We start from the raw sequence: 144,179 nt of genomic DNA, 5'->3' as shown, positions 1-144,179 counted from the left end.
TTATAATTTTTTGTAGGTTTATTATTTTTAAGTATTGTTCTATTTATGTATATATATATATTTTTTTGTTTTATAAATTTAAAATCGTGGCGCATTGGGGTAACCTGTTAGGCCACAGTGGTCTTAATTTAATCTAAAAAAATAAAAATATTTATACATTTTAAATGTCTCGGTGAGCCGCATGCGGCCCGCGGGCCTCGGGCTGCTCATCACCGATATAGACCATAGTGTGAGCTGTTTTGTCGGGACTGTATTGTTGAAGCTCTTTTGTCTAGCGCTATTCTTGCAGAGTACCACGTAAATATACCAAGAATAGCTCCCTCGAACTAATCACGGGTTTATTTGCGTTCCAACTTAATCCGTAAAGCACCGTATTTAAACACATAAATTATAAATGAAATAAACAATAATAAAAAATAAACCATAATCCCTATTCAAAATATTAAATATATCTATCTCTGCAGATTTTTTGTTTAAAATTTGGATACCTTAGTTCAGCGCCTTTTCGAGACATTCTAGGATTACTGCAATAAATATTAATTAATTTCAGTGGCAAGTCACTAAACTAGAACAGTGGTAATGTAATTTTCATAGTGTTTTCCCAGCCTTTATGTTAAAACAGTCTGTGTCTGTTGCAAACAACTTTCAATTACAGAAATAGATTTATCAAAACTGAAAAACATGCTAATTATATAGCAAATAAAAGTGAGTGTAGCACTTGCAAATAAATTTGGTAGCAAAGATTATTGACAAGGAAAAGTCATACAGTTCATGAGAATTTAGTCAACAGATAAAATTACAGTGTGTAAAATGCTATAACAAATTTGACAATATTCCATACTCAACTAGTTTAATTATTGCTTTTTTTATATTTTTTGTTATCACAACGTCATTTTTGATCAAATTTTATTTGGATTGAACTTTAATCAATATCCTAATTATGTGCTGATTTCTTATTTTTAATGACTATTTAATAATTTCACTTGCGATTTGTTGATCAAGCAAAACGATTTCGTATATAACTTTCGTAATATATATTCGTTAATTACTCTTCTCGACTTTCGCGAATACAATTTTAAGAAACAATTTAGTTCTCCACCTTTCACGGAGAGAATTTCATAAACGCTCTCGTATGCATGGAAGGAAAACTTTGGATCTGACTGTTGAAAGTATGCGCAAACTTTTGAATTACTATCTCCGCAACTTTTCACGCTAACGATAAAAACATAGTCATTTTCATTAAAGCTGAATCAGTAACGGTGGAGAAAAAGACTAGACCTGAAAACGGACTTAATTGTGCATTTTCTCTCTCTCATGCAAATTTGTCATTCCACACGAGAGATTTTAGAATTCAATTTGCATCGGGAGAATTGGGTATTTGATTGAAACGTTACATTTCCCACGGGCGAAGAGATTTCCGCGCGGAATTACGCGTGATTTCGTGTTTGCGTGAGCTAAATTGAGATTTTTTACCTATCGCAAATCGCGTGCTTTTTGCTACGCACGGTGATATCTTGCGATTTGTGTGAGTGTTGCGATCAAGGAGAAAAACCAGCTTAGTCATCAAATGTAATGTGCAAATAACATATGTACAGCGAAATCAGAACCAATGATATCTAATAATAGGTTACCGCGAACGTCGAGTCAAAGATATTAAATTATTGTTTCTGTCAAATTATCCTGTAAATAAAAAAATATTGTTTTAACAAACAACCATTTTCATTATTAAATTAAAGGAAATTGTTTGCTTCTATTTCAAAGTATGTTATGATCTGTATTTGTGAACATTTTTTTCTTGTCGTTTCGTTCAATAAAATTAAATAAATAAACATGTGCCATATTTTAAAATTAAATTAACAAAATTTTTTTTTACACGCAGAAATCTACCATATTCTTGCGGCTCGTGCCGGGGGGAATTGTTTAACTTGAATTTGAGATCAATCATCTAAATTTTTAGCTCCCAATTCACATTTTGGTCTGAAAATGTATACATATTTATTTATTTATTTTATTTTATTTTATTAATTTATTTACCTTAATAGCTAATCTTTACATCTAACAAATTTAGTAAGCATATATAAAAATATATAAAAAAATTCATAACAGAAAGAAAAAATAAAAATATACAATAATAAAGTCTTAATATTATAATTTATTTCTATATGTACGAAGGTGTTTTTTTATTCCGTTTATGAAACCCGTTATATTTTTGCTGTTTCGGATTTCTCTTGGAAGACTATTATATAAATCAAAACCTCCGTACATAATTCCCCTAGCCGTACTCGTTTTCTTATACCTAAATATCTTTAAATTTTCTCTATTTCTAGTATTATATTTATGTACATCTTTATTTCTTATTAAATACTTATTAAAATATTCTGGTAACATATTATTTTCTAACTTATATATAAATACTAAAACATTCATACTCAATATTTCTTGAACATTCAACCATTCTAATCTATCAATCATACTTTTGCAATTAGTTAATCTATTTTTATTTAAGATTACTCTCATTGCCCTATTTTGTAATTTTTGCAACATTTGTTTATCTAATTTATTTAACATATTTAATAGTGTTGCACAATAATTAAAATGGGGCAATATTATACTATTGTAAATTATTTTTTTTGTATTTATACTTAACATATTTCTTAATCTAGATAATAAACCTATTTTTCTACTAATTTTTTTTAATATGTAATTACAATGTTCTTTAAAATTTAATTTTGTATCAACAATTACTCCTAAATATTTTATATTATCCACTATTTCTATACTAGAGTTATTTATTACTATTTTGGTACTATTATCTAACACATTTTTATAATTAATAAACATACATTTAGTTTTATTCTCATTTAATTTAAGTACATTATTCTTTAACCATATTTCTAATATACTTAATTCATTATTTAAATTATTTACAATTTCTTTAATGTTATCACCTATGCAATACATTAATGTGTCATCCGCAAATAGATGAATTTTACATTTTTTCACGTTATTAACTATATCATTAATATACAAAACAAATAACAATGGTCCCAATTTAGACCCTTGTGGTACTCCATAAGACACTAATTTCTCTTCAGAATATACATTATTTATTTTACCTTTTTGTTTTCTTTTATATAAGTAATTATTAAACCATCTTAAAACTATATCACTTATACCTATACTCTCCAATTTCTTTAACATTATTTTTCTGTCTATTGTTTCGAAGGCTCTCTTGAAATCCAAGAAAACTGCTCCAATGATTTTGTTTGTATCCTTAGCCAACAGCCAATCATTTATCACTACTTGTAATGCAGTTTCAGTGGAATGCTTTTCTCTGAATCCCGATTGTTGTTCATATATTATGTTTTGAGAAGTAATAAATTCCTTTAATTGTTTGATTACTACTTCTTCTATTATTTTTTCTATACACGGTAGAATGTTGATTGGTCTCATTTCTTCAACTTTTTTACTATTTTTTATTTTAGGTATAGGTACAATAGTAGCAATCTTTAAATGTTCAGGCATTTCTCCTAAGGAGAGTGCTTTATTTATTAAATAATTTAATTTAGTTCCTATTATTTCCCATGTTTCTTTAAGTATATTTATATCTAGTTCATCAGTACTAGTTCCTTTTTTAAATTTAGATATTATGTTATGAATTTCATCTAATGATACTGATTTAAATTTACTAAATTTTACAATTATTGTACTAAAATACTAATCCTTGGTATTGAATTCACAATTTCTTCTATGCTCTCAATGTAATATGTATTCATTTTTTCTGCTATTATATAAGGATCTTGATATATATTTCCATTAATTAATAATATACCTTTGGGCTTTCAAGTGTCGAAAAAAATATAGTGAGCACCGCTACTTTAATTACACAAATAGAAGCATATATAGTCCGTCCAAGATATGAACGCTCATTGCTAGAGTATTGGTGAGAGTATATAATAGGGTGACCATGTGAAATTTTATGTTTAAATAATTTTTCCTATTTTAATTTAATTTGTTGAAGATAATAAAAAATATCATTTTCTTACTTATTTTATTTATTTATATACATATTTAACTCAAAAACGTGATAGCAGTTTGGGAATCACTCTCCAGGTTGAATATCTGTTTTATATAATATTTTTTAAAAATACCAATAGAATATTACAGGAATTGTTCTATTGATTACAAAATAACATAACATGACAATAATTTAAAATAAAAATATAACATATAATTTTTAATTCAATTTCCAACGTATGGTCACCCTACCCTTAAAACAGGCCTGCTTTAGTACTAGTAACGTTCTCTTATCGGTGTAAACAAATTCGCGAAAAACTGTATATGTATGCATGCATGCGTACACGCACCCTTGTTTCCAACACAGCGATGATGAGCGTTAACATCTTGGACGGACTATACAGTACTTATATATAAACTTTGTTATAACAAAATTACCTAATAATAAAAAAGTAAATACAATAATGTTGCCATATCTCAATTTTTTAAAACTCAAATGCTCAAGTGGAGCTTGACACGTAGCTACAGTGGATAATAACCGATTGTATTGAAGTAGTAACAAAATTTTAGCAGTCGGCTACAGTTGATGGATAGGGTTGTTTCAGACGCTGCTCTTTATTAAGTTGATACATTATTTATTTTATGCGCTTATTATTGCCATTGTGAAAAAAAATTGTACGACGTTGTCGTTCTAATCTTCTTATGACGATTTAATTTGAATACATCATTATTTCGTTTGAAGTAATATATTCCGATTTTTCATAATGGGTATTTTATATAGAAAAATGTAAAAAGAGCTCAGGGCATATCCATCACGATTTGCTCAATAACGAGGGCTGAACTCAATACGTAATCGATTCGCTTTTCGAAGTCATTCGTTCGCATTACGTTTTATCGCTTGAACTGTGTTCGCGACACATTCGTACCTTAATCGGAATAATGCGAATATCTCGCAGATTTATGTAAACGGCCTAAAGTCAGTCAGTTCAATTCAATACGGTCGCCAAACAATTACATCGGAAACGCAATAAATTCGTGAGCGGAGAGCACAGGAAATAATGTGGCAAGAGCACAACCCCATAGCTCTACCCGTTATAAAATCAGTAGTTGCTAAACATTTTGCTAACACGTCTCGTATAATACCAGTGAATTTTTAAGCACTGTAATGAAAAATATACATTATTCAAATATAACTGTTATGCCTGTACTACACTATCTGGAAGTAGGCCATGGTTGGCCAAGAACAGAGAATATAGTGGGTTAATTCGGGGTTACTTCGGTCGAGTTCGGTTCTGCCCGCTCTAAAATCTCTCGGAAGTTCTCCGAGGTTACCGAGAACGGGAGGTAAAGTGGGGGTAATTTAGATCGACTTGGCCAGCTTCGAGCGCTTCCGAAAATTGTCGGAAAACGGACCGAAATCAAAGAGATTGAAGTCGGAGCTGCTCTTTCGAGCGCGAGCGGTGAGATATTGTACTTCCCTTTTCGCTCTCTCGCGTGTTAAGTGACGAGAGTGAGAGAGATAATGATATGTTTTTTCGCAAATTGAGATAGAATGAGTAGCTCGGTTCAATTTCAGTATGCGCGTAGGTGTCCTATGGTTAATACGCACGTCGAGCGCTGCATCGTAGTCATGTGGTCAAGTTATAATACCACATGCTTATCGGGGACTTCAACAGACTATTACTGACATCTTTGAATATTTTAGCGCACCAAAAAGGATTAATTGTATTTTTGATAGTATATTCTTCTAACAGATATCGTTATTATATATTTTTTTCATATAAAATTAAATAATTAAAAAATAATTAGTGGTACTGGATTTTGTTTAAAAAATCGTTTCGAATATCTTTATGTATTTTCCTAGATCGGTTTATATAAATGTCACACGATAACGAATTCTTATTTAAAATCGATGGCGACAAATTCTAGGATAGTCACAGTAGTTTCATTTTTATGCCTTATGGCATTTTGCAAAAGCCGACAAAGATTTTGCGTAAATTGAATATTTACGACCGAAAAGTTTTCACTAATATTGTATTGGTGAGTGCACACACAAACTTTTATAATTATCAGTAGCGTAATTTTAATAATATGACAATTTAAAAATTGCGATTATTTGGCACATTTTTTGATTGCGCTTAAATATGCCAGCTGTACATGCCAGCAGCCGCAGCATGGACGTCGTTCACGCTCGCCGTCCGGACGGCATATGAAATTTGTAGCTGTGTGGCCGCTACTCAGTTGAACTTCTGTTCGGAAAACTTCCAGAGAGTTTAGTTCAAGCATTAGATGCAATTCAAAGATAGAAGTTTGTATGCGAGCGTCAAGATGAAAATAAAAATCAATATGTATATGAAACCCAAATTTAATATTTTTGACTTTTCTCCAGGGGTGGCAATATATTTTATTCAATTATTTTTTAAATATCACCTCCCTCAATCTCATAAAACGCTCATAAACAATTGACGCTCTTTTGACCAATAGGAGAGCGCAAAAAACAATTATCACTTCTCAGAAGTCAAAAATCCACGTCAAAAGCAATAAAATCGTGCCGTCGCCGTCGCAGTGGGAACGCTCGTTACCGAGCGTTCCCACTGCGACGGCGCCGACACGATTTTATTGCTTTTGACGTGAATTTTTGACTTCTGAGAAGTGATAATTGTTTTTGGAATCACCTATTGACCAAAATTCGGTTTGAATATAGTTTGATCAGCCCTTTATATTAAAAGTCCATTGTAATATCGATTAGGATAGCTATTATATGTTTAAAACATAGTGTACTATCGAAATGCAGACAGACTTTGGAGCAATATGTGAAATGCGACGTCTGTCTGTGCCTATTCTTCCGCTTATTTTCCCCTGAGAAATGAGTTGGCTTAGTTTGTATTTTGGACTTGACCTAATGAAAGTTCTAAAACTGTAATTAGTTTTAGAACTTACCTAATGAAAGTTCTAAAACTGTAATTAGTTTTAGAACTTACTTTAGGTTAGGATTGTGTTAGAACAGCAAATGGACGGTTCGAAACTGACAAATTCAGTCCCATAGACATTTTAGAGCAGCATATTAGCGCCTATCAGTTAAATTATACTTTTGCTAGTAGAAATATATATTTACTAGTGAAAATATAACTTTACCAAAAAACACACATTCACTGTGACATTTATACATCACGTGTAAATAAATAAGTATAAGTATGTAAATATATACATATGTATTACTACATATGAAAAAGTTGAAATCATATAATTTTACTAGCACCTGCCAGATAGTTTATATTTTCACTGGTAAAAATATATATCTACTGGTGAAAATGCATTGTGATTTAATTTTACTGAAATGATATATTTAAAAAAATATTTTCGGAATAGATTTAACATTTTCTTTTAGTTATAACAATAAGATACATAATATTTAATTAAATGACCAAATTCAAGGGGTGATAAATACCTTCATCTACCCCCCCCCCCCCCCAATGACGTCTTTGCTGGTATTGTACAAAATAATCTTAAACCATTGTCGGGAAATATTTGTTCAAGATTGAGTTGTTTTATTTTATATTGTCAAATTGTATGGTTAAATATTTTTGCTTTCAATATTTGCATCATATATTGATTTTAAATGTAATATTTCTTCGAATTACAGGTATATTTGTTTCGTAATTTTTTGTTATTAAAGTCGCAAAATAACCACATGAAACTAATTTATTTGCTGCAGTTGTCAAATCACTAATAATACAATCTATAAAAACATTAAATTTATATAATTCAGCTAGTTGTTGATTCTTCGTTATTTCTTTGCTTCTTCCTTTTTCGTCGATCTGTAAATTCAGATCGAATATCTAAATTTACTGCTACTAATTTACATTCTTTGAATATTTCCTCCCGTGTCTAATATCCAAAAAGCAATAACGTCAACAATAATTTGCAATTAAATTTCAACAAAAACCGAGCCACGTAAAAAAATACAATCTGTCGCTTTATGCCACGTAAAAATAACAAACGGTTGTTTGCTTTAATCGATTGTAAAAATAAAAGGACGCAATAGAAATGCCTGACAATTTGACAACAGTCTATTGACAGATGGTAATCTTCAGAAACCAATTTATTTAGATACTACTAGCGCCATTTCTTAGATTTTCCAAGGACTTACTGACCTACCATCGTATAAGCATATATAAAAAAAATTAAAAATTATACCGATTGCTCAATGAATCGTGAGTAATTAGAGGCGTTGATATCAATGTGCTTTTCATGTACTTTTTTTGTAAATTATATTTGGAAATATATTTTATTTTTGTGTCTGTGTAGGTTTAAATATTTTACTAAATGTAGTATAGTAATCACTATTATTTTTATGTATTGTAGATAACGACAAAAGCATTTCATTAATTAATCTGTGTTCCTCGCTTATTATATGAGTTTGAACCGATAATCCGTGTAACGTAAACTTTTATATGTACAATATGTGCAGTCAATAAATTTATATTCAACGCAAAAAAGTCTCTACAGCAACTTTTACTGGCTGCAGGGCAAATAAAACATCATGTAATAATTTAACTTTTAACTGGGTAAAGTTCACATCAATACTGTTTTTTTCTGATTCAATATAAGTTCATAAAAGCGTTCCAACATATCCAATAAACTATTTAAACTCGCTTTTGAGTATATTATCGATGATTTTTTTCTTTGATAAACATACTTTTTTAAAACTTTATATTTTTTTGTAGGATATCTTTGTAATATATTAACAATATCTTCATGATCAATTAGTTAATATCAGTATATAAACTACTATCTTAATCTTTCCTTAACTATTTTTTCTTCTCTAAAACGTATTATATAAGAGCTGTTATAAAGTCCAATATTATATTGTAATACCACAATTGATGAATATTTTTTAAATTGTTGCTGAAAATCTGCACATGCCTGGTGCAGTGTCTGTTGATCACATATAATCGTTATGTCGAAATTAGTTATGATAAAAGTAATACAAAAACTAACGTTTTCCACTTTAACTTATGAATCAAATAAAAAATAAGCTAAGATGCAAATCAACAGTCGATAATTTACAAGCATGTATAAAATTTAAAACAAGTAGCTATTTGCCAGACATAACAAAGCTTTCAAAATTAACGGGAGATCACAGTTCTAACTAAATTTTAAATAAAAAATCTTGAACTTATCACGTTTTTTTGCCCTAATAATACATATTTATATAACATATAAAAATGTACAAATAAAGGAAATAATTTCGTGTATGCAATACCTACTATTTTTTTTTTCGCCAGCCATCCCTATCATAAAAAAGAGCGCGGTTATTTTTCTGTTACATAAAATAATTACTGGTGAATGCTGGTACCGTTAGATTTGCCTGATATAAAGCAAATATATTCCTTTTATATATACAAAAATACCATTTTATCGAGCATCTTGAATCAAATTTAAAAAATTTGTGCTGATATTATCGGTCGGTAAGATTTTTTGCATATGTAAGGTGGGTCGATATTTCAGCCCTCTGAGGATAATCTTTTAAAACTAATTAGGTTTATCCCCTATAATGAGTATCATTTTATTCTACGCTTTTGCTGTCAAACAATATGGGCATCGTCGTTTTCGTAGTTTTATGCCACAAAGATATCGTTTTCAACAAATAAGATTACTTTTGTAAAACCGGCAGTACCAGAGGTCAACTTTTGCCCCATTATTGGTATTACATGTATTTCAATGGGTCAAAAATATATTTCAGTACACGTCCAGCCATCGCAGTCACGGAAAACGTTGTACACTTTCTTTTACTCAATAGTATATAAGCCATAAATACTATACTTCTTCATTTGTATTCGGAAAAATATGATACTTACAACTTCAACTTGACTTACACTTAACGAGAGTTCAGTCTTTCAACTAAGAAATCTTGGAAAGCAGCCGCTTTCGGTTCGGTCGTCCGATTCGATCCAACCAAGCAGTTGCATTGAATCTTCAAGAGTTGAACCCGATCTTCGGTATAAATTCAAACTGTCCCCTAATAAGTCCCCTATTACCGATAATACCGAATGTTGAATTTTGTCCAAATTACCGGTGGCGGTGATCCTAATTTTTTAAATACATTTTTAGGACACCCATATATGTAGTAGATATTAAAAACATAATTATTCTAGTAGAAATGAACTCACGAACCCGTTTACTAATTAAACTCAAACAAGTGCCGAACAAATAGGCAATAATTAAGTTTAAATCTCTCGTTTGGTCACATAATCACGTTTTCGGCTTTACTTCCTAAGCTAATCAATTATCTCTGCATCTTCGCCTATATTATTTGATTAATGCAAACTCGATGCTAGGAAGCGAACCAACAATAATTCGGTTGCTCGTAATATAATATACTTTACATTCGATTCCAATTTAAATTTAATAATGTTGATGATAACGTATCTGAAAATTTCAATATTAATTATGGCGTTTTATCAAGACGTCTCCAGTGACATTTTTCTTTGTCGTAACAACGTTTTTGTGCTTTATTATTGGTATTGATAACATGATATAGCAATATCGTATGTCTATGCCTCGAAAAAAAATACTACTGCCATCTATTGTCAGTTCATAATAGTATTAAAATAATTTATTTAATTTTTTGGTTTGCAGTTTGACTTTATAAAAAGTTAGCTTGTTTGATTCCTAGATGTCTCTAATAATAATAAAATATTTTCAACAACAAATAATTTATTATTTTATAGTTACAATTATACATTATGTTTCATAAAATTAACATAAAATCAAAAAAGAAAGCATTATTGCTCATTAAAAATACCTTTATTGATTAAAATAAAAGTAAAAATCATATACATATATGTATATAAATTCAAAAAGGCAACAATTGATATACCAACCTAACTATTACCTATATTTACTAAATTTAATGACTTTTCCTGTTACGTGACTTTTGCCTGTTAATGAAAAAATGTAAAATTTGTCTGATTTTAAAATATTACTCTGTTCAGAAATCACAGTCAGTAGGCAGCTTTAAAAAATAACTAGCAAGCACAGCATATTTGAGGATACTAATTCTTTAGACCGATTTGTTTATAGATGTATTTTATTGCTGTATCCTGCATAAGGTTGAACTCAATAAACGTGATACTGATTTATCACACCCTTATTGTAGTTTGTGTGAAACTGACGATGACTATAGATTGTATAACCATTTAAAGCTTAAAGAAAGAGTTCTAAAGAGGTGCATATTTAAGGGTTGTGGGAGTTTTATATTGCTTGGGTTGATATTTTTGTTTTGTAGTTAATATTACGTAGTTCAGCATATATTCTTATATATTCCATTTCAATGTATGTTATAATATAATAATTCACTCATCTTTACACTTTCACAGTGATAAGGATAAAAATTGATCAAAAAAAGTATATTTACTATAAGCATGTTTTTACACTAAGCCCTCACCATAAATAAAGTATAACAATTAAATAAGTGTAGATCAACTTTCACCATGTTAATATAGAAATTATAGCATTAATTTAAAAACATGTTACCAATGTCTAGATTTTATTTTTAAATTATAGAGCTATAACCCAAATATTTTATTTTCTTTCGTACTATACATATTGACGAATGAGATCACTGCTCTGACAGTGTTTTCTGAATCATGTTTAGATGGTAATTTGCTATACATTTATGCATAATAAAAAACCGTAAAAATATATAATATTGATTATATAGTCACGATTATTTAAAAAAATATATATTTTGCGATATCTGCTATAAAATCTAATATTTTTTGCTACGCGACCTAAATTTTCGCTCTGATTATTCTTTAATAGTTTAATTTTTCCTTCGGATCAATGTTTTCTGTTTTTGGCACATCATATTTTTACGTAATACGCTGTTGAAGGAATCGCATTTTATTTTATATATTGTGTTATTCCTAGACACTTTAAAATGTAAACTGTACAACACTGTATGTAATTATGAACACTTTTAAAAAAATCGCACGTCCTTGCGAACTATGTACTCTTTAACGTTGGCCAGCTACCAAATTTGAGTTCGATCTCAACTCAGACTCCTACATTGCGTCTCTGAGATCGAACTCGTGTTCTTGATATAAAAATTAGTAGGAAATGTACGCACGAGATAAAATTGCAAACCTTTTCCTACGCAAACTATATTTTAGTTTCAAATAGCTATAGTGACTTGTTAATATAATGCTATAATTTTATATTATTTTTAAGATGAAAGTATACCACTTCCGTTATAAAAATAATAATAAGTACACAATATGTAGATTATTAGTATGACATATGTATGTATTACAAACTGGGTTTTCACATTATCATCTGATAAGCTAATAATGAGAATATACCATATGCAGGTATAACTGATAATATCACAAAAAATAATCATATAGTTGAGCTGGTATTAACTTTACTATAAAGCAATTATATTAAAATATTTTCTAGTATATATTTTATACACATTGCTGTAAGAAAGCAATCTTTCTATTCGTTTAAAATTGACATATGTATAGCAAATTTTAAAACATGATTAATTATTTTATTATATTGGGTAAATTGCATATAACAATATATTTATTTTTATAAAAAACGTATACATTTATAATCGTCATTGGTGAAAAGTAAAACCCACTTAATGACGATAAGAAATTAATGTCAACACTGATAATATTTATTGATTGTAGTTTTCATTTTTTTTCTATACTAATTAACGAACAATTTTTACAATAGTGTTTGTAAATAAAATACATATGTATTATGATATCATTGAAGGGGAGAGTTTCAATATAATTTAGGGTAGCATAAATTGAATGTATGGAGTAGTAAACCTTTTTTGGTGAATTGAATGCGTCATAATTAAAAAAAAATTAACATTAATAAATAAAATTGCATTTTATACAATAGCTGATTTTATATCGTAGAAAATTTATGTACATATTAATGTCTAGTGGCGAAAATCGTTATCTATATTTTAAAAATATAACAATTGTAAAATATTACACTACTTGGCCTAGCATATAATGTAGCTCTAAATAAAAATACATAAAAAAAATAGTCTTCATTTTTCGAAAATGCGGACATATGTATATGTACATATGTCACCAATTTTCCTATAAAAATTGGTGTCATTGTTCTGTAGTTTAAAGTTTTATTTTTTCCGCAAATATGACCTCGTTGCTTCAGCCGATGAATCAGACGATGGTGTTATTACCACTTAAATAAATGTATTATTGTAAAAACCGAAATATTATTACAAAATAATAATTACAGTAGTAGTCAATCACAACAAATACAATATGAATATTGCTGATTGAAAAATGCGACTGTTTCGTATACATCCATAAAAACATAACTGCACTTGTCACGTGCGGGATCGCCGGATTACCACATATAATAAATATCGCAAATTACAATAACTTCAGAAGCGCGAGTAATTTAATTTATAAGCCGAAAAATATTTAATATAAAATAAGGGTTAATTAATGGTAATAAATATCGTTTTAATATATGTCAAATTCGTTATTTAACAATAACATTATTCATTTTTTAACAATAGCAAACTGAAAACTAGAATTATTACATTTCAACAGTATATAAACTGAAAACAATTAACTTAAACTAGTCTCAAGGTCGCTATTCGAACTAACGACCCTTTCGCATGATATATTTGATCTACTTGTCACTTCACGACAAAGTTTTATATGTCACAAAATAAAGTGAATAAAAATGGAAAGAAAAATGATGTAATATGAAGCTAGAGATATTTGAATTTTATTTTAAATTTCGCAGAACGTTCAAATAAATGATCAAAATTAATAAAATGTGTTTTCAACTCTTCTGCTAAACATAATTTTTAGCATTAAATTTGTTAATATCTTCAAATTTTCTAAGCCCAAAGATCGAGTAGTATCAATTAAAATGTTGCTTAACTGAGTTAATATTATATAGGAATCAGAATCCATTTTATAAAAAAAAATATTCATATGATAGATTAAATACTCTCGAAATTACATATAATTTATTTTCATATTCTAATCGATCTAAAATATTTATAAATAAATACCTTTGTTTTTAAATTTGTTTAAATCATATCCGAAGTTTAGCAGAAAGTTGATAATCCCTGCCGCCTCACTCAGAGTTCAGGACTCGAAGGCATCTAAACCGAAACGAACCTGAGACGGATCAAAAAGGAGATGTACAATGTGTAAGAGCAAGCGAGACAAGGCCATATCGTACCGAATCATTCTTAGCGAGCGAGTGTGACGTAGTTCGCGATCTCGATGAATATGGAACGTCTATAATCGCAATTTTTCTGCATATAGTGCTAATAGGGATAGTGTTATTCGGGGTGTACTGTATAATAATATAAATAAATGAAAATGTATTAGTGAAAATATATTTTCACCCAAAACTACGTAAATAAACAGTATGGAAATGTTGAAATCATATAATTTTACTAGTACGTGCCAGATAAATTATATTTTCACTATCTGTTGGAACCAACAAATTAACTATTACTGATGGTCAGGTTTAATAACTTAATATTATTTTATTAACAATAAATTCGCATAGCAACGAATCAATTATTAGGGACACATGTTACAAATTAATCAAATTGTATGTAATCAATTATTTACACGTATTGCGCATTAATATGGCATTATCATTATTCACACGTGTATCGAATTAAATATTCACTATAAATATGGAGTAATTAAGCAAAAATCCAGTACTCAATCAAAGAGTCAAACCGTCGTATTATTTTTGGAACTTACGCCTCACCGTTACTACCGGTGAAAATGTATTCCGATATGATTTCACTGAAATTACATATTTTTACAAATATTTTTGGAATAGATTCCACTATTTTAAAAAAAAAAATTTTTTTTGGGGATTTTCTAGTTTAAAATCAGGGATGTCATTACAGCTTTATTCAGGGGGGGGGGGGCAAAAGATGGCCAGTCAGTAGCCGTTTTTGTTTAATATTTCGATTTCATCAAAATTTATAGTGAAACTCGTACTTTCCAGTCACACTACCTTTTTTAAATACTCAAAAACTAGTTGTATAGACCCACCCTTTCCTATGCAGCGGTATAAAAATATTCGTACAAATTTAATTTTTAACAAAAAAAGGCTATGATCATTTTTTTGCGAATTCACAAAATTTCCGAGTTAGCTCGGCATGACGCATTTTTCTGGCCAAATGACCTCACACTGTGTAGGAACTACAAAACACATTAGATACTATAAAAAATGACCGCTTATATGCGCACGAGATCGCTCGCTTTGGTCGAAAAGATTGCCGACCTCTTGTCGCGGTGTGGGGAGCGGGAGCCGGCAAGTCGGGCGCCGAGCGGGCGGCCAGTCGCGATCGACGGTCGGCCGTTGAAGGTCGTGAGAGTAACTTTTCGTCATTGTTGTCACCGTAACGTCAACATGTTGGTCACGGGGCTGTTGCTTTTAGTAGCCGCCGCCGCGGCAGCTCCGCAATCGGCTAATGAGAACCGCACCTTTATCTCCCGCCGCAGGGAACAGTTCAGAGTCAAATTCGAATGGAAAACCGTTAACTTCACGTGGCCTTCCGCGGAAGAATACTACAAAGCCAAACAAACAGAGAAATACATTCCGCAGAACGTCGTCATATCTGGCATGAAGCACTTTGGCAATAAGCTATATTTATCAGTTCCGAGACTCAAGCCAGGCGTACCTTCCACCTTAGCTTGGATACCGGCGGAACCAGTAGACAACAACACATCTCCGCTTCTAACGCCGTTCCCAGACTGGGAACTCAACGCTTTAGGAGACTGTCGCGGATTCCAATCTGTGCAAGGTTTCGAAATTGACGCTTCAGGTCGCATGTGGGTCGTCGACAACGGCAGAGTCTCATACCCCAACAAATCTGAATCGAAAATCTCTTGTCCGCCGTCTCTATCCATAATCGATTTAACCGACGGGATAAACGCCATCGTGAGATATCCTCTGCCAGAAACTGTAGCTCCAGCCGGAAGCTATCTCAACGATCTCGTAGTGGACGACACGGATGGAGGCTACGCTTACATCACCGACAGCGGAGCCGTAGACCCTGGCATCGTAGTCTTCAGCAAGCGGGAGAGCCGCTCCTGGAAATTCCGAGACAACGCATCGATGAGAGGCACCGTAGAAGCGTCGAAGTTCAAAGTCGGTGACGCAGAATTTAACTTGACTGTGAACGTAGACGGCATCGCTTTGGGTCCGCGTTATGTGAATAAAAAGAACGCCGTGGACAGGAACGTCTATTTCAGTCCTCTGTCCAGTTTCGAACTATTCGGCACTCCTACTTCGGTCCTCCGCAGAGAGGCGTTCTCGGATCAATCGGCAGATTTGAGATCTAAACTAGTGGTCAATCTAGGCCGTAAAGAATCGCAAACCGACGGCATGATCATGGACGAAGAAGGGTATATGTTCTATGGACTTTTAGGAAGTCACGCCATCTCTCACTGGGACCACAAGACTAACTTTAATTCGAATCAGGAGACTATATCTAAAGATAAGAACTACATCCAATGGGTGGATAGATTCGCATTCGACGAAGCCGGCTCACTATTCGTGATCATCAATAAGATGCAGAACTATATCGTCAACAAGGTGAATGAGAACGAACCCAACCAGAGAATATTGAAGAGCAGGGCCGGCACCAAGAGCTACCTCTACAGCCCGGCTCTGGTGCCGGTGAGCGACGGCAAGGTGAAGACGATCGTCATCAATAAGAACTCCGGTGCGACCATCACGGCCAACTGGTTGATGGTCTTGGCGACTATCTGTACCATCATTGGTTCGCGATAAAATCATTCCTATGTGTAGCGCGTCGAGTGTCGCGTGGCTTTTGCGTACTCCGCGCGTGGTTACCTACTTTTTTGTAGCGCCGGAGAAAAGTGCTATATTCTATGTGCGTTCGAACGTTGTTTTATTAATTTATTTATTAGGTCTCGAATCATGTATAAAAAGATTCCTGTCGTATTCTATATTGTGCAAACACGCGCGTGTAAATACATATTGTATGTGTTGCCTATCTGTTGATAGTCCTAATGTATAAATGTTGTTACGATTATGTATAATTTATTTTTAATCGAATCTATTCAATATAACCAGTTTAAAAACCGACTTTTTTATTTGTTCTCAAACGGTTCAGAACACCTCTTCCAGAGCCGGTGTGCTGCAGACGTCTGAAAGCGTGACCGAAGTAAATAAGTAGATATTCGGTTGCACTCTAAGGTTATTATTTCTATACGGAATTAGCATACGTTCAACTGTGAATTTTAAAGCGACAGTCACGGCGAATATTCTTCTAACTCATATTTACAATATGTAATATAAAACTGGTTTTTACTACTACATATTTTTGACACAATACTCATTGAGGTTACGCGATCGTACTCTTGCCTATCGCGACACGCAATATTTTTTTACAATATTTATTAATTTGTTTTGTATTTCCTGTACATGTTTTCTAACACAGTAAATCTAACAGAATTTAATTCTTTAGGATTCTGTCGACGATTATGTCTAATCTAGATTTGTCGATAACTTTATTGCGCTTTACACTCGTAATACCGCTACTTTTATGGAAGCGCGAGATTATAAATGTCGGACCAAACATAAAAATCTTGAAAAATTACATTTACATATTTTTATAACATGCATCAAAAAATAATTGCACAGTATTTGTTGTAGCTATTTTCGGTACTGGTTGATTAGTGACAAGCCAACGTCACGTTTGCACACATACACTGAAGAAATTGGCGCACGTGCGAAAGTCGTGTTAACACTTGAGTGACGTGAAATATGATATTTTTTGAACTAAAAACAAAAAATTACCAAATGTTTTGACTTGTACTGGTATATAGTATTATAAAGATTTTATCATTGTTTTTTTAATTTATGGGTCGCATAAGATCAAAATTAAAATCATTTTATTTCTAGTTTAAAAATATATTCTTAAAGAAACAATATAAATAAAATAAAATACTGGTTTTGAGGATTAGTTGACGAAATACATTGATTTTGTTTGGTACTTGTTTATGATCACGCCACGCTCAAATTTAACAGTTGCGAAACGTCCATTTGCTCTTCAAAAACAAACCCAAATAACTAAAATGGTTGTTAGGTTTGGATTTGAACAGCAAATTGACGTTTCGCAACTAGCAAATTTAAGCGTGGCGCTAGTATCAGAATTTGATTTACATAAAATAATTAAATTTTCGGTCCTGTTATCGGGTGTCAAATTTATTCCTTAAAAATATTTATTCATTTGTTTTTACATTTTATTTATTTATATACAATTATAAATGACAATTTTCAAGTAGATTCGTCGCAGAGCTATTCATGGGGTGTTCACTGTTCTAACCAAAATTTATGTAGCAAAATAGTGTTGCTACATAATGCGTTATAAATATTAAACAGGGTAGGTGCGAACGAGCGGCAGCGAGTGAACGTTGGTCAGAACAGGAAATGCCCTATGAACACAACAAAACAGGTACGGCTTTTGTTTCGGTACGAAAATATAATTATATATAAATAAATATTTTTACAGAATAAATTTGATCCCTAATAACAGAAAAGTACAGTTAAATTAACTTTTTATTTATTTAAATATCCATTTTTCCTTTAGAACCCACCGTGCAACGCATCATTTTTTATTGAATCAAAATCAATGCATTTCGTTAACCAATCATCAAAACCCGCATTTTTTAATTTTATATATATCGAGTTTCAAAATATTCAGTTTCATGTAAATACTTTTTTTTAACTAGAAATAAAGCAAAGTAGAAAAGAACAAATTTAATTTTGACCTTATGCGACACCCAGATTGAAAAACACTGATACAATAAGTTTAACATATTTACATTTTTTACATTTAATACAATATTTGCTAATATTTTGTTTATTTAATTCCTTTTAATTCGGTCGAGTGTTAAGATGACTTTCGTGCAGTACCTTCTTTTTTTGTTTTTAAACTAATTTATGACATTATATACCGACCAACTGATGTTCTTGGTCTTATCTGATACGCGGTAACTGGGCGACGGGCAAACGGGCGATTAAAATTGGGCGACAGTAACTTAAAAACTCGCACGTTTAGCTTGATTGTAAATATTAGTAAAACATACATTAAATCGAAAAAGTATAATAAATTAAAAACAACTTTATTTCTAAATTACCATAATATAATTATATGCAACATATGTTCTTCATCGTACCTCAAACCCAAAAAAATCTTTGGTCAGATCGTAAAATCTACGTTTGCAACCATTAAAAAAATGTATAAATTTGGATAACTTGTTCTACTGACAAAGCTCAATTTCAGTTTCCTATGCTTCGGAAAATTATTGGTCATTTAGTTTCCGTTTAATGTTCTATGATAAGCAGACCAAATGTTGGAAGGAAAAATGGGTGGGCCCTAGTTCTATTTTTTCTTAGGACTGAAATAGCATGTACATATAATATTTTGTTCTGGAACGAAAGCAAGTGAAGTAAACATTGTTAAATTTAGAGAAAATTGCGCAGGAGTTCTGTTATTGTAAATACCATATGTAGTTTAAAATATATAGATACAATTGTTAATATGTGGTTTTCCGGAATTTTGGGATTTGGAAATTCCGAAAGTTTGTTCTCACAATAATTTTCAAGGCTCAAACAAAATAAATCTCGTCAAGGGCAAAACCCACAACCAACATTTATCTGTAGTGATAGGTATAATATCTGGTAATTCTCAGAGTTCTTGAATAAAAAAAATCAAACGGTTGAAGTTACATGTTATGATTAATTATACACAGATGTGTACACCGACGTATACCGATAAAAAGATATAAAATGATATTCACAACCACAATATAAAAGTAAATGAATTAATTAAAATGTTTGATGTATTGTAATTATAAATTAGCTTATAAAAACTGAATAAATAATGCGTTAAAAAGCATTACATTCAAAGTCATTGAATAAAAATATTCCATGTATTATAATAATGTCGTAGATATTAGAAATTTAAATTGTTTGTACCCAAAAATTTCCTACAATAATATTTGCCGTAACCGTCAAATTATAGATTAATAACTACTACTATGAATACATGCAAAAATGTATACGTGAATATGTAAATATACAGTAGCATACAAAAAACTCGAATAACTTTTTTTAAGCTCTTTAAATGTTTATTGAAATAATACGCTTAAAAAATAAAATACGCGATAAAAAAATAAAGCTTTTTCAATAAATAAAAACAGTGAAATTCATTATAAAAAATATACAGCTGTTGCATATTGAAAGTTGACATGGCGGTTCATATACGTATTTTGATTATTTTATTAACTTCGATGCATTTTTTACACAATTTATAATAGATAATTATAATTGTTGACTTTCGTTTTCGGTATTGTAAAATTAGGAATCTGGGAAAGATGTATTTTTTTGTCGCCCCAGTAAGTGCATAGTGGCGAGCCTCCAACTCAACACGTGCGCGCGACCTTTTTTTGGTTCTATTCATAGAAAGCAATATCAAGGACATTTAAAAATTAGAAGCTTTTAAATAAAACACTTTTATAACATATTAACAAAATTATTTTGAAGTAATTTCATATTTTTCAAAATAAATTCTTGTATTCTGACTGGCATCAATAAATACAGATTTTTAATTATTTTAAGATCGATCTCTTCTTTCCATACTTCTATAATATATTTTTTCAGCTCGGTCAAATTTTTTTATCGTTTTTTTTTTATTAATTGTAATTTTATGATTACCTATAAATTTTAATTGGGTTCTAGTCGGAACTGTTTCCTAGACATGATTCATTTTAACCATTTGAATTGCGAAATCTATAGATATAGGATTATTTTAGTGAAAGTTTTAATGTAAAAACTGTAATTGGACTCATAGAACAAACTCAGTATTCAGCAGTATGTTGGGAAACTTCTTCAAGGATTGGAATAGAGTCGTTTTATACAACCAATTTATATATTTTTGCATTCATGGTGCCCTGGACGAAATTTACAGAGACCAATCCATAAGCTGTCATGCACCCCCAGATCATCACATAAGGCGAGTGGTTAATGAATCGATTAATGCATAAGGGATGAAATCTTTTGCTTTTTCTACGGCATACGGTCGCTTACCATCTGCTCCAAGCAGATTAAATTTGGATTCGTCGGAGAAAGCCACTCTTTTCCAATCTTTGACGGTCCAATGGCGATGAGCTTTTGCCCATTCAAGGCGATTCTTTTTCATTTTCTCATTTTTTTTGCTGGCTTTAAATCCTGCTTCAAACAAACGTCTGTCTCGAAATATTCGAGTTTGAAGTAGACTGTTTGTATTATAGCAACAGTTTTGAATCGATATTTTTTATGATATCCTTTATTCTGCGGTCTTCCCTAGCAGACGTCATACGCTTCCGACCCCTCACTATAGAATTTCTGTTTCCTGATATTTTTTAATAAATTTTCGAATAGCAGAATCACTAAACCACGCTCTTCGTGCTATACCTAGAATTGAAACCTTTACTTCGAGATATGTTATTATTTTAGAATTTACCGTGATCGACATTTGTTTTTTGTCGACATGATCATGACCTAACATGCAACTGAGGAAGTTGCACGTTAAAATATATTGTAAATTAGTACCACAGATGCACTTGATCATAAAAAATACAATAGAACAAGTTTTAAGGAAATAATACATAGAATTCGTGAAATATTGCCTATGAAACATTCAATTAGCCACAGCTGTAAGACATCCAAGTGTTACTTGTAGAATATTTCTAACTTATGTAGGAACATATTTTATATTTTAAATGATATTTTATTGTAGAAAAATAATGGTGACTCTTGAAAATGAACAATTTTTAAAACGAATAAAACTTAATCAATGGACTTAATCAACTTAAATTTATCTTGAGGCGGTTATAATAATAATATTGCATAAATTTGAACTTTTCCGTCGATGCAGTGGATACCTTCCATTCTAGAATATAAGAAGCACCTCAGATCTAATTCTCCCGTATACAAAGTGCTAAAAGTTGGAAACTGCTTATTTATTATTAATTTAGTACGAGAAAGTGACTAGTAATTTGCAACTAACTTTGTCAACAATGGGATAGGATATTTTAATCTGTTTATTAATTGTTTGTATATTTTATTGTTTTAATAAATATCGATCAAAGGACCACAATGGCAGTAAGTTTGTAGTCCATGTGTACACTCGGCTATTTCACTTTTTTCTAATTTTATTCTAATTAATTTTAATTTTACACCTTTCGAAGTTTTCTGTAGTTTTTTCACGATTGTTAATAAATTATTGTGTAATTTAAAATTCTATATTGTATCTGAATTTTGAATTAAAGACTGAAAATTATCTTTATTGGCAAATATAATAATTAATTATTATTTAACATTGATAAATAATAAGTTCTGTATATTTATCAGTAAGCAATAAATTAAACAAAATTATTTTTAAATACGTTATAAAAAAATTCACTACAAAGTCATACATAAAAATTAACTTTTAAAATATAACATTTTTTATTTATAATCTTAGCATAATTACCTCATATGTTACCACAATGTGTATACCGATAAAAATATATAAAAATGATATTCACCACCATAATATAAATATAAAAAAAATATTAAAATGCTTGGTGTACGTACATAAATATAAATTAACGTATTAAAACAAAGTACACCTTTAGAATACGTCAAATGAGAACTGAATAAATAGTTCGTTAAAAAACATTACACCGGTCATGAGTCACACCTTCAAACATGTGTTTTGTTAGAATAGCGTCAGTTGTGACGACACTTTACCGTATTTTAAACTTTTGCTAATTAGCATACTTATAAAATTAGCTCTTCGTATTTTAAAGTGGACGCTGAATGAAACTGTACAGGATTATAATTAAACCACCGATCGATATTTAGCTATGTTTGCGTGTATGCACTTAATAAGGTCGCCAAGGAGTAATAAATTAAAAAACTGAAAGGTAAAATATTTATTTCCATCAGGTGGAACAATAGTAAATTGAATTGAGAGGTCTATTATTTTAAAAAAGCAATACTGTATTATTGTATGTTTAGTATGATTCGTAAAAAGTATGGCAGCTAATTTATTCAAAAATTCCAAAAACAAACTGCACATTCTAAGACTGCCGTTTATTTGCCGCATATTATGACTTTTTTACGTTTCATCAAGATAAAGAGTTAAATATAATACAGAATTATTCAACGAATAAATTTTTAACTTTTAAATAATATTAAAAATATATATAAGGTCTTAGACTAGTAACTTTGAGGTTACGGGTTCGAGTCCCGGCAGCAGCACTCGATTTTTTTTTATAAAAATGCGCTATTATTATAAAAAAAACCGGCCCCAGCTGCAGTGACATCTATTGATTAAAATTTGTAATACAGATGTCACCGATTCCCAGACTTTCAGTCTGGTGGTTAATACTTACTTGTAGGTATTGGACTTTATCTGATTGACCCGTTGTAACGCATTGGGCTTACGCCTGTCAGGTTACAACGGAAGATTTAATAAAAATAAATATAGCAAGACGTATAAAACTAACTTGCAAACTTAAAAAAAGTTACTGATAAATAATTGTGACGTCTAGATCAGTATCGTATTATTTATAAGATCATATCCATGGTGGCCGGTGGGTGTGAATAAGTTGATAATTCGAGCTGAATGACATTCAAAAATATTTGTATTTTGCACTTTGAGTTAAAATATCTATGCTGTGAATAAATATCTCGATATGTTCAACATCTTTGTTACGATTCACTGTTGATTTTTTAATAACTCTCATTCATTGTGGTATAATTTAATAACTTTTTTTAGTGTATCGTCTAAAAAAAGGTTAAGCAAAAAGTAGATGTTTTGTAGCTAGGTTTCGATTAGTCGAAAAGCTTGGTCGCAAATTTCTGAAGAACACAATTGTCATGTCGTTCTATCCTATGATTCATTTGGGGGAAAACCCCACAATATAATCAAATATAAAAACAAACAGTAAACGCAAAATAAATTACAAAAACAAACAATGAATTTATTTTGCGCAAAAATGTCAAACCCTGAAAATCGCTACTTTTGACTTGTCAACTTATTCACGAGCACCGCGGAAATAATGATAATATTTTTAAATCAAACAAATTATTTTAGAATTCTAGAATTTAGAAAAGTGACCCAAATAAATAATTATTCCAAATATTTATCAAATATATAAATAATACCCGAGAAGTGTCCCAAATCAATAAACAATTTTGAGTCTAGTCAAGTCTTTGTTTTGTTTTGAATCTGTTGGTATTACAAATAGGTAAACTGACCTGCCAGTGTAGATGGCCTAATAATGTAATATGTAGATTCTCACGCTGATGCATAAATTCGGCTAAATATTTTTTGTCTTAAATATATGGGACCTATCTGTCGAAAATTGCATTGTTTTACTATTTGTTTTATCGCATGTGTACGCTGGTGGGTTGCAAGGTACCCTAATATATAATCCTGACAGTTTCATTCCATATATATTAACATCTAATAAGGAAAAATCCGTGACAAGACGTGTACTATTTCCTGATTTATTTATTATGTTTAATAATATACATACGACATTACTTTTAAATAATAAATATACTGGCAGATTATGTTCTAACGTCACAAAGTAAACAACAACATACGTATTTAGGTGTAATATAATTTTGCTACCTGTAACGTCCTACTTATGATTATTATTAAGAGGATTACAAATCCTGTCTGACATAATAATAACTATTTAAATACGACTATCTTTTCTAAGAATTAAATCGAACTATCTTCGAACTCCTCTAACACAAGCCATCTTGCATCACAAATAAATCGCCAGAACATAGATTTTTTCAGTGATGGAATAATTAATATGGAAAGGTATATATATTTTTTAGGTGTGTTTATATACATATGTATGCGTATTTAATTGTGTACATCATGACAAATTGGAAAAACCTGTCAAGTTATGATGGTCAGATTTCTAATAAATAAATTAATTCATTCGAATCAGGAAGAAGTGGCAACCACTTATGATATAAAGTAATTCAATGCATCAATCTAATCATTAAAATCTATTCACTAGTGTCCATAATAAAAACAATGCATCATCTTCGGACATGTTTGGACTTCCATTCCACAACTAAAATGTCACCATTGATTGATTCTATTGTTTCGCACGAGCACCTTGCCATTGCCGCACGTTTATGAATCGTGACTTGGATTAACTACCGTGCTGTAGCTCGTTTTACCCCCGAATGGTAAAAGTAGAATTTTGCCACCCCAATCTCCATGGAGATGTTGATACCCAAATAAGCGAGGTTTACTCACGTTCGAGTTGCGTAGGTTTTTGTTTTGGCGGTCACCAAAAATCGATACAACTATTTTAAAACTGAGAGTTAACGCCCTACAGGCAACAGAGACATCAAACGGGATAAATATCCTTTTAGAAGGGAATTGGGTAATAAAACAAAGTACATGACAGACTGACATTGATAGCCTTTGTTTTTGACGTCTAATAAAAAGACATTTCACCACAAAGTTAGCTAACATAAAATTACCTGCTTTACTCATTATAACGTGACCCATCCTATATTATGTAGGAGATAAATCAGAGAAAAACCGGATGAACATAAAAAGACAGTACAAATAAGTATATTTATTTTACTTATAATCTACATATAAATATATATATTTATATGTAAGTTTCGCTCACTGAGCTCTAGTAGAAATTATTCATGTATTGCTCTTCAATTATGGTAGAGTTTCAGTTAATTAACTCGGGTTATCTTAATGTTCCAACTAATCGATTTAAATGTCAAGGTATTAAGTAAGTAATATTGTAAGCTTGAAAATAGTTAGAAACCAGTATATTTTATTTAATAATAAAATATGTATTTCTCTGTATTCATAAATATTGTAATACACTTTTAATAATAAATATTGATACGAAAATACAAACATAAATTTACTTATAGGTTTAGAGCAATGATTCTTACTAAAATTTTAACGCAAGCCGTAAAAAATATTTTTAGACTTTTTTGCGGACCACAATTCCACTTGGAAACTCGGAAGCTAAAATAGATTTGCTGATCAAGTTCAAGATATTTTAGTATATGTTTTTCCGCTGGTCCAAATATATTTAAAAATACCCCCGAGTCGAACTCATTTTTTACTGTTATTTATATAACAATATTTTAATTAATCGGAATTATAAGCAGATTTTAGAATCGGTTGCATAGAAGTAACTAACCCAAGAAAGGCATTTAAACTGCTTTGAACGTTATTTTTGGGTTCCCTCTCTTATATATGCCAGTATGTCGCTCTGGGAAAGCTTTTCTTCGCACTTCGATGGTGTCGGCTTAAATGTTTAGACTCTACTTGGATCACCTGTATCGATTTGGCGTGAGCTCTACTGGAAACGAGCTTAGGGTTGCACACTATTATTTATTTCTAAGTCGGAAGTCAAGTGACAAGTGATTGTCAGAGAAATGGGAAGAGACAAATCTTCCATCTGGTCTATTCCAGATCCATCATGGGTAATTTTTGTAATATTATCATCTCTTTTTAATCTTATACAACTGTTCTAACTATTAGCAGGTGGGATTTGCTTTCTATACGACTAAACACTTTTCACTGATATTTTGTGTTTTTTGCAAAATGTCAGTTTTCAAATCTCATTTTGTTAGTGTAATTGCTGAAAAGGAATTTTTAGCGTCATATCACTTAAAATTTCTTAATGCGAACTCGCTCAAATGCCGCTATTTTTATGTAATTTTTTTGCTCTCCAGTTAAACTTGTACAGTATATGTATTTTTTTTTTATTTTTTTTATTAAATCTTCCGTTGCAACCTGACAGGCGTAAGCCCAATGTGTTATAACGGGTAAAACTATACCAATCAGACATAATGAATACCTACAAAGTAAGTATTAACCACCAGACTGAAAGTCTGGGAATCGGTGACATCTATATTATTAATTATAAATTAATATGTTCTATACAATTTATAATTAACAGATGTCACTGCAGCTGGGGCCGTTTTTTTTTAATAATAGCACATTTTTATAAATAAAAATTCGAGTGCCGCCGTCGGGGCTCGAGCCCGCAACCTCAAAATTACTAGTCTGGGACGTTACGGACTACGCTATTCCGTCCTTGTCATTTTAATTTGTAAAAAATGATACACATAGGTCGGACGACCTCGTGTATATCATTTTTTACAAATTAAAATGTTTAAAACCAGTGTAAAATAGCTCAAAATAATAATCATAAGTAAGTTTGAAATACGTTTTCTAATAGAGTATGTGTTTTAAAGAATATTAATTAACTTATAACAATTAATATTCAACTCTAAATAAGGAACGTTGTGTTTAAAACCCATCTTATGGAAATACCCGAAAAATAAATATTAATTCTTATTAGCATTTTATCGCAGAAAAGCAAAATAACTTAATGAAAATGTAAATGCATGCATTTATTGTGAAGAAATCGTATTATCATAGAAGAATTAAGAGGAAAAACTTGTTTAAATAACCATATAAATTGCAGGAATGAAAGAACAAAAAATATATATTAATAGCTTCCTTAATTGAATGTTATTACCTTGTATATTTTCTAAATAACAATAATCGAAAATAATACATATATTATTAGTCCACTCAATAAATCACGAACCGTAACCACCACAATATTCACATACAGATGTAGATATTTTAACCTTTTTCGCATTTTACAGGTGTGTCTGAATGTATTTAGTTAATTTGAAAGAAAAACAATATTTTGTCATGCGATACAGCAGCTTTCACACGTAGTCAAAAATATATTTACTTTCTCAACCCGAAAGGGCGTAGTCATTTTTTTATTTTATGCGTGAATATTTATGTGTGTAGTAATATTAAAACGTACAAAAGACACGCACTAGATTTTTTTTATATATGAAAATTAATTAGGAGAGACTAATATTTTATATTATAATGACATAAATACGCTGATATGTTATTTTTTTGCACGTGACTAAATTTCAAAGTATTACATTCATAATAATAAATAAAAACATTAATTCCACATATTGTTTTGCTCGTTATAGTTGTTATATTATATATATATATATATATATATATATATATATATATATATATATATATATATATATATATATATATATATATATACATATATAATTAATAATCTTTTACGCAATGCGTTTTCAATCGATTTTTTTAGACATATTATGTAGTATTTGCGTACAATTTATTATATACTGAATAATTTACTATGTTGTGACTTGAATGCTCAGTATGCGAGTTTACTGTGAATTATATGTGGTGGTTTACGGTGTTCTGTATATACTGATAATAAATGTATGAAGGTTTTTTAAATTTATATTATTCATAAGTTTTTTTGCGAAAATTAATTATGTATAGAGTTACTATCTTTATTCTAAGTCGGGTTTTTTTTTATTTCAATTGTGAGAAGTATCTTTCAAAGATATATTTGCTTATTTATGTATTTGATAAAAGGTTTATTTATGTAGAATGTAGCATCCATTGTATGACACAAATATATATATATATAACATATTTTCAAATAAAGTACGCCGTCGATAAAAAGTGTCGTACCAAAGACAAAACCGTCAATCACTTTACTTAATCGTAAATAAAAATCTATTAAAATGCATTTTTTCAAAATAGATACTTTTATGTACCAAGCTGAAAAACTTACGCATTTTACAGCTAATATAAAGCGGTAACGGCAAGGAATTCGCTTGAAGATAACGTCATCTTCGACAAGAAAAAACAACCACCCATAATCAAATGCACAAATTGCATTAAAAAACATCTTTTGTAGATGTGTCTTATTACTAGTGCATACTTTAATATCATCCATACAAATCAATTATGGACAGTTTAATAAGTATGTTATAACACAAATAAATATTAAACCAAATTTAACTCTTTATATTTTAATATATTTTTTGTGAATAGTTATAACTGGTAAATGCATCTTAAATTTAGTTTAGTATTTGCCGATGCATGTAATAATTTTGTTCCGTTTTTTTTATTAGAGTCACTTTGAGGTCTATCCATTTCATCATTACTAATAAGTGAAAATTTGCTCTAAAGTACAAGATGCGGATATACGTTCATTATACTTATCATTACTCATTTCTATATTTTAAACAAATTTGGAGAAATTAGAAATATTACTATATTTTTTTATTATTGAAATTGATATCGAAATCAATAATTTTTCAATCGTTATCATTTACGACTTATATTTGAAGACATCCGTGCGCTATGAGTATCGGAATAACAATGAAGTGGTTGGAACGTATATTATAACTTTGCCTGAAGTACGAGACCGCTGTGAAGTACGAGATAAGCCTCGAAGTGACTCTGTTAAGTGAAACGAAGCATATGCTTAATATTCTAATTGTTGTTATTAATAAATGATTTGAATATTGTAATGTTGTATGAATCCAACTAAAATAAATTTGTTCATTGAAAGTCAGTTTATTATCAAATAATATATCTAGCTATTTTCAACTCTCTATAAAATTATTATTTTTTTCAATAAGATTAAGTAATAAATAAAGTAAAAAAAATGTTAGGGCCTATTTACTTTTAAATTTAGATTTTGTTGTGGCCAAAACCTGGCGGCTCTTGGGTAACACTGGCGCGACCGGCAAATCTTCCGGGAATTCGGACGCGTCATCTCGCGTCCGCTTTGTAAACATGTAAACTGACTTAAATACTCCAATAAAATACTACTGTAGCGGTTTAATCTGTGTATAATTACCACCCGTCACCATCCCGTCGCCAAAAAAATATTTATAATAATATTTTTTTTTCAATTTTACCATCATGACTTGAAGGTTTCACTAATGCGTCATTATGGTCATTATAACAACAATGGTTGTACAATTAAATATTTGAAATAATTAGCATTAAATATTAAAAACAAATTAAATACAGTTACGCCAAAAATGTATGAGCATCATGCCTAAAAATATCTTTGTGTTTGACAAGCTCGTTGACAATCTGTATGGCTCGTGCTCGTGCACAGACATCCTAGCCGCCACTGTAAAGTATAAGGGACGCGATCGCGGCTCTTGAGGGCACTATAAATCTCGCAGACGAAAATCGCGAGTATTGATAGTAGTAGATATAGCAGCAACGGCAGATTTTTAACAGATCATTTGATCATCATTATAGATCATTTATTTTATTTTTTTATAGCGCCATAGTAATTATGATTCATACATATAATACATACTCAAAAGTATTATAGACGATTTAAACATATAAAAAAAATCTAAAATATTAATTTCCTTGATTTTTGATGATGTAACTCATTAAATACATAACTCTGATTATGTTCAACCCAAACACTAATACATTAACGTTTTTCCATAAACACATTAGACATAACACAACGGTTGTTTATAAGAGGAATCATGTATAAAAACATCCAACCAAGGCCATCATTAAGAATTTGCAAAGCATTTTTCACATTGGATACAATTTTAAAACATTTTAAGAATTGCAGATATGCACAAACCCTATAATTTAATTGCGAATTATTTATATTTCTAACTTATATTTAGAAAATGGGCGTTTTTTTACTGGAATTGAATACATTTGTAAATTGGCTGTTGGCGTTTTCGCCGATATATTACGTGTTACGATATACACGAATATGATAAAAAAATTAGCGAGCATCCATATTAGTGAACTTATGCGAAAATTCGTATAAATGTACCTTCATACTATTATTTATAATTTATTAAAATACTTTTTTGATCGAACGAATATTTTGGACTAAAAACAGATAATGCAAATATAATTATTGGTGTCGGTGTATACTTAAAATGCAATAACTTTAGATTTGTGTAAATTAAGTGATTAATGATATTTAATGTATATGTATATACAGTGATTATCAAGTATGTATGTAATAATAATAAATATATGTGAAAATGTATATTTTGATATTTACATGCCAATGTTATATTATTATATTATATGTGTAAATAAATCTACACATGTTCGAATAATAATACCCTTGCTTCTTGAATATAATTCGTTAAACGAAGTAGCGTAATCCATTATAAGGACTTTACACGGTTAATCAGAATGTAATTACAAGAATATAATGATTCGGATTCAGATATTTTCGAGGCACTTCCATTTGAGTAATACAACAGTAGGAAGTGAAAACCTTGGGTGTGAAGTAATCGCAAGCGAAAAAATCAGTAGTTCCTCTAAATATGTTTGTACTGTTAAACATAATCTATAAATGACACGTGATGGCAGTGTTTATAATTTGTTTGCTGTATAAGTTTATAATTGACAGGATATTAACTGCTGTAGTTGTGGTTGCCTATTCTAGTGGTGGTTTAGTTCAAGTGTAGATCAAAACTGCTGCTGAGCTGTCTACATCGAGGATAAGTTTTATTCTGCATTGGCCAGACCAGAAGTTTCTGCGATCCCAAAGACATGACCATCCCGGGACGCAAAAAGACATGATGTAGCTGGCCATACACACGCGGATTTGTCCGACGGATCTGTCGCAGATGTCTGGCAGACAAATCCCATCGTGTGTGGTGAGAAAAGACACAGATTTGTCTGTATACGCCCTCAACTCAGAGGTCTCACACTGAGGTTGAAACTTTCCCAGGGCCCGGGCTCGTTCTCGGCGGCCCTGGTCGCGTGGCTGTTAAAATTTGAACAGATTGGAGATTCGGTAGCCTAGTATCCTGTTTCAATATAATAGCAATAGCATTTGTAAAAGTGGTGGATTTAAATCCACCACTTTTAACTAATATCACTGTGCAGGTTCTATTAATCTATAGGTCTTTAAACGACTATTTAAAATATTATGAAAAGAAAATACCAATTCGCCACAACAGAACTCAGTGAAAAATAATTGCATAATAATTGTTAAAATTTCACGGACCACCTGTTAACACATCCGTCCCGAGGCATATGAAAAGGATGCGCAATAGATAATACGTTCTACACTGCATATTGTCATCTATCCTTTTATTAAATATCATCGAAGGTGGTACGTTGAAAGTTTCGCTTCAATACATAAACATATTTCGTTGGTAGGGACAATAAGCGATGCAATTGACCCACCAACATCTTCGTCTGTGATTCGCAAAACCTGTCTCGAAGCAATAATTTAAAAGATGCGACACTTGGTCACGGAAAAGCAGACGTTTGACGTTTGAATGATGATATTAAAATATGTAAATAATTTAGCAAACTCACTTAAGGTCAAAACCATGGAAGTTGTAGGTAATAGGATTTTTACTAAGGCATGACAGCATAAAGCTTAAGAGCCACTGTTCTAGAATTACATTTTTAACAAGCTCAAGTTCGACTTGGGTAATCAACAACGCCATTCTTAATAAATGAATTGAACGTAAAAGATAAACATCTGAGTAAACGTTGAAACTATAATGCATACACTAAATATTCAATAAAATGCTTGTTTGACTACAAACACTTGTTCATAGTAATTTATATGCGTGTTAAAATATACGCTGAGTTTAAAATGTAGTTCATAGTTTCTGATAATCTGACTTGGACTACTTTTAATTGCGTTAGTGTGTACAAAGTGAAAATATGCGTTAAAAGAGTGGAAAGTTTTGTCAAATTTCATCTCTAGCATATATGTATGTATGTACTACTCATATCTAGGTTACGTAACACAAATATAGCTACAATATTTTAGATCGGATGATGATATTTTATTCATTTTTCAATCAATACTTTGTATTTATATATATTAGCTATGTTTTCATGGCATTGAAATACTAAATAGCTTCAATGACAATGGATGATTTTGACCAACACATGTTTGTTTCAAGCACATGTGTTAGAAAAAAATTGGGCAGATAAACCGCCAGAATGTTTCAAGCGGTTTATTTTAGTTTTATGCTCCGCATTTATAAATATGGAATTCACTGAGAATTGAATGAGCTCTTGCTTCATCCACGGATGAAATATCATGCAATAGTATAAGTATAAAACAATTACATGCACAGTGTGCAGTTGACAGTTAACGTCATATATGGCAGTAATCAATTCTCATTTTTATTCAATTACGATGAATAATGCAGAAATTGCTTCTGATGTCACTCGCTTTAAATTTAATGAGTCAATACTTTTCCTTTTATATACGGTGACCATACGTCCTCATTTGAGGAAGATTGTTCTTTTTTTGAAAAATTTGTCCTCCTTGAAAATTGTAAATGTATATGCTGTCAGATTAGAATAAAATTCAAACGCAAGAAAATTACATGAATAATATACAATACTTAAAAAATGTTAATAGTGTTTATTTATAAATAGTCCCGTAAGAATCATAATTCCAATCGATTCTTAAAGATAGGTTTTCCTAGATTTTCCTAATATTATGGATGAAAGTCGTGATGAATAATTAAAATAAAATCGAGCTAGGTCGTTTATAGAGTATAAACCGAAATAGTTCATATTAATAAAATAGATGTGACTGATTTCAGTCTGGTGTCTCATTAATTACCTAGTAGTTGTTAATTGTGTTTCTCCGTGGTAACGCATTAGGATTACACCTATCATGCTGCAACGGAAAGTTTACAATAAATAGATAATGTGTAAATGTATTATGTTATTGAATACCATAAGCTTATTCGTATTTCAATCCGAAGCCATACACTAAATTTTTCAAGCAACGCAAAGTTAAATAGTACTATCTCGTGAAAGTAAATTCAAAATATTCTAAAATCTGCCTTGCGTCTATGATCATATGTGCAATTTTTCCACTGTGCTGCTTCTATGTTTAATCATGGATTCTTAAAAATAATACTATCTGCGTTAGAACAAAACAATATTTAATGATGCGAAGACGAAAATTATTAGAAATTGTTTCTTAGAAATCTATCGAACATGAATTTTAGCCAAATATTTTTAGCCATAATTTAGCCAAAAACACTCTATGACAGTAGTAGCAACTTCGCTTACTAGTGATTATCCTGCATATCAACTGCTGCAACTGAAAAATCAGAAAGGTGATTATCATCATGGATATTTTCAAATTTTGGGCCAAAAAATACCGATTTAAGCAAACAGATAAAGTTTGGCATGCCTTAATTCTTAAAAACGGTTAGGTTAGGTTAGGTTTTTATATAAATTTATTAAATTTTCTGAATGCAAATACATTTTTAGGTTAATTATTGTACGTGTATGTACTCTACGGTACAATACTAGAGGTTAAATTTGAAGTGAAATATAAATGCTATCATACTGATAAGGATACCACCGGTACCACAGAGTCAATAGTGTGTTCACACTATGTATTCACATTGGTGAAATGGAATGCTCTTTGGCTTTTCCAATAATTATTTTATCTGGCTCATACGTTAATGTAAAATAAAATGTTTACGTCAATGAGCAATAAAACGACCTTCACATCGTATTATTATGACTATAATTTTTAACCAAATTCACGAGTTATTATATTCGTCATTCTATGTGCTATTGTATTTCACAAAATATTTAATAAAATTATATTATATACATAGATTAAAACGGAAAAAAAATAACCTGTTGGTCGAATCGTTTATTCGTTAACTAACTATTATCAGTCGTGTTGTTAGAATATTACGAAATTTAATTTTGGACAAAAGAGAAATGCTTCACGCCCAATTTCGAAACGTTTGGTTTACTTTTTAAACACTTTTTAGATTTGGCGGTTACCAAATAGTATTGTTTAGCAGTCAAAATCAAGGGATAAAAAACCGGTTTATAAATCATGCTAATTCAACTGGCGCTCGTGGATAACAATTCTATTATGATGGATCCAAAATTATACATTTTTTATAAGCGGTGTTTATTTCGTTTTTTCTGATATATGCGTTTCAACAAAATGGCTGCTTATGGATTTAACACTTATTTGGCAATAGATTTTTTTAATTTAAACTCAGAGTTATCTTATGTTATCTCTATTTTTTTAATGATTAAAACCGGTTAGATTACTCGTTTATACATACTATATATGTACATACGTATCTGTGTAATAGTTTTAAAAGTACATTTTAAATTAGCTATTAAAAACGGATCTCTGAAATATTTTTTGAAGATATTCATGATTATTTTTTGTAATGATAAAAACTTAAAGATTTGCATTTAATACGTCTAGAATATCAGACATAAGTCACTGAAAAGTAAAAGTAGTCATATTTTTTATTTTTGCACCAAACTAAACTTAATCTTGTTTTGCATAAAGCTAATCTTTAACGTTAATTTTAATATACTTACTTAGTAATTTCTGCTCCTAAATATATTTGTATTAATAAAAAAAATAGCAAGTATTTTTTTTAATAATACAAAAACTATTATTTCAGTAAGATTGGAAGACGACCATTTATGCTCTAGTAATGGTTTCTTTATTATATTATACATATACACAAATGAAAACCAAGTGAGCATCTATATATCATCCAAAGTATACAATTACGTTACTTCCAAATTTAACAAACACAGATTTAAACAACAGAATATATTGAAAAGAAATAACATTTAATAGAGAATAATTGCTTACACTATGACACTGTTTGTTACCTAAATGATCTTCTATTTCGCTTTAAAAAAATAAAATCCAATATATCAGTTTTATTCTCAGACATACACATAATTTAACATCAAATAAAATCATTATAGAATACAATTTAATTAAAATACTTATTCATTCAAATGTATACCATAAAAACTTTTCATTAAAATTTGACATTTTTTTAAAATGTAAAAACTATCAGTTAATGACTAAGTTATGTACTTTTTTTACATTTTGCTTAAACATAAGTAAATGTGACAAGTCTGATATTAATTTTAGACGTCACATTTATAATATTATACGGTCCAGAGTGCAAGTAAAGATTTGTTTTGAAATTAATCAACATCTTTGAAGACAAATAAGCATCAAAACTAATATTTTTTCGTGTTTTTATTCCAATTCATAAAATATATATTTCTCGCGAAGCATGATTTATAAAACGTCTACGTTTAAGTGACCGTTTTTAATGCAAAATTATGTAGGATTCCCTACAATTACATATTTGTAAAAAAAATCTTCTACTAGTATATATTTAGATTTTAAACAAAATAAATATAGATCCTCTTAATAACAATTTATTGATTTAAGGCTGAACAGCTGACTAACACGTACGAAGTATCTTCCTAAAAAAATTAAGCAGCATCAATACTGCCATTATAAAGTCAAAATAAAATACCAATAAGCTATTCGTTTATTTCGTTGGTCCTTCGACTCATCTGTAAAAAGTAACAGATCGTATTTAATATAATTCCCATTTCACTTATATTCCTTTACAATACTGATTTTAATAAATTGAGTCGTTGCAAAGATTAACAATTACATTTTATAACAAAATATATATATATATGTGTAGATCTAGCAGTGTCAATTTTTTATCAAATTTTCAAAAATTCTGAATCTTGTTTAATTTGTGTAATTACGTATAAATACGTGATACTTGGCCTTATATGGCTTTAAGGTCATCATGACGCATTGGGGAAACCTGTCATGATAGTCAGATTTGTAATAAAAATATATACATCTCCGAATATCGAATTGAACTCTGGATTTAGGACTTCATAGCTGGAGTAAGGCACAGATGTTGGCTATATATTATTAATTATTAATTATACTAACACATCTCTTGTTATTATGTGAAGCATATGATCAAGTTTGTGATGGCAAAATTGTAATCCAAAGTTGTTTTCTTTTAGTAATGTTTGGAGACAATTATAAAGTCAATTGAGATAGGTCATTTATGTACTTGACATAATGTTCTTGACCTAGAAGTTGGAGTGATAGACATACGTATAATCAAGAAACGAACAGAATTTGGCAGATACCACTCACATTAGTCACTCGATTAACATCTGACCTTAAATGTTTTAGTTGAATGCTGTCGATACAAACGATAAAATTGTTTGTTTGTTTTTCTTTCTTGGGTGTGCATATTTTTCATCAAATTAAAGTCAAGTTTCTCCATTTCAACACAATATTCATATTTGATAACGTAATACATTACATAAACTGTCATGTGACGCTGATGTCTTCACTGATAAACCTTGACGAACGCTTCGTGTATCTTCAGTTATAATACTCTGCTGGTATAATTTAGTGCTTCAATCACTATTTTTAATTGTATAAACATAATCAATAAAATTATAAACATTCAATGAAATCAGAAGATAATATTTCGGTCGTTTTTTATGGTACATGAAGACGGCTTGCTTTTATGCCAAGAATTCAGATGAGTGAATATTTTCCGCAATTTGACTCCTATCGCAGCTTATGATAGATGAATAAGCAGCATCTCGACAAATTCAAGATTAAGGTATAAAATATTTATCGATTATTAAAGTTTCAAGTAATTAGAGTTGAAAATAAATGCTATCTTTAAAATACTACTGATGTGGAAAGCGCGTTTTAGCAGACCGATTGGAAGACCGCTGCTATGATGAGGGATATAATTGCATCGATTGATTTTCTTACGGGACTGAGCTGATAAGATGTATTTCAAGATTTTATTTGTGTGACTAATATATATTTATAAACATAAGCTATATATTTTTTTAATAAATATATTACTTCTCGATCTTTTCATTAATTGTCACAGTCACTAGATGTCATTCAGAAAAATGACAATATTTATAAAGCATGCACTCAGTCTCGAGCTTAGATTTACAATTAGATAAATACACATAATGTGTATGTTTTTCACTTGAGTGACTAATTCTTAGTTTTTTGGTTTTGTAAACTTACGTTTATTTTTCGAATCTTTGGCTATTAGTAAACTGCCGGTAAATGGCTCTAGTAATAACGATTAGTTAATTGAAATCAATTAATACGTATTTCACATTATCTACAGGGTGATTAAAGACTTCAAATGTTTTTTTTAATAATTCACTTATAAATGCTATAAAAATACTAAAAATAATAATGAAAAAAAAACATTATTTTTACAAAGCATTTATGAGATAATTAATATTATTTATTTATTTCACTAATTTATTTAGCTAACATAGCTAATTGTATATATGTTACAGTGAATATATATTTCTCAGTGAAAGCATACCTCCGCCAACTCAGTCAATGAAAGCATATCACACAATATATTTATAAACTAACTTTAAGGAATTATGTATGGAAGTGTGAATTTGTATAATAATATTCCTAGGACAATCCGTAAAAATAAAAATTTAGCTGTTTTCCTAAATGGAATAAAAAAACACCTTCGTGCATTAAGAAATAAATTATAATATTAAGTATTTTTTATTTTCTGATTATGTTTATATTATGTATGTTTATTAAAATTAGCTAAATAAATAATACAAATTCACTGCTCGAGGTAAGTGAATCTATATTTTGTGTACGCAAACAGATGATCCGCGTATTTAAATGGTCAGAACTTTATTAACATTACAAAATTGTTATTAAATTTAAGTTCGGCAACAACGAACTTCCAGGCATCAGCCTAATCATGAAAGGCCATTCTCTTAAGTATTCAAGCTGCCTTAGGGCTAATCAAAGTCTTGCTTATAAAATAAATGTTTTATCCAAATAATTTTCATAGCTGAAATGACCTGCTCCTATGTGCAACGCTGTTCGTCTCGCACTACACGGTCCTAACACCCTGGTTTGCGGCCATCTCTTTTTACAATTATTAAATTTATTTTACAACAATGAATAATCAAGTATAAATAATTCATATTTTATTAATTTTGAAATTTTGAAAATTAAAAAGGTAGTTTCGATTTTATTTCATCGATTTCAGTGAATGACTAAATTCATAAATTCCTTATTAGTTTAATGTGTGCTTTCACAGTTTCAGAAAACATTAATCAAGTAAAATTGATTTAGTATGTATAATAGGTGTATATACCAGGGGTGGCCAGACTTTTGCTCCCCGCGGGTGACTTGCTACTGAAATTATTGATGAAGTTCTACCAGTGGCGTATTCGCCAGATATATGTACAAACATGATTTAAAAATTTAATCCGACATATTTTTTATATTTTTCAGATTTATACCGCTATTTATTTAGACAATAAAAGATACGATATATCTCATACTGAAACGCGGGCGACCGCTAATAGCTATGCGGTCGACCGGTCGATCGCGATCGATATAGGTGAAAGTTACCCACGATTAACAAACAAAGAGTGATATTTAATTCATCATTCTTAGAAGACTTTAGTTCAAAACTTTGAATTACAAGGCAAAGATATGATGAGTTCAATTTAAGATTTTTTGAAACTTTTAAGATTTTTAAAAGTAAATTTTAAAAATGTAGTATTTAATAAGCATTGAAAAATATTTTCATATATATCCTGATATGACTTAATTCGGCCCAAACATAATGCTTCTTGAAATTAAAAATATTGAAAAGAAATTTAATGAGAGATTCGATGATTTTAAAAATATTAAAATTATCGGAGATATAGAATTAGTAGAAATTCAAGATTCGTCTTGAAAATACACCACAAGGCATCTACATAGAATATTAGAAACTTGTTCCAGAATCAAAGTACCCTCTCTTAATCAAAGTACGCTCTCTTAAAAAAGCTTTTCGGTACAATCTTTTGCTGTTAGTCCCTGTATTCGTTTCTGAAATTTATCAAATCAAATCACCGTGCACTAGTCACAAATCAACACCCTTACGGAGCTTATGCGTACAGACCTAATAAACTACAAGCCGGAGTTTAAATGCCTGAAAAAACAAGTCCAAATCCACAATTTCAATAATTATTCACTATTTAATTTAAAAAGTAATAAATAATACGTGACGAGGTTGCAATTACATATAGATTGAACCATTTCAGTAGTATTTTTTCTGGAAGTTTACAATTTATATTACATGTTAAAACGATGTGAGTGATCGGCGTACGAGGCACCGCCGGTCGTCAAACTCCCATCGCGTTCCGCCAAAGAATGTGCTTCTCCCCGCCTTCGTCACGCCAGTGCTACCAGAGTGCCGCCTAGTGCCATAGTAAATAAATAAATAGCCGCTCACGATACATTTTCTTGTTAAAAATATTATGCATTTATACCAAATATATTTATGTAAATATAATTTATAATAAACACTTTTTCAAATCATTATTTTTTAATTTCCGCAAAATAAAATTATTGCGGCTCTTTGAGATTCTTGTATGATACTCGTACTGGCATGAAGTTTGGCGACCCCTGTTATATAATATTAACAATACATATATTATAAATCAGAGAATATAACAGTAGATCGCCACTACTAAAAGGTTAAGCATTCCTGCACCATAATATCCATTTGGAAAAATGCTTGAGAAAATATTCCTCAAAATCATATTCTTAGTACTAGTGTAAAATAGATAAACACACATAGTTTACTCGTTTTTTATTCGAAAGGATTTTGCAAATTTTCCGGTCTTTTAGTAAACTAAAAAACTGCTTATTTTTCACATACATTATAAAATAAACAGTGTGTGCCATTTTAGTTTTTCTGTCAAAAACTACTCTGAACGCACAATGAGGCACCGTTAGCCTCGAACATCGCAACAATGGCAAGTTGGCATGGTACACTAAATTATTATCAAATTGAAGCCTTTGTGACGTCACGCTCATTTCGAGATGAGAGTGAGGTCACGAGCCGTGAAAAAGCGGCCGAATGTCTACCCGCATACATATGGCTCATTTCTTCGATACTTGAAATAAATAAGTTTATTCGATTACTAAGTATACATAATTCACGCTCGGACGAACAGAGGACGCATTCTACAAGCAAAGAAGTCTATTTGCGAAGTTAGAATCCATTCAATTTTCGCGTCGGTATTGTAGAAAACTAACTGTTCGACCTTGGATAGTGGTACTACAGTCAAAATAAAAATTTGATTTTACATTATTACATCTATAGTTATAAATGGATTAATGAATATATTAATCGCACACAAAAACTGTATTAATTTTTTTAATAATTATACAAATTAATTTTGTAGATTATAAATGAGTTTGAGAGATTTGCTAATGAATATCAAGGATTTTGTCAGTCAATATGAATAGAAAAATTCTCTCCAGCAAAGCAAGCAAGAAATATGTACACTTCTATACATAAGGATTTTTCTATACATACATACATACATACATACATATGTATATATGTATGTAGGGGGAGGGCCGCCCCGGGCGGCACTTGCTTGGGGGCGGCATATTCGCGATGGGATCGTCTAGTGTGGTTCTTAACCATGAATGCACTAAAACATTTATAAATCCACGAATAACAAAAGCTTAATAATAAGCAATTTATTATTTTAAGAAATGCAGATTTTATGACCCTGCAAAAAATGTATGGGGGGGGGGCAATTTTAAGGAACGCCCTGGACGGCACATACCTTAGCTACGCCACTGATATGTACTATACATATGTATATATAAATATGTAAAGGTGTTTCTTACTATAATTAATATATTATACAATATTTTTTACCGCTTTCTGGCTTTAAGAGTGACTTTGTCAGTTAGCTGAACGTTTGGTGGATCTATCTAGTATATATTATATTTCATTGCACAATTAGTATACATACGTAAACAATATATAGATATAAATTAGGTCTCAGTGTCGGGCGGCGGTGTCTAATGCGATAGAGTCAAGATTCATTGAGTAGTCGTTAAAGAACTGATGTTTCGTCGCTGCTCAATGGGTGTGTTCTTGCAAACCATAGGGTCATTCGTTCGTAGTTTTGACAGCGACCTTATTGTTTCAACATTTTCTAATTACATAATGTTATAAATAGGGGAGTCTCCTTCGTTCTGGGTCTATAATCATAAAACTTTATGTATTGTACTGTCCATCAGGACACTGAAAATATCGATCTTAAAGATAACGATTATTTTATATCGTGTCACAAAAATGTATTAATAAACCTGTAAGCTGAAGTTAGCAATAATCGAAAGTAATAAAATGGTTCAGTGGAAATGCTCAGTTATCAAGTGTCCATATTAATACTTTTAAAACAACATTATGACTTACAATAAGTAAGAATCTTATTTTATTAGTAGGGACGTGAAATAAACTATGTACCGAGAGATTCAAACGTTGGTAATTTGATTCCTAGCAAATGCTCTATTAAAAATAGTAGATATAAATCTGCATTTCTATATCAACATACAACAATATATGCAAATTAAAACTATACAGCAATAAATTAAGCAATTGTTTCCCAATGGCTGTTTCATTATTTTTGTATAAGTAGTATAGTGTATTAGATAAATACTATATTGTTATGCAGTCAAAAGTTTTTTTTTAAATAATGAAACAGTCGTTTTAACAATTCAACAGTTACGCCTGTCGCTCTAATTAATAATCAAAAATCCTGTAGCATATCACATATTTATTATTAGTATTTAGCTAAGCTGTGTACACATTTTTAAATGAAAATGTTTCACAGTTTGTCTACAGATATTCACCATTAGTTAAAAACGCAAAACTGCGGGAATGGTCATTTGCGTTATAAAATTTTATTAAGTAAGGGGTCAGTGAGGGGGGGGGGAGAGAAATATTGAAATGTCAATAAATTTGTGAAGATTTGAAAATAAATAGTATGAAATATAATTATAAGCTGAATTAACCTAACTAGTAAAATCAATAAAATATATTCTTTATATTATTTTTTGCCTATTTCATTGAGTGTGCTTCTATTTATCTTAGTATCATCATTTCTAGTTGTATTAAATTTAAAATGTCTTAATTAACCACAATACTATAATCGAACAAATAGTCATAAAAGTATAGCACCTAATCAATTCTTAGGTTGACTTTTAGAAGTGTTTGATAATAAAAAAAGGAATGAATTATTAATCATGTTTTATTTTTATTTCAAAATAGTGACATAAACAGTTTATATATATATATATATATATATATATATGTGTGTATGTATATATATATATATATATATATATATATATATATATATATATATATATATATATATATATATATATATATATATATATATATATATATTATAATATGTAGATATATCTCATAAGCAGGGCTTTTTTGTGACAATAGCAGCAGTTAAAATTGCTTCAATAAATCTGATGATTGTATATAATAAAGTTCATTTTTGTATAATTGATTTTTCTATTGCAATGATATTCATTTAAAAAAAGCACTGCATATAGATTTTAATTAGTGTTGAAGGATAGTAATAAAACGAGTATTTTTACATCTCGAGACAGTCAATTCCGTTTTCTTATCATATGTATATATATAAATATATCGTATCACACATTCAAATATAGGCTTTATATACATCAAAGTAAAATTATACACAAATCACAAATCGAAGAGTAAAAATAGTTAAAAATACGCATTTAAAAATTATTATAATAATAATACGTGCCGCTGTTCAACACTCAAATGAAAAAAAATATGTTTTAATATATATATATTTTTTAATACGAAAAACTTTCATACATCATTCACACATTTTAACATTTACAATTAAACCGATGTGGTATATATTTGTTCTATAAATATTTTCAATTTAACTACATTAATAAATCACTTTTTTATTTAATTTTATTCAACACTTATTAACAATTTACCCAGAAACTATTTAGGCACTGTCCGACTAAACCCATAAGGCCCCATATTTAAGAACCGTAACCAGATATTTGCGATTCGCGATGAAAAGCAAATTTATTGCGAATGAAGTCAAATATTGCACGATAAGACAGAATTGTGAACAAAAAAATGTCCCATTTTTAAATTTAATTAAAAATAAATAATAAAGTACATTATGTACATATAAAAAAATATATAGATACACTGCTCTTGATATCAGCTATTTTAAATACGCTATTAAATAACATCATCCATACTAACTTTTATATATTTAATATATAGGTATAGAGTGTTAGTACAAAGATATTGCAAATTGGAATGTGTGATATATTTAGTAAAATAATTTATTTCGTTAATTAATATAGTGTAGTATATGAGAGACATTGTCCCGAGCATTTACGGTAAATACAACCTAAGAATAACAAAAAAATACGTAAGTCTTATTGTAAATCATTTATACATACAACAGACATTTATATATTTAAAATCAGAAATTGATATATGCAATTTTAAAATAATAATAATAATAATATTTAATAACGTGCATATTGAAAAAATATATACTTTTAACAACATTAATTATAAAAACAAGTACAAATAGGACATTGAACAGAACACATTTAATTTGTAAAAAAAATGGAAATGAAAATAGACAATACAAAAAACGCGTATTTAGATTATCGAGTATAAAAAATATATAACTATTCATAAAGGCACAAAATTAGTGTATATTATATATGATTTAGGTATAGTACAGAAAATAATTTACAATACGTATATATTGAAGTCGTCAAAAATTATTTTTATTTTATTAATAATGATAATTAGAGTGACTCCCATATACATATTTTTAATATATTAGGATTAAGTCTATTCATTATTATATTATTATATGCATAGTCAATGAATCGTATTATATAATCATCGTTCAACATACTATTTTTGATTTATATATAAATTTGTGCTATTATTTCATAACAATTTTACAATATTTATAGATTTTAACAATAATTTGTGTTGATGTGTTCATACTTAATTATATATTATATAATACGATTATATGTAACAGAAAATACATGTATGCCATTTAAACTCTAATAAAAAATACTGAAAAATTGTTAATTTGCACTAATTTCTATTATCTCACGTTATTGCTAAATTGAACAAATTATTGACTAACATCTAATAAAGTCTCAGCGTCACTATAAATCATGGTATGTTAACGGTATACAAAACGAACTTATCCGCTTTTGATTACATTTTTTTGAGAGCGCTCTCCCTCTACGTCAATATAATAACACTCGACCGACAACAAACTATCACAATTTTTTTAGCTATAATAACATTACAATCAACAATAAATTTTAAACATTATAAATATGATTCCTAGAAAATTTAAAAATGTCATTTACAATCTTTACGCATAAATAAATGTACACAATATGAAAGAAACAAAATCTTGCAACCCCACTGCAAGGTCGTATATAAGCTACGAGATTTATGAATTTTTTTCGAAGACTCGCATATAAAAATATCAGTCGAACATCTGTGCATTTTTCAACAAAGACAAATCACTCCCTAAACCTATGCTTATTCAACTTTATATCGGCAACAAAATTACGCTCTCGTTGTATATCTAAGAAACGTATGAGCATAAAATAAATGCTTAAATTTTACTTCACAACAAAGCAGTATGTAAATTTTTATAATATAACTCACGTTCCTATACTCAGTCTTTCTTGTAAGACTCTTGAAATCCTTATTAATTTCTGATAAATCTTTTAATTAAAAATAAATGCTGTCTGACTATAATACATACTGTTAAAAATTTCCTGAACTTTTAAAATTAGGCATCAATCCGACTTTGTAGTGTTATTAATTCACCCTAATTTAAAAAAACCTTACCTTTGTTGAATTATTATAGTTTTCACTGTCCTGTTTTAGATCAATATCCATTGACATTTAATTTTGATCATTAATCAAAGAAAAAATAAGTCTAATTTGAAGGGTGGAGAGTTAGCAGTACGACTCAGACTTGCAACAGAAAGTAATAGCGGCACTGTCACTCGTTTTGTGACTTGTGGCTTCCTAGAAAGAACTGCTACTGAAGATAAAACCTGGTTTCTAATCCCGAAAACAAAGAGAGCAAATGATGGCGCCATAAAAGATAATGCCGACATCTTCACAGGTAACGTAAATAAATTTAACGCAAATTATAAAAGTTCATGAATTTTTTGAACAGCTCTCGTACACTCATCATTTTTCAAACAATTCCATAATCATTCGTTAGACATTACAGACATAATTTTATGGCCGATATTAAATAATAAAAAAAACTATTATATATGTATCAAAAATAAAAACGCAAACACTCGCATAGCAGTCTTTGCACAAACGAAACGTGCTTAAAGATACAATTTTTACAAAAATAAACATTTCGTTTATCGCTTCAATTAGAAGAGAAACTTATAAAAAAACGTCGCTCGGGTTGCAAAATGATTGTTATGTATATACAGAGCCAGTATACGCATCTGGTATACTATAATTATGATAAAGATACTATTCCACGGCAAAGCCACACGTCTCCTCGACGGCTTGCGTCAGCTTATCGTATAGAATTTTATAAGTAGGATATGGCGGCATATCGATCCGATTGAAACACGTGTGAGCTTTAGGCAGGCTGCTCGGCGACACTTCCACGCAGTGTATAGTGAAAAAGCGGGGACCGGCCGCTCCCGTCGAACCCTGCAGCCCACGAAATCCTTGCAAAGGCACTCGGCTCGATCCTGTCACGAACTGCAGCAGGCGAGCCCGCATGTCATCGCCGTAGCTCTCAACAACCTATTGAATGAAAAATTACATAGTAAACAAAATCAAAAAGATGTTTCACATTAAAAACGGACGCTACTGACCTGCCAAAACCATTGAACAACCGGCGTTTCTAAAGTGCAGTGCTTCAGTCGCGTGTGCTGCTTCCAGTCTGCTACGTTGATTTGCGATATCCCGCCAATTATGAGTTTCAATTCTTTCTCATCAAACGGTTTGAGAAAATTTGGCGGAACCAGCTCGGAAAATCCTATTACAAATAAAATATTAAAATACATAGTTTCATTTTAATTGATATTTTTATGATTATTTAATTTATTTAAAAATATTTTTTGAGAAAAAATCAAAATATTTTTCACCAATAAGAATATAATCTTTATAAAGATGAATATTCCAAGTATAAAAGATTGTATAATTCGTTAGACAATAGGCGATATATTAGATTTTTAATAACCCACAAAAAGAACTTTTTTTTATAATTACATATTGATTAGAATTGATAATTAAAAAATAATTGATAAATTTCTCACTACACTACTAAATTAAAAGTGATAATTTCTCAAAATAAAAAATGGGGGGCAGCAATTATAACTATGAAAAGATTTATATGCAAAATTACCATCCTCCTTATTCAATTTAAAAATATAAAAAACACAAAAACAAGAATACCTTTTTGCAAATTTAGAAACTGTTGTTCAATTCCACGCATAAATCTATAATTGACGTAGAGTTTCACATATTCTTTCTTGTTCTTCTCAGTCACTGGAATAGTACCACCACCAGGTTTCAACTCGTGCACTTTCAGAACGCCGAAGCTGTTAAACTCAACTTGAAAAGTGGTATCTATGACTCCGGCTATTTTATTTTCCCTAAAAGAAATAAAATATATTTAGACTTTATTTTACTTTTAAGATAATAAAAAAATAAATAAAAATAAATACACTAACAACATCCACGTCAGACTGCGATGCAACTCAGGATCTACATCTCCAATATCGCCGAGAGTGACAGGTTTGCCTAAGAGCTGACGATAAAAAGGCATTGTGAAACTGCCCTCCAAATGGTGACCATGAAATACGGAAATCCCCAAAATGCGGCCAACGAAATGAAAATAAGAGAGATGCTCTGGATTGACACCTTGAAAAAATTAGAATTTAAAACCCATCCGACAATATTATTAAAATAATAAATAATACCTGAATCTGTGTTTATCTGAAGATAATATTGACTACCACCGCTGTATTGAAACAGTCCATATTGTGGATTAAGCATTTCCTTGGAGAGCAAATGGAGCCACTCGCGAGCAACGCCTCCGTAATCAAGCCCTTCTTCGCCTCGGAACTTCACCATTAAGCGTTTACGTAGCTCCTTGGGTCTCATTTTCATCACTAGCCTGTATGAATCTTCCAATATTTCGTTGCGCGAAACCTAAAAATCATTTTTGTCATCAATACCAATAAGTTATTAATAATATAAAACAACTGGACTTACTTCAAGTCTACAATGTCCACTTTGCGGCTGCAGAGCAAACAGCTCAGTTCTCAACATCTTCAATTTGCTTGCCAAGTCCCGCCTGTACTTTGGTAACAAATCGTTACCTTCACCATTTATCTCGGCTCCATTTTGACCGGGTATTGGAGGTAAAGACAAGGCGGTGTTGGTGAACGATGGTCCGTTTGATATGCCTAAGGTCGCAAGATATCTTCGATTCGACGAAGCTTCCGGTACGTTAAAACCTTCCGGTATAGCGACAGAAGGTCCGTTTGATATATCCAAAAGGTCATTGGTGCAAGTCGCAAAATATCTTCGATTTGAGGGAGCTTCAGGTATAGTGACCGAAGGTCCGTTTGGTATACTCAATGCATCGATTCGGTTTGGGGATAGTTCTGGAATGCTCGACACTTCATTTGCAATTGTTGAAGGAAAACTTCGATTTGGAGATATATCCGCATCATTGGCAACGGTTGTAGAAGAGTTTCGATTAGGAGATATGCCCCATTCTTCATTAGTGATTGGTAAATAATCTCGGTTCGAAGATTCGTCCAGTACGCTCAAAGCCTCATTGGTGAAAACTGTAGAAGAATCTCGGTTCGAAGGTAAAGCTTCGTTAAACATTGAAAGTTCACGTGGTATTCTACCAATATCGTTATTTGGCACAGGATCGCTCGATATTCGCCTGACATTAATAATATCTTCGAGATCCCCCATTGCATTTCTACTCGCGTTGACGATAGCAGAAGTTACAACTGTATTAGGTTGACTACTATTATTTTGAGAAGTTGATGAATTATTCAACGATGTTCTATTAGATTGTGAGCCATTAGACTCTGAAATCGATAAATTTTCATTCGTAATCGTCGCATTTTGAGAACTAGCTGCACTGATGATCGAAGAATTAGCATTTACGCTGGTGTCAGCCGTGGAAGTTGATGGATTATGCGATGGCGGCGGCTGATGTTGCTTTTGTAACAATGAAACAATTTGTGAATTGAGCCGTGGATCTGTGAACTGAGTGGTTCTGTTGTTGTGATCGACGAAATAAACGCGCCCGCCGGAAGTCTCCCTCCTCTCCCAACCGGGAGGAAGAGGTCCCAGAGAATCCAAGGAGACGGGAGGACTGAAGCCGCGTGGGATTCTTGGATCGTGCCAAGTAGAAACACCTGTTCTGATGTTGTAAAAGTAGACTTGTCCTTGTTGTGTTGTGCGGATTTCTAAAATTTACAAAAATATTATTTAGTTCAGTACATATTGTAGCAAATTGTAGCAATATTGTGTAAATGTAGAGCAAATAAATGACATCAACTATTTATGATGATAACACTTAATGGGTCGTTTTTTCGCCGCCTGCGTTCTGCGAGTATTTCGCATAACGCAAAATTAAAAGCATAAATATAAGTTTTGAATTAAAAGAAATAATAAAATAAAAATTGGTTAAAAGTTTTGACTTGTATTGGAACATTTGTTAAAATTATTTTATCAATGGTTTCCAATCGGTGGGTCGCGTAAAATTAAAACTGAAACCTAATTACTAAAATGTGTTTTATTTTTATTTAACTCTTTGGGTGCTAAGCAACATTATAAAATAAATGCTAACAAAAATCGTTGTTGACATTATGATGCTTGAAAAAGTAATCTAATTTGTGAACTTATTACTCAGTTAGTATGACAATGACATGAGACAGTTTTTGAACGACTAATTTTAATTATGTAAAGCAGTGGTATCAAACACGCGGCATGCATATTGATTTAAATGATTTAAAACAAGAAATAACATATTTTTAAAACATTTCATCAAATCATAAAAGTATATTGTAATTTTGTACACTATTTTCAGTCGTTGGTATGTATATAAGTTATTTTAAACCTTTTTCCTACCTAAAGCTACAATTAAAAGAGCCACAAAACCATTGTTTTAACCTTACTATTTAACTTATATTTTTGAAATCGCCCTATAAAAAAAATTCAAATTGCATAGATAAATGTTTTTGTATATTCTGGTTTGCCCATTTCTATTTATATTATGGTTTTGGGCTAAATTTATTTCTATTAGTATTTTAGGTATGTTACGAAGACATGTAAAAGTTGAAATGGTTTTGCTTTAAATTTAGATAAATAATCTTCCCCATCTTAAAATGTAACCTCAAATAATAAGGATTTTTATTAGAAAATATTTTATTGTTTTAAGAATTTTTTTATTACTGAAAAAAATATGTAAATTGTTACACCACGGAGCAGCAAGGCGAAAAGTATGACGCGCGCAACCCAAAGGAATGGCTAAGGGAAGGGGGCCAGCGTCATGGTCAGAGGGTGGCAGGGTGGAATAGACTGGCGCTCGCCGTAGAAGACGGACGTTATTTCGGCACTGCGGCTTCCCTTTGGACGCGTTAATCAAAAATAAATATAAATTTTTTTTTTTTAAAAATTCAAATTTTACTTTGGTTCTGTGTTTAAATGTTCTGATTTTTTAATATTAATTTATTTAAAATGATATTTTATGTTTATTCACAAAAAAAATTTTTTTCTTAAAAACATTTTTTTTTTACTGATTTTTGCGTAAAGAGATAAAAAAATCAATTGAGCGACTGTAGTCGACTATCGCGTCCAAAGGGTTAAGCGACGGACTTACGACGAAACTAGACGAAAATTAACGTCTAACAAAATATTTCAGTATACAATTTTTATTCATAAATAAGGCAGTTCATAAATAGTATTTAAAATTTAAGTATATTAAATAAATATAGTATTAAAAAACGATTTAAAGTATTTCTAAATTTCTTAATATAAAAAATCTTAACACTTTACCGACCGGCAGTTTCACTACCAGACTTACGCTAAATACCGGCACTTTTTTGCAAATCTTCGCGAATTTTACCTTTTTTATTTAAATTTATGTATCTTTTGATACAGTCAGAATATTTTGTTGAATTTTTCTAGACATGTTATAAATGTATCAATGCATCAATTCAAGTCATTATTAGGTGGTTCTCAACATGTGATTCGCCGGAAATAAAAATTAATTATTACATTCCCTTATTATTACATCGTGATGATTAATTTAAATCAAGCTAGGTCACACATATTAGGTATTGAAAATTTTCTAAAAATGAGTTACTTTTGCTCATCGAGGATATCTTATATGTATTAAAATAAAATGAAAAAAAAAGACAAATATTCATTCCATAGAAGGCAACACAATTAGCTTTAGTTTTGTACTACAGAACCCGTCGTTAAATATTAGATGTCCAAAAGGGAAGATTCTACCTGTCGTGTAGATTACCATCACAGAACATAGCAGATAGAAAATACTTGACCCCCATCGGTTAAGTGTTAATTCAAATGCAAAAATTTACATCAAACTCATTATGATATTGATTCTAGACTTGAAATATATTTTACTCACCATAGCCGGGTGGCAAGTCTTTAGTACTCGCTTGTGAAAGGTGTTGGTGTTTTTGTACTGAAACTGGATTCGCTCTTGGCGTAGGTCTGGATCTTTCCGATACAGATTTTTTATTTCCTGCTGCTCCCGATTGTCTGCCGTCCATTGACCATCTTTGAGTTTGTTCTTTTGATGGCCTTTCAGGTGTTGAATTTAAAACTAAAGATTCAGGCCTAAAAAATAAAACAATAGTTTAACCTATGTGAAAAGGACAAAAGCCTGAAAACCTGGAGCTCAACAGACAGAATCTATATAATAAAAATTAATTGTTTTGTTTCTGTCTCACCAAAAACTTTATTTTTTACATAGTCTGCTGTGGATTTCTAGAACGATTGAAAAAAATATGAAGGTATGTACAAAAATAATTATTTAAATTACAATAATATGGTATTGATTCAATACTAGAATTTCCAAACACTGATATATTTTTAAATTTTTATCAGTAACCTATTATGCTGCTAGAAAATTTTGATTCCCTAAAACTGTGCAATGGAATTTGTGAATGCATTGAATGAATATGTGATTGAGACAACAATCCAAAATAAAGACACCTGGTAACAATCTGTTTAAACTAAGAAGTAAAAATTTTGAACTAAATAGATATGTTAATTGATGCGAATATTTATTCAAACTAACGGCAAATACTTGTGCCTTCAGTAAATAACTTCTCTAACAAATACTAACCGTGTTGCATGTGCGCCGTTAATATTTTGAGAGTCGGTTGCAGAATTTGTATCAGATTTTTGTGAACACGGTGATCCAGTGTTGGCTTTATTCAATTCCGCTACCTCGTCCGAAGTCTTAACGCTGCCAGTCGGTGCCGAATCGATTTCCCCGTTCGCGCACGTACCATTTTGCGAGGTCCTTTTCGGTGATTTTGAACCATTGGCCGCACGATTCGGAAACCTGGTTCTACAAATGTACGATATGATTTCAGATTGTGAAGTGTTCTTCGGACTCGTCGGACTAACGGCGCTGGAACTAGAAGCACTTTGAAAATTTGAATTGGCTATCACTTCGTCGGACGAAATCCTATGGTCTTGCTGTCGGTCCGTAGTTTTCATTTCACTTACATTACTTGTATCGATATTGATCTTATTGTTATTCGTTAGATTATTGCTATTGTTTGAGTTTTCAGTCACTTCCACTTTGTTAATGATCGGTGCACTCTTATCGTTTATCTGTTCAAATAGGCTCTGAATAGAGTTAAGTTTGTTGTGGGTGATCTGGTGGGTGTTGGGATTCTCACTGTCGTCCGGTTTGGGCGAAACGTTCAGGGTCGACGGGAGAGATAAGTCGAGGCTCGGTCGATTCGGCGTGGATGGGAACTGGCTGTTGTCGAACGCCTCGTTGATACTGCCACAAGTTATGTGATGCAAAGGCGCTGACATCGAAGCTGTATTCGTTGAGCCTCCGTGCGAATTGCTCCTCGTGTGTAAAGGTAATTCCAATTCATCCGCTGGGCGAGTCGGTTTAATCCATTGAGACGTTCTCGTTACAAAGTTAACATAATAGACTCTGAAAAGAATATCAACATATTAGACAATAAATTATATTTTGTATAAAATGTGAAGATTATGATATATATTTTTATCAATATTTGTATGTTAATCAATAAAAAATATTCATTTAGTTTTTGTTAAAACATTGAAGAGCAAGGGTTTTCAGACACCAAATGAAAAAATATTACAGTGCATTTTAATTTAATCTTTAGCAAAAAGTAACTTTTTAATCATCAATGAAACTCACATTATGATACTATTTTTTAACCTTTCTAATGCCGCACGAGCATTTTGTCTCTCGGTGCAGTCATGACGCTAGTACCGTACGAGACTTTTCTCTCACAAAAAAATATTACAAGCCATGTTCGATTTATAGTCATTTATGAAGAAGCATTAAAAGTTTTAAAACCACGAAATTATTTTTTGTTTTCTTGAGCCGCACCAGGACTGTCACTATGTCCATACATAATGTCATTCGCAAGTAAAATATAAAATAAATATTAAGCGCTTGATTAAATGATTTATGTCATTAAGACCTTTTAGGGATGTGAAGAGGGTCAACCCGTGCTTTCCAAATATTTGACCTTTTTTAAATCTAAAAATAGGCAGCACTGAGCGTGTTGATACGTAATACACATTGAGGCACAAAACCGGTTAAATGGCTGTAGTGCCCATTAAACTGATGCTATAACTTTTAAAATCAGATAGCAATAGAAAGTGGAGTTATTTTCAGTACAGTAGACCCCCCCAATAACACGGTAAATTGGGAACGTGCTATTTGGGTGCGTGTAGTTGGGTGACTAGAAAATATTCATAAAATTTTTTGCAATACGTACGTACGAATCAGGCATGTATGGTGAAATATCCTCGCTTTGGCTCGCTCACACATAAAGTAAAGGACACCCAAGTAGCAAGTCCCCAATTTACCGTGTTATTGGGGGGTCTACTGCACTTCTACAGATTTTTAAAAAATCAAAGCCATATTATAATACCTTCCGTTATTAGCAGTCCTCTGTTCCCATCCGTGCGGTAGATGAGGAGCGGAAGCCGGAGGAGGCGAGCGTTCGCGCGGCGAACGAATGTCTCCAGTAGGCTGCACCACGGCCAACGGCGAATGAACTCCAATGCCTCCGTTGTCCAGCGACAACAGAGAGACTATAATTTGTCCACGAATGGCCTCCACTCCGAAATTAGCTTTGCATAATTCCAGTCGTTGATCTAAAATAAGATAAAAGTATTTTAATTTTGCAATAAGCTTACATATATATATATATATATATATATATATATATATATATATATATATATATATATATATATATATATATATATATATATATATATATATATATATATATATATATATATATATATATATATATATATATATATATATATATATATATATATATATATATATATATATATATATATATATATATATATATATATATATATATATATATATATATATATATATATATATATATATATATATATATATATATATATATATATATATATATATATATATATATATATATATATATATATATATATATATATATATATATATATATATATATATATATATATATATATATATATATATATATATATATATATATATATATATATATATATATATATATATATATATATATATATATATATATATATATATATATATATATATATATATATATATATATATATATATATATATATATATATATATATATATATATATATATATGTATATATATATATATGTATATATATATATATGTATATGTATATATATGAATATATATATATATGTATATATATATATATGTATATATATATATATATATATATATATATATATATATATATATATATATATATATATATATATATATATATATATATATATATATATTATTATATAGATAACAAACTACACTCACATCCGGTATCCTTTAGCCTTTGAACAGTTGAAGCGTGGATTCGAACACAGCCGAGAAATCCAGATCCTTGTTTTTTGTGTATTTTCTTATAGTTCCATATACTGAATATAATATTAATTTATTAATTTAAGATCGATAAAATATACATAAATATATTTGTATTGATTACTACCTTATCGTTATACCATCATCGGATCCCAAATATAAGTCGTAATATGAATTCCATTTGGGATCTAAGGATGCCTTGACGGTTTCAGTGGAGTGAACCTGCCCGCTGCCGTCGACTGTTATCTTAGCAAACGGATCCGGTAAACCTAAAAAATAATGACGACTTGATATATTCACAATTTTGTATATCTCTACAGTTGTTTATCTAAAATGTATACTAACGAAACCAGTCTTTACGGGTGAGATTCCTCGCGCACAATACTGAAAAATAAAAAAGACCATTAAATAATTTACACATATACTTCGTCATGAACTATTACAAAACATTGATAATGGTATCTAATTGATCAGTTTGAGGGAGATTATTCTGAACGCATTTATTAACTATTTCAATGATTTACAAAAATAATATCAATTCAAAAAAAATATTATATAACATAAATAATAGCAAGTAAATAAAAACACAACTTAACATCTGAAAGGAAATATTTGAACAAAATAACAATTCAGGTAGGTTAGTTTTAACTACCACGCGTTTTTTTTAATTTTGATTGTAGAAGCAAAATCTGCTTTATCAATAAAGAAATAGAGGATTAATCTTAGTTGAAAAACATAAAGCTGTTGTAACAAAATCAAAATTTCAGAAGAACAAACTACTTTTTAAGAACAAAAATAAAGGGACTTTCGAAAACATTATTTAAAATGTAAATAAGAATATCCATATATTCGGAAATAAATTTAAAGTTGCTACTTTGCAGTTATTGTATGTTCTTAAAAATATTACATCGGAGACGCATAGAAATTAAATTGAAACTGTTGTACAGTAATGTAATATTGTAGTATGGAAAATCAGGCGCATATTTTATTTACTGGAGAAAAGCATAGAAAATGTATGATGGTATTTTACAATAACTACTTTAACGTCTTGTAGATGTTTGTATTATTCATCATAGATTAGAGGTTGAGTCTTTGAATGTTTATTTATTAATTTTCACAACCACTTTGCGGGTTGAATTGAAATAATTTGATTGTCTTACATCAACAATTAACCAGTGGTAAAAAATATTTTTGTCTGACCTAATATATTATTCAATATGATCAGAGGGATATAATATGTTTGTGCTAAATGAAGCAAATATGCTTCAGTTATCTAGAAAAAACTGTTGGACTCTTATATAATAAGACCAGCGGTCAAGGATGGTAAAGATATGGGTTCGAATCTTGTATTTTTAAATTTTTATCGTGTCTGGAAGATCGTAATTAGTAACTATTATATAATTATAATTTCGATTTAAGTTTTCCTATATTTTCCTAACCTTACGTTGAAATATTGTGATGAATAGTTTATATAAAATGAAGCTAAGTCCTGCATAACTGTGACTGATTACAGACTTTGATTTCAGGCAATGTCACTACTAAGTAGTTGTTGATTGTGTTTAGCCCGTTGTAACGCATTGGGCTAACGCATGTAATGTTCATACATATACTACACTTACTAGATTTAGAGAATAAATTGTAAAACTGTAAGTCCATTGTTACAATTTAGCCATTAATCTTATCAAGGCTTATAAATTAAAATTCGATTGTAATGTAATATTGTACGTTCTCACAAATCAAAGACGATATACTGAAACGCACTTAATTATTATTTGAATAACTTTTCAATGCATTTTAATTCGATACATTATTTTTACTAGGCGTTCAGGATACAAGATATTTCACATTGTTCTTTAGCTAAACAATTGAAATAATAATATTACATCAACGATATATAAAAATTTGTGCAACAAAAAAACTTTGGTAAGAAACATTGACTAAACATAGTATACACTAATCAATTATGATTAAAAGAGAAATAAACACGATTTTATGTTTATATAGAAAATAAAATAAAATCATGTTTACAACATAGACTCTAGGTTATGTCGCAAAGATCAAGATGGAGGACGACGGTGGAGATGGATACCAGGACTTCGGACAGGATGCGAGGTCAAGGAGTGTACTGTGGAGGAGGGCGTCGACTCACTGGTGAGGCGCATGCGCGAGGTGCCTGCGGGCGCGCGCCCTCCTGCAGACATGGCTGACATGGCGCCCCGCGCCACTCGACCCTCGCGCGACACGCGAACGCAGGCCGCAGCCCGAGACTCCGCTGTCAAACGTCGCACGAGAACATCGCCTTTTCGCCAGTGCGCACCAACCTTCTTGCCTTTTTTAATTGGCCTAAAAACTGCCCTATAACTTTTCTTTCAGTCATTTATAACAATATTTATATTACTTTGCTCAATTTATCTCTCTCTCTCTAATTAATATAGTAACCCATATTTTTTACATAATTAACGTTTAGTTAATAACTTTATGTATAAATTAATATTGTTAGTAGCACTTTTGAAAGTATAGCAAATTTCTCTATAATACCAAACACCAAAGCTAAATCTCGAATAAAAGTTGAAACAATTAATAATTTATTTAATCCTTAATATTATGCAGATTAGAGAAAATGCATGAAATACTTGCCACACAGTAAAACAATGTCATACGATTATATTAAAATACTTTTAACCTTTGAGAATGTTTTTATAAATATTTGTTATCATATCTAAACAGTCAAATTATAATTTCATGGCTGCATCTACAGTATCTGTATTTTAGATAAAGATAGATAGAATTTTACAAGACTAGAATATTGAGATGCACGGATTAGTTATTAAAACTTAGATTTGAAGACAAAACGATTATTTTACGTGTTAGTTTTTGGTCCACTGACCGTCCGTTAATTGTAAAGACCCACTAGAGAAACTCAATTTTCGCTGCTTGTTCGTCCCGGAGTAGGGACGTGTTTGTGAACACATATAACATATGAATCTGGCGTTAACAGAGACAATACACTATGTTGAATATATAAACTGAGATATAATTTTTTTATTTATTAATTCAACTTTGGGAGAGTTTGTAATTTAATATATTTTCAAGTGTGCGTTCAAAGAGTATGTTTCTTTATTTTTTGTTAAGAAAAGCTTATCTTATATATTTTTACTTTTATTGTATAGCAATATAGGATGAGCGGTCTATAATAAAATATTAAAAAACTATAAATCGTATCGATTTAAAGTAAACATTCAGGAACATAATGTCTTAAAAATAAGATTACACAAGTGTGCACCATTGTGTTGCATACATTGTCCACGTCTGGACCTGAAATTTGTGAAAACATGCTGGCACAATTGCGCGTGAAATAGGAATTGCAACAAGAAATCCATTATTTTAAGATATGTTTTTCGGTTTTCCTACACGTTTTTCCATAAAAAAGCCAAGGGTGACCTTGTAATTTGAAAACGTATTATATAAAAAAAATCTTTGATTGACAAAATTAGGATACTTTTAACTTGCCAATATAAAAAAATGTAAGTAGTAGTGAATTCAGTCAAATTTTCTAAAAAAAATATAGAGAATCATTCAGTATTCACTGTCATAATAATTAATTTATTATTATCGCATAGACCCCCACGCTATGATCACCTCATAGGACACACCTGTGGTATTACGGTGATGATAACTGTAATGTTAATAAAATATATCTATATATTATTCACATTTTCAATTTCCACAAATATTTTTTAGACTCTTTAGCAAAAATTTTTTTTTAATTCTAAATTTGTTAAATGGTAAATAAAGGCATTTTAATTTAGAATAATCTAATTATTATACATTAAGAATAGCTAAATACATTATTGTAAAATAAGATTTAATGCAAATTAATTAATGTTTCACCATATCATTTTGTCTTATTTCGAAACAGGGCAAAGTTACATTTATTAAAAAATTTCGCTAAGGCTATTTTTAAACTCTTAACTTACCTTTTGATAAACATTAGCCTCTTTTTCATTGGTCCCGCCGTAATTTTTTTAATTAAAAAGGGGGAGGCTACACATTAAAATTTTTAAACACATTTAGCAATAACAAAGTTTAACACATGCTTTTCACTTGACGATTCTACAGATTTTACCCATTTTCTACTAATATATATGTTCATCTCTCTTATGGCCTCTATAGTTTTAAATTAAATAATTAAACATAATTAATTACTTTCCATTATGCTTTGATAATACTAATAAGTCGTGAGAAATGTAAATATTGACATCACATATCAGTCTTCTAAGAAAATTACTTTTGCTTAACTTTCATCATATAACTGTAACGTCAGCTAAGGAAAGCGTTCGTCTTGAAGATATACGAGTATTTATCAAATATAAAAACAATTTCCTAGAATTTTGGAAGACTTGGAATGTATTCTTCAAAAAAATTCTATACACTGAACGGCATCTCATTGCCTAGCTATATACCTACAATCAGCAACTAAATCCGCCATGATTGCTTAATATCTTATGTAATAATTGCCAGTGTTTTGCAATAAAAAACAAATGAAATTATTCTATAAAAATAAATATTTATTCGTTACATTATTATTCTAAGAATTAATCAAAAATAAAATTGATGACTTTTATATTTGACCCATTATAGACAGAATTTGTTGTATAATATAAAACTATACATATAATGAAGAAATAATGCAACGTACTTGTTCGAGTTACGCTCTATAGATATCCATATCGCTGACCTTTTTGATAAATATTACAAGCCAACATTGACGTTTCTTTTCATCAACTCAGCAGTATGTAAAAAATTTCATCTTACTCAATTTTATTTATTTGCATACAATTGCAAAACGCCTAGGAAGTATTTACACATAAACGAACGCAAGTGAGCAATTAAGATAATTACACACATTAATCAACGATTAGATTGACATAAAATCATTGATAGTCAATTGATAAACGATATGAAGAGGATGAGGTAGAGGCAATCATAATACTAATTTTGTACAGAAAAAAAATATATCGTCATAATCTACTTTATTGACACATTTAAAAGACATATAATATAATCGCCCGGGAAATGCGAATTCTCCTCGAGCGATACACAAACACGCTAAATTTAAATAATTAAACTCCCAATAATGTGCACAAAAATTGAACTACCGGTCTAATATTCAATAAAATTTACTCTACGAAAAAAAAACAACTTAAAACATTTCATTCACTCTATAACGAAATAAATGTTAGTTTCGATCGACCGTATTTTTTTTTAATTTTAATAAAAATGCTTAATTTTAAATACATTATATCTATAAGGTACAGTCCCTAAGATATTTCGGCTCGTCGAAACAGAAAATCGCAGTTGTCGTCGAGACGACGAGAGACCGTAACTGCGTTAACGTAAAATAAAAAAAAAATCAGTTCGCTCGTGTTGTAAAGGCCGCACTCCTGCGTCGCGACCGATAGCGACGATATACTCACATATACATAAATGGAATACGCCTAATTTATACGAAGTCATGTTATTAATAATTTAAGAAATTATGAACTAATTTATCGTAGCTTAAGCGCGCTCGCCGCGGATTCTTCTGGCCAGCTGAATATCTTTCGGCATGATGGTGACGCGTTTTGCGTGGATGGCGCACAGATTTGTGTCTTCAAACAGACCGACCAAGTAGGCCTCGCTGGCTTCCTGAAATGTTAACAAAAAAAATTAAAATGAAGCAGTTGAAACGGCATCATACTTACCAAAACATAATTTATTTTTAATTAGCATTATTAAAAAATAAAGCCGATAACATAATTAGGTAGATTTTCATAGTAATAATACATATTGCAGAACTTTTTTTATCGTGACATTCCAAAATTAAAGACGCCTGTTGAGTCAATTGAAGGAAAAAATAAAATCTATTATTTTAACTATAAAAGCTTTGTGGTGCGTTAATGTTTGCTCTTCCGAGTATAAGACATTAAGGCATCATAGATGTTTACTCAGTATTGAGTTATGAGTTATGTCATTTACACAAAAGCTGCTAACTAACACTAAAAGTCAAATGTGGCCTGGGAGGCTGAAAAGGTTTATATACATTTAAATTTGATTTGACGTAGATAATACAAAATAGTGTTACGGTGAGGATATTGAGATAATTAGGACAATAAACTTTTTTGTGGTTAGTTTGTTTATATTATGAATCGGCAAAGCTACAATAACGGCAATCCTTTCGGAGCGAAATAATAAAATATTTAGGGTCTAACGATGATGCAATAAGTAGTATGTCTATCCATTTTGTTATTTATCGAGTTATAAGGTACAAATTTGTAAAAATGGCGGCAAGCCGATGATAATTTTTCTATCGACATCGAGTCATCGAAAGAAAAAGAAGAAGTACAAAGATGGCGGCGAGAGAAGCTAATCGATTACCTGTAGGGCTCCGATGGCGGCTGACTGGAAACGGAGATCAGTTTTGAAGTCTTGTGCGATTTCTCTGACGAGACGCTGGAAAGGCAGCTTGCGGATGAGCAGCTCGGTGGATTTCTGGTAGCGACGAATTTCACGAAGAGCGACGGTACCGGGACGGTAACGATGGGGCTTCTTGACGCCGCCGGTGGACGGGGCAGATTTACGAGCGGCTTTGGTGGCCAGCTGCTTACGGGGCGCTTTGCCTCCGGTGGACTTACGAGCTGTCTGCTTCGTACGCGCCATCTTACTTTTGCACTGTTAGTCACCTGGAACCACAACAAACAAACTGTATCGCGCGCTTCAGCGGCCCGATTCGCGTTCTATTCTGATCTTCGCGTATCCTAGAAGTCGCGAGTCGAAGATTGAGAGATTCCACGGGGGCGGAGGCTCCCGGGTACTCACCTGAAACGACTGGGCGAAGCGGACCGTGTGGCGCGCTCAAACAAAATGGCGCCGCGCGCCGCGAGGCGGGGACGGCGGACGCTACTTTCGGATCGCGCGATTGGTCCAAATAACGCGGCTCGTCATTGGTCGAAACAACGACGCCCCCGATTGGCCCCAGCTTGCAGGCTGACACTTTTCCTTTCGCGAGCGCTCGCTGTCAAAACGATCGACGCTCATTATCGTAATTTACTCCAAATTTTACATTATTTTTATTTATTACAACGGCACGTCGCCGGCGATGGACGACTAACGTGACGTTATGGCCGCACGTTTGACGGAACCTAATTATGCGATAATTTCAGATTAATTACACTATACTGTTTATATTTGGTCGCCCCAATATAGAACCGACTCCCGCTGATTACACAAATACTCATTATGACACGCAAATGCGAATCATTAAACGATAAAGTTAAATAATGTAAGTATGAATCGAAAGTTAACCTTCTGCGGTCAAATATCATTATTTCATCAAAATGTATGACTATTATCAATATCTTCAATTATCCAACGACTACTATTTATTTATTTTACATTACATTTTTAAGGAGATAGATATTAAAACCATACTTTGGTTCTAGTCTTTCACGCTGAGTCATTTTGTGCTGGTTCTTTTAATCTTCGGTTGATTTCATTCACTTTTGGGATACAAACGGTTGCGTTTATTTTTGTATACTTTTTACTTTGCACATATTCTATATAAATTAACATTTTAAACATTAAAATCAATGCTAAAAAGAACATATATTTAGAATGAATAGTTCAAATAATATCGGAGCATGAAGGTAATAATTGATAATAACCAATTGAAAGCTGGTTTAATGTACTAAAATATCTTATATGCAATGCATCATCGATTATTTTGTTTCAACTCTCACAGTGATTCTGCTTCTTCTAATTGCAACAATACTTCTCGTGTGTTCAGATTATCACAAGTGCTACATTAAATACTTCTAATTGTATTTGAGGTTTTAATAATTTCTAAACAAATTCTTCGATAAAGGTTCTTTGCTGAGAATATGCACATTGCTGGTTCACCACATCGATCCCAACTTTAGTCCGATTGTAGAATGTGACGGTTTTCAGCTTTTGTTTTTAGCTGTCGATCTGTCGATGGTATCGTCCATTGTGCTTAGTCAAAATTAGCAGTGTTACTCTGCTTCTTCTCTTGCAATGTAACTGATGGTGGCATTTTTTGTGAGATGATGTTAAACGAAGAGATTTTTCGGTCTTCGTCTTCATCAATCATCACATTCTTATTTGTTTCTAAATCGCAGTTGTTTTGTTCTACACTTATGTCTAAGTCAGTACTATGTTCAATCATAATTATAACAAATAAAAATAAAATTAGTAAAAACAACATTGAAAAATAAAATAACTTACAGAATTGCCAATTTTCTGTTTTTTTTTCAAATGCTATCAACAAAATCACTAGTACATTTTTTTATACTAACACGAAAAAACTATATTAAAAAATGAAAAAAGTGCTGTGCGGAGAACAATTGTCCTACATGCATAGTTCAGTTGAATTAACGTCTTCATTATGATGCTCTTGCTTTTTTGAAAATATAGCAAATATACAATAGTCCAACTAAGAATTAAATATTAATAAAATTATTCATAGCTCGTGTCAAAAATAGTTCCTATCACCAGCTCAGCTTAACTGAAGGAATACACATTGTATTACAATCGATCCTCTATAATAGAAAGAAATATGTGTAAAAACGCATCACATACAGGATTTTTTTAATCATTTCTTAAAATTTATTTTTTTACCATGTTTATATCGTTGTATAACACTTCTTCATTTATCTTTATAATAGTTTAATTTAAAATAACTATATTTTTAATTAATTTTCAGTATGTATTGCTGCAAACATACCTTGTTATTTATGCAGTTTAAAATTAATTCGTCTTCCTTCTGTTTTAAAAAGTACCGCTTTATTACAGGCCAAGGTGACAATAATCCATCTACTGCCTTCGATAAACTCGATTATCTTAAAGGTACGTTTCTCACTTGAACATAAATTATATTAATATTACATTTAGCTTTCAATATATACACATTTGAGCTACACATTCTTTGATAAACATAATTTAACTGTCCATTATTTACAGCTGCATCGTATGCTAAATAAGTAAAAACATCGTTTGTTAAGAAATACATTTTATTTGTCAGGATTAATAGCAAATTATAAGTAGATTTTAGAACCAGCTGCACATAAGTACCTAAACCAAGAAAGATGTATAAAAAAACAAATGTTATATCTTCTAATTCAATTTTTTTTTTGTAGAATTTGCAGCTGTAGTGGTAAAAGTGGTAAAACCATCGGAAAAAAATTCAATGCTCCATACACACTTCTTCGTATATCAAATATAATTAACACGTTGACTGCCGATAGGATTTTCGTAAAATGTCCAATTAATAGTTTATTGTTTTTAGGTTTAATTTAATATAATTGTTCGGAATACAATTATTTAATTTGTTTTGAGATATTATTGGGGTAAATTACAGTGTTTTTTATGTGTCGGTAAAATATGATAATTCGGCCAAGTTTAATAGTAGTTTATACATAATGTGTGGCCGACAGTGCAAAGTGACAATCTAAAGTTAGGTATGTCGTGTCGGCCACCGGTGGTCGACACGGCCTGATTGGAATACCTTGGTGTCGGCCACCGGTGGCTGACACGGCAATCAACGTGTTAAGAACGTACTGCAGGAATTTTAATATCTGTCTGAACTGTAGAAGTTTTGTGATATTGTTTTCAGCCATAAACGGAGTGCTGCAAATATATCATGAAAAACTTATTCGAATGATAATTAAATTTTTCCAAAAAAATTGCAGAATATGTTTTGTAGACTATACATTCTCTTGTATATAAAATATATTCATAAAAATAAATATTTTCATGCTAATGTGCTTTTCTAATATGATAAAATACTTGTGTTATCTAGTTATCATGGATTTTTTGTTTTATCACATTCATTAAGCTAAAACCACTTTCACAATCAGCGCTCGGTACTTGAAAAATTCTAACCATTTTTAGGATTTATTGAGTGGGATTTTCTTAAAAAAAAAATTGATAACCGTGGACCCTTTTAAAATTTAAATTAACTACAATTAGCATACAGGCTATTGTCAAAACAACTACACCATTTTTTTAAATGGATTAAAATTAATCACTCTTTTTTAATTATTGCTTATTAATTTACATATAAATTAAAAACTTTAAAAAGTTAATAATGGTGGCGTTTTTCTCATTTCGGACTCATGTGTCCTGGGGTAATTGGATAATAGTATCCGATGTATTACTCGAAGATGATCTGTTTGTATTAGATGATGCTGATCATCAAATTCATACTCTGATATTGTGGTAAAAGATAATAAAAAGAATAAAAAAAGAAGAATGCATAGATCAAAAAAAGTTTGCGAATCACAATTTTAGTTATTAAAAAATATTCACTAATCACAAACACGATAATGATTATGCAGCTAATTCACGAGTTTCAACTATGTGATTCATTCACGGTCTCCAGTTTGAGAGACACTGATTTAAACTGTACTTTCATCCACTACTAAACAATGAAATGAAAATTTATTACTAAACTTCATGCGTAATCTTATTATGAACAAGCAACGGATTGGATTTCGATAGCTTTTCTTCGACCATTACAAGGAAACCCAAAACCAACATCAGTCAACTTTTTTATGTATTTGGGGTATAATGGTTTTTGATAACTGCCGTAATTTTATTCAGATATTCATTTAACTTTTTTTTATTGAGCTTATTTACATCTCAGTTAAGTTTGTTACCGAACATACACGCTATCTGATTAAGAGCTGGATTTATTTATTTTAGAGAAGGTATGCTTTAAAAACAATAACGCACTTATCTCATGGAACATGGATGATAAGAGACAAAAAACGAACCCTGCTTTGACCGATGAATAATTATATACCATTGCTGTTCAATTAAAACTCATACTTAATTTTAGACGTGGAACTTTGTTTGTTTATTAGACTGATATTTAGATTTTAAATTAGCGCCAAGGGTCCTTGTTTGTCCTTGAACAACTGAAAAAACCGTCAGTTATTCGGCGTGGTGTGTATGCTGTTTTAGTTTAATAATATGGTTCCTTAAAAACATATCACACAGAAATCTACCCGATTCTTGCGGCTAGTGCATGTCCATGTATTTAAAAATACTCGCCGGATGTCCCAAAATACTTCATCTTATATCTTTTAAAAGCTTATCTATATTCCATGATTTTGGAGTTGTTGAACAAATCATATCATCGTAACACTAAAGAGGAAAAAATTAAACAAGATTTATTTTGATAATTAAAAAATTTATTAAAACCTACCTACCTACAATATTTTAATATTCTCAATAATGTCAGATTTGTTATATAATTATTTGCTTCATTTTGTTTTTATAATATCATAAAATATTATGTCGTCATTCCGTTCAGTAAATATAAAAAGCTTCCAAATTTCATAGTAACGAGTTACTCTTATTAGACTTTGAGCATCAAAATCTATATTTTTTTTATAAATAATTTATGTATATCATCAAAATAGTTTTGAATTAAAAAAAAATTGTTTTTGCTTTCTTTTTATATTTAAAGTATCAAATATTTTAGCTTGTGACACTTAGGCCAACTACTTTAAAATTATCCTCTAATTCTAATGTTTTAACGACAATAATTATTTGAAAATTTGTTGAATCTACCTAACTAGTTAATTATGCTCTGCTTAATTTTAATATATAAATGTATTTTTTAAATATATTAAAAAATGATTATGTTGTATATTTTTACTTCAAATAAGTAGTTATTTGATTGCAGTGACACATTGCTTTTCATTTCATTAATGTATAAAATATAAACGTTACATACCGTAGCATATTTTTGAACTTTAGATTTCATTTTAATACAATATTTTTTTTATAATATAATTATATAAAACAAAACATCTCGATTTGCGATAAGGAGGCATAGGCAGTTATAAAAATAAACCAAAAAAAGATAAAGACAAAATAATAAGAAAAAGATTAATATATAAACTACACTAATATGTATACACATAAATAACTCTGTTTCTATTAAAAATAAATAATTTAATATGTTTGGATATTCATAAAAACGAATTAATCTTGTACAGAACGTAACATTATGCGGTTATAAATAAACGTTTTATTTACACAAACAAAGAAAGGGAATGTATAACAGTATTATTAAGGCTCCAAATAAAAATTCATACATTCAGCAATCTCGTATGTTATATAAATACGGCCATTACAAAAATATATAAAAAAAAATAGCCAATGTTGACATAAATATATTATTAAATGTCAAGTATTGTCTTTATTGCTTAATTTAACGAGTTATTGTTGATTATATAAAATTTGTAGGCTGGACCCAGCAGTTTCTTTTTCACAAAAAATCTTATAAACTATGAAATAATTCCATGTGTCGTAGTTCGACGTAAAACATACATGTCTGATTAAACCGGAATAACGCAACAATCTTTTCCGGTATATAAAAAAGCGCCCCCTTATCGCAGCCCTTTGAAATCTTCGCATAACTGATTTACCGTTGAATCGCTCTTAGTCTCTTACAAAGCCCATTAGATGACACTCGACAGCGTCGTCTTAAAACAACGAAGCTAAACTTTGATTACATTATTAGACGAATAAACCATCTACGTTACTCACAACATTAGATATGAATTATAGAGAACGCGTTACTATTTACTATATAGTTAGTATTATTATATTCTTAGCCTTACTGTCAGTTTTTAGTTAAAACATAAGGAGCACTTTATTTGATTTGTACTATCAGCAAAATAAAATCACATATCGTTTTCGTTTAATGTTTTTACAAATCATGACCAATTAGTACGAGGCAAGGCAGTTACGTATCTATCATTATGTATATCACGTAGAGTAAAGCAAATACTTAACATCGTCAAAATAAAAAATCAAAACTTCTAATGGGCACAGAGATCGTCACAATCACAATTACCGTACATCAATTAATAGAAAACAATAAAATTTGAAAAAACTACTTAAACCTAGGTCTGCATATAACTTACATATCTAATTAAATATTCTTAAACATACTGTATCTGAAATATATGTTTTGAAATTTTCATATATAAAAATGAAATCTTAAATCACTTGGCAATGTTATATGATATCCAATGAGACATTATTAAAAAAAAAACATATATAAAAATATAATATATATTTAATGAGCTTTCAGTCGTAAATTAATAACAACTGAGTAATATAAGCTTTAAAATATAAATGTATGTTTTATATACACTAAGTATATATAAATTAAATAAAAATTGAAAAAGTTATTCTAAAAAATGCAAATTGTAGAAAAAAGATTTAATAATCAATGTGAATAAAAATAAATGCATAAATAAGTACAAAAGAAAGAAATAAACAATGCAGCTATTTATTTACATATTTGATCGAACCAAAAACATCTTTTTTGGTAAACATAGTTACATAATATAATGAGCCAATCATATAAATTGCCAAGATTAACGTTGACACATGTTAAAAGTAATCTCCCAATTAAGAAGAAAAAATATAGCAAGACGAATCACGTGAATACTGTATAATGTAAAAAAATGGTGATAATCATCATCATAATCAATGCAATTTGGAAAACTGTTTCAAAAGCACGATCTAAAACATTTTTTTCGGAAAAAAACTAATCTATGAATGAATATTATTATTTTTTAGTATTAGACTCGAAAACATTAAATTTCACAAATACAACATCGACAAAGTATTCCCGATTGCAATTTTAAACACTACCACTATCTTTTAACTCACAAAAATAAATAAAAAAAAAACATTTCAACCACTACTCTGAATATATGCCCTTATGGCCACGTTTTGTCAAGCCACACGCTATTTGATCATCATCAAAAATTATAAAAATAGAATCTATATATTATATATATATATACATGCATACAAGAACGTTTAAAAAACAGTTAGAAAATCATCCATAAGACTCGTTTGTATATACATGTTTGATGAATATTGCTTCCTTGGTTGCGCGGAGTTCATTTAATTAATATTTTATGATATAAAAATAATTTGATTGATACCCCATATAAAAATCTCAAGTCTGTGGACCCTTGTCGTAACCGATAATTGTATTCTATTTAAGTCAACTTGGCAGCTTAACATCGTAGCAGCCATAAAAGCAGTTTTCACAAAGACAGAACGTAAGAAAATAAAACACTTTCTGAATAAATTCAATATAAATATTTTAAATAAAAAATAAGCCATTTTTCAGGGAAAAAATATATTTGTAAAAATAATAAGTCTTAAAAAATATTGTAAAATTTCTCAATATGCCGAATATATCATGACATTTTCTAAGCAAATATTTATTTAAAAAAGAATAGTAAAAAACATCACTATTGGATATAAAAATAAATTCATTTGCTTTAGTAATTAAAATTAGTCAGTTTATTGTTGATATTGTAATATAGAACAATGATTTTTTCTATATTGCCATGCTTGTGCTTTTTATAAAAATATAAAAAAATATTCCAAGTAACAATTCTCATAGTATAGAAGCATTATTCTTCTGAAAATATGTCATCTCTTCGTCCAATTGGAATATTTTTATATATTTCTAAAAAGTAATAGCGAACACATCTTGTGTTCATACAGAAAGTGTCTTATTTATCCCTTCTGACCATGCAAACCTTTCACTTTATAAGATGCAAGTCTCGAACAATATATTCAACGCATTATTTCAGCCTTTGAATTGTAACATACATCATTAAACAGTAACTATACGTTAGAAATTTGATTTTGTAAATGTAGTCTGTAGTACATAGCGTTCCGAGGCTTCCCAAATCTATCCTCGGGATCGATTTTGAAAGCCGGTAAACACTATGCGTTAGAATATATTATTATAAATATATATAGTCAAAAATATAATTATTTAAAATATTAAAAAAAAACAACCAATAAATATGAATGACACTAAAAAAGCACATATTCTTAAGATTGAGGATTTATAACTGTTTGACAGTAAGGGCATTCTTTCTGTGTCGAAGCACAATCGTCGCACAATACGAAGTGATTGCAAGGCACCAAAGTCACGGTGCGATTTTGTTCCTCACAAACCATGCACTTGGTCGCCGTTTCCAAATATAGAACCTTGTCTATCTCCTCTAGATCGGAGCGCAGCTGAGCTTGCAGAGTTTTGAGTGTGGCTAGCGACAAGCTTCTTAAGTCCGTTTTTCGGTTCAGAGTCAGCAAAAACGGACCGCCTTGCAGTTGTTCTATTTCTTGACGCATGCTCGCCACTCTCGACAGAGCCTCGTCTTTCTGACTTTCGGCCATCACCGCTTTTAACTTGGACTCCTCGCACTCCCTTTGCCAAGCTTCGCAAGCCCCGCGCGCCTGAGCAATGCTTTCATCGTAACAAGCCTGTTGCACTCTAGATGTCTGAACTTCTTCTCTCAGCCTAGACAATTCCGATAAATTCCCACCCAGAGACGGGCTGATTGAAAACGAACCTATGTTATTGTGATTGCGACCACTCGGTGACATGTTTTGGAAATCGAATATCCCTGAACTAAAATTGTTTCCTATTTTATTTGTAGACTGTATGTGAGAATTGAATATAGGATCAATTCCATGATCCTGATGTTGAAACCTAGAGCTCATGAACCCGGATTGTAAATGCAACGGAGATTCGGGCTGTGGACTAAAACTGTGTAATGCAGACCTATCGTTCAATGCAGATCCTGGTATATTGACTGGCGCAGAAGACGCTAGTAAACTTGCACTTAAAGAACTATTCACTCCTTGATTATCGTTTTCAGTAATATCGCGATCTAAAGATGCGGCTAAATTTATCGAATCCTCTAAGCGTAGATCGTCCAGTGCATTTCCTGAAATAAATTAAAACATTAACTGCATATTCCATCGAACGATATATTTTGAAACTGTAGCAGTACTAACCAACTACGTTCAGAACTGTCGGATCAAAAGCAGGCAGAGTAGAATGACTCGTAGTTGATATCCGAACTGAATTAGACTGATGTTGCATTTGATGATTATGCCACGTAGCGAGTGAAAGTTTCCTAGATATTCTATCCAACGCTTGTTCTGAATCCAATGCTATTTGGGCATTAATTTCTGATCTAAAATCTATAAAATAAAATGATATATAAAAGCAGTCAGAAATAAAATCATTTATAATATTTCAAGTAAAAATGATTTAATGTTTTATTCTTTAATAATAGTATAAAATGACTAATGGATGACGTCACTCTTTGATTTACTTTCATTGGGGGAAATGACATTACCCAGTAGATATGAATAATATTAAACAAATAATAATAAAAATTGCACACTATGCAAATGAACTAATATAAAAACTTCCTATTTAGCTGGTCTTCATTGTAAATTATACAACTTTATAGATAAATAAATTTATCATAAATCGAGTGCTCATCATCCTTAAATGTATCAGAACATTAAGAATCCATCATCTCATATATTTATACAATACATACCTTGCAAATTATTATTCGTAGCTCCAGATAAGTGTCCTAATGTGTTAGATAGCATATTAACAGACGGTTGCAAATTAATCAACTTGTGTTGTAATTGAGCTCCTGGAGCTTTACTATGTGAACTATTTGAACCGAGACTACTCGTTGATGCTGATTCGGAGACTTCTCCGCTACCATTCTAAAAATTATTAAGAGTATAATGATCAATATGAGTTTGATGACATTTATGACATGATTCGATATGATTCTTACGCTAGATTCGGAACTTTTCTTCTCTATCGGCAGTGCTGAAGATAAAATATCACTAAGATTGGTTCCGCACTCCAGCGGTACAGCGAGCTCGCGTGCCAGGGACATCTCTTCTGCTTCAAGTTTAATTTCAATGTATTAGGTTATTTTATATATTAGAAAATATGTGATTACAGGAAATTTTAAACAGTCTTACGTTCGACATGAGCGAAAGCACAAAAGACTCCGCGGGGACAATATCCCGCTTGTTGAACATCGTTACATTTCGTACTCTTATATATCTCCGGATGGAACTGCTGTTCTGTTCTAGTGTGGCAGTAAGTGCAGTTGTCTCCGCTGTCGCAGTTCGCCGGCTCTCCCCACTCTTCTCCGTGTTTGACGTTAGGACACGGCGTGCTACGATACTTGTATTTACGAGGAGATCTCCTCTTGTCTTTGCTGTTGTGATATTGCGGACACGCGTATCCTTGTCTGCATAACCTAGGTGGGCGTTTGCACGCCTCTGTCTTGTAAGACGATAATACATGATTTGTATCTGAAAATTTAAGAATCAACGATAGAAATATATAAATTACAGATATTTGTCAGGTAAGATAAAAAAAATACCTTGCCACTTTGGATCTTCGTTCATCAAATTCCTTTCTTTGTCTAAAACATTCGGTCCGTTCGCCGCAGAGCCATTTGCTTCAGCGTCCGGATTTTCTAGGGCTTGAATTTCTTTGATGTCGTAGACGGGCGGTCTGAGATCGCCGTTTCCATGTGCAAAAGCACAATGAGGGCCATTCTTAACGCAGTAACCCCTAGTGTCAGTGTCGTGAACACACATACACGTTTTGTAGTAGCGTAAGTGATAGCGTCTCTCCGTATCTCCGGCGGTTCGGTGTAAAAAGGGACATCTATAATGAGCAAAATTAACAATATAATATTTATTTATTTACTAATTTAGTAACAATATAATATTTTAGGTCACTATTAGAAGAAAAAAATAAATAAATGTTATTTTATTTATTTGTTCGACGAGATGCATATTGTTATATAAAGGACGAAATAATTCATCGACACATTATATCGTTATCTCTGAAGTATTGTGTAAGAAATAATTCCCAAAAAGGCTGTCACAATAATGTTTGTGTATGCTTCTTATACTTTCAAACAAACTTTCTCCGTTCATTGCCAAATAATTAAAATTTTAACTCATATGTCCACAAAACTTTCTCCAACTGTTTTGAAGTCCAGGATGTGTGTTTTTTGCATTATCTAGTCTCTTTTACTAACCACATCTTCAAAATAAAAGCTTTTGAACCATTCAGTAATAATTATAATTTTTTGTAGGTAATGGTAAATGTCTTTAAATGATTATTAATGGATAACACGCATTACAACTGAAACATATATAAAAGTTTCGCCCAAAAAAGTTATCTACTAGTTACGTATTCATAAATCACTAAAAATATGCTACTACCTTGTGTCATAAGATTATTTTACGCCTTTTTGAACAATTTTTACATTTGTAAACAGCAAGCGTACTTTACAATTATATACACATAATTAACAATAAAATTACAAACGTTAGCAATTTTTCCGTTTAAATTGTTTTGCAATAAATGTGATTTCATAACAAAAAATTGATTATGTACTATTTTAAAAATTCCACGAATCAACCAAGTCAATCAACAATATGCTAGACTGCAGAGTAAGCAATTGCGCACAGTGCTTAGTCAAAGTAGTAATAAAAGGTGTCCCAAAATTGACGCGACCAGAAAATGTCTGATGCAGTAATTGAATTGTTTCAGGTTGTAAAATTTCAATTTTTAGAGAAAACAATTTCAAATAGACATTGAATTCAAATTGAATAACTTAAACTATGTACAAAAATAGCCTTCTCTGGTTTCAAGTTTATTCTACGAGTCAATAGAAATAGTTTAAATGAAAATACATTGAAAGATATTTTAATAATTTGAGGTAACTACAAATTTGTTTCGTTCAATAAATTATATTATTATCATACATTATATACTTCTAGTTTCAATAATTACACCTTTAATTAATTATTATTATTTATATTATATTACTGTATCAATTCATGTAGTATGCTTATTATAAAAGAAAGAATAAAATGTTCTATATTATGGTAGAAAATGAATTTTAATACAAATAAAAATATTAAAAAAAAAATAATCACTATGAGTTGAACTGAAAAAAACGTTATTTTTTCAGGAATGAAAAAATAACACGGTTCGAAGCTCTGGTTTATACTTTCATAAGAGAAAGCCATTACAATTGTGAAAGGCTATTCATGATAAAAATGTAGAAATTTATAAGAGCACTGCATATAATTGCATCTAGAAAAAGAGCTTTTTGTGTATAGTGCCTGGATCAAAAGATTGTTTGATCCAAACGTTTTTGGACAATTTAAATTTTTTTACACATATTAGGTAAAACGGAACTTAATGTCGTTTTTTGCGTTGTTTTAAATCAGTATGTTCACTGGTAGAATCAGATCAGCACAAAAGCATGAAGGAATTATCAGAAGAGATTAGCTGTCCTTGGGCGACAGTACAAGATCGTTGGCAAAAAACATAAACAGAGTTTGGTTCCACATAGTCCATCGCCATCGGCTTTGGATTAACGTGTGACAATTTGTTCTTTGCAGGTATGAAACTGATCCATTTCTGAGACAATTTATTACTGGAGACAAAAAATGGATTGTTTATAGCAATCCACACAAAATAACAATGGCCTCCTCCAGACCAAACGCCAGTTTTAACACCTCAATTATCTTTGACTTAACTTTATTGTACTCAATTGGAGAGATTAAAGGCGAAATTATTAAAATAATGATTAGTCCTAGTTAATCTTACAACATGACAATGCGAGAATGTACAGTGAAAATGACAAGAGGACAAAATAAAGGAACTGGATCCAGAACACCTGCCTTATTCTACTGACATTGCATCGTCGGATCATCATTTATTCCGGTCTATGGAACATTCGCTTCGAGAAGTATATTTCAATTCAACGGATGATATCCAAAAACATCTATGATTCCTTTTTTAAATCAAAACTGCAAGAATTTTACAAAAGAGGCATCGAAAAATGACCTAAATTGTGGCAATATATCATAACAATGAAAATTATCTTTCGGAATAAATATTGTATATAAACGACTTTCTTTTCGCTTTATCTGATATATGATATTCTCTGAGCTACATTATCTTTTAAATAAAGAATTTTTATACCATATACAATATTCATCTGTGAGAATATGAAAAGTTGAAAAAAGTAATCTGTGATGACCGATCGGAAATATAATTTTATGAATGACATAAATTGAAAAATACTAAGGCTCATATGATATAAGAACCCAGGTTTTTCAGGTCTTAATCATTGACTTACAACACTGATATACATATTGGATATATAGTTTTCCTCCCTTTCCTTTCCCCCCTTTCTTCGTTCTTAATAAATTTTAAAATGTATTTTAATAATATTGGAACATATGTATATGTCAAGTTTACACATACTAGATATTTACAGATTTTGACTCATTAGGGCAATCGTTTGGTTTTATATAAAAGATAATAAATCCACACAAACATCACAATCCATTTAAAAAACTTGATATACATTATACAACAGCATAAAACATAAGAATCGAAACAAAGAAAGAAAAAAGGTATTATTCTCACAAAACATGATCAAGTAAATTATTAACGAAAAGGGAAAGGGAGCAAATATGATGTGCGTATTATTGACACAAATGTTTGGCCATAATAACGCAAAACATGAGTATGTACTTGTATGGAAACAAAAGAGTGCGAACGTTCGGCCGTAAGGGCGCAAAACGAGAACAGGTCAAGACAACGACAACGACAACAACAATGGCAGATCGTACGTTGCGCCGAATACTCACTCGTCTCCGTCGTCGCACACTCCCGACGTCTCGTTGTACTTGGTGCAGTAGTTGTCCGCGCTGTAGTTGAACGATCCGTCCCTCTTTCTCACTGGTCTGCGACGCCTCTGGTTGTTGAAATGCCAGTGAAAGCAAGTAAAGGGGCGATGCTGCGTGCACTTGTGTTGCAAAAACGAGGGGCATTGTTCCACCCTGAACTCCTTGAGATACCTGTAAAGTGTAAAGGAAACGCGGCGATCAGACACGACCGGGCGATGGCGACGGCGATTGCGAAGGGGGACGGGTGAAGGGGGGGCGTCGTCGATCGCTCACTTGTAATGGTTGGGCTTCTCGGTCTGCGCCTGAAGCGGCGGCTTGGCCTCCGAGGGCATAGCGCCCCTCGAAGCGCCCCCGAAGCGAAAGGGCCCCGCTCGACCGGCTACACCCCCAGGGGGCGACGCGCTCCGCCTCACGTGACAACAACAACACCGGACGCGCCTGTCGACCGCGCACTCTCTCGCTCTCGGCGGTCGTTCCTCTCGCTCGCGCGCGCGTCCTCGGAGCTGCCATTAGCGAAAAATCCGCCAAATGCGCGCTCTCTTATTGCGTATCACCTTTTATTTTATTTTTGCTCCTTTTTACTAAAGAATAATCCTTCAAAAAATTTCAATTACATACTTAACGATAACTAATTATTTTCATATAAACATGATTCGTTTTCCTGCTGTGACGTAATAAAATGTTCCCTCTTTACCCGCTTTGAACTTTATTATCAATTTATATTTATTTATTAAACTCGATCTATTCCTTATTTAGTATTGCACAATATTTTTTTATTTCTTTACAAGAAGCCCGATAAGATGCTCAACGTTTCAAAGCGAGGATAGTTGCATTTAAAATTCCTATTTTTTTTAATTTATAATACTTTAAATTATTTTATGTAATAAATCTTTGATGCGAAAGCACGGTTCCTACAATTAAAAAATATAGTTAAAATTTCTTGGATAATTTCATCAAACGGATCTCATTATTGAATGAGCACAGAGAAACACTGAATATAAGAAAAAACAAAAATAAATATTCTGAAGGAAGAACTTGGAAATCCGTTCTTGTCGAATGTAAAAAATGCATCTGAAAACCATTGCATAATTAAAATTCACAACATATGAAGATTTTTGTCAATATCACCGATTTGATAATAGATGGACTTAAATTACAAGCCATTTATTCTATTAGCTTTTTAAGCAAACTTTTTTTTAAAAAAGCACACAAATTTGAGAATTTCTTCGGATTTTTTTATTAATGAACATTTGATGTATGTCATTAATTATGAAAAATAATATCAATTAAAAAGTCGTCTCTAGATCTTTAGAAGCAGCTGATCTTTCCTTCTAATTTTCGGTGACTTTTTTGTATGTTTCGGACGGTAACTTAAGGGATGTTGGGTTCCAGCGTTCCAGCGTTTCGGGTTTGTCGGTGTAGACAGAACTTTTAGCGTAACCCCGCAAAACAAAGCTAGCGGCTTTTAATCGCATGATCTTGGCGGCCATATGACGTCAACAAAACGTGAAATAATGCGACCTGGAAACATTTCACGCAAAACATCTAACGTTGCACCCGATGTGTGGCAAGTTGCGCCGTCTTGTTAAAACCACACGTCTTCTGCACCAATATCTTCGATTTCATGCTTGTTGATTGTTACAGTCTGACCTCCATAGTTTTCAAAAAATAAGGCCCATGCCGCCACTTGACCACAATGGCACCAACAATTTTTGTAATGGTCTCTCGTGAACTACATGAGAATTTTCATCGTCACATATGCGGCAATTTTGCTTAATAACATACCTACATAGATGGAAATTTGCCTCATCAGAGAAGATTTTCTTTGAAAAATCAGCATCAACTTCCTGCTGCTCTAACACCCAATCTACGTAAATTCTTCGCTGTCCATGGTCTCTGGGTTTTAGTTGTTGTGTTGTCTGTGTTTTATACTGGTGTGTGCTAGTCCAGATGCATAATGTGCAACTGGAGCCACAAGAAAAGTCCAACAGCCGTGAACGTCAACGAATCGACAATTCCGGGCCTTCACCAACTTTCATAATTTTCAACAAAATAAAATAAAACCTTCAACAAAAAAAAAACTTTCAACACAGGCCTTCAACAACTCCAACACTTCCAGTCTCTTCAAATTGTTTTACTATGTTACGAATTGTTCACTCAGTAGAATGATAAAATTGACCATAATAACTCCGTAAATTTCAATACATAGTTCGTACAGAATTGTTATTTATGTAGAACAATTGAACAACTTTAACGCGTTGAGCGGTGGTTAAGCGATCCATTTTGTAAATGGGTTTCTTAAACTAACGTTTGACACTTTGCAAATGCGTGATTATTGACAGCTGTCTGATTTACAGTGCTGCCAACATAGGACACTTGAATTGGATCACCCTTAGTTTCAGTGACAGAATCTACTCCCTTTTGGGGTAATCAATGAGATTTCAGTTTATGTGAATGGGGAAACGAATATCCTAGCTACTTTGTTGCGTTGAAGTTGAGTTGGCAGTGTGCTGTTTAAAAATGTGCTGTCGATGACTATTCAATTAAACTCAAATAAATTTTACCAGATCTTCTAAAAAATCGTACCGGAACGAGTTCCGGTCATGGAAAAAGGTACCGGAACGACGTTCCGGCGCGTCTGGCCCCATTACACCACTGATTTTATAATATTCCTAAAGTTTTCAACTTTAGGGATCACAAAAATATTAATATTTATAATTTTTATTGATAGACAAAATTTAATTGTATATAATTCACCACCGCATTCTCCGCTGAATAAGTAATGTTGTTAATTAATAATTTATTTTCGTTGAAAAATGTGAAATTTCATTGAAATATCAGTTTGTGGACAAACCATGAAGTTTTGACGCTTTTCGTCTTGGCGGATAAATAAAAAAACAATCAATCGTGCCACCACTAAGGCATAATAAATACGGAAGTTTAAAAATGTAAGGAACAAACGATAGCTTTATTTTATATTACTTGTGGAGTAGCTCTATAACAAATAATCTGAGATTGTAAATTTTAGACAGAAATGGTCCGTTCCATTCTCAACGTTTGTAGCACTTAAAGAACTAATAAGTTATATAATATATCAAGTAAAAAAATATTCCACTGGGTATTTTCCAACGTGTTATTCTTTTCCCTTGTTCTTATTAACTAAGGGAAAGAGAAAAAAGTGGCTACAAAAATTACTTATTGCCAATAAACAGATTGTGTAATAAAGGAGAAAAAAAACACCGTGTAGAAATGCGTCAATTTAATAATAAAACACGATAATGTTAGAACCCGAATGGCTTTCTGTAAAGTATTGTCTTACTTTCACCCTTTGTATATTTACGACTGTTAATTATGTATTACCAAATTAGTGAAGCATAAGAAATAGCAGACTTTTTGTCGATTTGTAGATTAGTTATTTATTTTTAACGTTTAATTGAAATATTTACACTCTATAGCTTTGACTATAAGAATAAATATATTTATGTGAAATTTTCAATGTTTCCATTTATAGTTTTGCATATCATATTAGTGCTTGGAATATACTTGACATTATATTACTATTATTTTTAATTTATCGATAGATCTCAACAACAAAATAGATATTTTTTTAAGTTTTCAAATAAAATTGTCTTGCTATGTACAAAAACTTAAGAATATAGTTTGGTTGTGTATTAATATTTATGCTTAGTTAAAGCTTAGTAATACAATTATTTAAATATAATATTTGTAATTTGATAACACTCGTCTAATTAAAAATAAATGAGGTAATGTAGCATTATTTGCTAGTTTTTAATTATTTTTTTGGTAAAAAGTAAAAAAAGACAAAATAACTTTATCATAATTATTTTTATTGAATAGACTCTTTCAATCACAAAAAAACATGGTAAAATTGAAACATTTCGTTGTGTTTCAAGTAAAATGGATCTGTTCATTATATATACATTAAACATGAAAATAAAAAAAGTAAAAAAGTTTGTTTGTCATGATAGAAATTAATAATTACAACTATAACTAAAGTATTATTTTTAGATATTTTTTTGTATTAATATAGAAAATAAAGATTCTAAATATTTATGGCAGGTTTTTGAGTGGTTAAAATGAATGATGGAACAAATACTGTTATTTATGACAATACAATTAACGATAACAATGAGATAATTTATTTTATTACAGCAATTGTAATTTATAATCCATTATCATCAAATTACATCGAAACAATAATAACAGTAATTTTAACCTATCGTTCAAAATAACTTTATTATTACGTAGCAATATTTTGTATATATCTCGTTCGCATAGAAATGATAAAGTCACTAAATTAAAACTGATAACCTTTTACGTACGTGTATAATATAAAATGCGATACAATGGACAACTTTTATATAATTTTAATGTAATATTCTACTAAGCCATTTTTATATAAAAAAATTACATTACTCATATACCTAAGATAATTCAAGCCTTATGTCAATTTAACCACAAACATTAAAATTCAGATCTATCAACAATAAAACAATAACTTAATGTTTATATACGTATAATATATATTCATAAATAATTTTTTGAGGTTTTTTATTCTTTCTTATTATTAAAACACCAAGTTCTTCACAACTATTTACATAATAATAAATACATTTTTAATTGCAACGCCAAAAATAATTCACATCTAAAACTTTCATCGATCTAGAAAAATTATTGTACATTATAAAAAAGGATCTTTTTTAGGAACGTAAATGATGTTATTTTATTAAGGCATTTCAGGCAGTAAACAATTGTGAAGTGGTGTATATAATATATACGCTTGTATTTTCAGACAAACAAATGTTACATTGTACTATAATATAAATACGAAAACATGCAAGTTCAATGTGAACACATTTTGATTATAAAAAATATTAAATGAGTATTATATCACTATAATATATACCTCTATAAATGCTATAACTTACATATACAGCAATCCCCAATTATACAGGTTAACGAGTAATAAAATAAAAGTATATAAATAAATAAAATGACTAAATTAACGTATAAAATAATTGGTTTTAAATATGCGTATGGAAGCATTTTTTGCATAATTTAAGGATTATTTTTTTTAATCATAATATAAGATAACATAAGCAAACCGCGATCATCACATGAATAATTGGGATTATATTGCATATATATTTTTAAGTGTGATATTCACACTAACGCACACTCACACACACCACACACAACACTATTAAAAAAACTATCGTGTGTATGTACGTAATTGTACTTCATAAATCTAAATTGTACTGAATTTTCATATATTGCCGTTTCAGCAGCGTCTGAAAACTTTATTCACAAATCAGTTCTTATTATGTAACTATTTAAAGCTAGTATTGCTGCTTACTGAAGAGCAATAGTTTAGATTTCATTTGGAAGTCAACGAAACGATACTAATGATTCAATAAATTAATAATTTGTTCGGTTTTTGATACCTATATAATTTTGCTAAAATATAAGAGCTTAATACAGAAAGAAATACTTGAGCTGCTTTATCGAGATATTAAACGGACGTGCCGTAAGTTGTAAAAACGACTCTAGTAGAGTCGGTATCCAATGTTACGTCTTCAGGACTGGCTAAATCTACTCTTACGGTTCCTGATTGATTACGCCTTCTGTTAGTAACACCTGAAAATAATGATTAATGTTTATATATGTATGTTAATAAAAATTAATATTAAATAAAAAAGCTCATATTTTTCAGGTCAGAATTTATAATACAGTAGACCCCCCAATAACACGGTAAATTGGGGATGTGCTATTTGGGTGCCTGTTACTTTATGTGTGAGTGAGCCAAAGGGAGGATATCTCACCACACGCATCTGATTCGTATCTACGTATTGCAAAAAAATATTTTCTAGTCCCCCAACTACATGCACCCAAATAGCACATTCCCTATTTACCGTGCTATTGGGGGATTTATTGTATATGGGTCAGAATTTATATTAAAAAGTCAGAATACATCGGTCAGAATAAATATTAGATGGTCAAAATTTATATTTATTGGTTAGAACCATATTTTTCAGTTGACAATAGTGTTGTTATTGCTGTAACGCTGAAGATTGGTACAACTGGTTGATGATATACCATTATCATTATCAATGTGTTTTAGGGCCAACTTGATTGGTTGGGTTCACAACATTGTCAGATGTCAACACAAGTGTACTCTCCGCCGCCGCTCTGTTGTTATTCCCTCTTCGTTCGTCGCTCTAAATACCTTCGCATCCAACATACGATTAAAGAGATTCGTTATTCATGGGGTGTTCAAGTTCTGACTAACGCTCGCTCGCACCTAACCTATTCAACAGTTTTGGTGCGAGTGAGATATTTATAAAATAAATAATTAATTGCTCATTTATATTTATAAATGTTATATTTTTTTTAATTCACTTGATAATCCTATATTTTAATTCTGATCGTCCTATATTTGTATTCTGACCATATGCAATTTTTTTTCTAACCATTGGATTTACTCTGACCCTGAATAATTTTATTATGACTAGGCTGTTAATAAAATTATGATCCAGTGTTAATTTAAATTCTGACCATTTAATTTGTAGCCAAATAAAAATCTTGTTTTTTTGTATTAAAAAACAAAGTAATAATCAATAAAAAATGACAATAAACTAGGTTTGCTTTTTCATGATCAGATTAATAAAATGTCAAATACCAACCTTGACCCCAATTAGTAAGAGTCCAGTGAAATCCGGTTTCCGTACACGGTAACGTTTCACGCTGACATTCTTCCAATTCGCCTTCTTCGCATTTTTGCTGAACAGGCGTTTCATCAGTTCCCGTTGTTCGTTCAACGTCTCCGTCTCCATCGCTAGACGTATCCAATGAATCAATAGAAGAATCGGCAATCGGTCCATCGGGTCTATATCTATTGCTTGATTCTACAAAAATAATCTTAAATAAGTATCATATATTATAGATAGTTTTAATTTTAAATCATTTACCATTTGTGTTATCGTATTCGGAAGACGCTTCTTCAATTGTTCTGAGAATATCGTTGCATATATCAGAATCAAGCGACACCGGAGCGTCGGCATCTCGGTTATAAATGATAAGAGCAACTGTAACAGGATGAGGAACCGGCAATGGGACTGGAGGTTGAGTTGGACGAGGCGCTTGAGTACGCCTTTTATGAGCCTGTCTCCATCCGATCCAAAACTGTCGATTAGCTCTCGGTAAAGTTCCTCGAATCCATGACATTGTAGGATTGATATCGCTATAATATAAAATACGAGCATTACTTTGAGGAATATCCAAATAGAATATGAAATATTACCTTCTTTTCTCTTTTGTTGTAATAAGAAGACGAGAACGCGGATTAAAAGCGGAGACGTCGAGACATGGAGGCTGTACTGAAATATTGCCACGTGGACTATACACAGTGCCTAGCAAATCTGGTCCACCTTCAACTACGTAAACTATTTTTTTGAAAAAGGATTACAATCAAGAAGGTTATTATGATTATTCAAATATATTTACCGATTTCGGTTGTATGAACCATGTCTGCGTATCGGGACAAGTCGACTTGCTGATGAGGATCCAGTCGGAAGCGAGTGTCCGCTTCTCCGAGTGGCGTTAGAAAATCTAAACCAAACAGATCAGCGTACAACAGCCCGGCCAAACCCGTCCAATCGTTTGGACTTAATCCCCGATTGTCCCAAAACTCCTCTTCGGTGATGTGTAACCGACCGATGACGTGTAATGGATAAAAGTTCGAAAGCATAATAGAAGCCTGTTGTATGACTATCTTTAAATCTATAGTGTTCAGCTTGATCTTGGAGCAAACGGATTGACTCAATCCGAGATTTAACTCTCGTCTCCTTCGTTCCAATTTCTCATGCAGTGAAGTTATCAAATCACTACCTTCTTTCTCGAGTGTTTTGTAAGGACCAGTCTAATGATATAACAAAACATTATATTATACAATGTTCAGTGGCATCTAATACGTTTATATTTTTAGTAATACCTTTGCTAATTGTACTGAAAATGGACCGAAACAAGCTTCGGCAAACTGAGCGAAATCTTTCTGAGGTTGAACGATTGCAGATTCGATTGTTTGCTGGAAAGCCGATAGTTCATCTAATTCCATGCGAGATTCTAAAGCTGCTAATGCTTGCTCCGGTCTAAATATTAATTTAATATACAATACATTTAAAAAATACAGTAGATTATAACGAATAATTTATAATAAAGTACCGTATTTGGAAGTAATAATCGTGCGTTAAGCCTGGACCAGCTATGCGCTTAACGAAAGCGCTATCGGAAGATGGTATTCGACCACGTTTTCTAATGAGCACTTGAAATATGACTGAATCCCATCCTAATCTGATCCAATACCGTAATATAGCAGCTGAAAATATAAATATTAGAGTATTGTGAAATTAATTGCTTGTAAATAACTTTAGTATAACTTGCCTGTAAATAAAATAAATGATCCAACTGGACACAAAACAACGGCAACAAAAAGAGCAAGTAAAGGTTGCAAACATCCCTGTATCAAAATGTTCCAAATAACTGCTTCTGCGATGATAAAGAATCTGAAATTTCATACTATTGTAAGATCTAAAGTATTGATATTATATTAAATTCTAGCGGTTGTTGATAATGTAGTTAATTGCAGTTCGGAGTCCAGCTTATATTTTATGGCACTGTAATATAGAATGACGACAATGATTGTCAGATTTGCATGAAAGGAGATACTGCTGAAAAGGACAGGTTGTCTGTTCCTATCACCACGCCTTCGTTGTTTTAACCGTATTCGTGCCACAGTATATTTCATAGTACTCGACCCCAATGCCAGTTATTTTTAGATTTAAAAAAAATTAATGTCAAGTGTTAACGACTTTTTAATGACTTAAACTCAAAGGGAGCCCCCAGGTGCATTTGTACACCATTTAATCGAAGTGCTAAGGTTGTCACAACAAAACAATATTAAATTAATTTTTGCTTTATTAGCAAACCAACATTTTTATACGAAGTAAAAATATATATTTTTTATAAAATCAAAACCAGCAATATAACAATCGTCACCTATCGCGGGAAATTGATTGAGAAGTATCATATTATAAAGGTACGAACCGGAGGGACGCACCTAACTGCCCACGTTATGACCCTTGAGAAACTAAAACAGTTTTATTCAAGTTCTACACCAATTATCATTTGTTACTAAAAATTATGTTTCATATATTACAAAGCCGCAAGTGGCAACCCTGGAGACGTTGAAAAGAAGCACAATAATTTTAACAAATTTTAAAACAGCTATTCAAGCGGTAATAATTTTAAAGGTTTCTCCGTAGATGACTATATAACAGGTCTGGTAATATTATTTCACAGCGTAAGTAATGCCCCCGTACGTGGCTCTTGGCATTACGGTTGCGTAGCGACTTAGCCTCGTGTGTGGTGCATGGCATTGTAACTAATTGTGCGAGATTTTTAAAATACTTACTAAATGAACATTTATTATAAGTAAATAATTCGTTTTGTACAATTTTTTTAAATAGAGCAGTATAATTTATGATAATTTAAATCAAATTCCGATTATAATTTTTACAGATACAAATATATAAAAAACAAAGTTAAAAAATATTCACCTGTTTCTTCTTGTGCAATCAGGACTGTCAAGATCATAAAATAAAACCATGATAAGATGAAGGAGCAGAGTTATGATTGGCATCCAAACAAAAGTGGTTACAGCTGCCAACAAGCTTAAAGTTGCGCCCAACAGACATATTATCGGAAATATAAACAGGATACAGAGAGTGCCGAACGTGCCTTTGATGACATAGTTCCATATTCGATTTATATGCCTTGTTAAACCTTTACCGATAAAGCCTGAAAAATATATTTTTGATTAAGGATATTTAAAAAAAAAATTAAAAAAATATATCATTTTAGACTAAAAAGAAAACAACTTAAATTTAGACAAACATCTGACAAAAAAATGTTAGCCTTGAAAAAAAAATGATATGGTGATATAAAAATTAATAGTTTATTTAGTAAACAGACAAAAATTATAGTGACCTTTGAAAAACGATTTAAAAACTTTGCTTGAAAGAAAAACATTATTTTTCTTAGTATTCCTGGTTATTCAAAGATCACCAGATAATCTAAATTAAAACAATGAAATTGTACACAAATACAAGCGGGTACCCAAAAATCACGAAAATTCGAATTCTCTCGTAAACTAGATATAGGGTTGTGTTGTAAAATGGATTTTCCAGATTTTTTGCAAGTTTTGTTTATGATTTTTTCGTTAAATTAAAAATGGCACTGCAGTTGTCCTTAAATGTGTCCTTGAATACAGCGAATATGTTCTTAAAACTGATTAGTTTTTGCATCAGAAGCAGTTTTTCCCCCTCCCTTATTTGTCCGATTCTGCCTCATTTAATTTCTATAAATGAAAACTTAAAAGAGAGGCAGTTATATTTAAAATTTAGAAACAATTGGGTACCCCTTCGTATTGCTGCGTAAAAATAATCTCAAATGAATCAACACACCTGTGTCCGGTTTCGTTTCGAAATTAGTTCTAGATTTTGAAATGTGGCGCCACAAGGATATTAACCGAGAGCATGCAGTCGGAGTGATTGAGCTTTTACGAGGAAATAACGTTCCGTTAACCTATGAAAGTCGAATGGATTAATCGAGATGCCGATAATGCGATAACAGTAAGACAAATGTCACGTATAATACAAATATGTTCATAATATATACATATATAGAAAATAATGCGATCGAAAAAAATAAACCTGCGATAATTCAAGGTCAGGCATGAACGGTTCCATGAAAAACAAAGCGCGCAACGATACCGGAGAACACCAAGGAATTACGACACCGAATAAAAACATTGCATTCCAACTCCATGACCAAGTTCTAAAAAATTATATTATTCATAATAATAAATCGACATAATCATCAGGGTTAAATTGTAATATACTACATGCTCGTTGATAGATTAAAAAACCATGATTTTACCTATGACAATAATTGATCCATCTCCACATGGGCCATCTCGTAGTCGTGGTGTGAATGATTTCCTTCTCAACGAGAAAAACTGGTTGACTAGGATCCGATCGGGGTGTAACGATACTAGTGGTTTGATTGGTAAGAACGGTCGGAATGATCTCGGATTGTCCTTGAAAGTTTCTCCGTATGATCCAGTTGGTTGGGAACCAAATCTGTGTGAGCCATTGATAGGTGCGTGTTGGCGTTTTGACTTTACGCAGCTCCTTCAGTAAAACTGGTTCTCTCTGAAATGGATATCGATCATGATAAACAGTTCATAAAATTTATATGAAAAAAATAACAACCTCTTTCATAAAAGCTAAATCTCGCTGTAAAAAATAAGCCGATTGAGTCAATCCGTGAGCAGTGCACAATGAAACAGCTTCTTGGTGAGCGTTCCAAGCATTTTGTTGAGCAAAGTTTTCTTCAGCAATTCTATATAAAAATTAATTATTATAAAACATCCAACACACTAATAAATTCAATGAATCATACCTTAATTTCTCGTTGAGCCAAGGTTTAATTCTAGACAGTATCGGATGTATGTTCTGCAATCTTTCCTGAAGGTTGTTTTTGGTCTTCTCCAATTTTCTCTGAACGTTATCAACGGCTCTAAAATGTATATATAAAGTATTAACAACTATTTAAAATAATAAATAAAAATTTGTTCAATACCTATGCATCATCACAGTGGCTTGAGCTTGCTTTACCAGTAAATCGGGTATGCCTGATCCGAGAGTGGCCAAGTCTGGATGAGCTAAGACGCTGTTATACACTCTTTGAAGATACTCTCTCATAACAGCTTCTTTAACTTCCTGAAATATAATATTAGTTGAGAAATTATTATGCAAAATATTATATTGCATTGATATTAAAAATAATTTACCCTTTCAATATCTTGATCGGGCATTTTTTGTGCTCTCAATTCAGCGATTAGTCTTTCTCGGAAGTGTAAAAACCACCCTCTTGTCTCTTTTTCCAAGATGTTGATCAGAATTGGTATAGCTCTTCGCATAATATCGCGCTTGAACAATCTGTCAAAATTTTGATTAAGTTAAATTTGCATAAAATATACTTTAAAGTAAAATAAAAAATAAGTGCTATATTTTTGTTATATGTTATATTTGCTGTTCTCATGTTATTAAATACATTTGAACATTGAGTCGGGAGTAACACAGATAGCCTTGCTTGTAAAAGGCACTGAATTTCAATAGTAAAATGACCAGATTTTATAAATATCAAAGGACACTAAAAAAAATGTCATCTCAGATTTTTTTTATTTATTTAGAGATGCTCTGGGAACTAAAAAACTCTGATTTCAAACATTTTTGTTTGAGAAGGATAAAGAAGGAGCAAAAGAGGATTCAATTTTGGAGGACGTCTGGTCACCTTAATTATAAGAGAAATATTTGTAAACCCGATTTATGTACTGAAAAAATAACTCGCTAATCAGTGTTAAAGCAGAAACTTGAATAAAAAAGAACTAAAGACTTTTTTTAGCAATATTACGACTTACAATAAATAAGAATCGAATGAAGCATATCTAAACCGAATTTTGATCAATAGGAGAGCAGTTGCAGTGGGAATGCTCGTTACTGAGCGTTCCCACTGCAACGGCGCCGACACGATTTTATTGCTTTTGATGTTAATTTTTGACTTCTGAGAAGTGATAATTGTTTGTGAGCTCTCTATTGACTAAAATTCGGTTTGAATACACTTTGATCAATATTCTTATATCAGAAGGACAGTAAAATATTATCTGGATAACCTAGAGATTGTTTTCTTTAGATTTTCTTTTAGGGATAACGCGAGAATTTCAGCTCCTTCCAGGGAAATTGTTGTGTGAAATATATTCAAATTATAATTTAAAATTTTAATGAATTAAACAGAAGATATTGGAACAAAAATTAGTTTTTGCCCTTACTCTATTATACTATAAAAAATACCTTAAATCTATATGACTGCCTTGAGGAGTTTGATATAGATAAGGAACCGGACACGGCGGATGGGCGCATTCACGCTCAACTTCAAACTTTTCAGTAGCTGCTCTTCTGATCTGCCGTCTGATGAATCCACACAACATCGACAAAGAACCATTATGCTCTGACTAAAAAAAAACATTAAAAATACAATATATTCATAAAAAATATTCACATATAAATTAACTTACATAGCAAACCAGTTCGGCCACTAAATATCTACATCGCTCTTCCTTTATCTTATTATCTAAGTTGTGAGCTAGTAACGATGGCATACCGAATACGATATCGAGTAATCTGCAATTTTACATATTCAGATATGTTTTTAATTATTTGGTTTAATAATAAAAATAATTTATACCTTGTTAATCCTAACAAAAGCGATTTAAGGCTCTCTCTAATTGAAAAAATGTCAGACGTGATCCTCGCATGGCCCGTCACCAGCAAAAGCGTAAGCGATCGAGCGAGATCCTCCAGCAAGCATTCCTGAGTCCTTTCGCATCCGCGTTGTAGCAACAGCGAGAGCTGCCAGCGGTGTACTTGACCAGGAAAGTTCAAAGATGCCACGTCAAACTCCCTGAATCGAATTAACCATGTTATCATTGTGTTACCATAAAAAATTAAACACATTTATTTAACTAATTTCTATGTAACAAACCGGAACATTGGCGATCTTTTAACAGATTTTATAACAAGTTATTAGTTTATGTATAACGAAAAATAAATAAAACAGAACGATAATACTTCATGCTTATAAATATAAATATTATATAACACACATATGTACATTCTTTCTGATACATAGTCAGTTTGAGCTATATATGAATATCTTGAGAGCTGTTAATACCGAACAAAGTATAATATAAGCATATTACTCCAAATCAATACATAGTGATAACTTCACGCATGTTCATTGAATCAAAAAAATTTGTTTTTAACAATGTAATCATGCTGGACATAAATTATACATACTAAAGGTGTATTTTTTAGAGGTTTGTTTTTCGAATTGGCAATACATTTTTCAGCGACAGCCAATTTGACAGTTGATTTGTGCTCAGTTTGGTTTGCCATTTCACCATGAATAGACTTACGCCAGAACAACGCTTGCAAATTGCGCGAATATATTTCAAAAATTGTGGTTCAGTTTTGTTGGCTCATTTTTGATTGAATTGCTACGTCAACTAATTGCCGCATTTGAAGAAAATTCACAAGCCATTATTGAGGCGCCGTTAAATCCACAAAAAGTCACTGTTTGATGTGCTTTACGGGCTGGTGTAATCATTGGTCCATATTTCTATGATGCCGGCCAGAACGTTACAGTCAATGGAGAGCGCTATTGATCAATGATTACTAACTTTTTCAATTCCCGATTGAATGGCATTAATGTGGAACAGCTTTGGTTTCAACAAGACAGCGCAACATGCTACATAGCATGCGCCACAATCAATTTATTGAAGGAAACATTTGATTTGTATGTGTTTTATTTCATTTTAAAGTTCTATACCTCTAAAAAAACACTCTTTATAAGTCGGCTTATTTCAAACACCTTTTACATTCAAAAGTGAATTACTAAAATTCACTTTTGAGTGAAAGTAAAATTGTTTTAGTAAACAAAAAAAGTGAATAAACAATATAAATAAAATTGTTATTTGGAACGAAACTACACCGACAATATATTGTTTATTTAAACTAATTACAAAATACAAACTCATGCAAAGTAACGATTTTGTTATTTTTTATTTTACACTAAAAATATATAAATAATATAAATAATGCATCAAATAAATTATAAGATGATTTGCACATACAAATATTTACATACATACACATCACAAACAAACATTACAAAAATCCAAAAGTCAAAATGATATAAACGAATAATTATTAATAATATTGTTTGTGTTAAAAAAATGAATTACACATCAGGGCACATTGTAAATAATATGTATTTTTTGTGTAACTCTGTTTAGTATCCATAGCGCTTAATGAGAAAGTGCTAGGTTCGATTCCTTAATGAAATCGGATTTAAAGTACTCATATGACGGTCCATAGATATATATTATTATAAATCAGAGAAGGCCAAACTTTTGTTATAAAAAGCGACTTCTTAGTTTTTAGAATTTTGATGGTCTACCAATCTTCAATATTGTAGCGCTTGAGTGAAAATTATCACTTGTGAAGAATCAAAAAAAAAAAAAAGTGTTTGTCAAAGATGATTCTTTCCACGTGATATTTTAATATATATGAGAAAGATAGTCAAGAATTAGAAGTAACAGTAGCAATTGTTGGCAATATACATAATAAGATTTTCTGACGAGGGAAATCGACAACATGGAAATGATTGAACGTTAAAAATTGGGGGACCAAGTAAAAAAAATGATACTGGCCTACCACTAACAGAAGCGCTCAAATCTGCAGTGTCGGGAGAGTTCGAAAAGAATAATAAAAAATCATGATCCTGATTAAAATAAAAACGAGAAACCAAGAAAATTGTGAAATATACATATTAAGCTAAAGAATGACTTCTATAAAAATAACTTTTAAGGAATAAAAAATCTATTCGTTCGTAAAATAATATTTAGGAAATCATCAATAATTAGATTTTCAATTCAAGAAGAATTTCTATTTCTATTACTATAATTTTGCGATGAGCATATGACATTGATGGTTTCATCTTTACATTTCCAGAGAAGGGTAATAACATATAGCGTACATAGACAATTAATTTTGAAAATATCGTTTGTGAAGTAAGTTCTGTTCTGATTATCATATCTGGCAAAGCAGAGATATAGAAATAGGAAAAATAGCATTTAGATAATATTCAGTATGAAATTAACAATTAATACTGTGTACATTAATGATAAGAAATTAAAATTGAAGATGTACTCTATTTCTTATGATGTAAATTAAAAAAATAAATTAGGTTATATATGAAATAAAAAAAATAATAAAATAGGGTTGTGAGATAATTACAGATGTAGTGAATAATTCAGTGTCGAGGTGGTGAATGAGAAAAAAAAAACACGCAACTCTTAACAAAATTTTGATATGACACAAATGTCAAATTTGGGAGTGAAACGTACCCCCGACGTCTGATCGATTCCAATTGGCTACAGTTTAGCATCTTGGCTTTGCTGTATTTATCCTTGTGCAAGCTTTCAGGAAAATTACAATCAGGATTTCAATTTCCTTTCGTACACACATAATTTTAAAATAATACTTCACAACGAATATGACTTATCTAATGACGTAGTATTATAATAACGTAAAAAATTATAATGAAATGAAAGGTTTCAATAAACAAAATAATAATAATCGTCTTCTATAGATACTATAATACAAAGAAAAGCGATATAGTATATCTCATGATTAATATTAATAATATATATTGATGGTATTTAAACATATATGAATATTAATGAAGCATACCCTCTTTCTTTGATTGTTTCAAGCTGCTTATGCCCCAATCGTCGAGGTTCCCCCTTAGAATCAACGGCAACAGCATCGAGCTCGTCGAAAGACGGAGCGAGAAATAGATCTTGAAGATTCAATCGCTTACTACGATGTGCGTTTTCATGACCGCTGGTTTGAGATGGTAATGTTCCCAAAGATGGCGGTAACACTAAAACATAAATAATATATAGTATAATATAATAAAATAAGGACAGATGATTCTAAATGATAACTCACTTATGGGGAAAGTTTTCCAATGATAAAGAAACTCCTCGGCAACTTGTTTGATGTTGTTAACAAGCTGCTCAACTTCAGGCGGAGCGCCGACCAGGTTGACATCGAATTTGATCGGTTGTTTCTCCGGTTGCAGAGGGCGATCGACTGGAAACAGCGAATTAGGTCGCGTGGTACCTTCAGATATAGATCTGTTGTAGCCCACGGCCGATCTGCCGGATCCGCCAACGACATTGTCGCTCCGCAGCATTTTGACTTATACGGTTCAAATGACTGATTTATTCTGAAAGATCAATAGTTCATATTTTAGTAGTAAATAAATACTATTAATATATTTAGAATAAGTTATAAAAGTTGAAAAAATATTCTATTATTTGAATTGAATTTCAAAGCTAAAGCAAAATATATCTTCGGATTGGAAGAAAAATGTCACAACTAAAAAAAACTTTTGAAATATTTTTGTGAAACAACTGGAAATTACTAGATTGCCAACTATTTTTGCTGTAAAACGTGTTTTTTTTTGTTGTATTGTCACTGAATATTGTATTTTTTAGTGAACGTATATTTTTCGGTGAATATTTTCACTAGTGAATTCCGAATACACTTTCATCGGTAGATATATATTTCTAATAGCGAAAATATAATTTATCTGATAAGCGCTAGTGAAATTATATGCAGTTCTAAAATGTCAATGAAACTCAAATTGAGTTGGGAAACGTAAATTTGCTGTTCAAACCCAAACCTCACCTACACAAATTAACAAAACCCAACTTGACCTAATGAAAGTTCTAAAACTAATTACAATTTTAGAACTTTCATTAGATTATGTCTAAAATACAAACTACGCCAATTTAACTCTCTCAGGGGAAATAAGCGGAAGAAGAAATATAGACAGACGTCATATCTCGCATATTGCTCCATAGATATAAGAGTGTTGATCAAAGTATCATATATTCAAATCACTTATAATATAAAAGTATTGATTAAAGTATATTCAAACCGAATTTTGATCAATAGGAGGGCGCAAAAATAATTATCACTTCTTAGAAGTCAAAATTCACGGCAAAAGCAATAAAATAGTGTCGGCGATGGCATGATTTTATTGCTTTTGACGTGGATTTTCAACTTCTGAGAAGGGATAATTGTTTTATTGGTCAAAATTCGGTTTAGATATGCTTCTTTTGATTCTCACTTATTTTAAGTCGTAATATTGCAATGAAAAGTCTTAATATAAACCCTAGATAATGGAGCGTTTCTACTGCGACTAGATTCTAAACAGGAATGTCATTTGGGGGGAGGGCAGGGGGGGCATTTGCTCTTCTTGAATTTGGCCAGAAAAATGCCATTTAATGAAATACTATGAAACTTAATGAAATTGAAATATTAAAAAATACGACCACTGAATGGCCAAATTTTGCCCCCCCCCCCCGCAAAATCTTAAGTGACGTCCCTGTTTTGGTGATTGTCAACTATTGTTTTTGAATATTTTTTTTATAATATTACATGCGTGATGTGCATATATATTTTTAATTTGAACATATTTCTGTCAATATCATTGCCCAATTATCAGATTATAAACCAACTCAATAAAATACAATTATAAGTGTGTACTTCTCGATTTGTGACATGTTAATTTGTGCACAATTTGGCTGTCGTTGAGCAATGTAGAGGCGAACCCCGTCGGTAATGGGTTAACGAATAAAAAGTATGCTGTAAAATTTTATGTTCTACAAAAAGACACATATGAAAATTAATAACAAATCCACGATATAACTATTGAAAAGATATACACGATCAAAATATGAAGATTACTAGATTATTGAGATGTTTTTATTATATTATTATTGTGTTGTAAACTTTTTTACAGTAGCTATCATAAAGTAAAAAAGTTGTATTTTGGAAAAAGGAGGCAGGTAGGTGGAACTAGGAAAATTAAAAAAAATAGTAATTGGCATTATACTAATTAGCCTTACTCTATGTTATTGAACGGTATATGACACTTAATAGCAATTCTATGGGGGAAGCATGATATGAAAATTACTTTGATTTAAAACATTAAGATATTCGTCAATAACATAATTACAATCACTGATAGACCACTGGTATAGTCAGTGACTAATACCAAGGTTCGAATCCCATATGAACTTGTGTTTTTAAATTTGTATCGTGTCTGGGAGATCGGAATTAGTGATTATTGTACAAAATAATTGAAGTTATGTAGCCATTCAAAAAGCTCGTAAACATTTAAATGTAACGTATAGCATATGGAAAATCATCAGTTAAGTTAGCTATTAATTTATTAAACTAAATTGTAATTATAACTCACATTTCATTTTATATCAACTTTTGCTTTTGTTGTGCATTTTTGAGCAAGATTTGGTTCCAATCTGAAAAAAAATAAGTTTTGATATAAAAATCCGTTTGGAATTAATGTAAATATGCATATAATAAGCGAAGTTAATATTTTTTTAAATAAAGCAATTATGATAATTAATACAATAGGTAAACATGTTCTGTATATATATTTTATACTCTTTATCAAATGTATTTAAGTACACATTAATTAGACTAATTGGCTTGTTTCTGTGAAATTTGACACATACACAAGTGTTTATATGTATCACTTAACTGTCATATAAATTCTTATTGGATTCGATTTGATATGATTTGACGTAAAATGCAGCACTTCCTCATAGTTTAACGTAAATCTAATATGAATATATAATTAAGACACATGCATGAATAAAGTTGTTCATGTTTGCATCGAGGAAGTGCTGATGGTTTTATTGTTTTTATAAGTGATGATTGCTCGCTAAATGAGCGTCGGAAATGAAAAATGGGGCACCGAGGGGCAAATGGGGGCTTACACTCGCAGTTTGGGAGTCCCGGCCGGTCTCCGCGAGACTAGGGGCGCAGCCCGGTCGATCGATCAGCTGCGCGCGGCGGACACCCACCCTCGATGACACCCGAAAAATCGGCCATGACCAATTATCGCTTGTTTCAATTTTTATTTTAATAAGAGGCTATACAAATATTTTTTAGCACTTTAAATTATAATAGATTATGTATAAATAATTAAAAAAGCAATATATTTTCAAAGATAATACAAACTAACACGGAGGTATGAGGGAAATATAATATAATACTAATAAATATTTTCTTACTTACAAAAAATATAAAAATTATTTTTACGCAGATCATCAAAAAATTATTTCTATTCAATGTATACGATATACGAATGCACCTTTTGTTCAAGAGGGGAGACTAGTCGGATCTGAATAATTTATTAAAACATAATGGGTAGTGGTATTTTACATATAAATATATTATTTAAAAAATTAAAATGTGATAATGGTTATTATTTAAATAAGTTATGGTTAATATTTTTTTAGTAAAAGGGTTAATATATCTAATTAACGGAAATATAGATATGAAATGATCAGTATAAATATCAATATTTTTTATAGACGATCATTATTAATTTTTAAATTGGTTAATAATCATAATTATATAATTGTGGTTGTCATTATTTACTATTTAAAAACTTTTATTTGTTTATATAGTGTAACAAAACGAAAGTTTTATAAATATTTAACTTAATGTATTAAAATTTTTTTTTAAATTTAATCACAAGTAAGAATTTATTCAAAACAAAAAATAATATTGTATTAATCAATAATGAGTGCATTTGGCCTTCGTTTAATCATTCATTTCGTGATTCTTTTCATCGTTGAAAAAAATATTAAAGGGTAAATTTTACTCTATATAATAAGGAAAAGATAATATAAAAAATATATATTGAAAATCAAATTCAATCTATTTCAGTACAAACAGTATTTTACAAATATGGAACATAATGAAAATAAGGAATTTATGAAGCCATATAGAAATATCATTACAGTTTACATACTGCTATTACAATTTATTTTATTAATTGCATATATACAATATATTTAGTCTCTTGTCTTCGTCTTTTGCAGTAGCACGTAGTCTCTCATAAACACGTCGCTATTCAGATTAACTTTTAACTTTAAAGTTGAAAATTGTACAGTTGACATAGAAATAATAAGTTTACCGGTTGGGAGCTCTAGTGATAGACAGGCAAGTATATTTTCTGTTTTAGAATATAGATTCTGTTCTTATTTGTATTATATCAGGGGTAGTCATAATTTTGATCACTACAGGCGACCTGCTCCTTAAATTATTGGCGGTGGTCTACTATCATTGTATGTGTTAAGTGATCATAAAAAAGTAGTAATTTAAAGCTAAAAATAAGTTTAAATTTAAAATAAACATAAATAATACCAATACCTATTCATTATTAAATTATTTTAACAACAGAAGTTAATGATTAGTTCACACAAACATAAATCGTTTATAAATAAAACAAATGTTCTTTTATTTTCTCTTTTTTTTTAATTTTTTTTCTGGCGGGTGACTAGGAATAGTTACGCGGTCGATGCTTTGGCCACCCTTGTTTTATATGAACAAATGTTAAATTTCTTGTAAATAATCATTGTGAATAGATAGTACGGTTAGAAAATTCAACCGATCTTGACTAGTCCAATTTTCTAATAGTGTTTTTACACGTTTTCGGGTGTAAAAATAAAAAATATTCTTATCCGTTTGTTTGATGAACAGACTTTCGTTGAAATTAAATTCAACTGATGTGCATAACAGTAAGCATAACTTATTTTATTAGATTTTGTACTTCATTTCGTAATCCGCTCATTTCAGCGTTTCGTTGAAATTAAAATATTTCTATTCTTGTTTTAACACATTTGTAAGTTTCACAGCAGCCTATCATGGATATCAACAAACTCTAGAAACATTTCAACTGGTTGAGAATTGTAAGTAGCGCTAAATAATTACGAACTGCTAACAACATCGGTTGTTTCGTCTGCTTCAATGGAATCAAAAGTCGCCTTATTCACTTTACTTTTAATTTCTTCTTAATACACTTTATACGTGCAGTCTAAAATTACATTTTGGTTGGTTTTTGACGTATTTTATGCTATATCGTTTAGCACTATATCACGTAGCTGTATATAATACGGTGTCAGGACAATTACCCCCTGGACCTATACCTCCCAGACAATAACCCCCCGTGCAAATAACCTCCCGACAACTAATCCTCCGTGCAAATAGCTCCCCTGATAATTAGCCCCCGCCACGTATAAAGAAAAGTATTTTATATAAGTTGTTACTATTTATAATAAATGGTCATTATTTTAATAAAATAGTGTTTAAAGCGAATGGGGAATATCAATACTAATTTATTTCACTTAGCAAAATACAGAATCTTTAAAATATCAATAAAACTAAACTAATTTACGAAAGAGAGAAAGAATAATTATTTATATATCCAATTTAATAAAAATTAAAAAATATTATTTAGCTCTCTCTAGGTTAGATACATATGTATAATACAGCTAAACTTCGGTAATGGCGTTATTTTATGTTTTATTTTCTATACCACGCACATCATATCATGCACAACTGAATCGACTCTCCTACGCCATGCACACCATATGATGCGTTCGTTAAAACCTTCGATTTTAAAGAAAAGAAAAGGTAAAAGTTGGCAATACATGTTTTAAAAATCAGTTTGAATTCCTAGTAAACGATTTCAGTGATTTTATTTATAGAATTTGAGATAAAACAGTGGTATATATAAGTATAAAGTCACGCCTTGATTTTAGTCGTTTGTATTTTGCGCGCCGTTTCGCACATAAAAAGTGAAAATTTAACGAGCAGAGTTCATGGTCATATTTGTGATTGTTACGATCCGTCAGGCGCTCGAGTGTCGTGCGGCGCGCAGGTGCTCTTCAGGCTTATGGTTCGTTCTTCAGCTTTCTTTCGCTATATCTCACCATTTATACAACCGCCCATCGTAACTTTGCATCAAATCGTTAACGAACTATCAACACTCATTTAGGATCGAAAAGATAACATGTTTGTTTGATCAATATCTAGTTTTTTGAACCGATTTTTCGATTGACTATGGCGGATCGATTTTTCGAGTGGATCGCTCATTTGACGTAATCGCAGACGAACGTGTATTCTGAACGATATATATTTCTGACATTTATTAGATCTGAAACGATAAACACATACAAACATGTGGCTGAACTTGCGAAGTGTGAAGACTACAGTTGTCAAATATTAGCATGAGTTTTCAATTAGATACCCTACATTATTATTAGGGGAGAGTGTTTCACAAGGGACAGTCTCGTTCGTTTCATCCAGGAATTGTTTTTCATATTTTTTGGTGTTGTTAGTAAATATTTATTTTCAGAAACGTAAACAGAATAGGTAATACAATTTAGTATATTATATAGTGGGATTTGAATCGCCTAGATTCGATTATTACTTTGTCGTAAAGTTATAACAGAAGAAATATTTGAGAAGTAAATGTTTCAAACAATATTAAAAAATAAAAATGGCTTCGTTTGATGATCATTTAGGACGTTTTTATATCTATAGAATTAAATATGACAAAAAAACATTTTGCTGTGGTGTGAGGCGGTTTCAAACGAGTCACTTTTATTTCATAAAAATATTCTTCAAATCTTGATGATTGATTTGACCTCAATATCTCAACACATCATATATAATACTACTTTCTGAGTAAAATACCCTAAAACTTTTCTTTTAAGATAAGATTTTCAACTTTTAAAAGTAATTTCATTACGGATTGAAGCTTTGGAAATTTGTTAAATGTGTTCTGGCTTCTGTGACTCAAAATTATTTATGATCAACTGAGGTTCAGAAAGTTGAAAATCAGAAAGAGCCAGGACTGGAAAATAAGGTGGATGTTTTAAAACATCCGAGTTGAACTCCTTTATTTTATACTGCATGATCATTGTCAAGTTGTAGGTGACAAATCATGTGTCTTACGAACGTTGATTGGTTGATATCCATCTGCTATTTTGACAGAGTCAGCTTCGATTATTACCTTCGGTTTACAATCGTTACTGGTAAATGTCGCCCCAGTCTCTTTTTATCGGCTGTTGATAGGTTCCAAATTAGAATTTAGAAAACCATCTTTTACTTTTTTGAACATCAAATTCAAAAATTAAACAATTTAATATTTTTTGTTGATTGGTTGATTTCCAATAAAAAATGTTGGCTCAATGATAATATAACAATTACTTTCGCATCAATCTTATTCAGAAAATATAGTAATTCAAGTAAGTTACATTTTTTTAGTATTTTATTTTTGATACTTTTAACATAAATTAATATTGGGGTACAGTTATAATGAATGTCAAAATCGACTAACAATTATATGTATCAGTAAAAACTATTTAAGGGAAAATCATATTTTTTCTTTTAAAAATGCATTATGTATTATTATGCATCATAATCAACGATAATCTAAATCAACACATAGTTTCACAAATATTTCTGTAATTGGTAAATTTAAAATGAATAAAAATGCCAATATTGACTCAGTGAAGATTCGATCTAAAGTTACTCACATTTCTTTGTATAATATATATAAATATATATTATTGACATTAAGATAGGAATTGTCCTAAGGTTAAACTCTCTTCCTCATGCTATTATTATTGTTTTTAAATTAAACATTGTTATTTAGAATTGTTGTTTTGTTGTGACAGTAACAAGTAACCGAAACAGCTCATAAATGGATGCCATGGATATTCAAGCTGTCGAATCCAAGCTGAACGACGTGACCGTCACAGCGATCCCGATGAACACCGGCAAATCGGCTTACAACAACAATATATCGAGTCAGTCGTCGAATAATGTCAATTGTAGCAGCTTAAATTTAGTTACGTCCAAAGACAAAGACAACGGAGTGTCTAAATACGCTCAATTATTAGCTGTGATCGAAGAGATGGGTAAGGACGTGCGTCCGAGCTACTCGGGGAGCAGGAGCTCGGCCGAGAGGCTCAAGCGGGGCATCGTCAACGCCAGGATACTCGTTAGGGAATGCTTAATGGAGACGGAGCGCTCGGCCAGGCAATAATATCTCGGAGTACGCAAGTGACAGTATTTTTGTTATATGAAAAGGAATTAATTTGCCAATAGACGAAAAATGTATACTCTGGCGTAGACGTGGATGCAAAATTATATTCGAAAATAAGTAAACAATATATTGTTAAGGTTTTTAGCATATAAAAAAATCTGTACCTCATTGTTGATAATGGTTTAATAGAATATATATTATACTTATTTTTTTGGAACGATATTTTCAAGTGATCGTTTATTGTCTCTTCTTAATGTACAAAATCAAGTTGTCCATAGATATATAATGAAGATATACACTTATGTTTAAATATTATATCGCCGAGATTTAGACAATTTATATACCATGATCTTGATTAAAATTAAATGTAAATTCCTGAAGATTGAGGATAAACTGAGAAGGCAAGATAATTTATTCAATCGGTGATAACCATGAGCTGTTGTCTATCCTAATTAGACATACTCTTATCTTTGTATTGTTCTAAAATTGCACTGGAGAAGCACACAATTATTACCGTTACTCTTTGAATTACTTTCATAATTGAAGACGTCAAGTGAAAAGGGTGTAATTATAAATGGATGATTGTTTATCTTTCTGTAATTCTGCTGGTTGAGGGCCTGCCATAACATTTACTGCTCTCAATTGAATTGATGTTTTTTGATATGACAATGACTTTTTATTAGCTTCGCTAGTCTGGAACACAAAATAAGGCTAACGCAGGATGCAAGTCCGACTGAAGTTCTGCACAGTCTGGCATAATTCCAAATGCCACAATTCACTATGTTTCTCTGAATAATTAATATTATAAGATTCTTTTTTCATTTGATGTCTTCAATCGCCATTGAAGTGTGTATATTGAAATGATGCATTTATAAAAAATATATATATACATTAAATAACTATTGTATTTCGGCACTGTTTTGAATCGTATACTAAAATATAATCAGTCACATACAGTCGCATCGACGTCTCAGATTTGTGTAAAGAATTATTTTCGTCGATGTCGTCTGTATAAGCGTAGATAAGAATTTTCACAGTTTGAATTTGATCATTTGTGTCTAGATGTAAAATGAAAATATGTTCAGTTTTCAATTTATTAATCAAATGTAATACAATTGTATACGTAAAACTTTTTCATATAATAGTTTCAGAATGTATGCACTAATTGTAGAATGTGAGATTTTAAAAACGACTCATATTATAAATCGTTGAATGATTTTATAAAAAAATATACTGATTTAAATTTGAGCACATCATACAGGGTAAAATTTGATCAGTTTGATTTTGTATATATATATTTATATATAAATATAAACGTTTTTGCATCAGTATAAACTTCAGTTTTAAAAAGATATATGTATGTGTATATATTATAACTTACGATTGTAACATTTGTCATTTTTAATGGAATGAATGTTATAGTGATATAAAGAGTATACATAATGGTTAACGGAAGAATTTAATATATTTAATATGATCGCTTTTAACGAGTTAATTGGAGAATGGGTGCCGAATGTTGTTTAAAAAAATATTAATTTCTTCTCATATTTGAAGAATAATCCTCGAGTACAAATGAAGTGTGCTTTCAAAAGATTAGTTAAAATTTTATTGCAAAATATTCGTATATTATATACAATTACAGAGCGTCTAGATATATACATAAATATACATATATATTTTAACGATGTTTTAAATATGTATACAACATTAGTGACGTTGATGATATTTTTGCATTATTTAAGACCAATGTTAATTTTCTTATGAATAAGGATAGAATACGTTTTTAATACGGGTCATTAACATTTTTAAGGACCACATTTCAGTTCATCCAAAATTAATAATGTGATATCTGTCAATTCGGTATAGTTTTGAATTTTAATTATACATTGCCTTAAGTTATATTTTTTACATCGGTTCCAATAAATGTAAGAGTACGAGTGGTACCTAAGAGATACGTTATTAGAGTGCCTTACTGATGAAATTTTACGAGCTTGGTATCAAGAGTATATACATATAGTACCACATTATGGAGCATTTTTTAAATATAATTATCTGCAATTGTATCATCGTAACAAATAATAAAAAAAGATATCACATTATTAAAATTAAATATTCAAAAGCTTTTGTGTAGTTTATCACTTATTTTAAAGATACGTATTTGTATACAGTGGTATAATTAAAAGTAGTAACTTATAAAATAATTTTGACGAGTAACCACTGAGCTACTTTTAAGTGTATGCACTGCATGAACAAAACTAAGACTTTGGCTAGTATAATATCATTAAAATGTTGGAATTATATGTGTGTTATTATTATTTTTTAAATATAATATGCATATATAAAATAATTAGTATATACTACTTAGTAATCGTGATTTATTAATTTAGCGATCTGTTTTTTTTTTTCGTAACGATCAAATCAATGATGATTAGTCATATTGTTAATTTCATTATTATTTTTTTGTACTTAATATCAATATTTTGTAGCTGTGTTGTAGTTTTATACAATATTTCCATGCCAAATGTATGATTTGTTACCATGTACATGTGTTTATGGGTTGCAAATTATTATTATTGTTTTTAATTATTCCGATTTCGGCCGCCTTGTGGTCTCAAAGTACAAAATGTTTTAAGATTAAACCAAAAAATTATGTACGTGTATAGCTTGAAGATTTTGTCATTTGATAAAGTCAATCTTTGAGTGTATGACGTATAAGTGGCTTTTTCCAAAACATAACTCAACTCAGGAACCAATAGGTTAAAGTATATTTTATGTATTTGCTGAATTACTGACGGTAAACTGATTTAGCAACGGATAGTGTTACTTAGTGAGTCTATTTTACAGTGTATTTTTTTAAATATATTATAAAAAGTTCAAACATGATTTTTATTTATATCTTTAACCCTTTTTTAGTTCTGTATTGGTAATGTCAAAAATTATATATTTTCAGGGTACACGTTTATAGCGAGCAACTTATTAAAATGGGAATAAATAACGATACTTATTAGTGTGGAGTCTTTTTGTTATTCATATGGAAAATAAAACATAACTGCTTTAAAAAATTGAAAAAAAAACAATTTTTAAAACGAAAATAATTTTGATAGTCCAGTATTTTTATTTTCATTTATTCATGATTTATGGCCATTTAATGGTGATGGTTCATTTTCACATAATCTAAGTTAAATTTATATTGATATATGATTTTATTATTTTTTAAATGTATGTCTATTTTTCAGTCTTGCTTCGATATTTGAATTTAACAATAAATATTTTATATATAATATTTAAAAAAAATGTTCTTAAATATTTTATAATTTAAAAATTGTATAAATTAGTTAAAACCGCTTCAAATATTTATAAACTGCTTGTAAATGTTGTATTCTAAAAAAACAGACGTCTTAAAATGTTCTTAATCGATAATGAGGCGAGAGAGTATTACTTGTAAATTAAATCAACACATTTCTGGGTATGACATTATAATAATAAAAGATATTATTCAGTCAAGAATCGATTCAGCAGTACGAGTAGGATGTTCCTGGATTATATGGGAAAATATTTTGCATTTAAAATTTTGTTTTATTGCAGTAAGAAAACAGTGACTCCTAAAAATAAACCAATAGTCGACTTTTTACAATAATAATAACTACTAAACGCTTAATCATGAAGCAGTATAATAAAAACGCTTAAATTATTATTAAGTTTGAAGGGGATAAATTGTATAATATTAATATAGAGTAGTGTATTACCTTTAAAATCATTATATTTCGTAAATAACTAAAGATACGTCATATTTTTAATATTACAAAAAAAAAACATAATGAACAAATAACTTTAAAAAATCCATTGTGTTGAAAAATTATTTTTAAATTGCTTATTACCACTAATAAAAATTAATTACATAATCAATTATTTTGTTGTATCCTCCTTAGCTTTTCGATACTAGAAAACCAGTGAAAAGCAATTTAATTAACTAGTTTGTGGTCAAATGTGGCAAATTTTTTCAAACTCGAATATAGTAATGTTTTTTTCATCAATTCAAATAATATTTGCGTAGAACACTTCTACACAAACACAAAGTTTTTGTTTGCTCATTAATTTATGTAATAAATTTTTTAAGTCGTGGCTTAAAGATATTGTAATTGTTTAATTAAGGACTATTCCAGGGTCATTCCAAGATTTTTTTCCTTGTATTCTAATTTTTTTTAAATAAGGTATTAATTTTTTTAAATTAATCATATCATTCTTTATTTGAATTGATGATGAAACGTTACTGACTATTTGAAGTACATGTTTTTCCATTGAAGAGATCCAGGACAGTAATTTAATCCATCACTTTCACTGTTACGTCGATGAAGTGGATTCCTTCCATTCTGGAATATACGAAGCACCCCCTGATCATTAAGCTCTCTGGAATTCACAATCGCCTGGCGATATTATTCGCCTCCTTGTGATTTGTATAAATTTAATTTATTTTACTCTCATCAGAGAGTGCGACTCTTCTTTAATCCAGCACAGCGTCTCTGAAGCAGTAGCGGAAGCTAAGCTTCATGCTGGAGAACTCACAAATTGTAAGAAACTCAAATTCATCCTCAATCCAAAACAGTCCAGCTTTTGTGTCAATTGGTCTGTTTCATGTGCGTTTGACGCATTTCTTCGTTAATAACGTTTTTTGGCAGGTATACGATTGCATACACTCCCTCCCCTAAGTCACGTATGGTTTATCCACATTTATTTACTTTATCAAATGTTTATTAATGCATATTAGTATTATCACTCGATCTTCACCAAGGGTTGGTATTTTTTACTATTAACCCGAGTTATTACACCAATTTCAACATTTAAAAAAAATCTAAACTCATTGGTAATAATGGACAGACTGAAAAATTTGTCTTGACGATAACCTAATTGACGAACACACAATAATAATGAATTTTATACTCGGCTTGGCATTATCAATTTTATAAATATTTTCGCTACGAAAGCTGAAGGTTAATTGGTTAGGTAAAACGCAAAAACAATAGACATACATCTAAATAAGTGATTAAAAGTTTCGAGAAATCCAATTAAGGATTATGAATATATCTTAAATGCTTATGATTTCGAGAAGTGATGCGATTTGTTTTCCCGCTACTGTGCATATAATTGAACTTCTTCAAACACAAGAAATTTTCAAGACCTAACATTTTTAAACAAATCTGTATCTCGCTATCTAGTTATATAGAAAACATTTTCTCTATTATAGAAATATGTTTTTTACACATTTTTAGCCAATTCTAAAGATGACCAAACCGACATTTCATACTCTTCACACGTTAAACACTGAATTCAACGCAGATTCTGTAGAATGGTGCCCGATAGAACCATTTCAAAATGTGTTGGTCTGCGGATTGTACCAATGCAAAGAAGTAGGTAAGTTCCTAACTTAAATTAACAACTTCTTGAAAAAATGTATTTATAACTCATACAACAGGCGGAATCTACAACCGTTTCGGAAAGATAAATCTCTTCATCTTTGATCGAAAGAGTCTTCAGCTGCAGCTCAAACAAAGCATTGAAGTAGACGGAATCTTGGATCAAAAGTGGTGCCGATACCTAATTAACGGCTTACCGCACTTAGCCGTCGTTAACTCTGCAGGATCTTTGCAGATCTACGCTCTTCATGAGGGCCCTACTTTGAAAATTATCGCTAAAAGCGCTCCGAATACTACCATAGCAATGTCTGTGGATTGGTCGAATAATAAATTGGCAGATAGTGAACCTAAATTGATTGCATCGGACACGGCCGGTTTTATCAGAGTTTACAAGTTCAAATCAGATTCTAGTCTTATCGAAGAATGTTCTTGGAAGGCACATGATTGGGATGCTTGGATTTGTGCTTTCGATTGTTGGAACCCGTCTGTTTTGATAAGTGGTATGATTTATTACAAATCGGATGTTCGGTTTGCACAATCAGATTTATAATTCATGTTATGTATAGGTGGCGATGATTGCAAACTGCTGATGTTTGACCTGAGATGTGGAGAAAAAGCTCAGGCTTGTGTCAAACACGATATGGGAGTGACAAGTTTACATTTTAATGATGTTAAAGAGTTTACTTTTGCTTCTGGAGGGTATGTTTTTTTTATTATATATGTACATATGAATGTCGCTTTGATATAAACTATCATTTTTGCTTTGAAAATATAATAATTATAAGTAAACAGTCAAATGAAAACCTTAAATATTTTTTATCATTTTTATACATAGTCTTCACAGCGTTCCGTAAATTTTGCAATGCTCAAAATAATGTGGATAATTCTTGAAAACAATCCTTTGGCTGAGTGAACCTCTTCGCCAGACCTGCGCTGCTTTTCTTCAATTGCTTCTTAGAGCAGTCTTAAGACACTCGTCTTTGCAGCAATGAACTATGATATTACAATTTAGTGTTACAGAACTTCGAACTTTCTAGCATAACCATACTAAACTTTCATTGGTTGATGAATTTCAACAGATTTCACCATTTTACTACTTAAAATATGAATTGCAGAGCAATGCTCTACTTTAGTGGATGTTGTAAATGCAAATGTAGCGGCCATTTTAAGCTATTGATACACCTTCATGTACCATGCCTGATTCATACTGAAAAATTTGACACTATTTTTATCTTAATTTAAAAGTTTTCAGTTGACTCACTCTTGTATATATAAAGCACAATTAATTCAACTTCTAGAGCAGCGGTCGCCAACCTTTCGGACCTCACGAACCACAAAATTCAAATTATTGAACCCCGCAGACCACAACCATGCTTTTTTCATAAAAGTAACATTCTAAATATAAAATGGTACTTGTTTTGTCGTGAGGGAGGCTTAGTGCTCGCCCTGTTTTTTTACTGGACTTTTATGACCGAAGTGTTAGAGTTTAAACAGCTGTAAACTAAACAAGTGGAATAGACGTGGAATATTTTGAACAAGCGTTAAATGCGACTTTATTTATAATTGCATTGCTAATACTGGATAATCGCATCGACAATACGCAATTTAATTCGGCGAAAATTGAAAAATGTTGAACTAAAATATATAATAAAACATTTTTGTAAACAAATTTCAAGTACATATATTCAAATTACTCCACTGACCATCAATGGCCCATGGATAACCGGTTGGCGAACACTGGTCTAGAATATATATCTGGTTTCTTCACATGCACGAAACCTTCTATTAGAGACCAACGTTTGCTCATTTTATGGAGAATGTTTCCAAGACACCATAGGATTTTATCTCAACTGTTTTCTATTTTGGTTTTATCAACTATAAACCGGACTAAATAGTAACATTATTTTTTATCTCTCAGAGCTGCTTATTTATTCGAAGAAAATGCACCGTCCTCTTTGGGAACAATTAGAGGTGATCTAGATTAGTTTGAAGTGTCGAATTTTCTTTTTATATATTTAAAGAAAATTACATTTATTCTATTTTTTCTCGAGTAGTACACAAAAATAAATACACGCAAAATTCACATGATTGCTAAATAAGATAATAATCCCGTTGACCATTCTGATATACTGGTACCGCCCCTCAGGGTGACCGACAAATCATAGGGAGAAATTTAAGATTAACTAATGCGAACACTAAATTATATTAACCAAAATACATTTCATTTGCAATTTTTTTCAATCATACATTAATCGTTAATTACATTTTTTAGATACGACAGTGTCGTGTGTATACGAGACATGAGAAATTTAAAACGTCAGGTCGGAGATGTTAAAGTTGGAGATAGAATTTGGCGTTTAAAATGGGATCCAAGGAACCGAGATAAACTTCTAGCTGCGTGCACACTGGATGGAGTTGCCGTTTTGGACTGTCTTGATATGGCGACTCCTATAATTGAGGCTGTGTATAAAGAGCACGAATCTTTGGCTTACGGAGTCGACTGGTGTCATGATAGCAATATTTTAGGGGAGAAACATAGTTTTTTGTTATCGTCGTGTTCTTTTTACGATAACAAACTGAACATAGCAAGAATTGCGTGGTGATTTTTTGTACAACAAAATATTTTATTTGATCTTTTTGGGTTTGTATTTTTTTAAGAAAGCATTCTATTGCGGAAATGATACAAAATATTTTATGATTCAGCGAATCTCTTCTAATTCATTTTATTCAGTACATGAATTAAACTAGCATTAACGAGTGAGTATTTTTATTTTATATATACAGAAGTGTGATTTTTCAAATAATTCGTACCGAAAAACTTTACAAAACAAACTATAGATTGATAATTTATTTAAAATACATAAAGGCGCTATTTGACAGATATACAGAAGTACTGTATGATATTTTGTTATAACATGTTCTCGACTTCTGCAAATAACCGTCAAGATTTCACGCGATATATAACAAATATCGAATGACGCTATATATAAATATATATAAATAAAATATAAATAAATATACATGTATTATACGTATGAGTTTAACAGACAGAAACCCATGTCAAGTATTCGTTTTATAAATCACTCCGTGCAGGTTCTCCTAAGTCTAGATTTATATAATTTTTTTATCCGATGAACCAGTTACACTTACAACATTCGAAATATTGTTATAATAATTTGTACACGTTTCTTTTTAAAAAAATGGTAATAAATAATAAAAGAACAATTTCAACGGAACATACAATTGGGTACAATTTTTTCAAATAAAAATGCAAAAGCACAATGTAAATTTTCAATTAATAACATAAAAAATTACATTACATATCCCTAACCAGTTATAAAAAAATGACAATCACAATACTAAATCTATACATTCAACTATTGAATACGAAACAAGGTAAATTATTATAATTGGCCAAGTGCACAGTTAAGCGTTTATTGTAATTGAATATGAGTTAAAACAAATTTTACAAGATTGGAAGACTGGTAAACGGATGTGTTCCGTACATTTTTGTTGGGGTGGCAATAACGAGCAAATCATCTCAAATACTGATAAAATAATAATACAATTCAAACTATTTTGGTAAGTAGATCTTTCACAATCGTTATCACATTTTCCGCCAGCGTCAAAGCCGATCGACGCAAACGTTTCTCATCATAAAATTTTCAAAAATTTGATATCACACAAATGCAGCCAACATGATTGAAATCTTTATGAGAATTCTATGGCACACATTAGGAATTTAAAGAAATAATAATACAATGTTGACGTTTACATACATTCAATTTTAATTACAAATAATACAAAAAGGACATTTTGAAAATAATGCATACTTGCAGTCGGCCAAAATAAAATTCTTTTACTCACTTATGTTTCATGTGGAGATTAAAAGTAAATTCAATAATGACCATTTTATTGTAAATAGTTTTTATACACAAAAATGTTATTAAGAAATGATATATTGAAAAAAATAATGCCACACAAGAAAAAGTATACACCGATAAGAATCTTCAAATATTTAATCATTACTTTAAAGCAAAACTAATTTTTAAACAAATTTTTCAAAAATATTTTTGTTACAGAGTATTATATTTTTTTTGTTTTGAATTAAGATTAAATCATTTTATATTTAATTAATGGACATTACCGTTTTTGCTTCTAAGCCCTAAATTAGCATAGTATGAACATTGCATTACATTTCTGCATGCCTGAATATCAGCAATATTTATTCAAGTTAATTAAAAAAATAACCTTTAGAATCTTTTCATTGATCAGAATATCATATTTTCTATGATGGCTAAACATTTTAATAAAAATATAGAAAATCTAATTCACTATATTTTTCATTTATTTGTTTTTATTTTTGATAAAAAACGTGAACTCATTTCACGCAAATAATTTTATCGCTAAACTTTACACAAGATATTTGCTAAAATTAGCCGGTGTTAATTCGGCCTTAACGAGCTTTTGCGAAACGATGCACGATTCAGTATATGAAACATATTAAAAAAATAAAACGATCAAAATTTTTTTTCTTAAAAATGATCGCCACATGCTCATCCCCTGTCTATTCCATATAAATTTATCTAAACATTTTTTAATCTATACTTTTACGTGATTATTTTGGGGGTTTGAATGGCCTTCGGTTTATAATAAAAATATTTTTTTTGAGGATTTATCGTATCAGTCAAACAGACATGTATTAAGTTGCATAATTACATTTATATTTGGAAGTGTATGAAGAGCCACTAGTGGTGTGATTATTTCCCACATAATTACTGTTAGCCACCACCACTGGTTCAGCAAAATGGGTGAAATGAAGACTTTGTGTTTGCCATTGCTGGACAACTAACAGCCTGAGTGGTTCAAAACTGGGTTACCACGAGCCGATTAGGCGACATCTAATGAAGATATGAAAACTATTTAAAAGTATGCCTAATAATAAATTAAAATGTAATTTAAACAGGAAATGTTGGATTTGACGTTTGGTGTCAATGTACAGTTATCCACAATTGAAAAATAAAAGTGACATTAGTGACTCTCGATACGCTTATAATAATTGATCGACGGTTGGCAAGGATGAACGTAAATAAGTATAAATGGTCTCATATGTGGAAGAAAAATAGGTGCAATTATAGCGTAAATAATTAAAAAAGTATCGACATGGTACTTTGGATATGATTTGCATAAGCTCAAACAATAAGTTACCACTATTTTCACAAATTCCGCATAAATTCAATAATATTATAAAATAATCATGTATGTATATAACTCTGAATATATAAATTAAATAAACTTGATTTTTCTTTTTTATACAAAATACATTTAAAAACTTAGAAATTAAAAAAATGGATTATAACCACGTCAAATATAAAATAAAAAATATGGTAAAACGTTTTTATACTGCACTTGTAAACCTGGGTAATATATAAACTCAGTTTCCTTTTCTGACGAGGTTTACACGGGTAATACGTATCTGATAAAATGTACGTGCGGTATAAAAATGTAATACCAAAAATGTATACATTTGTGTACTGAAACATCATAATTTATTAAAATTTGGTCACTGTATGTTTTAAATTTTCAGTTCAATCACAGGCAGTGTTCACTTGACAGAAGCTCAATAGTCCACTCGCTACACGTTATCTATCTACAATAAAATGTGAGCTGTTATATATATTTATAAGTTATGGTTTGTATATCACTTTGATGGTTCATTTTAGTTTAGTTTAGGAATGCTGAGGATGAGTCAACGTACGGTGCTTTGTCAAGGCAGTTTGTGTTCTTTGCAATAAACCAAAAAATTGTCCTCACTCAATGACCACAAATCAGTGCGGGCGCAGTTGACGTGCATTGTTTTTTGACAGCCGTGTTTGATGCACGCCACGGTAGCGCCGAGATTGCTGCAGTGATCGCACCGCATGGTGCAACAGCTCCAGACGGCGGCGTCCAGACCCACGACCTTCGCTCCGACCAAATATAGACCCGGCGCCCACACAGCGCAATCTTCGTGCAGCCACACTTCGTACGAATCTGCAGTAGCCTCCGTCATTCCGTAATACATTTCTTCGTTAGGAAAGTTACTCTTCTCCACTTCGTCCAGTTTGATTCTTTTGCCTCTCGTCGATTGCTTGTTTTGCATGAACGTCCCCTGTTTGTTCGGCTTGCCTTTGAATAGCGTGTCCTTCGGATCGTTCATCATCGATAAGTAATCAGGGCAACCCGTAGAAATTACATACGGTCCGAAGAGATCGCCCATGTTCTGCGCTCGGCCGTTCGTTAAACCGACGGTATCTCGTCGCACAGGTCCTGTGTGAGGTCCCTTTTTGCAAAAAACACATATCCAACTAGTGTCCGTGGTCATAGCATCATATTTCATACTCAACGTACTAGTATGTAGACCTTTAGATTTTTTGAAATTTCTGTCAACGTGGAGTGGAGCTTTATTTTTTAAACTTTTGATTTTTTGTAGAGGTTTGTCTAGAACTTCTTCTTGAATGGGGGTGTTGATCACGTTGACGGACAAAGGAGAATCTCTAGGACCTCTGATTTGTACGTAAGGTCCTCTCGATTTACTAGAGCTGGCGTTGCTGCCCGAATCGTATGCATCTTTAGTAGAGGGTTGATTAAATTTCAGATTGTTAGGCTTCGCCTTGTTCATTTTTTTCGACAGACATCTAATCGGTGATAAATCGGCGTCGAATTTATTTCCGGTGCCAGATTTTCGCTTCACTGGTTTTTTCTTTTTCTTTGGTGTGTTTTCGTCACTCGATAACAAGCCCGAGGATGCAGCATCGCTGGACTTGCGAGATATTCTCTTTTTTCTTCCCGGTTTAGATCGAGGCGGAGTTGCCACTGAAGCGTCTGTAAGTTTTTGATCATCGACTGTGTCTATCGTAGATTTTTCAGGATCTGCGGTCTCTTCGATTCCGGCGAACATCTTCTCCAACTCATTTTCTACTTCAAATATACAACTTGACTCCGCTGGAGACTTGATTTTATCTTTAACTACAGGTTCTTCGGCGGATTCAGTGACTTTCGAAGATTCGGTTTCGTTTGATTCTAGTGAATTTGCTAAATGGTCATTTTTTACGTCTAATTGCGGTTCTGAAAGCTCGACTATACTCTCTGGAATCGGACTGCTCAACACTTCACTTAACAATTGAGTCTGAATAGGATCGGCAACTATCTGTGACTGTAAGCTTCCAGTGTCCGAGAGATCTTGAGCTGGATCTTTTGAATTTTCAATATTAGACGAATCGGTGGAGGCGATCATAGCGGCTATGTTATCTATGGTTTCTGATTCAGAACTTGTTTTTCTTCTAGTTTTAGCTATAGATGTCGTAACGTTGGCATCTTCGGCATTTTCTAATTTTGTATCAGTGTCATTGTGAACGGTTTTCTCTGGTATTTTCGGATTTAAATCCGATCCACTCGTACTGCTGACGTTTTCCGAATTGTCTTTTTCTTCCGTGGAAATCGTAAGATTTTCCGGAGTTTCTGAGAGATTTATAGGTGCGACGTCTCGACGGATTCCGTCCACGGCGTCGCTTCCGCCGCTATCTACTCTGTTGGTTTTCGCCTGTTTTCTCCGTCTTCTGGATTTCCCGCTGTCGCTGGACGATCCGTTCGAATCTTCGTTGGAACAGTTGAGTGCAGGTGATTCTTCTCTGCTTGCGGACGAGCTCTCTTTGATGACAGAGTGCAACAAACGGTCCTTCGCGAGCTGGGGGCTGATCTCCGGACAAGTCGAAGTGGCCACGGTCGGTACCATCGGACAATCGGCAGGTCGATATGAGTCGATCTTTAGCGAAAGGGCGCTCGTCGGTTCGAACGTCGTCGAGTTCGAAGAGCCGAGGATAGGCGCAACGGGCAAGTTCAACGGTGTCGTACAACCTCTGCTATCTTCCATGCTATGAGCGCTTACGATCACCGATCGAGGAGACGAAGCGCGACGGCCGGGCGATTCTGTCGCACTGTTTAGCCTTTCTAATATAGAATCGACTTTTTTCAGAGGACGCTTGTTCGTCGGTTTGGGAGCTTCGGCGTTCGGATTCGACGGATTGAAAGTCGGGCTCGCCGATTTTATAATATCCACAGGTTTGGGAACATAGCCCGGAGTCTGATGTATTCGGCTGATTTCGGTCGAGTCCAAACTGTTTATCTTCGAAGCGTCTCTGACGGAGAGACTCATTGGGATGCTGAGTTCTCCATTTTGACTGCCGTTGCGGGGTGACCTGGAGACTGACAGGTCCATCGAGCCTACCGTTAGGCCGGGGGAGAGACGAGCAAAGTTGAGAGCATCCCCGCGCATCAGAAGATTATCTGAAATTACATATTATATTGGACATGGCGTTCGTTTAATGTGTATATTGTTACAGTACAATTTATCACCTCGGTGAGGATCCGGCAGTCTAGAGCCAGTTCTGTCCGGGATCATCTGCTGCAGGTGCATCAGAGGATTACCCGTTTGCTTGTGACCGTCCGGAGGGGGCGTATTTCTATATAGAGATGCTCCTTTGACGCCGTGCGCGATGTCAGGAGGGGTGGGCGTGTGTCTATACGAAGCGTTGGCGGCGGCTTGAACGTCTGGAGGGGTAGGGGTGTGCCTGTAGGCTTTCAGAGGATCTCTGTCCGGTGGAGTCGGCGTGTGCCGGAACAGAGGGTTGGACGCCGCTTTCTGTAGGTCGGGCGGCGTCGGCGTGTGACGGTACAGGTTGGGAGCGCCTTTCATACCCTGGTGCTCCGGAGGCGTCGGGGTGTGCCATGTCAGAGGAGAGCGAGACGTGGCTCTGTCTGACGACATGTGCGCCGCCTGCGGCTGTCGAGGATAGAAGTTTGGCACCTGAAAAAGGAGACGGATATCGTAAAATCTCATTTTCATAATAATAATTTACAATTATTAAAACATGATCTATTCAAAATCAACAGCATAGTGGCTGCAGTACTCTCATTTGCACATATTGAATATTCTTATGTGTATCAATTATTATACTCACAATTGTTTTTAATTAACCCTTCAGGTTCATATGCCTGAAACAGATTTTCAGTCCCAGGGACGTCATATTTTTTATTAATGGAGATAAAGGTAAAATTCATATAAATATTTGATATTAAGTTTTATAGCATAATTTAGATCAATTAATACTTTGAAAACCACTGGAATGCTTTTTTATTTAGTTTTGAAATAAAAAACAACATTTATCATATTTAAATGGTAAATGTTATTTTTTTGTTTTGAAAACATTTTTTTTGATATTCTGGGCAACAATGATTTTCCTTCCCAGTGGTTGTCAAAGTTTTTTTATTTAAATTGTAATAAATTATTTAATTTCAATAAAAAAATATAATCAACTTTCAGAAAAAATGTCTTTCTGTTAGTCTACTAAGTAGATTTTCACTATGTGTTGGAGTTTCTGTTTTGGACCCATATTTAAAATTTATCCCTCAACAAGTTGCATTATGTATGAAAGGGACTCAATTATTTTCTCGGTATTTTCCTTATCATTGAATTTATAATTGAAGAATTCAGTAACCGCCGGAAAATCTTCATGTACCATTTTTTCATTTATTTTCTTTCAATGAGGTTTTCTAAAAAATTGTCTACTTGGGCTTTATAAATAAAAAAAAATATCGTAATAAACACAATGTAAAAAATATCGCAAAGTAATCAGGCAAACTACTTACACGCAAATGTAAAAGAAGATCGCAAATTATAACGCGAAAAAAGCTCTTACTCGAACAGATTTCAGTAACACAATGACGAACATATGTGCAAAAATCCGAAAAAAAATATTTCTTGAAATACCTAAGAAACATCATTATTTATGGGACTTGAATGTGTCAAAAATTAAAATCCTTTGTGTATGACTACAAGTTTGTGTCGTAGTTTTGAAAAAAAAGCGATAAAGTGAACATTTCTTCGAATAAAAATTTTTTTTACAACTAAATCTTGAATCCATTTTTTATAGTAAGCAAGTTATTTGAACGAAACTATTGTTCTTATAAGTAGGTGATAAAACAGGGCATTGTTTTATTCTGTCCATATGCGGGATTTTTGATGCGCGTGCGGTGCACGTCATACGTACCTGTAGGTGGTTTTTGATCCGTGTGCGGTGCACGTCATACGTGCCTGAAGGGTTAAAAAAATGTGCTATAGTTTTAAAAGTTATGAAACAATAAGAAAAAGTGTACTTCCATTCTAAGCGAAAAGGCAATGTATTTTGCATACCAACCACCAATGTCTGACTCCTCATAAGGTTATATGTGGCTACATGAACAAACGGCTTTTATGTTTAGCAGTATATTCAGCAGATATTATGAGTTTGTAATTTAAAAGGTAAAGTATTGTTTTCTTTCTTACATGATCGAACTCGATAATTCCCAAATTGAATTTGAGCGATTGTGGACAGTTCGTAATTTATGGCAGCTAATATCTGAAAGAATATTTTCACCTCTTTGGGAGTTCTCCAAGGGTCTAACCTTTGCTTTTCTCGTTATTTATTAATGGCATATATACGGCAGTTACATATTCCCGTTTTCTTTTGTATGCTGATGATTTAAAATTGTTTAGATGCATTTAAACTGTTGCTGACTCGTTCTAGTGATTTAAATTCTCTGTGGTAATGGGTTTCTGTCAACTTTCTGCCTAATAGTGTTGGAAAATGCCATAATATGTAACTTTTGCGATCATATTCACCATCAGAATATTTCTACAATCTCAAGAACGTTCCGGCTAGAAAAACTTTCACTAATGATATCGGAATTACATTTGAGAGCAAGTGGAGCTTCTCTTTACATTTTTCAAGAATTTGGATCTAAGCTTCGTTTCTTTTAACAGTCACTTTGAGGTTTATCCATTTCGTCATTATTCATAAGTGAAAAAGAGATGACAAATTTGGGTGCTCTAAAGTATAAGATGCAGATATACATTCAATATACTTATCATTACTGCTTTCTACATTTTAAACAAATTTAGAGAAATTAGAAATGTTACTATATATATTTTAGGTTGAAATAGTGAAAGTTAAAAGTTATCAAAATCAATAATATTTCAATTGTTATCATTTACGTACGTATATTGATAACAATTTGAAGAGGTCCGTGCGCTACTAGTGTCAGAATAACAATGAAGTAGTTGAAACATATGACAACTTTGCTCGACGCAAGCGGACCAATGAAATACCGCTGTGAATTAAAAGATAAGCCTCAAAGTGACTTTGTTAAATGAAATGAAGTATATAATTTAGAATTTCCGAGTAACCAAATACTTCCTCTTTATATGAGAGTATTTATTATCCATTCTTGTATTCTAGCACCTATATTTTAGGAGTGTTGATACGGTTAGCTGAGTTCTTGTAGAGTTGTATGTCGCTAATTACAGGATGATCTGATTCGAGTTTCTTATGTTGGCAGCACTGTAAATTAGACAGTCAATAATCACACGTGTTTAGTGTCAAATGTTAGTTTGTAACAACACATTTAGGAAATGGGTCACTTGACCACGTTAAAATTGTTCTACAGAAATAACAATTCTGGACGAACTGTGTATCAAGATTTATGGGAAGATAATGATTAATTTCATCGTCCTGAGCGAACAATTCGCAACATAGTGAATACATTTTAAAATACTGAAAGATGGAGATAGGGTAAGGCCTGTGTATCATCGTGTCGCTCATTCTGCCAAGAATATTGCTGTTCTGAGTGTGGTCGAAGACCAGGAATTGTCGATTTGTCGGTGCTCACAGCTTTTGGGCTTTTCTTATGGCTCCCTTTGGCGCATTTTGCATCTGGACCTGCACATACATTCGTATAAAATTCAAATAACACAGCAACTAAAGCCCAGAGACAGCGAAGAATTTATTTAGATTGGGTGTTAGAGCAGCAGGAAGTTGATGCTGATTTTTCAAAGAAAATCTTTTTCTCTGATAAGCCACATTTCCAACTCTCTGGGTATGTTATTAAGCAAAATTGCCGCATATGGGGCGAGGAAAATTCTCATGTGACTCACGAGAGATCATTATATGCACAAAAAGTGCACATTGTGGTCAGGCGGCGTCATTGGGCCTTACTTTTTTAAAAACGATGAAGACTGTGGGGTTACGCTAAGTCATGTCTACGCCGGCAAACCCAAAAGTTGGAGCACCTAAAAACCAACATCCACCAAGTTATAAGCGGGATACTGTCCCAAATGTAGGAAAAAGCCATCGAAATCATCAGCTACTGCAAAAGGACCAGAGGTGGCTATTTAATTGATAGTATTTTTTTATAATTAATGAAATACAACAAATGTTTGATTAATAAAAAAATCCAGATATCCTAAATTTTTTTTTAAAAAAAGTTCAGAAACTGAAGGTGGATTACCTTTTATTTCTTCAAACTATTGAAGGGTACCGTTTATAATCAAATTATTCCCGAGGAATTTCAGTGTTGGGTTCCGGAACGTCTTAAGAGATGCACAATCACGTGATCTTTAATGTCCATTAGTCGGAACAATCACACTAGCCGACGTGCCTATGGCTGTTGTTATCCGGCTTCTTAATATACTGGCATTGAACGTTGATCTATTTAATGTCAGTAATGGGGAGCTGGTCCGGTTCATTTCATTATGTTATATTTTTTGACTATTGTGACGCATTGGGGTAACCTATCAGATTACCTGATAGTCTTAATTAAAAAAAATTGCTGGATGGCAGTGTATTTGTTTGATATGTCGATATTTCTCATTTTTTTTATTTGGATTTGTGACACTAACCATCATGATTTTTGTGCTTCTTTGTTTACTCATCCAGGCTTGGTCGCTATTATTTTTTTTCTGCAAGCAATCCGTATTAATATGCTATGGACCAATTTGTCATATAAACTACATTTTTATGCCTTTTCGTCCATGTTAGTAAAGTATTTGAATATTTTCGAATTTTTAGAATATAACGAAGTATTTAATAAACAACTCTCCAAGTGATTAAGAAAGAACAATTATCGTGAATGTCAACGAAAATATATTTAATTAGAATAATTTAGTCAATGCATGGGTCACTTTTGTGCATTTCATGAAATTGCAAGATTTAAATATAACCAAAATTATATATCGCATCGTCAATATTTGTAAGAAACACCATATGCTCGAATATAAGGTAAGTAAAATAGAAGGGATGATTAAATTGGATTTGTTTTATTAACAAGTTATAAAAAAAATGGTTCACCTGCAGGTGGTTCCAGACTTGGGGCGCTTGGGCCGCCGCCGGCAGCGGAGGCCCCGTCGGCGGTGGCGCCCCTCTCGGCGGAGCCCCGGACATGGCGCTCGCGCTTCAGAGGCGGGTCGCGGCTACACCCCGCCTCCGGACGGCGCGTGCCCCCTCGCGGGGCTCTTCGGAGAGCGCCCCCGCGCCCCTCGGGCCATGCGTGTCGCTCGGGGGCGAAAAATCGTTAGGCGCTTCGGGTCGATCGGCGGGGTGTCACTCGGGCGACGCTCGGAGGGGCGAAGGCGCGATCCGGAGTCTTCCGAGACGAAGGTGAGGGCCGACTCGGCGCGCCAAAACGAGCGCCGAACGCGAAAAAATAACCGCGTCGACCGATTCGACCGGCGCCGCGACGCGCTCGCCGTCCGACGGTTTTCGATCGGCGAGTGTGGCCGCAAGCGATAAAAGCGAGCATTCGAAGCTCAACTTGCTCTAGGGGTTACTGTTTGCACGTTAACGTCGCTAACAACAAAAATACATATTTACGCCCTTTTCACGTTTTTGTTATTTCCTAATCTAAAATCCTACTCCTCCCCGTTCATTAAGCAGAAAAGTATCAAGCGGACTATGCGGTGGTATATTTTGCGTAATAAGATATTCTCGTGTATTTTATACGTATTTATCATAATTTTTTGTCAAAAAATATATGCACTGACTGATTTATAAGAGATGTACTCTGATCATTTGACGTTTCTCTAATGTTGAATTATTAAATTAACTTTTTTTAACTTGTATGATGAAACGTTTTTGTTGAATATAATTTTATATTTTTTTCAATATAATTTAAATGATATTACAAATAATAAAAATTTTATTCTATACAAGCAATACATTTATTATATACGAGTATATCTTAGAAAAAATATTATATTTATTCTACTTATATTTTTATTATATGCTGGTATATGTATCACATATAGTGAAAAATAATTAAGGTTTTCTGTCCCTAAAAGTGGCTTCCTAATAAAATGTATTATCTTTAAATAATATAATATAAACAATAAAAATTACATTTTCACATTAGACACATTAGATAGTATATTTTTTACAATAAATTATTTTAGTGTTTTTTTACAATAAAAATATTAAATCATTAGAAAAATAGATCTATTTTGATTATGTATTAAAAATTAATAAGAAAAAAATCGTTTTCCACGAAAAAATACGCGCTTAGGAAGCAGTTAATATTATTTTTTATTATTTATCTAGCATTCGCAACAATATATTTAAAATTGCTGTTTTTCCATTTATTTATTATTATTAATATTATGTGAATATTATTTATACATATAAGAGATGTATAGTTGGAATCGCAGAGTCGTAAAAAATCAAACGACTTTGACTGATTTTTGTTATTTTCTCAAATCTTATTAAATGTGTTTATATCGTTTTTATTTATTGTTTTTATTTCTAGTACGAAAATATTATTTAATAAGTATTATGTGTCTTTTTTTATTATATTAATTTATTTGTGTTCGTGGCAATTTTTAATGTTGAATTATTTTTTAACTTCTAAATTGTAGTTTCTATTTTCTTATGCATATCACATAAATTTGTAAATATTTTACGAAAGTTATTCTAAATATTGTCATTTATAATAATTTACCATAGGACTTTCAAGGATATTTTCAACACCAGGATCAACGATCAAGGCGGGATCTAAAATTTGTGTCTGATGCATAAGAGTCACTACACAATTATCTTCATTTTGTACAGAATCAATCAATATCCTTTTCGCACGTCAGATGCATTTTTTATCATAAATAACTAGTTCGACAATCTTAGGCATAATCCTAGGCATAATTTGAAAGGCAAATAAACGAAATGCTAATAATCTGTCGATTAATTGAGTTTCAATGTAAAATCAAATAGCTTTAACGTACCGTGAAACTGTAGAAGCCGAAAAGAAAAGACAAAAAAAATTGCTGTGTTAAAGAAGTTTCGCCAAAATCTACAAAATCAAAATCTATTTACTTAAACTTATCCCATTCGGTATAATACTTTGCATTTAGCAATTCTGTTCGAAAAGATATTTGATAATTCATTTATATTTAAATTATTCCTTTACATTATTGCTTTAATTATTCCTTTAAATTATTGCTTAAAGAAATCGGTGTCTTCACTACCAATACAGGATGAAATGCTAACAGGTGTTTTTTTTTATTAATAATAAAGGTTTCGTCGAATTATTTGAGAACATAAGATTACAATTAATGCAATGCGATATTCCTTATGTATGATATTGGTATAGCCATATTTTATTAAAGCGGAATTATATCTTAAAATTAATAAAAAATAAATTTTAGCTGATAATAGTTTAGAAAAATAGAAAAAAAATCATTGAATCTGAAAGGAATTCAATATTTATAAAGCTGTTAAAATATCGCTGCTACATGAAATTCAATTATATCTTCAATAAATGATGCATGAAAGAAGTTTTTTTTAAATAAGAGCTTGAATCTGAATATGTTTTAATTCGCCATCTCGTCGAAATGACAAAGCAAATCGATTTAAATATTAATGGTAATGAGTAACCAACTTGTTTGAGGTATACGAAAAAAATAAAATTAAATAATTGAGAAAAAGTTCAGTAAACAATATTATTTGTAATCGAGCAAATAAAACATTCTTAATACGGTAGCTAAGGCTCAAGACGGGTTAGATGAGCAAGATTCGGACACTAATATATTTATCAAAACGTTACGTAGTGCATATTTATTAAAACGTTACGTAGATGCATAGCAGAATTACATTTTTTTTATTATATATCATAATATTAAAGTGACAAGACGTCATCCTTGTTCTTCTCTAAATTTTTGCCATCTTAAAAAAAATATTCGAAAAATATTTTATTTTTAGTGTCCACTTTTGATATTTTCAAAATTTGGTATACTTAATATTATGTGTATTGAATGTTTTTTTATTTTTATTTTGAGTTTATTATTATAAATTAAAATATATATATAAATAGGTTTTAAATAAATTTGCCTATTGACGGAGCTAATATATTCGCGCATTTTCTATTGACACTCCGAAAATGAGCTTCACTCGGTAGCATTGCGGCGTCTGACAGCTGCAATGTTTTGTTTCGGTCGGGCCGGCCAACGATGGACGTTCCGGACGAAAGCGAGTTTGTAGCTTCGTTCTCAGGAACTGTATTGGAGGCTCACAATTTGGGGGGCGAAGCTCAGCTGCGTTACTCTTGCGTGGCCGGAGAGACCTGGGACAAGTTGGCGGGGCGTTCGCGCGCCATATCACATGTTGCGCATTCCGAGGGGCGACGCCCCCTCGCATTCGACCTACCGGTGGACATAACCTATAAGAGCAGCACGGTCTATGGATGTCAGTTGTTTTTCATTTTAGGGTTGCCATCTACATATGTAATCTAGGGTTACCATCCGAAAATTTTGGCTTAATTCAAAGCCCTACAAGCCTTCCAAATTTTTTAAACTGTTCATATATACTGAAAAAAGTTATTTTTAGATTTCAAAAGAGTGTTACTAACATAACTATATTCAATATATCAGAATCTTTTCAGAATTAGTTGAACTCTGAACGTTTCTAGTTTTAGTACTGAGTTAGCATGACTGTCAACCAGTGAGACACTTGACAATTTAATTTATATATTGATATAAATTAGGTGTTCTCATGGGCGACGTTTTAATTGAAGAGTTCCCGATAATTTATGATTTAGAATCAGAGATGTCATTTCAGCTTTTTTAATATTTCTGTTTCATTAGGATTCATAGTATTTAATTAAATGATTATTTTTTTCTAGCCAAATTCAATTGCCCTCTGCAAATGACGTCTCTGCGTTACATAGCCCTTTTATATTATTGAAGTTTTAGCTAATGGTGAACGGGTTTATTTGGTTAATTTGCTCTAAGAAAGTTCACGCCTTCATATGGACAGGAAAAAACTGCACCTGTTCGACTATATGAATATTTATGGAGTACTTCAAATAAGTTTTATCTGCTGCTCAGATATGCAACAATCCTTAATCTTGCGCTTGAATGAGGATAGTGGTCATTGTTTCATAGGAATCTTGACAATGAAATTACGCTAGGTGATCTATAAAATTATATTGTTTGAAAGGAAGCTGTCCTGCACGTCTGGTGAATTGCGTATAAAAGTCTGTTTCCATTTTCGAAAGTCTGGCGATTTCTATTTCCGGTTTCTAAATGTTAAACAATATCTTTGTGATTCATTTTAGGGTGATTAATAAAACGCTAATGTGTAAGATCTCCTAAAAACGTTTTAAATTGCTAAATTGAAAAAATGACAATTTTTTATTTAATCTGTTTAAAATACAGCTTCTTCTCTATTCAAATCATTATTAAAACTCATCCACTGATAAACATATAATTCTTCAAAAGGTTCGAGTTATTGTATTATATTATAAAAATAAATTAAATCAACATTTTGAAATTATTTCATAATTTGGTATTGTATTGCAGATTGATTATCTCCTTACAAAATTCTTCAGGTAATTTTTCATTACCAAGTTGAGAAGCAAATATCAAAATAATTTTTTTTCTGCTGTAAATCGTTAATTCCTAGGAGACATTATTGGTTTTCTCATTGTAGTTCTATTACATCGGGCATAAGTGTTAATAAAACTATATTTGAAGGCACTTTTTTAATACTCATAAATAAAAATATTATAATATACTGCAATGAAAAAGGTTTATAATTTCTTTACATTTTTATCTGAAACAGATAAAAACGAAACATTCTGTAAAACATTACAGGCTGCTGATGCACTTATGCGTCATCAGTACAACTGTCGTTAAGAGCCGTTGACTCACATTTGCGTCATTTGTTTATAACACATTAGCGACGTTTATATCAGAAAATTTTATATAGTGAGTATAGAATACAATAAATATTATATGTATGTATTTATTTGCATTTGCTTCTTATATTAATCATTCAAATTTCTGTCTGTCGAACATGTCGTAGTTTTATTAAATTATTAGAGAATTGAATGACATGATAAGATATATCTCGATCATGAAACTGTCAAAAATAGATATAAATAAGAAATATAAAAAAAATAATATATTTCCATAATATATTTGTTGACTTTTTTTGCGTACATCGCAAAAAAACGGTAATTTAAACGTTATAGCAATTTTACGAGGGAGTTAATAAAAAATGGCAGCCATTCATGCATAAAACTTTGTGATTTCAGCGGCCTGTATTAATTGTTAATTTAGCAAAAAATTGTTGAATGATATTTTGAATGGCCTGATTGCGATTTTTCTTTTTGCATGTCAAGACTTTTTCTGTTTTACAGAATTTGTTTATTTTGTTTCCAAATTTGCGGATTTTGAGCAAATATATTTTATTTTGTAAATATGACCATTCGTGAGTATAAAGATAGCTGCTATCTTTATACTCACGTCTTTGTACTAAAGATAATAGTAATGAATAGCTTTTATACTGAAATTTATTTATTTACTCAATTATAGTGTTTTGGTTATTTGAAGCGAAGAAAATTCTTAATCTGGATAAACCATTTATTAGCTGCGATTAATTACTACTTTAATTTTTTTGAATACAATTAGTTAAATAGACGATTATATACTGAGGAAAATTAAAAAATATTAAGAGAAAAATTTATAATATTGGTATTGAATTGAGTCAAATTTATTTATATCGGTTTTTACTAACTGCTGATTTTAATTTAAAAAATATAAAAAAGTACGTTTATAAAGCTTACATTATTTATTTTAACTATTTTATTGTAAAGGTATATGTTTAAAGGAATATTTAAAAAGTGAGGCTTCATACAATTTTTAATGTTTTGGTTATTGTATTGGGCTAATGCCTCTCATGTTGTAATGTATGGTTTACAATTAATAAATAAATTTATTATATGTTGCCATTTATTAAAAAAACAGATGTCTTTTTACAAACAAACGTCTCATGTTACAGCAGTAAATTTTACAATAATAATATTTGTTTTACAGAAACAGTATTGCTATTTTTGACACCTTGGATAAGTGTTTTTATTAATTTTTTGGAATCCTCTAATTGCAGAAAAAAATGTGATGAATTTAGTTGAATTTATCAATTACTTGAAAACAATTCAAATTTCCTTTAACTATCAAGTATGAATAGAATGCTTTTTTTAACCATGTGCGTTTTGATTTCAGGGCCTCAAATCGTCATTTCAATGTATGGATTCAACTCTTGGGGAGCTGAAGTACTTCTCGGTTACGGCAGAGCACATTTTCCTACAACGCATGGCGAACGTCATATACGGATTCCGTTATTTTCACCGAGACCTGTGACACTACTTGCATCTTTCATGTCATGGCTCACAGGGAAGAACCCGGAATTGTTGGATCCGAATTCGCTCGCTGAAGGGAATGATACATATTGTTTGTAAAACTTTTTATACTACATATATTTTTAAATAATAATAATTAATAATTTTTTATATATTTTTATATATATATTTTCAGTACTTAGGACCATATCGTGCGGTCATGTAGATGTAACAATTAGTTTGATAACGAAAAGTTTTCAAGAAATGAATTACGATAATACACCAGGAAGTCAACATGCCGTAATACAGACATTTTAATTTTTATATTCGTCAATTATATAGAGATAATTATAATCTAGTCATTTTTAATGTCCGTCCAATAAATTTAATTTAAAAAATAAATGTTTTGCTTAAGAAATAAATAAACTTACATTTTTTATTTATGTCTTCTTAATTATATTTATCAAAACTATGTATTGTATATTATATAAAACTCAGATTCGAACCAGAAATTGTTTCATACAATCTTAGGTGATTGTTAAACAGTTTTCTTTTAAATTTCCATTCATCTGTGCTAATTTCCTAGAACCTAAATAGCTCTGCCATATGATCAATAATTAGCATTGCATATTTATTAATCAAGTATTAAAGGTCATACTCGAATATCTCTACAAGCTAATTATTATTACATTTATGTATTATATAATACCTTGATATTATATTTAATTAATACAATTCATTATAAGCGTGTAAATACATAGGTAATGTTTTAATACCTTCTTTCATTCTGGTGTTGTATTTGCATATTATAATAGTATCTTTTAATATATGTTCCTATCTATCATCAAAATTATTTACCTAAATTACAATGTTAAGTGTTTTTCAAATTTAATACGTTATACTTTAATTTCAACTATTTAACGATACTAATAAGTTTTTTTATAATTTAGTGTAAATCTTCCATTGTAAAATGACAGGCAATAGCCCAATGTATTACAACGGGGTAAACATAATCAACATCTACAACCAGTCTGAATGCAGTCTGTAAACTAGTGACATATTTTATTAATTATAAACTATTTACAGCTTACAATCAATAGATGTCACTGCTAATTCATCTGTGAGATTAGAAAAACCTAGGAAAACAAAATCTGTGATCATTGATTGGAATTATAATTATGTAATAATCATAGATATTAGTCACTGACCACTTGTCTATCGTGTTGCCTTAATGAATTCATTATACCATATATATTATCACTCACACAATAAGTATGCTTATTAAAATTTATGTTTTATATTTTATAAGCAATTTTTTTATCCACTCTGAGACTAACTGACACTCATAAATTTGTACAAAATAATTTTGCTTATCGAATCAAATGTAATTATGACTATCAATTCCATTAGTAGATTCAGAGACATGTTTCACATTTGATGTTAATCTGAATCATTCAATCTACTAAAACAAGATATGAAAACAAGGCAGTTTATAAAGATTTTTTTCTCCCATAAAGCCATTAGTAATAAATAATATTAAATAAAATACACGTAATATTATCAACATTGTCATTGAAACTGTTTCTGTTAATCTCTAAAAATAAATAGTTCTAGGTCATTGTGTTATTTTAAATATATTTAAGGTTGTCTTTGTTTATGAATTTACATTGACCACCTGTACAATGTTAAATTTTTAGTCATTAATTAAATATCACCAATGTTTATATACAGTACGTCGATAAGGTAAAATTCGCACTACTAACACTTGATGAATGTTTCATTTTGATTAATACGTATTGTATTTCAGTCACGTTTTCCGATTTCATATCAGCTGTATATATCGAAGACTACAATACATGCTCGTGCATTATCAGGTGAGTGCATTTTCAGTTAGTTTATATATTCATAAACATAATCATGTGGAAAACACAAGTTATTTTTTTATTAAAATTAGAGATAAGGCAAACATGTGATTCTATTGATAACGATTAAGTACTTATTGATTATTTTTTGCATTTAGAACTCGTATTAGAGGTTAACCTATATATAAAAACAATGGTTACTTTGTTTTAAAATAATTTACAACATGTCAACATTTAATGTTTACTTTTGTTGCATTATCAATTCCTTTTAAACTGACTGACATTATCTGTCTATTATGCAAAACGGTTTTGAGCAATAGTTAAAATGATGATAACTGTTGGTTAACCTTCTTGTAATTGTATATAATACTTGCAAAGCATATTTTTTGTTATTATATTAAAAGCATTTATGCAACTAGTTTTAGTTTAGTTGTGTGGTGATTTAGTAAAAGTGAGTATTTATATATGTTTGTAAATTTTTAAAAAAGCACTCTATTATATAATATATGTATGTACCTTTACCAGATTCGGACAGCCGTCGTTCAGTAGTTGTATAAATCTCAGGAGTTTCGACCCATTACAAAATACACCCCTTACTTAGTTAGACTTCACTTCTATATACTGTCGTGAAATGACCAATGAAACATGTTTTGTAATATTTTTCTGTTCAAGTTCAAGATCATTCAAAAAACATTTTCTTTCTGAGGCTGCTTTTATAATACCAGCGTGGATTAGATGTATGTGTTTATACGTTACAGCAATAAGCCTCTACTGTCTGTATGTCCGCAATAATTTTTAAAATGGAATAGAGTGGACGTGCTTAAAAAATGTTATAAAATATGGTTATGGTTGCAGCGTCATGCTAGACCTTTAGCTGCCACAGACAATACTGTTTTTACGCCCTAGTATTTAAAGTTATTTCCTATTTTAATGTGGATACTGTAGTAGTTTAATATGTATGACAAAGTAACCATTTTGACGTTATAAACTACTTTTTATTTTACTTTTACAGTTATATATAGCAAAAGTTTTTATTAATGGCAAAATAACGTCGTTTTTCGATTTAATCAACTTTAATTCTAAATTCCAAAACACTGATGACTTAAGTTAAAACTGAGAAATTATTTTCGTGTTTAAAGGAGACTATTCCCACTATTTTAATTTGGGAGTGGAAGGTCCTTGAGTCCACGCCTTCCTCCCGCGGTCCCATAAGGCTCAAATTAATTTGGGAGTCACAAGCGGGTGCCTGCTCTGCCTGTGCGCAATGTTGGCGTTAAATGGTTGCCTTCTTACGAGCGAGTAACGCGAGTTTATGATCGCGAATGTGTCAGTGTAATACAATGTGCATTTTTATACAATTTAATTTAAATTTATGAATAAATTAAGCGTTCCATGTTGTCGCCAAGCGAAGATATATGAGACAGTTGGTATTTACTATAAATAAAAATATTACAGGAAAATAAATAACACGGAATATTGTCGCTTAACATAACTGTTAATTTATAACTTCGATAAATTAACAGTTATGTTCAAAGTCTCCGTTGATTTTTTAATGGTGAATATATTATTAAATTTAATATAATATGTAACTCGTCGACAAAATAAAATACGCCCACAGAGTTACATTGGCAAGTTTTGCAATGTGTACTTAAACAAACAAGAGTGAAATGGCATAATAAAAGTTTCAAAACTTTAAATTTTCAATTTGGCGGTCTCCGAGGAGCGGAATGCTAGTGTTGTTATTTTATTCATATACCTAAATATTTATGTTTATGTATTCTACGTATTTATGACCTTATGTCTAATAAAGAGAAGTATTTATGATAATATTTATCTTATTCAAAAATGTGTTCCGGGAAGGTGATTTTAAAAATAGTATTATTTGAGAGAGATATATTTATTAGCAAACTCAATTTAACTGGATATTTAATACTGTTTAACAATTTAATAGGAAAAAGTAATGATACTTAATTAATTGAAGTTATTAGTATCGAGTTATAATTTCATGGTTGTTAAAGACCGACCGAAACTATTAATACATTTTTCATTATCGACATAAGCGAAACGGATTCGAATTCTGTGCTTTTCTTTCCAAATACAAAATAATTTATATGTATACATGTATGTATGTATATATAAATTAACCTAAGTACAGATAGAATATTAATAAAATACGTCCAGCATAAGCTGCTTGCCACTTTGCGTTCTGTACGATACGTTAGCTCGTAGTGTCTTCAAATATGAATCCATTGTCTGGAATCACAACGAAGCGCAGTACTCACATGTTTTAGAGATATCTCTACAAGAGCATGTACGGATGTTATCCGAATTTATATTCTAATGCAATTTTTCTAAGAGCGTTAGGATACAATTCATTGTTTTATTGATGTAGCATGCTCTTAATGACGCATTTTAAAAAGACGCCAAGGGGTGTGTAAATAATCCGGTGGCGCTCGACGATTTTCTGTTGCGGTTGTTATAGAGGTGAGATTGCGTCTTTTATTCTTGCCTATAGTGGCCACGACTTTAGTATTCGATAACGCTCTACTTACAAGGACGTCATATCAGCTTTTTTGGAATTGGACAGTCAGTGATCGTAATTTTAATATTTTGATTTCATTAGGATATATAGTATTTTTCATTAAATTTTTCTGTCAAATTTGAGATTCTTTGAAAAGAGAAAATTTGAATTTAGAATCCACGTCAAAAGCAATAAAATCGTGCCGTCGCCATCGCAGTGGAAAAGTTCAGTTATCTAGCGTTCATAATAAGACTTTTCATAACAATATTAAGACTTACAGTAAACGAGAATCGAATGAAGCACAACTAAACCAAATTTTAACCAATAGGAGAGCGCAAAAAAGAATTAACCCTTCTCAGAAGTCAAAAATCCTCGTCAAAAGTAATAAAATCGTGCCGTCGCCGTCACAGTGGGAACGCTCGTTACTGAGTAATTGTTTTTGCGCTCTTCTATTGACCAAAATTCGATTTGAATACACTTGCTGGCTGATATGATTTCACTAAAATGACATATTAAAAAAACTATTTTCGGTGATAGATTCGAGACTATTTTAGATTTTTATTAGGGATAACCAGAGAATTTTTTCATATTTTTCTAGGAGGGGGGGGGGGACAAATTGGCAAGTTATTGGTATTTTTTTAATATTTCGATTTCATTATGATTCATAGTATTTAATTAAATGACATGCATTTTTCTGGCCAAATACGAGGAGGGGGGGGGGAGGTAAATGCTCCCACCTGCCCCCTAAAATAATGTCTCTGTTTCTTTATACAAGCCTTCCAGCTTTTCAAGAAGCTTGAAAAATACAAATATGTTTTCGGCGATATATATATCAGGCGCGTACGGTGAGATAATTTCCCTTTTGCCCGCTCGCGTGCTAATAGACGAGAGTGAGGGAGAGATAAGTGCGTGTGTTCCGCACGCCCTTATCTCTCGCTCACTCTCGTCACTTAACACGCGAGCGAACGAAAAGAAAAGTATCTCGCCGTACGTGCCTGATATATTATATATGAGGAGCTGAAACAATTTATGTGGGATGGTATTATAATGGGCACGGCAGCTGTTGTAAAAAAAGTACTAAAAATATTTAAAATTATAATAATTTAAGAACTTAAACTTCTTTTTATTCAGCCTATACATATAGCATTGGACGTGAGAAATAACGCACTTATAATTTTTGTTGTTGCAATCTTGACAGGATGTATTTTCGAGTGCAGTTCAATTGTTGAACGCAAAGTTAACAATCTGCAAACAGCGTTGACGATTGGCTCTCAACCGCGGCAATTATAATTATTGTCAAGATGACGATAATGACTGTCGGCTCGTACACAAATTATAATCATTCTTATAAAGTACTTATCAATGTAAATGTCAGTCAGTCGATTTCAGTGACTTAGATCGGTCGGTCACATGCGGACCGATGCAACAAACAAATATACATCTTGAAAGAATAGTGAGTTAAATCAGTGTAGTTAGTTATTTATTATTTAAAATAATTTATTGCTATCGTCGAGGTTATCAACGTTATTATAGTGTGATAAAATAATTGATTAAGGTTAGATATTATAAAATTATATAATATATGTACATCTTGAGAGAAAATTGATAAAATTAAAATCAGTGTGTTTATTTATTGATTACATTTTAACGTAACTGTTTTATTTATGATGATTGATTATTAAGGTGGGATGCCATAAACATGCATTTCTCTCGCTTATATAATATATATATATATATGAATATACCTTAATGATTGAGTAGGACGTGATCCTTTCATGAAACTCCTTTGGAGTTTGAAGCATGTATTTATAGATCAGAGGCCTTCACATTGGTTATTCAATAAATAATTATTTATAGTATTTATAAACATGATTAAATGAGCTTAACATTGTTAATTAATACAATGTTATAATTTTTGTATAACTACTGAACATATTGTTATTTGGAAGTACAACAGTATTACAAAGCTAAGCTGTAAGATATATTTTTCTTTACCAAAATATCTCGAATTATTTATATAATATTCAATATATACATACATTTTAATGTATATCTATAAAAATATTTATTGCAAAAGTGTAGCTGTAATGAGAAATTACTTATTTTTATGTTTACAAAGCTAATTAAATTGTTTTTTTTTTACAATAGTATTATCTTTTAGCTAATACTGGTTTTTACAGTAACTAAGTATTTTTTGAAATAAAACATTTTGATGCGCAATAGAATCTTCAAACAGATTAATCTAATCAAACATAGTGTAATCTGACGCGTAACGTGATTTTATAAGAGAAAATATGATTTTTCATAGTTAATTTTAAAACAAAAAAAAAATGAATTATATAATATTAATGCAATTGTATTTATTTATAAGAAAGACATACTTTAGAAAATATTGTCATGTTTTGCGAACCATAAATAAAATATCTGTTTGTTGGAATATGCGAAGTTATTTTATGTCGGAAATTAGTACATATATATTTAATAGTTGATATTTATTAGGTCGGTTAATATACAGTACTTATTTGTTTTTAATTAAAAGGATAAATCTATTTATAAATTATGTAAATCGTAAAAAATAATAACTAAATTCGCCATTTAAAATCTTTACTTATGGTATTTTAAATTGTTTATTATATATTTATGTATAACCCATATAATCACATATAATGATATTTCAATAAATTTGAAAAATATTTTTTTTATAAACGTTAGAAAAAAGTAATGTTTTCGCATAAATGTAATAAAATACAGTAAATAAAATTAAAAGGGGTATGATTTTGTCGATCAGTGAATTGTTTAGTTGATATGTTATTGCATAAGTAATTACCTATGTATACCGATATAGATATAATCAGGTGTTAGTGTCGGGTGGCGGTGTCGAATGCGGAAGAGTCCAGATGAATCAAAGCAGATTTTTTTATATATTCCAATGCATTACAAAGGTGTAAATCTATAATTTCTTGTGTATTAATATTTATATTGTTTTCAACTATTTACAATAAAGCTGTAAAATAGAATCACAGCTCAATCATTTTGTAATGTTTCACTTTAATGGTAGATAAAAGCAATTTTATTACATTTAAAAAACATATTGCATAAGAAAGAGCTAACAATATTTCTATGAAAAACATGCATAACATAACTTCAGTATAATATACTTTATATTGCTCCACAAATTCATGAATCACAAAAAAACACGTATTATATATTTGTCGAGAATGATTTTTTAAGCTACAATAAAATAATACAGTTTTTTTAATTTTAGTTCTTCATATTCTAGTAAATAAACTTAGTCTGTTCCAATTAAATAATTTAGAGCCGCCTTAACCATAACATTTAATAGTGTCAAGAGAAATTGATGAGAAAAATATCCAAAAAATATATGCTGCACGGTCAATGTACATCTACATTTTTTGTACAAAAAAGCAATAACCTAAAAATGACACTAATTACCGAAACATTGTTATTTTATTTTTTATTTTAATCTTCTGTTGTAATAACAGGCGCGAGCTTAATGTATACCAATCAATCAGTACCTGCAAGTAAGAAATAACACTAGACTAGAGTCTGTGAATAGATGTTATCTTGCAGCTGGAGCCCTGTTTTTATTAAAGCGAATTTTTATAAATAAAAAATTGTGGTTTTGGATTATATTAGTCAGGCAGTACGTAATTCTGACATCAATGATTACATATGTTGCTACCTCGCAAAATGAGCAAAGCTCTTTCAAACCCTTTTATACGTTCCCTGCGAGCAGTTTGGACCGAATAAAACGAATTATTAAGAGCAATTAAAGCTTTCTATAAAATAATTTATTTTATGCGAATTACAAAAAAATATAAAAAATGTTTTTGTGAAGCATGACAATGGCAGTGTTTCTCAACCGCAAGTTTCAATGGGCACAATACATTTTTTAGTAGTGAGTAACGTTTCTTATTATATACTTCCCTAATAATTTTAATAAAATCAAATTTTTCCCCACTACTATTTGTCTCTTTACTTATTAAATTAAAAATATAAGCATTATAACAAAAATTAAGATTTTTAACCCTAGGGGGAGGGAGGGGGGAGGGAGGGGGGGAGGGTGATTTTGCAGCCAGAAAAATGCCTTTGGAAACTAGTAATAATTTAATATATGTTACATACATATGGTGGGCAAGTATCATTATTCTCCGAGCGGTGGTGGAGAAGTTGGCGGAGAGATGATGTCCAGTGGATGGTCTTTCACGGTCTCTCACCGTCTCTGCCCCTCCTGAAATTTTATAAAAATAAATGCATGCTAATAATAATGTTACTTATACATAGGTAAACTATCAATCTAAAATTTTATTATTTTTACATATATAGTATATATATAACCTGACATATTTATTATGTGATTTTAGTAAAATTGATACTATTTATTATTTTAACTTCATGCTTTAAACGAGCATGCGAAAAAGCTTAAATAGAACCAAGTTTAATTAAAAAATATTGAAATATTTAAAAACACAAAATAGTTTTCATTATTATATATGTACAATGTACATAATTTTCATGAATTTTGACAAAATTTATTAGCGCAAAAAGCGTCATAGTTATAAATTTATCGGTTGCAGCATATTTTTATAGTAGCAAATAAACGATTTAGGAACGGTAAAATGAGTGTAGCTTCCAGAATTTTAAATTATGAATAGCGATGATATAATACAAAGGGACAAACCCGACGTGATAACAAATTGTTTAATTGTAATTTTCAGAATCTTCTGCAGCCGATCGATTTGATGGCTCTTAGAGAATACATATTAGTATAATATTTTGATATTAACTATGGAAAAGCCACTTTATAAAAAAAATACGTATGAGTTTCAACTTAAGATTCTTTTTGATATATGGCTATTTTTTCTGAAGTTTGAAAACTTTGTGGGAACTTCTCTACTAGACACTATTTTGGTATATGTCATTTTGGGGCAACTTACCCAGCACGTATTACGGTGTAATGTGTTTTTGAAGACAAGACGAGTGGAAAAAAGCATTTACTTAAAAGTAACCCTTTTTACACGATTTTTCGCAGTGGGGATATAAAAATAAAACCAATTCGTATGCACAAAGGTACGAGTCAGATAAAATCGTGTATATGCGAATTTTATTGCGAAATTTATTTCATGTCAAAACACCACACTATGAATATTAAAAATGTTTTACGACGCTTTTGAGGCGCATAAATTTTATGTATATTTTTTTTTCAGGGATCAAGATGTATCGCACGACATGGACCGCTTCGCTCTTGGTGCTTTTAAATTGCGATTTTTATGTATCGACTCAAAAAACGCTGCCTCCTTCGTGTTCCAGTCAAATTTACTGCCAAGGGTCTTTATTACACACCGTACAAACCGCGAGGATATTTAGAGACTCGAAGACGTTCGTCGATCTCAGATTGATCAAGTCTGAAAATGAAACATTGGAAGATTTCGCTCGATTTATCGATGAGGATCCGAACCCGAGTAGAAACTCTGTGGAGATATTCGTCAATGAGCATTTCGTGGAAGGGAATGAGTTGATGAATTGGACCATACCGGATCACAATCCAGAGCCTCCTTTATTAAGCAAGATCGTCGATCCAAAATTCAGAGATTTCGCCAGAACCTTGATTCAGATTTGGCCAACTCTGGCTCGAAAAGTGAGTCCTGAGGTATCGCAAAATCCTGAGTTGTACAGCCTTATATCGATCCCCAACGGTTTTATCGTTCCCGGAGGACGTTTCAAAGAAATATACTACTGGGACTCATATTGGATCATCGAAGGTTTATTGCTCAGCGGCATGACGCAGACAGCCAGAGGTATGATAGAGAACTTTATGTATCTTGTTAAGCTATTTGGACACATACCGAATGGAAGTAGGGTTTATTACTCACAAAGGAGTCAGCCACCTCTATTGACCGGGATGGCAGTTAAATATTTACAAACTACAGACGATACTCTATGGCTACAAAAATATTTACCTACTTTAGAGAGCGAAATTAACTTTTGGATAGAGAATAGAAGTATCAGAGTATCGAGAAATAATAAAAAATATACTCTATTAAGGTATTACGCTCCTAGTTTAGGTCCTAGACCTGAGTCTTATTATGAAGATTATGCTTTTGGTTCTGAGATAAAATCTGAAGATAGGAAGCAAGAGTTTTACACAGATTTAAAAAGCGCCGCTGAAAGCGGCTGGGATTTTTCATCAAGGTGGTTCGTGGACTCAAACGGTACTAACTCTGGTAATCTATCAAACATCCACACTAGAAGGATTATAACTGTAGATTTGAACTCAATATTTGCATCAGCTTTAGAGACAATAGGAGATTTCAACAGCATCGTCAATGGTAAAGTTCAAGCTTTAAAATGGTGGAAGTTAGCCGAAGACTGGAGGAATGCTATAGACGCAGTTTTATGGAATGACGAAGATGGAATATGGTACGATTATGATTTAGAACTGGAAAGGCATAGAAAGTATTTCTATCCAACTAACTTATCTCCAGCTTGGCAGAAATGCGTCGATGAACATAAACTGAAAATATATGCTCCTAAGATTATAAATTATTTGAAAAAATCTGGTGGTTTAGATTATCCAGGTGGTATTCCAGCTTCAATTACGAGGACCGGAGAACAGTGGGATTTCCCTAATGCTTGGCCTCCCTTGCAATCAGTGTTAGTGCAAGGATTAGAGAATCTTAATACAATAGACAGTAAAAAGATGGCTGAAGATTTGGCACAGAGGTGGGTGAGAGCCAATTATAAAGGTTTCTTAAAAAGTAAAGAGATGTTTGAGAAGTACGATGCTGAAAAACCGGGTGAATTCGGTGGTGGAGGAGAGTATGTGGTACAGTCTGGTTTTGGATGGACCAACGGTGTTGTTTTAGAGTTTTTGAACCAGTACGGTAGTGCCATACATTCAGAAGATTCCGATAACAACGTGACTTCAACATAAATAGAGCAAAGCTCATGAAATGAAAATGTCAAATGTCAAATCTCACACTATCGTTTTTGTAGTGCGAAGAATGTGTTATTAATAATGATGTACATAATAATGTACCTTGTGATATAACTGTATAATAGATAATAAATAATTTATTTTTAATATAGAAAACAATAATTATTTAATAATTTAATTATGTTTGTTATTGAAAAAAAAATCGAATTATCTATTAAATTGTTATTGATTGAAAATATATTTAATTTGACACAGATAATTTTTTTTTATTAAAAAAGAAAAAATATGTTATTCGTCCAGTTTCAATTTTCTGAATTAAAAAATAATACGATTTAAATATTAATGATAAGTGTTTGAGTCAACACAAATTTTAAATAAAATTTATGGTATAAAATATTTATAGCAAAACTTTCTAAATATTTTTTTCATAAACAAATCAATGGCTAATTTAAACAAGAATTTGTTATATTTTAAGCGTTGGGGAACCTCTAATATATAATAAATTCTCGGAACCCGAGGGTGATTGATCACGTAGCCAATGAGACTCAATGTGGAATCTAGTAAGACTTTTAATTGCAATATTTACATATGTGTGAGACGTTTTCTCCTAGCGGTGGTGAAGCTGACGCAGGTGATGATGTCCGTGGACGATATATATATTAATATTGGGCATTGATTTACATTTATTTAATATTACTGAATTATTCATATATAATTATAAATAACAAATATATCGTTGTTTATATTAAAACAATATTTTTTTTATTTAATTGTAGTGTAAATTATATGTTTATAGCAAAATGTAAATATTGACGAGAAAATATTTCCAAAGAAAGTATTTATCTTACGCAACGATAAATTTGTTTTAAGTATTTAATGAGCTGAAGCTTATGAAAATTTGTGTATTAAGAGGAAAAGTCATTAATTGTATTCTTGTTATAAAAATAAGCAAATAGTTTATTTTATGATCATTAAATAAACCTAATTAAATATAACCTATAACATATGAGCTAATGTTTCTATTATATAACAATAATTCTAAACGATGGGTGATGGATAGGGATTCCAATCCCGGGCCAAAATTTTGATCCCGGGATTTCGGTATTGCAATTAGTCGATCCCGGGATCCCGGGACCAGTCCCGGGATAATTTTCATGTTATTTTATCGATAAAAATAATTTAAAATGAATAATACAATATATTTTTACATCTGTTTTTTATTACGTACAATGTATAAAGTACGTATAATTTTAGTCTTGGACTTAAAATAGAAAATAATATAATAAAAATAAAAAAGGGAAGGTCTTATATATTTATTTGAGAAGAAAAAAATGAACTTTTGACAATGTATATACATAGGTATGTACATTCATAGACACAATTAATTGAAAACATTATTTTGAATAAAACTCACGAAGTAACATCAAAGCATCAAGTGTTTTATCATTTAGCCTTGATCTGCTTTTGGTTCCTAAGCAGCCTGCTGCTGAAAAAGCACGTTCAGACTCACAGCCTCAAAGATTCACAGATGACACGTGCAACTCGCGCAAGTTTGTACACGAAATATAACGATTTTGTCAATAATAATTCGATTGTGCTTGATAAATCAACCAATCCGAAAAATTCGGGATTATGTTTTATAATCCCGGGACTCATCGGGTATTGAAAATCGTTCGGGATCCCGGGATCCCGAATCCCGGGATCCCGGGATTGGAATCCCTAGTGATGGAGAAATGAAGAGGTAGTATAGAACTATATCTTAAAATAATATAAAGAAAATTACAGATAATCCACGCTTGCTCGAACAATAATAATTATTTTCATAACCATTGTTATGGCACCTTGAGGTCTGACCTTGACTGTGACCCACGGATACGAGTTGCAATACAAATTCAGTTCGGTATCGAATACCAATGTAATAAATAGTGAACGGCATTCACGATTGCTTTGACTCGTAATGTGAGGTCGTCGTTTGTGAACCGTGGTGTTAGAACAGCGTTATTGATTTTGTTCCTCGTTTGCGGCTCAAATTCGTTATCAGGTCGATGAATACAGAAAGGGCACATGTCCGGATTTATGACATGTAGATTTGTTTCCTCTCGCATATGCATCGAATGTTCATTAATAACACTCCAATCTGATAATTTTATAATATTTAACTTAAACTTGATATTGTTTTTCAGTTTTAATTGGACTATGAATACTTATTAGTTGCGTATAATGCTGCATTTCATCTGCATTTTTGATATTTGGCAACAATTGAATATGTACCTGCTCGCTCGGAGACAGTATTTTGGGGTTATGCGTCTTTAAATTGCATCTACCGGTTGTCTTTTAAAAGTGCATATTATTTCGTTATTTGTTAATTGATCTCAGAGATGTGAGTTTTTAACCTAATGCCTAAGAATGTTCATGTATCAAGTTTATTTTTAGCTGATGGGAATATGACACATATTTTGTCTATGTGTCTATATTTAACTATAATTAAATAGATGACAGTGCAAAGTTGTAAGTTTCAAATATCGTAAGATATGAAGTTTTGGTTAATGTTGGGTTTCGCAGTATATTTTGGAACATAAACTCAAATTGCCCGAAACCGACGTTCGGTCGGTATCTGCAAAGTTGTGTTAAAATTGGCGTGGTTGTTTTGCCCAAATGGCGCACACAAACTTTTATGACACCCAAAGATAGACATGTGGATCATCTGTATGTGATAGTATCTGATAAGCTTTCGCAGCAATGTTGTAATGTAACTTTGTCGACAATTCCAACACATCCGTGAGATAAGTAAGGAAAATTTAATCTGAAGTGATATTAATTATAATTATTAATTCAGATCTCTCACAGTTGAATGGATTTCAAAATTATCCGAGATTATATGGGATTCGAGCCCATGGCAATTAATGGCTTACTTCGCTGAGCAAGACTACCTTTTTGTATTTAGCAATTCAATCGCCTCAATCTATTTTATTTGTACATACACTAGCAATTTGCAACGCAGATTAATTGCTAGTTCGGGGTGCGTGTCAAAGGTTGGCAATCGCTGGCTTGGAATCACCTGTGACCTGGAAACACAATTTCCTACCCCATATCCTATTTTGCATCCATCCCCTAGGTTGGCTGTATACACACGTACATATATTCTATTAGAATACATATATTTCAAAAATTACAAAATATTCTTTATTTTATTAAGCTATATTCACATTTAAGCTAAAATAATCAGAAAAAATGCCCTGCCCAATTAGATATTTACCACAAAGATAAGCTCTTTGTATATGTTAAAAATGCGATAGTTTTAAAACTGACAATATTTGTCTCTAGCACGTATCGCACCTTTGTTATAGTCGATTTTGTTTAATCAAAAAATCATAGTAATGCACTCACTTGTAATTATAGATTAAGTATAGCGACAAATCAAGGGTAAGTACAGCATCTTATTGTATTAAACATATAAATCAAGTTAACGTAGCTATTTAAAATAATTTTAGTTTTAATAGGTTGTCATCCCAGCAAAATATTGCATACAATTAATTTCATACAGAGGTTTCTTAACTCTTAGCCTTTGCTGTGACTCGTTACTTAAAATTAGTAATGATCCTTATTAGTCATCAATTAAGTCAACACTTTCGACATGAATAAAAAGCATAAATCTTTGCTTTTCTGCAATACATTAGGGGAACCCAAAAGAAAGGATGTTTTTTTTTAATTAAAAGTATTTTTCCAATCACAAATTTGTTTAAAAATATTATTCTACAAAATAATCTCTATGTACAGATACAACCTTCTTCAATCGAGAAGGCAAGTTTTTAATCCCAAATTTGTAAAAAATGTTTTAACTTCACTAACACTATTGATTTATTTCATCTAAATTATGCTGTAGAGACTTACATAAATAATAACCTGATGGTGCTGTATCGGCAGAATATGTTTTCCATCCTTGGGCATTGATTTTTTCTCGCGTGCACCTCGCAGTATAAGGCAGGCGCGTCGCCTTGTTCTCGTCGCTTAATGCGTGTGGAACCCACATACCTTGTTTTCACGCCTTCCCAATATTTTTTCAATTTCATTAAATGCTAGACCATTAACTCCTGAATCGACATCTTAAATTAACTCCTGAATCGACATCTTTCAATTACATAATTTAATTATAGGAATAATTAATAATAAAAAATATAATTGAATTATAGGAATATTAATTATTAAATAGTTCTGAATAGAATTAATGAAGTAATACGGTATAGGAAAAAAATAGTGATATTATAACTCGTGTCATATTATATTAGTTCGAAAAGAGCAAAATCGTTGTAGAGTGTATATGATATTTTTGCTGAATTGTATTGTTTCTTAGAAACCTCTCTCGCAAACTTGTAACTACTGAATTGCAAGTGTATTTGACGTGATATGGCCTCTTCAAAGTTCAAACTCAATAACGTACGATGTTAAAAGCAAAACTATCCACTACGTCCATCAAAAATAAAGAGATAAAACACATGTTCCAGACGTTTCACTAAGTTATTTTGCTAAATTTAAGTGTCTCTATTATTTTATTACCATAAATATATACGCAATATATCTATAGCGAATATCTAACATAAGTTATGGAAATGAAATTGCTTTTAACGTGTTTAGTGCAATAACGAAAATGAAACTTCCTGAAACGTCTCTCATCTCTAACTATTTGGAACTTGTTAACATAAAGTTTCTAGGTTCACATTCCGGATATTTAGTGTGAAAACAATTACTCTCTCGATAATGGTTTTGATTGAAGAGTGAGGGCAATGCTATGTAATAAATCATATTTGATGGTTTCATGTTTATTAAAATAATATTATATCACTTAGGAGAGGCGGTGGAAAAGTTGGTCTACGATTCTTAGAAAATAATATTACTCGCTGATTACAGTAGCATCAAGTAAATCTGTCGAAAGTATATGATTGGAACATATTGTACTGCAACTTTTATACAAAAATAGAATAAAAATGTTATTTTATGTTATTTTATGCATGCAATATGCAATAATAATAAATGTAAGTTTTAAAAAGAACCGTAGAAATATTATCACACAACGAAAGAAACATGCTTATTAACTGTTTGGCACGTGTACATATTTTATGCGCATACGGTTATTTATTTAAGCTTAGTAAATCTGAAATTCTATATTAATTTACCTGCATATTTGTAAGTTTATATAGAGCGAGAGCGTACTATACAAATAATTTTATAAATTTACTATAGTACATAGATCATAAACGTAGTCCGTAAAATAAACTCAAAATGTAATTGGAAAAGTTTAATACATGCACAAACCGCGTGTTTTGCCTACTTGGAAAATGTTAATTTAAGCGCAAGGATATAACACTTCAAGGCACATGGGCTTACAAAATTGTGGCAGGAAAACTATCCTCAAAGGATGACTTATTAAAAATTCTATTATTAAAACCTCTGACCTGCAGAAATTTATAATATATTTTGTAATTTAAACTTTGAATATAAGATTATATAGTATACGAGCTTCTAAATTTATTAGTAAGTCTATGGAAACTGTATTAAATTAGCATCGTACCTGTTGAAAAATCAACGAATATTTAAAATAACCGCATAGCTGTTTAATCGACAATTTACTATACTATTATTGCTATACAAAATCGTGTGATTTTTTATCTTAGTTTGTTCTTTCATGGTAAGTGTATTACGATTAAAATTTACAACGTTACTAGTATTTATCAATATTATTTATAACAAATTATATAAATATATAACAAGAGTTATTATATTATATATTATATTTAATTATATTATAGTCGGGACTCTAGGGCATAATTAAAGTTTAGATGACAACAACAATACGAAGCAGATTAACAGCATAATCTTTTACAAACGCAGAAATTATGCTAATCAGGACAAATTCAGATGTAAAAGCATTAAGCAGTTATATACTCCTACAATGTGTAACTGTTTAATTACACGCATAGTTCTCATTATGGTTTCAGGAAATACCGTATATGAATATATAATAAAAATATTATTGATATAATAAAAAGTCGATCTTATTTACGGTTAGGTTGATTGGTTTACAATTCTCAGAAGTATTGACTGTTGAATAATAAAAAAAGTCACATACTTTTTTTAGATTTATTATTCGAGAATTGAAATAAGAAACGTGATCCCACTGGAGAAAGAGGTCAAGTACCTGAGATGGGAATATGTATGTTTGTATGTGTAGATAGGCGACCGAAGTTGAAAAAATTATGTATTCAAAGGGCGTGTAAAATATTCCAACTCAAAACTCTGGCAGAATATACTGGATCATTAGCGTAATCTGAAAGTATTGAATCTATAACCTGAGAGAGCTTTTATGAATTTTACATATCCAGATAAATAAATCATTTACGTTTAAGTAATTAAAAATATTATATTTATGAAAGGCTAATAAATTGTTTGAGGCAAATAATAAAAAGTGTATATTTATTGATTTATTTAAATGCATGTGTCTGGCATAAGAATTGTAGTGACCACACACAGTTGACCACGTTTGAAAGGGTCTTTGTCTCAAAGCTTGTAAGGGTCTTTCTCTCAAAGAGAGCAGCAGAGGCCCGCCGCCCGCGGAAAACATACGATCATGGCCGCTCACATCCCGAGAGGCACTCCTCAATATCGAGCACCATCGTAGCAGAGATGGATCGACTTCCACTGTACACTAGCTACCACGCCACATACTCCACGGACATCATCCCTGCGCCAGCTTCTCCACCACCGCTCAGAGAAAACATCTAGCCATTTATCGTCTGTCACAACATATGTTAATATATAATATACCACTAGAGTTTCACTGGCTACGAAGTCACACTCCCTAGGGTTCTCAAACCTTGAACAATATTTTAAGCCAAAATAGAAAAAAAACTTAATATAATAGCCAGTTTTTAATTACATTTACTAATTAGAAAGAAACAATAAACTAAAAAGATCAAGCACCTAATCTATTACTTTTGACCAAAAGTGGAAATTAAGTACAATATACGCTTTAAAAATATTAATAATTTTGAGACCTTTGTCTATTTTTATTAAAAAATATTTTGTTTTATATGTTTTTTAAAGTAAATCTATTTTTCTGCGCAGCATTATATATTTTAATAATTAATAGGTGAAAAAAGTTTTCATTGTATTTAAAATTTATAATAAACCACGCGTTGTATACAGATTTGATCGACATTAACATTCAATCCTCATACATTCATACATACTAAAGATATATTACACGTTCACGTTTAAAACGTACCTCGTTTATTTGCAATTAAAAATTTTAAATCAGAAGCAATGCTAATTTTTATGTATTGTAAAAGGAAAAACTCACTTTTCGCCTTGGAGCACGTCAACGGGAATTCAAAATTTGAAGATTTCATTACGAAGATTGGTTTGTGATTGTTCATCTAGTTTAATCAATGTATTTTTATAATCCTTACACACGCTATGTATATATTTAATTTTATAGTTATAACATACCTA

At 31.2% G+C, this 144,179-nt stretch overlaps 9 protein-coding genes and 1 long non-coding RNA gene across 22 annotated transcripts; 5 read left to right on the top strand and 5 right to left on the bottom strand.

Moving 5' to 3' along the window:
- The first annotated feature begins 15,341 nt into the window (after positions 1-15,341).
- Positions 15,342-17,171, top strand: LOC148228267 (protein yellow-like). Its single transcript, XM_088199076.1, has one exon. The coding sequence runs from the start codon at positions 15,472-15,474 to the stop codon at positions 16,855-16,857; it is 1,386 nt and encodes a 461-aa protein (XP_088055202.1). The 5' UTR covers positions 15,342-15,471; the 3' UTR covers positions 16,858-17,171.
- A 27,298-nt stretch (positions 17,172-44,469) lies between these two features.
- Positions 44,470-57,336, bottom strand: Smurf (SMAD specific E3 ubiquitin protein ligase). Of its 2 annotated transcripts, none has more exons than XM_088200029.1 (13): positions 57,175-57,336; positions 55,371-55,409; positions 55,153-55,294; positions 54,981-55,081; positions 54,021-54,246; positions 52,211-53,044; positions 51,488-51,699; positions 48,079-49,298; positions 47,784-48,015; positions 47,535-47,724; positions 47,257-47,456; positions 46,674-46,837; positions 44,470-46,602 (listed from the first exon to the last, which is right to left on the bottom strand). In XM_088200029.1, the coding sequence occupies exons 1-13, from the start codon at positions 57,233-57,235 to the stop codon at positions 46,321-46,323; spliced, it is 3,903 nt and encodes a 1,300-aa protein (XP_088056155.1). In that variant the 5' UTR covers positions 57,236-57,336; the 3' UTR covers positions 44,470-46,320. The 2 variants fall into 2 exon arrangements, with proteins under 2 accessions (XP_088056155.1, XP_088056154.1); XM_088200028.1 differs by having other exon boundaries at positions 45,021-46,602; positions 47,529-47,724.
- A 2,707-nt stretch (positions 57,337-60,043) lies between these two features.
- On the bottom strand, positions 60,044-61,936 carry LOC148228265 (histone H3.3A). The gene is made up of 3 exons (XM_088200507.1): positions 61,884-61,936; positions 61,443-61,747; positions 60,044-60,713 (listed from the first exon to the last, which is right to left on the bottom strand). The coding sequence occupies exons 2-3, from the start codon at positions 61,722-61,724 to the stop codon at positions 60,585-60,587; spliced, it is 411 nt and encodes a 136-aa protein (XP_088056633.1). The 5' UTR covers positions 61,725-61,747; positions 61,884-61,936; the 3' UTR covers positions 60,044-60,584.
- A 91-nt stretch (positions 61,937-62,027) lies between these two features.
- On the top strand, positions 62,028-64,842 carry LOC148228264 (uncharacterized). Of its 2 annotated transcripts, XR_015811711.1 has the most exons (5): positions 62,028-62,106; positions 62,228-62,346; positions 63,876-63,929; positions 64,044-64,150; positions 64,220-64,842. It is a non-coding gene; the product is annotated as an uncharacterized LOC148228264 (long non-coding RNA). The 2 variants fall into 2 exon arrangements; XR_015811710.1 differs by lacking the exon at positions 64,044-64,150.
- unk (RING finger protein unk) lies at positions 63,882-76,197 on the bottom strand. 4 transcript variants are annotated; one of them, XM_088200505.1, is made up of 9 exons: positions 75,972-76,197; positions 75,660-75,869; positions 72,353-72,642; positions 71,943-72,281; positions 71,750-71,862; positions 71,498-71,675; positions 70,941-71,129; positions 70,582-70,870; positions 63,882-64,228 (listed from the first exon to the last, which is right to left on the bottom strand). In XM_088200505.1, the coding sequence occupies exons 1-9, from the start codon at positions 76,028-76,030 to the stop codon at positions 63,919-63,921; spliced, it is 1,977 nt and encodes a 658-aa protein (XP_088056631.1). In that variant the 5' UTR covers positions 76,031-76,197; the 3' UTR covers positions 63,882-63,918. The 4 variants fall into 4 exon arrangements, with proteins under 4 accessions (XP_088056631.1, XP_088056632.1, XP_088056629.1 ...); XM_088200506.1 differs by having other exon boundaries at positions 71,750-71,859; XM_088200503.1 differs by lacking the exon at positions 63,882-64,228 and having other exon boundaries at positions 69,245-70,870.
- A 3,328-nt stretch (positions 76,198-79,525) lies between these two features.
- LOC148228262 (uncharacterized) lies at positions 79,526-95,371 on the bottom strand. 8 transcript variants are annotated; one of them, XM_088200499.1, is made up of 24 exons: positions 95,278-95,371; positions 94,737-94,797; positions 92,414-92,693; positions 92,153-92,345; positions 91,807-91,878; positions 89,085-89,300; positions 88,915-89,020; positions 88,691-88,851; positions 87,631-87,778; positions 87,420-87,559; positions 87,240-87,356; positions 87,050-87,179; positions 86,715-86,989; positions 86,489-86,612; positions 86,240-86,360; positions 85,334-85,574; positions 84,159-84,280; positions 83,940-84,093; positions 83,710-83,866; positions 83,223-83,637; positions 83,020-83,161; positions 82,688-82,959; positions 82,403-82,624; positions 79,526-81,356 (listed from the first exon to the last, which is right to left on the bottom strand). In XM_088200499.1, the coding sequence occupies exons 3-24, from the start codon at positions 92,658-92,660 to the stop codon at positions 81,232-81,234; spliced, it is 3,900 nt and encodes a 1,299-aa protein (XP_088056625.1). In that variant the 5' UTR covers positions 92,661-92,693; positions 94,737-94,797; positions 95,278-95,371; the 3' UTR covers positions 79,526-81,231. The 8 variants fall into 8 exon arrangements, 4 of the variants coding, with proteins under 4 accessions (XP_088056625.1, XP_088056626.1, XP_088056627.1 ...); XM_088200500.1 differs by having other exon boundaries at positions 83,020-83,152; XR_015811706.1 differs by lacking the exon at positions 91,807-91,878 and having other exon boundaries at positions 84,159-84,293.
- A 2,819-nt stretch (positions 95,372-98,190) lies between these two features.
- On the top strand, positions 98,191-108,505 carry LOC148228261 (diphthine methyltransferase homolog). Its single transcript, XM_088200209.1, has 6 exons — positions 98,191-98,249; positions 100,036-100,400; positions 105,674-105,815; positions 105,877-106,317; positions 106,384-106,516; positions 108,090-108,505. Exons 2-6 carry the CDS (start codon positions 100,062-100,064, stop codon positions 108,418-108,420), a joined length of 1,386 nt encoding a protein of 461 aa, XP_088056335.1. The 5' UTR covers positions 98,191-98,249; positions 100,036-100,061; the 3' UTR covers positions 108,421-108,505.
- Positions 108,506-109,887: 1,382 nt separating this feature from the next.
- On the bottom strand, positions 109,888-119,443 carry LOC148228260 (uncharacterized). The gene is made up of 3 exons (XM_088199235.1): positions 119,020-119,443; positions 114,212-114,662; positions 109,888-114,142 (listed from the first exon to the last, which is right to left on the bottom strand). The coding sequence occupies exons 1-3, from the start codon at positions 119,110-119,112 to the stop codon at positions 111,585-111,587; spliced, it is 3,102 nt and encodes a 1,033-aa protein (XP_088055361.1). The 5' UTR covers positions 119,113-119,443; the 3' UTR covers positions 109,888-111,584.
- Positions 119,444-122,102: 2,659 nt separating this feature from the next.
- LOC148228259 (B9 domain-containing protein 1-like) lies at positions 122,103-125,771 on the top strand. The gene is made up of 3 exons (XM_088199454.1): positions 122,103-122,397; positions 125,217-125,444; positions 125,529-125,771. The coding sequence occupies exons 1-3, from the start codon at positions 122,163-122,165 to the stop codon at positions 125,648-125,650; spliced, it is 585 nt and encodes a 194-aa protein (XP_088055580.1). The 5' UTR covers positions 122,103-122,162; the 3' UTR covers positions 125,651-125,771.
- Positions 125,772-131,051: 5,280 nt separating this feature from the next.
- On the top strand, positions 131,052-136,923 carry LOC148228258 (trehalase-like). The gene is made up of 2 exons (XM_088200328.1): positions 131,052-131,168; positions 134,944-136,923. Exon 2 carries the CDS (start codon positions 134,952-134,954, stop codon positions 136,668-136,670), a length of 1,719 nt encoding a protein of 572 aa, XP_088056454.1. The 5' UTR covers positions 131,052-131,168; positions 134,944-134,951; the 3' UTR covers positions 136,671-136,923.
- Positions 136,924-144,179: the final 7,256 nt, after the last annotated feature.

The sequence above is a fragment of the Plectrocnemia conspersa genome, unplaced genomic scaffold (assembly GCF_051122295.1).
Source record: "Plectrocnemia conspersa isolate PC_06_02 unplaced genomic scaffold, ASM5112229v1 ptg000012l, whole genome shotgun sequence".
Taxonomy (NCBI): Eukaryota; Metazoa; Arthropoda; class Insecta; order Trichoptera; family Polycentropodidae; genus Plectrocnemia; species Plectrocnemia conspersa.
This window is presented reverse-complemented; position numbering and strand designations above follow the sequence as displayed.

What these genes read in the sequence shown, in the direction of transcription:
- LOC148228267 (XM_088199076.1), top strand. Translation starts at nt 15,472, where the DNA reads ATGTTGGTCACGGGGCTGTTGCTTTTAGTAGCCGCCGCCGCGGCAGCT.
- Smurf (XM_088200028.1), bottom strand. Translation starts at nt 57,235, where the DNA reads ATGTCAGCCATGTCTGCAGGAGGGCGCGCGCCCGCAGGCACCTCGCGC. An exon ending in GTGGACATTGTAGACTTGAA is followed by an intron (nt 48,016 to 48,078) that starts GTAAGTCCAGTT and finishes AATGATTTTTAG; the next exon opens with GTTTCGCGCAACGAAATATT. An exon ending in TCAGATAAACACAGATTCAG is followed by an intron (nt 47,725 to 47,783) that starts GTATTATTTATT and finishes AATTTTTTCAAG; the next exon opens with GTGTCAATCCAGAGCATCTC.
- LOC148228265 (XM_088200507.1), bottom strand. Translation starts at nt 61,724, where the DNA reads ATGGCGCGTACGAAGCAGACAGCTCGTAAGTCCACCGGAGGCAAAGCG. An exon ending in CCGCCATCGGAGCCCTACAG is followed by an intron (nt 60,714 to 61,442) that starts GTAATCGATTAG and finishes TTAACATTTCAG; the next exon opens with GAAGCCAGCGAGGCCTACTT.
- unk (XM_088200503.1), bottom strand. Translation starts at nt 76,030, where the DNA reads ATGCCCTCGGAGGCCAAGCCGCCGCTTCAGGCGCAGACCGAGAAGCCC. An exon ending in CGAAGATCCAAAGTGGCAAG is followed by an intron (nt 72,282 to 72,352) that starts GTATTTTTTTTA and finishes TTAAATTTTCAG; the next exon opens with ATACAAATCATGTATTATCG. An exon ending in TACGAATAATAATTTGCAAG is followed by an intron (nt 71,130 to 71,497) that starts GTATGTATTGTA and finishes TTTATTTTATAG; the next exon opens with ATTTTAGATCAGAAATTAAT.
- LOC148228262 (XM_088200499.1), bottom strand. Translation starts at nt 92,660, where the DNA reads ATGCTGCGGAGCGACAATGTCGTTGGCGGATCCGGCAGATCGGCCGTG. An exon ending in CTTTTGTTAGGATTAACAAG is followed by an intron (nt 89,021 to 89,084) that starts GTATAAATTATT and finishes GTAAAATTGCAG; the next exon opens with ATTACTCGATATCGTATTCG. An exon ending in ATCATTTATTTTATTTACAG is followed by an intron (nt 84,094 to 84,158) that starts GCAAGTTATACT and finishes TTATATTTTCAG; the next exon opens with CTGCTATATTACGGTATTGG.
- LOC148228261 (XM_088200209.1), top strand. Translation starts at nt 100,062, where the DNA reads ATGGATGCCATGGATATTCAAGCTGTCGAATCCAAGCTGAACGACGTG. An exon ending in AGACGGAGCGCTCGGCCAGG is followed by an intron (nt 100,401 to 105,673) that starts CAATAATATCTC and finishes ACACATTTTTAG; the next exon opens with CCAATTCTAAAGATGACCAA. An exon ending in CCCGTCTGTTTTGATAAGTG is followed by an intron (nt 106,318 to 106,383) that starts GTATGATTTATT and finishes TGTTATGTATAG; the next exon opens with GTGGCGATGATTGCAAACTG.
- LOC148228260 (XM_088199235.1), bottom strand. Translation starts at nt 119,112, where the DNA reads ATGTCCGGGGCTCCGCCGAGAGGGGCGCCACCGCCGACGGGGCCTCCG. An exon ending in AAGTCTGGAACCACCTGCAG is followed by an intron (nt 114,663 to 119,019) that starts GTGAACCATTTT and finishes CTCCTTTTTCAG; the next exon opens with GTGCCAAACTTCTATCCTCG. An exon ending in ACTGCCGGATCCTCACCGAG is followed by an intron (nt 114,143 to 114,211) that starts GTGATAAATTGT and finishes ATGTAATTTCAG; the next exon opens with ATAATCTTCTGATGCGCGGG.
- LOC148228259 (XM_088199454.1), top strand. Translation starts at nt 122,163, where the DNA reads ATGGACGTTCCGGACGAAAGCGAGTTTGTAGCTTCGTTCTCAGGAACT. An exon ending in GAGCAGCACGGTCTATGGAT is followed by an intron (nt 122,398 to 125,216) that starts GTCAGTTGTTTT and finishes TTTTGATTTCAG; the next exon opens with GGCCTCAAATCGTCATTTCA. An exon ending in TGAAGGGAATGATACATATT is followed by an intron (nt 125,445 to 125,528) that starts GTTTGTAAAACT and finishes ATATATTTTCAG; the next exon opens with TACTTAGGACCATATCGTGC.
- LOC148228258 (XM_088200328.1), top strand. Translation starts at nt 134,952, where the DNA reads ATGTATCGCACGACATGGACCGCTTCGCTCTTGGTGCTTTTAAATTGC.